This window comes from Tursiops truncatus, chromosome 7 (genome assembly GCF_011762595.2).
Source record: "Tursiops truncatus isolate mTurTru1 chromosome 7, mTurTru1.mat.Y, whole genome shotgun sequence".
Lineage (NCBI taxonomy): Eukaryota > Metazoa > Chordata > Mammalia > Artiodactyla > Delphinidae > Tursiops > Tursiops truncatus.
This window is the reverse complement of record NC_047040.1, coordinates 74174608-74318786: the sequence shown is the minus strand read 5'-3', so window position 1 is coordinate 74318786 and position 144179 is coordinate 74174608.

The following is a 144179-nucleotide window of genomic DNA, read 5'->3' as shown; positions in this document are numbered from 1 at the left end:
TCCTGCTTGTGAACCTGCCATCTGTCCCTCAGTTTCCAGTTCCTGGGACCCAGCTGAAGCTGCTCTGAAGCAAAAGCCACAAATCACCTCTTGACATGAGCTGATGTCATTTGAAACTTTACATTATAGCTCCCTTCTGCACTCCTTCCTTGCTTTGGTGTAGTGTGATTTAAATCTCCAACAGCTCCATGATACGGTTAACAACAGTAGTATTTCAGGCTGACTTTTCATTAGAAGCTTAGAAAGTGATTCACAATTATAGCGACCGTTCCCTTCTGGCTGAGATTCAGAGATATCAGACAAAGGCCATGGAGGAGGATCTGTGTGTCTCCTTACTGACCAAGAGCCCTGGCCAATCTTGCGGAATGAGGTGCCACTGAGAAATCCAGCAGGGCACTTGAAAGACACTCAGCCAGCCTTCAGTGATGCTACACTGGAAGCAATCAGAACTTTTTTCAACAGTTGGTGATTTGCCAGTTGTTGGTAAATGTACTAGCTTTGGCTACCAAGCCTAAGTCTTAGTGTGGAAAGGCATGCAATTTTTTAAACTAAAAATTCATAAGTGGTCAAGCTGAAATTAGAGGAAAAACTATTCCTACAACTCTATCATTAAAACAAATATAATTTTATATATTCCTTTCTAAGCTTTTTACATATTCATGTGGACAATAATAAAGACATGCTATTTATTTTCTTCAATCACTTTTGTGCATTTTTTATCTTTATCTTCTACCTAGTGGCTATGCTGTAATTAACTTAATCTTTCACTCAGAATTAACATAATCATTCTCCTGTTTTTGAGCATTTATTTTGTTTCTACTTCACACAATTATAAATAATACTGTAATGAACACCCTCATTATACAACCTTTCCCACATATTGCGTTATTTCTTCAGGAATAATTCCCCAAAGTGGAATTACTGGTTTAAAAAGTACAAATGTTGTGATTCCTAAAACATATACGGGCTCCAAAAGGGATGCACCAATTTACAATTCCATTGAGTATCACTGTATTAGGTAAAAAAAAACTTCTCATTTTTGTTTTTATTTGCATTTCCATTAATCCTACAGAGAACTGACTGTTAGTAAAAAAATGTTTTCTCACAGAAAGCGCTATGATCTGCTAAATGTACAAGTCAGGGTAGTGTGACTAATTTAATGATGTGGTGAAAAGGTTGCAGGGAGGGGTTCTTGCAACTTCTGTCCAGTGTGATGCTGGTGCCCTATGACCTGACGCAGCAGCAGTACCAATACTTGCCAGTGGTGGTGAATCTGGCATCATGAGCTGCCATAGGCAGCAGTGCCCCTAGCATGGAGCATGGAGGCGATGTCCATGCCTACTGAGAGTGACTTCCAGGTGCAACTGCTGGAGGCCCAGCAATAGGATGGAGCTCCACAACCCACTGACTGGTCCACAGAGGATGCAGCCAATGGACATGGACACCCTGATAGCCACTGAAGCCAAAAGCCCGCATACCATACACTCAGATATAAGGTGTATGGGAACTTTTGATGGAGGATGACATAAAGCATTACAGGATGGGATGAAGCAGAATAGGTGATTATGGCCAAATATATGTCCCATATTTGTTTTATCATCCCAAGCCAGTTCTGTTTAAGGAAATGTAGACTAAAGAAGAAATACTTCCAGAAATTTTCCATTGAACATGATGACAATTTTTGCTTCAAATCATATTTTAATGTTACAAGACAATCATTCCATCCCCAATTTTACACTTAAACAAAATAAGGAATGTAGTTTTCAAGGGATTTTTCAGCATGTAATGAACAGATCATATGATTTTTTTGGTTCAGCCTGTTGGTATATTATACACAAAGGTTTTCCTCTACTGCATTAGAATAATAAACACATCAATTTAAAAATATTTACTGAAAATTTTTTCTGTATAAGGCATTAGGTGGGTTAGGGAATAGTAAAGAGCAATGCATTTCAGCTATCTGATTATAGAAAATTATCATGTTGCTGACATGATTGTAACTAGGGAGATTGCTTCTTTCATTTTATAGAGATATTCTTGTCACATGCTCTCTAATTTATTTTTGCCATATATATTTTTCAGTTATTTAAATATAAGTTGTTTGAATAAAATTCTTAATTTTCTACTTTGCTTATATGGAAATCGTTGTGGCATTCTTAAAGATTTTCTGTGGGTGTTGATTCTGTTCAAGTTGCTTGAGTGTACTTCTCAGGAATACTCATCAGAGAACTTCTAATTTTCATGGTGTGCTGATAAAGCTGGGCTGACCATTGATCTCTCCTTGTTTCCATAACTGCCTTCTTTATTAAAATTGCTAAATGGAGTCTAGTGACTAGAAGACTCAGCTATCAAAGCAATTACACAACAGGAATCATGGCATAATGCAGACTAAGTTTTAACCAACTATTTAGAAACTCGTGTTTCTAAATTCCAGATGATAAACTAGGAGCAGAGTCTTTCCAGGAAAGAGAGGTTTGAAGTACCCTCCAAATCTTTGGTGTCAAGGATTAGGGACAATCGGAGAGTGAATTAAATTATTTAGATCTCATTTTTAGAATATAGTTCTCCCCCAAATAAAGATCACAGAGGGCTCCTTAACTCAGATGAAATGTATTCACCTGTTGAAACTCAGAATTTTCTTTTACAGGATATGGAAAACATCCACATATCCCTTTACCTATATTACCTGGTATTAACATCCCCCAGAGCAAATTCAACTTAGTGTTTTAATTTAGATCATGTAACATGGTGCATGAATATTACTTCTTATGAATTAGTAATTAAAATTTTCTTCTAAAATGTATACTATTGTGACTTTTAATATTCTTCTTTCTGAAGAGAGAAAAATGTAAATCAGATGAGGAACAGTTACAATGCAACATTCAGCTACTGGCTGGAAGAGGAATGAAGAGGGAAATGAAAAAAATGTACCAAGACTTCTAGCCCTTAGATTTAATTAAACGCTGCTCTTTTTGTTTGCCTTTTTGGCATGGCTGCAGATTAATATTTTTTTTCATTTTTCTATAAAATTAAAAATGTCCATTGTTGCTTTTAGTGGATAGAAAAAAAAATTTAAGTCAGTCTTTGAATTAATACTTCAAACCAATAATCAAACCAATAACCATTCATTCTGAAAAAAAAAGGGAGGAAGAAACCTAAAGCAACCTGAAATAAAAATTCCTAAAAAGCTTTCATTTGACTTCTCCTAGTTATTGAGAATATCTCTAGTGACTGATTCTTTTGTTTTACAAATAACCAATTTACTTATTAGCAGGAAAGGTTTGGATTGTCTCAATGTAGCATTTTCTTCTTATTCAAGCTTACAGTTAAAATACCAGTTTTCTTAATCTTGTTTTCATGGCCATCTCTTTCCACCCAATGTGAAGCTCACTGTACTTTGATTCAATCAACAGTTGTCTTTGTTGTGGTAGTTGCTGAGCTCCTGTTGGATGCACACCATGATTGGGGCCAGGAAAGAAAAATTAATTAAACAAGCACTTGCCATAAGGGAACTCACATCTGGTGGCAAGACTGGCAGCAGACAAAATAATATTCCCATGATGTTTAGATTAAGGGAGCTATACTAAAGGAATTTTGTTAATAAAAATATATTAGCAGAAACACTAAGAAATTATATCATATATCTAGAGTGACTTATAGAGATTATCTAGTTCAAATTTCTCAGTTTATAAATAAGGACACTGAAGCTCAGACCTCACAGACAGGGACAGCTGACCTGGTAGAGGATCCAAATTTTCAAACCTTTTACTCTCTTGTTATAACACCACAAAGGGGCTAATTTGACCATCATCTATGGATGCAGAACTAACCCTCTGTTATTTCTAGGCATTTTGAACTGGAAATTAAACAACGCATTGACACAAATTTAAAGCTTTTGTTTTAAAATGTAGATTTTATCGTAAATCAGGTATGGTGAGACCAACAGTTCAGGAGATAATTGGCACTGAAAAGATAGTTTGTTACAGTTCCCAAGAGGGGCCACGTGGAGAAGCACCAGGGCTGATCAGGAGGCAGAGGAAGCAAGAGGAAAGCATGGGCAAGAGACTTTACTGTGATCTCTGAGGGGAAAAAGTGAGTGAGGCAGGGTAAGTAGGCTTAGGATTAGCTAGTTGGAATAATTTCAGCAGCTCTGGGGTGTAGGGGCTCTCTCAAGTTGTCTGGTACCTGGTCTTGAGATGATTAGGACAGAGAAATATTGATCTGGAATGTAAAAGCCCAACAGCAGAGGTGTGGGGAGGGGGGGATTGTGGGATCTTGATTGGTTGGTTTGTATATGAAAGTTGTGCTTTTGTAGGGCATTCATTTGTTATCTCAAGTATGAATATTTAACCAGTCATGGGAAGGGCAGTCTTAACCTGGTTAAGAAGGCCCCAGATGCCAGAGAATCAAGGATACAGAAAATGTAGTTAATACAATATTTCTATCAAGAAACATGCATTTTATTTTTTGGGGGGATAGGGCTGCCCTTTAAAAGAGACAGTTCTGATTATCAACATTATAACTACCTGTGATGAAGTTTTTAGTTTGGTTTGTTTTTACTTAAGCCAGGGTATCATTATATAATCTTGTCTCTCTCTAGACAGGATGCTAAATATTTCGGGGGCTGCATGTGATTTGAACTTTGGAAATAATGTGAGGTCTCCAAATGAAAAGTGATAATATAAACCTCCAAAATACACATATTTCTATGAGTAGTAATTACATTCCCACACTTAGAAGGATGGATTTGTTACTCTAACTTAGGAAAAATAACACTTTGAGTGGGAAAAAAAAAGAACCTTAAGTAGACTACCTATTACAACTGGTTAAATTTTAAAAGTACACCTATAAGTTCACGTTTTGAAACTCGGAAAAATCTTTATCATAAAAACAGTTTCAACAAATGGATGGTAGGGCCTCAGTTAGCTACTCTTATCACATTTAACCCAAACGTAGCTCAACTTTGCATTCAGGGGTCCCAGAATTTAATTAGCTAAAATTCTGAGAGGAGGAATGTTTGTTGTATGGGAGAAAGATGGATGTATTTGTGGAAAATAGGCCTATCTGTGAAACAGACATCATTAGGTTTTATATTGACTCTATTATTACTTCTCCCACAAACTCCAACCCAACCTAATCCAACCCAAGGCAAATAAAAACACTCACACAGTTCTCTTCCCATTCCCAGTTATCCAGTCCCCCCTGCTATTCCTTACACCCAGAAATGTACCCATTCAATGGCACATGCTCTGAAAACATATTACTCCTTTCCTTCTAAATCAACACCACTGCAACTGAGCATAATTAGATGTTAAGGGGAAAGCAACCGTTTCAAAGTAAACCCCATTAAGATACAAAATTTTACTAATCTCCTTACCCTCCTGAAGCATTTGAGTTTTAAAAAGAGGATACTTGTGTCCTAAATAAAACTATAATGGAGGGTGGGGGTGAGGTGTGTATATTCAGCAATGGAATAATGTAAAGTACATTATGACAAGGAACTATCAGGTGGGTGTAACAACTCACTAAGAACAGATTCTCCCCTGAGGCCCCTTTTACAACAACTTTGCATATTAATTGTTAAAGGCTCTGAGAAATTCTGTAGTGAGGAAACCAGTATAACTATGATCAGGTCACCTTCCTAATACTGTTTCTATCTTCCACAATGTTTTCTCTTTTTCTAAGTCTAAATATACATATTTTCTAAGAAAGCTTAACTTTTCCACAATAGTTCCCATGGTAAAGACAAAGGATTCTCAAGGAGGGGCAAAGAGTACGGTGACAGTTCTATTTTTAAAGGAGGATGGCTTTGGTAAATGGAACACCATAAAGTGTGGGAACAATAAACTTAATATGTGTCTAACGATTGTGTCCTGTGAGGATTACATTACCCAGTGCCAGCATGGATACAGGGAGAAGCATGGGACAACTTAATGTGTAAATTGAAGTACGGAAAGTTGGTTGTTTAGGTAGCAACACAACATCAAATCCACCTTCCAGGTTTACTAGAGATGACAGTCCACAGGCAGCTGAGGCACCCAAAGATTTTCAGCGGCTCTCTGGAGCCATTACTCTGGAATTCAGCAGTGAAGAAATTCTGCTAAGGAAGACGTCCTATGCCCATGTGCTGTTTCTATCCCTCGCCATCAGGGTACGTACGAGTCATCTGTTGCTTGTTGTTGTGAACTATGTGGCTTGTTTAGAATTTGTCTTTCTCTTGAAGAAAGTAGGCTTGGAAACTAGCTTACTGATCATTTTTTTTGTGGGCTCCCATCTGTGACAGAGACCAGAAAGTCACTGAAAAAAATTATGCCTTTTTGTAATTTTCGTTTTCTTGATTTCATGACGGTCAAGTAGGCAAAGGGCTAGTAAAAAAAACAGTGTAAAGGGTGAGAGAGCTCTTGGTTTGGACTTGCTTAAAAAAAAATTTACATAAGTTCATCAAATGACTCATTAACCTGACAGTTATTAGTTTTCCTTTATTCTCAATAATTACTCACACTTTTCCTTTTACCCATGTCATTATAAACCTCCTGTAATGAAGAAACAAAGAACAAAAAACATAAAACCAAGAAAAAAAGAACACCTTTGCATTCTGAAACATAAGATTTCTATCTAATTTGAAATTTCTGCCAATAATTTCACCAGAAGAATGTGCCAAATAAGTGAATATTTTTAGTTCCATGAGCTAAACAGCAGATACAGATCTGTGATTGAAGATAAACAATCTGTTAGCTAAATATTTTAAAATCACGAATGCAGTTTCCTCCTAATATGCAGCATTAAATCCTTTTTTAAGCTGAGATTGATTTTGTCGGTAAATTCTGATTTTTTTTCCTCTAGTGGATAGTTAACTAGTATTTTTAAAAGGATGTTAACCTTTTCAACTAGCCACTGGATACTGGTGGGAAATGCCTCCTCCTGTTGATGTCCTCCTGACAGCTAGTTTACAATAGCCTGTTGTTTTGACCTGAGTCTCCGACTTTTATCATATGTATCATGGTTCTTGTGAAAGAAATGCATTTTAAAAGGAAGCCATTTATAACTCCAAAACAATATTAATTCCTTCTTCTCATCACTGTCTTCTCATCACTGTCATTCTCTATATGATGAGGAAAAATCTTAGAGAGGTTTCCTTAATTTGGCACAGTATCATTCTAAAATCCTAAATAATGTTGTCATACAAATTGATACTGTATTCTATTGAGTAACCCAATACTTTTTTAGTATTTGTTTGACAAAATGAGTCACTGATTAAATACTATGATTCAGTTATTTCTAAAAAATAATAAAATAGACTATTTCCTCCAGGTTTGTTTAATAAGAATCATTTAAATTGCAAAAGAGCTACCCTCAAGAGACTCCTGCCAGTTCTTTCTATCTTAATGAGAGCATGAAACAACATTAAAGAAAACTAGAACAAATTTTGGGAAATTTTCTACTAAATCATAAAATTATCAAATGCTGTCTTAGCTTGGGCTGCTATAACAAAATATGATAAACTGGGTGGCTTATAAACAATAGAAATGTATTTCTCACAGTTCTGGTGACTGGGAAGTCCAAGATCAAGGCACTAGCAGATGTGGTGTCTGGTACCCACTTCCTGGTTCATGGAGGGAGAGGATGAAGGAGCTCTCTGGGGTCTCTTTTGTAAGGGCACTAATCCCATTCACGAGAGCTCCACCGTTATGACCTAATCACCTTTGAAAATTCCCATCTTCAAATACCATCACATTGAGGATTAGGTTTCAACATATGAATCTTGGGGGGAAACAAATTTCCAGTCCATAGCAAATACAAAATAAGAAGTTATGTAAATCATATTGTCAATCAATCTTTTCTTCAAAGCTATCTACAGACTTTCAATTCATTTAAAAATACTTTTTAAGCTCTCAGTCATGGAGACAAAAGCATATTTTACTGAAATCTTTGGCCTCAAGAAGCTTGCAGTTTGGTGTTTTGTTTTACTAAGGTTTGTGTGTGTGTGTGTGTGTGTGTATGTAGCTCCACAAATTCTCACCCTGAAAGGGAGAAATTTTTTCCTTGAGGTTGATTCTATTATCTATTCTAAATAATTGCCTGGTGGATTGACCTGATCTTTGTGATTTATAGCACAGCTGTGTGATCTTAGGGTTGGAGGCCATGCTACAATATGGGCATCCCTATTCACACTCTGTACCATGTGTTCATTTTACACTCAGTTAATGAAAGCATTTGTAAATGCAACTATTTTTAGGCTCACTATTGTTTGTAGTTCTGCCTCTCAGATTCAACATCTGCTGGAAACTGCCTTGTCCAAAGGAGGCAAGTGGCTGAGGTTAAGAATTCAGGCTACAGAAATAAACCCACGCACCTACGGGAGATTCATCTATGACAAAGGAGGCAAGAACATACAATGGAGAAAAGACAGTCTCTTCAATAAGTGGTGCTGGGAAAACTGGACAGCTACATGTAAAAGAATGAAATTAGAACATTCTCTAATACCATATACAAAAATAAACCCCAAATGGATTAAAGACCTAAATGTAAGACAGGATACTATAAAACTCCTAGAGGGAAATATAGGCAGAACAACTTTGACATATATCGCAGCAATATCTTTTTGGATCTGTCTTCTAGAGTAATGGAAATAAAAACATGAATAAACAAATTGGACCTAATTAAACTTAAAAGCTTTTGCACAGCAAAGGAAACATAAATCAATGAAAAGACAACCCTCAGAATGGGAGATAATATTTGCAAATGATGTAACCGACAAGGGATTAATCTCCAAAATATACAAACAGCTCATACAGCTCAATATCAAAAAAGAAAAACAAAACCTAACAATCCAATCAAAAACTGGGCAGAAGATCTAAATAGATATTTCTCCAAAGAAGACATACAGATGGCCAAAAGGCACATGAAAAGATGCTCTACATTGTTAACTACTAGAGAAAGGCAAATCAAAACTACTATGAAGTATCACCTCATACCAGTCAGAATGGCCACCATCAAAAAGTCTACAAATAATAGATTTGGAGAGAGTGTGGAGAAAGAGGAACCCTCCAGTACTGCTGGTGGGAATGTAAATTGGTATAGCCACTATGGAGAATAGTATGGAAGTTCCTTAAAAAACTAAAAATAGAGCTACCACATGACCAATAAGTGGTACCAGGAAAACTGGACAGCACCACTCCTGGGCATATATCCAGAGAAAACCGTAATTTGAAAAGATACTTGCACCCCAATGTCCATTGCAGCACTATTTATAATAGCCACTACATAGAAGCCACCTAAGTGTCCACTGACAGATGAATGGATATAGAAGATGTGGTACATATACACAGTGGAATATTACTCAGCCATAAAGAGAATGAAATAATGCTATTTGCAGCAACATGGATGGAGCTAGGGATTATCATACTAAGTGAAGTAAGCCAGACAAAGACAAATATCATATGATATCGCTAATATGTGGAATCTAAAAAAAAAATGATACAAATGAACTTATATACCAAACAGAAATATACCCACAGATATAGAAAACAAAATTATGGTTACCAAAGGGGAAAGGGGGATGAGGGATAAATTAGGAGTTTAGGATTAACATATACACACTACTATATATAAAACAGACAACCAACAAGTACCTACTGTATAGTACAGGGAACTATACTCAATATTTTGTAATAACCTATAATGGAAAAAAATCTGAAAAAGAATATATATATGTGTATATATATATATGTGTGTGTGTGTGTGTGTGTATATATATAAATATAACTCAATAGCTTTGCTATACCCCTGAAACTAACACAACACTGTAAATCAACTATACTTCAATTAAAAAAAAAAAAGAATTCAGGCTATGTAGCCAGTGTACCTGAGCTCAAGCCCCAAATCATCAGCAGTCTAGGTATGTACCTAGGCAGGGCATTTAAGCTCTCTGTGTCTAAGATTCCTCATATGTAAACTGGAAGTAACAATATGGCAAAGCCCCCTCCATTACACTAAGTTTAGTCTAAAAATTGAATCAAGTGAAATGCATTGGGCCTGTTTTTATGAGATCAATGAAATGAGAAGAAGGGCTGGTGCAGGAAGAGTTCCTGGGACAGGCAGGATGGGCCTATTTTTCCTTTGGGCTCATTACCACCCTCAGTCTCTGGGTGCATATCCTCTCATTGGCCCGTGGGTAGAACACAATCAGAAGTGCACAGTGGTTCTCCCAGGACTTGGGAGGCTGTTCACAGCTTGTTGAGTTAACAGCTTCTCAGAGGAGCAGAAACATATTTTACCGCCAGCCTCCAGGTCACCTTTTATGCCCTCAAGCATGGCTGCATGAAATAGACTGAATAAGGGGTAACCAAGAGGGGAGATTTTTTTTTACACATCATTGATTATTTCTTTCTCTTCTCACTCTGTCTTTTCAGGGAGAAATGATAGGCTTTGGTGCTTTAATTATTATGTCTATTCGAATAATCTAGCTTTCTCCTATGACAGCAATTTAAAACTTCTTTCTTATTCATCATATTTGGTTTCTGATTCCTGAAGTCATTTTTCTCAAAGATCAGGTCTATTGTAGCAGGAGGTCTGTATTGGAAGCATTCCAAAGTTAAACTAAATCCTTAAAATGCTAGTAACAATAATAATCATAATAAAATGAAAACTATAATATGTTTAATACCTGTATGCCTGGCATTTAACATATTTATCATTTCATTTGATGTTCTCACCAGTCCTTACAGATACTGATACATTTTAGAGAACAAACTGAGTTTCAGAATGTCCCATCAATATCTCCATTTGCACAAGTATATTTGACCCCAAACTCGCATTCTCCTATTACAGACGTTGGATGATGACCCAGTCACAAATGTTAACTTTATTATTTCTTTGTGTGAGGTTGATATGAAGATATCCTAGCACCTTCCAGATTTGGGTCAAGTAGTCTCATGCTCAGATACAATGACTTTCCAAATGTGATTTTAGAAACACATTTATAGGCTACTGAAGATTTTGTTAGTTTGCTTTGGTCAGATGCAAGATTGTACCTTGGTGACCATAATGCCACCAAACAGTCCCCTCAAGCCAAAGGAAGGGCAGCGATTTGCTGTGACTACTTGGGTATGATTTTGCCGAACCAGAAAATGTTTTGGCTCTTGCCTGATAGGAAACTGATCCAATTTCAGAATCATCAGAGTTAATCCACTGACAATCTTTTTTCTTTTGCGATGAAAATAAAATACTTTCTTAGGAAACACTATGTGGTCGTTCCCAGCTGGGCTGGAGCCTTTTCCCTGAACCCTTATTTCCTGCCTTTACTGTTACAACTCTGTGAAAAATAAGCACAAATGAGACGACACAGAGACATCTGCCTTCCTGTTTGTGGTTCCATAAGTGACACTTCTGTGGGATGCAGTTGTACTGATATTAGTGGTAGGAAGGGGAATCCATCCTTCATTATTGAAAATAGCCTTTCTTTTTCATTGAAAATGACGATGCGTCACAGGAAAGTGGGAGCTTGGAATGAAGAATGCGTCAGGATAAATTTACCTTTTGTCTTTCTTCAGATCTCAATTTGGATATTGTTTGCAAGATGAACACTGTTCAACCTCAGGACCAAGCAGATTTTGCAAGCGGTGGGAAGCAGCACAGGTGCACTGGACAGTGAACAATCATACAATTCAATCAATGGCTGGTTTTGTCTGTCCTTGCAGGAGGGCCTTTTATTCCCTTCCTCCCCTGCCCCTATCTTTTTGGTCATGCTGTGTGATAAATAATAAGATCAAGGGACTGGACACCAAGATTCTGGCCTCGGTTCAACCTGATTAATTATTGCTCTAACTGTACACTTTCTTGCCCTCTTGTTGTGGTTTTTTAAAGCATCTTTTTAGCAGTTATTATACATAGAAAACAAAAATGTAATATATTCTGAGATTAAAAGAATATTTAAGAGTATTTAATATATATGTACACACACACAAACTTGAATTATTGACATTTGTGCAGGAGATTTGAATATTTAGGGACCAATTCTTAGCCTTTGAAGGATAGATCAAGATCAAACACTTAATCATCAGAAAGCCATCGAATTTGGGGAAAGCTGAGTATAGTTAAGATGGTCTCCATACAGGTGTTTCAATACTCTGAATTTCTTTGTAAATGTTCACAATCTTTTATTAGGAAGATGAAAAATAGTGGTAATACTGACTGTAGAGGGTAGAGAATGATGTGTGTTCATGTAAGTAAAATTAGGGGTGAGGATGAACATGTGATTGAATGATGGATTGATGGCTAGTGGTTACCAACTATTAACCTTTATATAACTTGGTATCATAAAATTTGCAGGCTTGTCACAGACTTGAAAAAAAATGGGAATGTTATAATTCTAGACCATTATCACATCAGTGGCAACTCTAGAGATAGGGCTACTATTAAAAATTTTAACAATGGTATTCGTATATTCTACAGAAATCGCTGCAATACTAAGTCATATATTTTGTTCTAAAAAGAGCAGATTTGGTTAATAGCCATTAACTTTCAGGCTTCAACCAGAATCCCTTTCAGTGAATACAATCTTAACTTTTAAAAAATGTCTAATTTTGGGCTTCTCTGGTGGCACAGTCGTTAAGAATCCACCTGCCAATGAAGGGGACACGGGTTCGAGCCCTGGTCTGGGAAGATCTCACATGCCATGGAGCAACTAAGCCCCAGAATCACAACTACTGAGCCTGCACTCTAGAGACCGCGAGCCACAACTACTGAGCTCATGTGCCACAACTACTGAGGCCCACATGCCTAGAGCCTGTGCTCCGCAACAAGAGAAGCCACCGCAATGAGAAGCCCACACACTGCAATGAAGAGCAGTCCCCGCTTGCTGCAACTGAAGAAAGCCCACGTGCAGCAACGAAGACCCAATGCAGCCAAAAGTAAAAATAAATAAAAATTTTTAAAATGTCTAATTTTTGTTGATAATGTCTAATTTCAATATAGTATGCTATATTGTACACTGGAAATGGATACAAATGGAATGTTTGGATAAAAATAATTATGGTTTCTTGAATAAGAAGTTTTCAGAGATTTAATAATGATTTTCATTTGAAGAGTGCTTTCTATTTATGTGAATACCCAACAATCTGCTAAGGTAGACAGGATGTTTAATTTTCCAGTAGGAAGCCTGTGGTTTGGGGAAGTTAAGTGACTAAGGTCCTGGGGTGAGTCAAAGTCACAACACAAGTCCAGGATTCCACCAATATCCTCCAGTCTCAGCTCCACCCCTAAAAACAAACAAATGGAAACTCACCCTTGAATAATAACTTTCCAATTAACTTCACATACAACAGGTAATTTAAAATTCCCAGCTACTCAATGAAAGGAATATTATCTCCATTTTACAGATAAAGAAACACAAGCTCAGGAATTAACCTTCCAGGTTCACTGGCTTGGACAGTGCTGACAGGTAAATATTAAGAACAGCTTTTTGATTCCTAGATTTTGGAATAGTGTAGTGTCTTAGAAGTTTACAGCCTTTCAAAGAAGACTGCTTTTCCCCCTTTTCCTCCTTGTGATGGGAAGACTATACAATTCTTGTTTTAGTCCAAGGCATGTAAAAATAAAGGTTAAATTCTGGTCAAGCCATCTAGTTTTTCTACTAAGGTGAAGATTAAAAAGGAGGTAAACTTACAATTGCTAAGAAGATAATATAATTGAAGCTGGAGTTTTTGGCACAGGATTTGTGTAGAGTGATGTGGGAAACTGATATTGTAACAACATTAAAATACTTCTAAGAAGGTCCAGTAGGGTGAATCTAGCTACTGTTAATGATGCATGGGCCTCCCTGGTGGCACAGGGTTGGGAATCCACCTGCCAAAGCAGGGGACACGGGTTCGAGCCCTGGTCCGGTGAGATCCCACATGGCGCGGAGAAACTGCGCCCGTGTGCCAATGCTGCTGAGCCTGAGCTCTAGAGCCTGCAAGCCACAACTACTGAAGCCCACGCACCTGGAGCCTGTGGTCTGCAACGGTAGAAGCCACCGCAGTGAGAAGCCCGCGCACTGCAAAGAAGAGTGGCCCCTGCTCGCCACAACCAGCGAAAGCCTGCACGCAGCAATGAAGACCCAATGCAACCAAAAATAAATAAATCAAATAAATTAAAAAAAAAAAAGCTACACATGGCTGTGTTTGAAGATTTGGGAAAGAAGGGTATTTTCTCCTGGATTACTGAATTGGAGTCTTGTGCATACCTATATAGAAGGTAGCTAAATTTGCGTTGTTTCAATTTTGTATATATTTAGATTTAGTAGTCCCTAATTTCTTTGCATTTAAAAAAAAAGAAATATCGTTAAAGTTTTAGCTTGTTCATTGGATTTGTTCCCTCCCCCTTTCCAGATGGTATATGAGTAAATAAATAAGACCAAGGAAAATTGTAGAATATAAATATGCAGACTCAAGGAATAACCTAGCTTTGTAAGATAGTGCATCTTTGGCTTTGAGCTTCTTTACAGACTGGCCAAAAAGTGACAAGTTCACTGAACTTTAATAGAAATATTTTCCAAAACTTTACAGAGGAACTCTCAGTGATCTAATGAAAATGATATTCAAAAGCATTTTTCAGGGATACAATCATATCTCTGACTCACCTAGTTATCTTTAATAAAATTAGAGGGCATGGGGCTTCCCTGGTGGCGCAGTCGTTGAGAGTCCACCTGCCGATGCAGGGGACACGGGTTCGTGCCCCGGTCCGGGAGAATCCCACATGCCGCGGAGCGGCTGGGCCCGTGAGCCATGGCCGCTGAGCCTGAGCGTCCGGAGCCTGTGCTCCACAACGAGAGAGGCCACAACAGAGAGAGGCCCGCGTACCGCAAAAAAAAAAAAAATAATAATAAAATAAAATAAAATAAAATTAGAGGGCTTAATAATAAAATGCAACACAGGGCAAGCAAATCTGAGGACCTAGGTTAAACTATCCCAAAATCTGGTGGTTTTCTATAGTCCAAGGACAGAACTGGAGTACCAACCGAGGGAATGTAGGCTAGCACATCCCTAAGACAATCCTACCTCCATTTCACATGTCTCAGACAAACTTTTTTTTAATAAAGAGCTAGACAGCAGATATGGAGGTTATGCTCTCTAACAGTTGTGAGCTGAGAGATACCGCTAAGATGCAGTAAAGAAAGAGCCAGGACACAAAACTCCGGGCCCGCTGACAGCAGCTCTTGGGCAGAGAGGTTATCCAGCAGAATTAAGCCAGCTGACCCTGTGGTCTATAGCCACAGCTCCAGTTATTACACCAGCTTTCCAAGTCACCAATCCCTGGCTCTCACTTGCCTGTGTCTCTGGCACCCCTGCTCCACAGCTGCACTGGCTTTTTGGCCCTTGCCGCTGCCCTTCACAACACAGCCTCTTGGATCACAGACTGAACCTATTTCTTCAGTACCAGCTCTCACTTGAATTTGGCTTATTCAATCTTGCCAAGCTTAGTGAGGGCCAGGCAGGACAAAAGTCAGGCCTGGTGGTAGTCTAATCTACTCTATCATACTGGCCACTGATTGAACTTGTATGCTGTAGAAACAAACCGAATTATTTAGCATTGAGGTGCTCTCTTGAAGGGTGAGAAGGCCGTATTTTGGGGGCAATGATTAGGCAGTGCTGAGGCATGGACAGTGGTAGGGCTGGCTCACTCTGCTTACGCATGGCTGATCCAGATCTCAAAGTCATGACCGCTATCCTGGAGCTCAGAGTTTTTTCTGACGAAGCCAAACCAGCCTCTTAGCCTTTTGCCCTTTGAAATTCACACTGTCATAAATCCATAGAATTTTAGTGAATCTTCATGATAATCCAGACTAAAGGCTATTAACACATGCAGACAGCCTGTGAATCACATTATGCCCCACAGATGTGCACAGTGTACCCTAAAAAAAAAAAAAAAGCAAAACTTGAACTGATGATCACTTTAGAAAAGTCTTAAGATTTTGTGTTTAAATCTGGATTTCTAGGGTTTCTTTAAAGTTGGATATGCCACACTGAGCCTCATCTTCCCATGTGCCACAAGCAGCTGTAGCTGAGTGGCTTCGGTCCCTTTTAGACCAGCCATACACACTGTAGTTCCGCATCCCCACCTACTCTCTCCTTGACATAGGGTCTAAGGGTCAGTTGTCATTTTTCATGCTGCCTTCAGTATCACAGCCCTTCACTCACTCATATCACCTGCCGAGTGCCCGAAACCATTGAATGCCAGCCACGTGAAGTCATCCATCCTGCACGTTTTACCACGGAGGGACCAAAGGACCACAGATGTGGTACCAACCTTGGTAGTCAGGATTAGATTTGGTTGCCCAGCTTCACATTCAGGACTATTTATTTCTTTTCTGATATATCTTACTTTCCATGTCTCTATAGATTCATGTTTTAAAATAAATAAGTATAATGATGAATGTCATATATTAAATATTTACCTGGTACATCAAATCAAATATATTCATTTGCTTGATTTTTTTCACAGATAAAAAAACAGATATACACTACCAAATGTAAAAGAGACAGCTAGTGGGAAGCAGCCACATAGCACAGGGAGATCAGCTCGGTGCTTTGTGACCACCTAGAGGGGTGGGATAGGGAGGGTAGGAGGGAGACGCAAGTGGGAGGAGATATGGGGATATATATATATATATATATATATATATATGTATAGCTGATTCACTTTGTTATAAAGCAGAAACTAACACACCATTGTAAAGCAATTATACTCCAATAAAGACGTTAAAATTTTTTTTAAATAAATAAATTTAAAAAATAAACTGAGGCAGTAGTCCTACAACAACAACAACAAAAAAACAGTATCAGGAATCTTGATATGTGTATTGTTTTTTATGATACCATTTTTGATACCATTGATACTTTTTTTGATACCATTGATACCATTTTTGATACCATATGATACTTTATGATACCATTCTTCAAAATTGTATCTTTTCTTCTTTTAAAAACAGACGTTAGGAATTTACTCCCAAACTACCCTTAGACAGTGATTTTGGCAGGGGGATTGATAAAGGTCCACTGCATGTATGTTTTTTTTTTTTTTTCCACTGCATATCTTGAACTGTGTTTTGATGAGATAAAGTCTTCTCAAGTCCACATGGTTTAAAACAAATCAGACATTGCATTTAAACATGTAATTTCATTAAAAAGTCAGGAAAATGAATCAACATCATTTACACAAAATATACAGTGTGCTACGTTTGTGGATCACTTTGCCGGCACTGTTCCATTGCCTATTTGTCTATGCCTGACATGAGTAGTAGCCTTGAAGTTGTGTTATCCAAGGACAATCTGGAATACGCCCAAAGGGGAGAAGTATAAAAATCAGGATGTAGAGTTGGGGCTGGGGATTTAAAAGAGATTTTCAAGAGATGCATGAAGGTGGGGACAGGAACTTAAGTGCCTAAGCAGAAGAAGACCACCGACTTGGAATGACTCCTGTTCAGACTTGCTCTCCCCTCCCCTCTCCTTCTCCTCTTTCCCTCTGCGTACCCACACAAACATACACACACAAGAAATAAGAAATAAGGTGCAGACTCTTTCAAATACATAAAGAAGGAAAGGCTCATTCATGAAACATACACCATTACCCGTTTCTGTATTTTTCTCTCCTATTTTTGTTGTCAACTAGAGGCAGTCCCAAGCGCCTTCCAAAATGGCCCCAAGCAAAAGAGAGAATGTATTTTAAGGTCTCACTTGTTAGGCATTAACTTTTATATATTTTTCCTTTTTTGAAATGGTATTTTTAAATAGAATACTTAGGAAAGAAGAACTGGTAAAGAAAATTATTATAGAAAAAAAAAGTCTGCAAAAATATCTAAATTGTACATTATCTTGCTGGTGAAATCTGAATCCTGCTGCAGACTTCCCAAAGCATATTGGCTTCGGGTTTCTGGGGGAAGGTGCTCTGGATCTCTTTTAAAAAGCACACATGCTGCTCCATGTGGTGCAGCAGCTGCTAAGGTAATGATGCATTTTTAGTGAAAAAAAAATACCATAAATAAACATACAAAAAATCATATGAAACTCTCTCCAACTAAGCACGAAATTTGGCAAGTTAAACATCCCCCCAAAAATTCATAACCGATAAGATAACACACCAGTCCAGCCATTTCCAAATCTTATCTCTACCTACATATTTATGCACATATTTATATAACACATATCACCATTATATTTACCTTTCCAATATGCCCATGAATTTAATCCGAGATTTCCAATGCTAATATATTCCAAGGGTGTGGAGGACTCAAGATTAAATGCCTCTGCCACTACATAAAATTAGTTAGTAATGAATCAACTAATTATATAATTAACTACAATTTTTGGCTTCACTAAATTAAAAGAAGACTTCTTTTTTCTGAGTGATGACTACAAGACATTATTAGAAAATAAAGATATTTTTCTATTTTATTCTGACTACTAGCTATTTCTAAGGTACATGGTAAAAGGAAGTAGTTTGTATGTAGGGAGGAATCTGAATCTCTGTACTGATTCCTCTCGATCTGAAATTACTTAACTAAAGTTGGTAATTCATTCACAAGGAGTTCAGGGTCATATTAACTGCCCTATAAGCTGAGAAAAAAAAATGAAGAATTAACTCTCCAATATAAGCACTGAAATGATCTCTCAACTGACCAGATTCACAAAAATTCACATCATACAGTACCTTCTAATAACTAGACTGAAAGGACCAACACACTAAATTTAACAGGTGGCACTCTCAAGGTGAAAATGACTCTCTTAAATAATAAAGTGAATACATTCAAAAACTGTATCTCAATCAGTTACTATAACAGAACTGCAGGCAGTAGAACAACAGGACGATCTATGCAATGTCTAAGAGGGTTACTCAGAACTAAGACTAGAAATTATTTATTTCTGAATCCAGTTTGCCATCTTTGTGAAACTGTTTTAGTAAGTACGGTGGCAACTCACCAGCTTTGGGAGTTGCTAGGAATATATGTCAAAAGAAGGGATGGAGGGATGAATGAAAGAGGAGAAGACAAGTGATCAAAAGAAATGGGTTAGGGGATTAGGGGTGAAAAAGAATAGCAAATTTTGTTTGTTTCCATCCTTATCACTCCTTCCTTCCTTCCTTCCTCCCTCCTCCTTCCTTTCCTTTTTACTTTCTTTTTTTCTTTCTTTCTTTCTTTTCTTTCTCTTTCTCCCTCCCTCACTCTCTACCTTTCTTTCTTTTTCTTTCTTTCCTTCCTTCCTTCCTTTCTTTCTTTCTTTCTTTCTATCTTGTGTTTACTTTGAATTACATTTGGAACTATACCATATTCTTTTCAAGGTTTAGAGCTTGTAAACTTTTGAATGTAATCTTATGCTTTATTTCTGATGCCTCCTGAAATAGCTCATTCTAAACAATGCTACAATAGTTAAGTCTTTTCAGTGTTTCTGATAACAAATCTATCGTTATCAAATTGAATGGCCCCTAAATCAGACTTACTGAAAAGGGAGTCACAGTATAGGTGTGTGAATTTATATACAGGTACATGCCCACAGGAAAAAGCTTTTTGCAGGTAGTTCTAAAAAAGTTCTAACTTTGTAGGTTTCAACCTTTTCTTTGGCTGTGATTATGTTGGATTGTTAAAGTGAAATAAAACTGTGTTTCATAGAATAAGATGATACTTCCATTGGTGAGATAAATACCTAGAAACTAACACCCCAATTTTTTAAATTTAGCTCTGGACTAACCAGTATGTCACAGAAACATAATTTTCATACCATTAATGTAATATGGAAAACCCAAACCAAAGACTTTTATTACAACGTGTTTAAATATAGTTCTCCTGGTTTTCTGTTTGTTTTTTTCCCCCGACTCCAATTTCATTTCTTAAATGTGGATATTATGGCACTTATTCTTTGAAAACCTCATAGTACCCAGATTTCACCTCCAGAGTATTTAATTAGTCTGAGGTGGGACCTGAACACTGGGACTTTAAAAAAGCTCTGCAGGTGATTTTTATGTGTGGCCAGGTTGAAAACCACTGCCCTGGAATTTAAGCATCAACCTTGAGGTCAACTGCACCATGAGCTGAGTTCAGTACTGAACAATGGCAGGTATGACTCAAGTCTTAAGGTTCATCTTTTCCACATTTCTCTATCCCACCCCCATCTTTTCACTTATAATGTATTTGTTGTGATTCAAACTTTAAACTCGAGAAGATCATTAATCATAGATATAATTTAGTGACAGCAGGGTCATGTCCCACTAAGTAAGTACACCTTGTTTGCCTCAAAATGCTAATAGCTCCTCTGCAACATTAATGAGGGACAATTGATATTGAGCCTAACAATCATGTATGGTCTTGTTGCTGTTTTATTGAAATAAAGTCCTTTATTAGGTTATGGAAAAATACGGCAAGGTAGAATTATGCAAATTCCACCATACTTATGAAAGCTTGGCCACAAGAGGGGTATTTTAATGATTTTCAAGGTTTCTTGGAAAAAGATTACAATTATAGAAGTTACTACCTTGCATCTTCTCTGCAACAAGATGTCCCATTTTGAGGGGGACTAACACTTCAGTTTCCTCTGCTTTCAGCTGCAGATTGTCAAAGAAGGGGATTCTCATTTTTCTTCTCTGAACCTCTGCTGCTTTTTCCATTCACTCATTTACTCATTTAGCATTTCCTATTTTAAAAGAAAATCTCTCAAATTCTCAAAGAAACACATGTGTAGTAAATTTGTGTTTAATGTCATTGTGTTTAAAGATGGTTTCTCTGAATCACCATTAGAACAACTTACAAAGGGTACCATTGTTAATTTTTTTATGCCCAGCTATGAAACATGTTCTTGCCACAGGTTCATGGACTGTATGAGACACTGGGGTACTTTTTAATCTCCTCTGCTTGACCCCCTTGTCTCTATTGGCACCTATTTCAACCTGATAGAAATGGTTTCTGATTTTTATACTATTTACTAACATTGTTTAAGGATAACAATGATGATTCCCTTAATACACTTCAGTTCCAAGAAACACAACTGCCTTTAAGAAGATAGCACAAAATATATTGATTTAGTTCAGCCTCAAAGATCAATTGATAAATAATAGATGATAAATATCCATTTGAGAGTAGGTGAAAGGGTCAAGTCATAATTTATTAAGAAATTTCCCATTCCCCAACTGAGATGAACTTGAATCATCTTAATTGTAGAAATAGCTTTCAATTGGCATCTGTTCATTAGTTGGTGGGTGTGCGTTGGGGGTGTGTGTGTGTGAAATTGGTTCAGTAAGTAGATTATGAATTCTTCATAAGCGGGGACTGCATCCTATTAATCTATGTATCCCCACTGCCAAGTACTGAACCTGGTACATGATAGTAGATATTCAGTAGAAGCCTAAAAATTATTTAAAGTAGATGAATGAAAAAATGGACGATTAAAGCAGTTTTAGAATAGCAAAATGTGATATTTGCTTTCTAAAATACCCCTTGCCTCAAGTGAGAAAGGACAGTCATAGGTGTTTAATATTCTCAAAAGTTCTAATAAAACTCAAAATATCCAAAAGAGAAATCTATTTTTAAAAATTTGAGGCTACAATCTTTGGTGGTCTGGGGAATCTAGGAAGGAGATGAGTGTGTATTTTGGTATGTTTAATCAGATAAGGAACGATTATCTGGAATACATAAAATACATTTTATATATATTTATTTATATATGTAAGTTTTCCCTCCTTTTTTCTGAGTTGATCAATTCTGTAGGAAAATTTGCAAGGGGGTAGAGTCAAATATACAGGGAGAAGGAGAAGGGCTTTCAGAAGTGTTCCAAATGATGGCTATGTTTGAAAGGCCCACTTTCAAATAATACAAGACCATCTTTTGAGCTCCACAGGATGCTGCTGTCAGCTGTTATTGAAAACCTGTTTGAAACCAGTGGATCGATCTGGTGTTTTTAAGCTCTAGTTTGAATGAAGCCATTTATTTCTGGGTGTGTTTCATCATCTTCACTAAAGACTAGAACTTGTGGGGGCAGTTTTCACTGTCTTTTTTGATAGGCTTTAAAGTGGCTGGGATGTTTTACAGAAAAATGCAAGAGTCAGTGTTTTGACGTCAGTGACTTGGCCCTCACACAACTGCACACAGTGCGTCAGAAAGAAAAAACCTCCTAGCCAGAGAAACACCATGCTCAAGATGTTCAGATAAGAGCAAGCACTGTGAGTTATGCAAGACTTGAAGGTCTATACGAATATTTCATGTTTTAAGGAGGCTGAGAGCCTGTGGCCATTTGTCTTTTATGTTGATGTGGAATTAAGAAAAAGCTCTTCATGAAACATGTCTGCCTTCCATTCTATGGTAGATATGACAACAGCAAATACGTGCAACCAAACCTAGGGACAGCTTTGGGGAACTGTAGCGTTTGTCCTCTATACCTACAATCCTGCAAAGCTCTGAGATTCCTTATAGTAGTATGAAATTATGGTAGCCTTTTATTACAGTGCTTTCTTGTTCTTAAGTAGTTAAGAAAAATTTTTTGATTGCTTTCTTTTTAAGGTACAGTTATGAAAAAAGAATACTGCCAAATACCTTATTTATTTAGTCTCCAGCCCCTGATATATTTTAACGTTTCCTAATAGATTCTAGGGTTTCTGAACAGACTAGAACAGAGATTATTTAGAAAATGATACAATAATCAAGTTCCCAAAGTAAAGCATTTTGATTTCTTTATCTACTGAAGCAACCCATGATTCCTCCTCCACTTCATTGATTCATCCTCTTATACTGAGTCATGTCTGAACCAGGACATTCACATACAGAAGAATAAAGAGAATTTTCTTAGATGAACAAGGCACTGACTTTGTTCTCAATGAAATGTTAGGCTGATAGAATATTTAGATGTTTTTTCCTTCAGATGTGTTTTAGTTCTCTATTGCTGCCATAACAAAGTACCACAAAGTTAGCAGCTTAAAGTAACACCCATTTATTATCTCAGTTTTGCCGTTCAGAAGTCTGGACAAAGCAAAGTTCAGCTCGTTCTCTTTTCTAGGTTTCACAGGCTGAAGTCAAGGTGCCAAACGCTCTGGGGAGGAATCCACCTCCAAGTTCATTCAAGTTATTGGTGGAATTCAGTTCCGTGAGGCTGCAGGTACGGACTGAGGACTAACGCACCTGCTTCCTAAATGGCTGCTGGCCTCAGATTGTTCTCAGCTTCTAGAGGTTTTCTACATTCCTTATCTGGTAGCCCCCTTTTCATCTTCAAAGCCAGCAATGGCAGGTGGAGTCCTTGCTTTGAATCTCTCTGATCTCTTCCTCTGCTTAAATCACCTGTCTTTCTCCTCTGCTTTTAAGAGCTCATGTTTTTACATTGGACCTACTCAGGTAACCCTAGGTAATCTCCCTATTTAAAAGTCAGTTGATAGTAGCCTTAATTTCATCTGCAAAATCCTTTCATAGTAGTAGCTAAATTAGCACTGGTTACCTAGGGGATGGGACTGTTCCAGGCCATCCTTAGAATTCTGCTTACCACAATATGTACATACAAAAAATTGGAAATTTTATTTTCTGTAAGAAAGCCAACCACAGAAACTATGCCAGTACCTTATTCCATTGTAACATTAAGACTGTAGAATTCTTCCAACGCTGCTTGAAAACTTCCTTTGGCATCTTACTCAGAAGAAAAGGCAAAGTTCTCAGGATGGCCAAGGCTGCCTGTCACCTCTGCCCTGCCTCTCTTCATCCGGATACTCCAGTCCAGTCCAGGCTCTCAGGACTCCTGTCTGTATTCCCAATACAGCTAGCATGTTCCTACTCTTGTCTTTGCATTTGCTCTAATCTCTGCCTAGAACCACTCCTCCCTCCAATGTCTACATGGCCCTTCTTGAAGCTATGGCTCAAATATTACTTTCTCAGTGAGGTTTTTCCCGATCATTCTTTTTGCAGTTTCAACAACTGCTGCCCCCATATACATCCTATCCCTTTTTCCTGCCCCCCTTTACTCTAGCAATTACCAACGATTAATTATTAGTTATTTATTTGATAAGCTTTACAAAGACAGGAATTTTCATCTGTCTTGTTCACTGGTATATCCCAGCACCTAGAATAGTGTCTGCCATATGGTAAGCACCCAATAAAAATTTGTTAAAGACTAGACACTATGAAACTCTTAGAGGAAAACACAGGAAGAACACTTTTTGACATAAATCACAGCAAGATCTTTTTTGACCCACCTCCTAGAGTAATGGAAATAAAACCAAAAATAAACAAATGGGCCCTAATGAAACTTAAAAGCTTTTGCACAGCAAAGGAAACCATAAACAAGACAAAAAGACAACCCTCGGGCTTCCCTGGTGGTGCAGTGGTTGAGAGTCCGCCTGCCGATGCAGAGGACACGGGTTCGTGCCCCGGTCTGGGAAGATCCCACATGCCGCGGAGCGGCTGGGCCCGTGAGCCATGGCCGCTGAGCCTGCGTGTCTGGAGCCTGTGCTCCGCAACGGGAGAGGCCACAGCAGCGAAAGGCCTGCGTACCGCAAAAAAAAAAAAAAAAAAAAAAACAACCCTCAGAATAGGAGAAAATATTTGCAAATGAATCAGCAGACAAAGGATTAATCTCCTAAATATATAAACAGCTCATGCAGCTCAATATTAAAAAAACAAACAACACAATCAAAAAATGGGCAGAAGACCTAAAATAGACATTTCTCCAAAGAAGACATACAGATGGCCAAGAAGCACATGAAAAGCTGCTCAACATCACTAATCATTAGAGAAACGCGAATCAAAACTACCCTGAGGTATCAACTCACACCAATCAGAATGGGCATCATCAGAAAATCTACAAACAACAAATGCTGGAGAGGGTGTGGAGAAAAGGGAATTCTCTTGCACTGTTGGTGGGAATGTAAATTGATACAGTCACTACAGAGAACAGTATGGAGGTTCCTTAAAAAACTAAAAATAGAACTACCATATGACCCAGCAATCCCACTACTGGGCATATACCCAGAGAAAACCCATAATTCAAAAAGACACATGCATCCCAATGTTCATTGCAGCACTATTTACAATACCCAGGTCATGGAAGTAACCTAAATGCCCAGCGACAAATGGATAAAGAAGATGTGGTACATATATACAATGGAATATTACTCAGCCATAAAAAGGAACGAAATTGGGTCATTTGTAGAGACGTGGATAGACCTAGAGACTGTCATACAGAGTGAAGTAAGTCAGAAAGAGAAAAACAAATATCGTATATTAACACATTTATGTGGAATCTAGAAAAATGGTGCAGATGAACTGGTTTGCAAGGCAGAAATAGAGACACAAGATGTAGAGAACAAATGTATGGGTACCAAGGGAGGAAAGCGGGGTGGGGAGTGTGGTGGTGTGATGAATTGGGAGACTGGGGTTGGCATGTATACACTAATAAGCGTAAAATAGATAATAAGAACCTGCTGTATAAAAAATAAAATAAAATTCAAAAAAAATTGTTAAAATCCTACTGAATTAATTACAATAATGAGCCAGATTCTCATTCTCTGAATTGCTAAATTAATTATCTAGTGGGAAAGTGTTTGTTATGAATTAAATTCATTCTCTTCACTCTATCAATTTTAGCAGTAAAGTCATAAAATAAGAGTGACTTTGAAAGAAAATTAAAACATAACTTGTTCACTTCCTTTTATTTCTGGATATTTCCCTCTTTATATAATTGTTCCTTTCAATTTATCACAAATAATTCTTCTTTTTTAAAATAAATTTTATTTATTTTTGGCTGCATTGGGCCTTCGTTGCTGCACGGGCTTTCTCTAGTTGCAGTGAGTGGAGGCTACTCTTCCTTGCAGTGCACGGGCTTCTCATTGAGGTGGCTTCTCTTGTTGCAGAGCACGGGCTCCAGGTGCGCAGACTTCAGTAGTTGTGGCTTGCGGGCTCTAGAGCGCAGGCTCAGTGGTTGTGGCTCACGGGCTTAGTTGCTCTGCGGCATGTGGGATCTTCCCAGACCAGGGCTTGAAACCATGTCCCCTGCATTGGCAGGCGGATTCTTAACCACTGCTCCACCAGGGAAGCCCCACAAATAATTCTTAACCTCAAGCTGTAGAAAACTTATAAAAGATTTAATTAGTGGTCCAAAAAAAGTAATGGCGTATCATTTTTGCATTCAATGCAACCAAACTGTTATCTGCTTCTCTTTCTTTTAATCTTATAATTTTTTTTTTTTTTTTTTTTTTTTTGTACGCGGGCCTCTCACTGTTGTGGCCTCTCCCGTTGTGGAGCACAGGCTCTGGACGTGCAGGCTCAGCGGCCATGGCTCATGGGCCCAGCCACTCCGCGGCATGTGGGATCTTCCCAGACCGGGGCACGAACCCGTGTCCTCTGCATCAGCAGGTGGACTCTCAACCACTGCGCCACCAGGGAAGCCCTTAATCTTATAATATTTATGCCCTTCATTAAATACATTTTACATAATTGTTATAAAACCTCTCTTATTATCCTGTTATACATCTGGTGTGGTCCAATCTGAAGAAAGAATTGTTATAATCAATTGCTACTTTAAGCATTGCCAATTTAGCAGTTCTGTGTCTTTATATAACTTAACACTTTCTTTCTCTTGTTAACTAGGTGCTCACATTCTCTGTCTCATTCCATCACAGGTGATTTATTGTGATATCTGCCAGTATGCAACAGGAGTTAAAAGTAGATGTTCTCCAGTTTTCTATCCTTAATTCTCTTATACTGTCATTCTAACTCCCCTCCGCCCCCGGGCGGCCTATGTACTCCAGTGATTTCAGCCATGAACTTTATGCTGATGTCTTTCAATTCTCCATGCCCAGGCCCACATTTTCATGAGCTCCAAATCTAAAGTACTTCAAACTCCACATGTCAAAAATCAAGCTCATCCACCCACTATGCTCTTATTTCTCTATTGTTCTATCTCTACTGTTTCTTCATCTTCTCCGTCACCAAAATCTGGAAACCACAGAAACATCTTTGACATTTCACCTAGGCCCTTTCTTTCCACACATCTGATCTGCTAAGTTCTGCTCCTGAAATAACTCTCGAGTCTAGCCCTTTCTTTCCATTATTATCGCTTCTTGACTAATTCAGGGGTTCACCTAGACCTGTACTGTACCAGTCTCCTAACCGGTCTATTAGCTACTGATTATTCTCTACTTTTCATATTTGTTCTAGAGAACTTTTTCAAAACATAGATCACAGCAAGTCATCACACTGAGTTAAAAATTAACAAGTTTTAGCATGGCATTCAAGACCTTCCCAATTTGAGCCTAAGTTTATTTTGCGAACTTATATACTATCTTTCTCCCCCAAACCAAGAATAATGTATCATTTCCTAAACAGATGGTACCATTTTAAACTTTTATGCCTTTGCTTAGGCTTCCCTTCTTCCTGGAACTTTCCTCACATCCCTTCTGGCCTTTTCTATTCACCTTCCCTCTCTAGCATAACAATCTCTAAGACCCAGATCCAATATCACCTCTTTGGTAAAATCATCCTTGATTTATCCAAATGAGAGCAAGTTGCTTCCTTTTCTATGGTGTTAAATCATTTTATTCATAACTGTTTTAATACCTCCATAATAATATGGTAGTGTATATTGTCTATTTACCCCCAAAACTTGTGAGTTCTCTGGGGAGAGCAACTGTCTTTTTTCAATCTTAGTATCCCATGCATGAAGCAAAAGTCCTGGCACTTAGAAGGTTTATCAAATATTTGATGAAAGAAAAAGAGTAGAAAGCAAATTTAGAGAAACTAAATAGAATCCACACAGTGAAATATTGTAGATGAGTACAGAAAGCAGTAAACTAAGGAAGCTAATCCTGGGTAGCTCCTATGAAAGATCTAACCTTCCCTTGCTAAATAACTTTTCTAAATATCCTATTCTGTTTCACTGTATGGTATTAAATGATAATGCTTCTGAATATAAGTATCTTCTACTTTTTCATCAGCATTGTCAACAGAAATTTCTAGAGAGAGCTATTTTTACTAGGAACTGTGAACACTTATTCAAAGGGCAGATCATACATTGCATTTTTGGAAAACTACACAAAAAATTAGGAAAACAGATTAGTTTTCTTACAGAATGCAGAAAATGTCATAAAATCTGGACATAGTCAAATAGAATCATGTTCGATCATCAAAGGTATGGAGGCAGCATTTAAAATCTGGTATACACACTACTATATATAAAGTAGATAACCAACAAGGACTTACTGTAAAACACAAGGAACTATACTCAATATTTTGTAATAACTTATAAGGGAAAAGAATCTGAAAAAGAATATATATATATATATATATATATATATCTGAATCACTGTGTTGTACACCTGAAACTTACACTACATTGTAAATCAACCATACTAAAATTTAAAAATAAAAATAAAATAAAATAAAAATGAAGGATGTTGGACACACTTAAAAAATAAATAAATAAATAAAATCTGGTATACTCAATACTGTATTTCAAATGGTATACACAAATTCATGGAGTTGTTAAAACATATCTTATTAGCCTGGCCAATGCATGTTAATCCTTTAAGTCTGTGGTGTGGTCCAGGAATCTGCATTTGTCATGAGTACCTTTACTTGATTCTGATGCAGGTGGCTTAAGGAATACGTTGGAGAAACATTGATCTAGCCCCAAACCATCATTGCACGATGCCTCAATTTCATAGAAGTGGTAATTTATGTCAGGTCTAAGTCTCAAGCTCAGTTTTCAGACTCTCATCTTACTACATTTCCAGGGGGCCTTCCTATTTGATCTCATGTTGGCCAATTTGAAAATCTGCTATTGCTACTCACTTTTTGTTGCTGTTATTTTTTTGGTTCAGTTTGGTCTCCATCTACTGAAATAATGAAAAAAAGGACGAAAAAATATTTTAAAATTCTCATATTTAGCTGTATTCTCTTTCATTTCTTTCTTTACTTTTAGACATGAATGGGTTACCTCTTTGGAGAAAAGCCAAACCCAGCCCTAAATCCCAGAAAGATCCACAATCTCTATAACCTCAACTCTGCTGGTTTTTTATTTGCTTCTTCAGTCAATCTGTATGCACATAAACTTTTCACATCACACAGCATCCATACTCCCCCTCATAATTACAGACGGCGCTATCAACTAACTTTCATATCAGCACAGTGCAGCTGTGCAACACAACAGTTTATTAACAACTGAATAGGTACATCAGACAATGTTGGAGGGGTAGGCAAAGAGAGAAACAAAGCTTTCACTCTCCTTTTGGGCTTTGTTAAGAACGACAGCTCAGCTGATAGTGTTTTCTGAAAACAGCGGGAGTCCTGATAGAGGGACAACTCCCGTTCCCATCAGACCATCACAAGTGGTGATTTGGGACAGCTTTCCTTGCTGGGAATAGTTAGGGTATAAGGGCTTCTGACCCTCTGTCACTGCTGCTAATTTTAGGCATCATTCTCCCTGTTATATGTTCATGACAGCATAAGTCTCATCACTGTCTCCTGAGCTAAGCCCACCGAACTTATTATATTATGATGGAGGTAATTCTTAAGAGGTCATTATCCCAATGAACAATTTTCACTCAGTTTCTCTTTCTCATCTTCAAGATAAACACTGTGGAGTTTATGATATATACATTGTTTTACTAATTAAAGTTCTTCAAATATACAGAAGAGCATGGCAACAAAGAAAACAGTCATGTACCCCCCACCCAATCTTAAACTCTTGACATTTTCCCAATATTGGCTTCAGAATTATTTTTAAGGAAGTAAAACATTACAAATATAGTAAAGCTCTTTGCTTAACCTCCAATCCTTTTTTTTTCTTTCTTCCCAGAGGTAATCATTTCCCCCAAACTTGGTATATTTTATTCCCATTCACCTTTTTATTCTATTTCTACATATGTATGTATCTCAAATAAAAACTTCGCATGTTTTCAAACATCTCTACATATAATTCTGCTTTTTTCGCTCAATATTGTTCTGGGTATTTATTTCTACTGATGCATACAGCTCAAGGCTATTCATATTAAATACTATGTACTATCTCATTGTATATATTTCATTATCCATTTTTTTCTTAAATTATTTACATAGTTTCAATATTACCAACTTTCTTGTATTGGTGGTGTCTCATTTTGTGTGTGTGTTAGAGTTTCTCTTTGATGTATTCAGTGCGTGCAGTTGCTGTGTTGAACGATTAGCACAAATTCTAACCAACTAGATCCTTCCTGAGTAAATATTCTGATCTACACACCTAAAAACAGTGTCCAAGAGTTCCTTGTGCTCTATGGTCTCACCACCACTTAAAATTGTCCAAATTTTAGATTTTGGTCAATGAGAACTGACAATTTTACTGTTGTTTTAAGTACTGCAGTTGAGTTCAGTAGGTAGATTGGCCATTTTTATTTCTTTTCTGTGAATTTCCTGTTTATCTCCCTTCCCTTCTTTAAAAAAAAAGTTTATTTTTCTCATAAATTTGTTATGGTTTTCTAAATATTTTGGATGTTAACCTTTTGTCAGTTATGAGATGCAAATATCGTCTCATAAATTGTGCTTGACTTCCACTATTTTTAAGACTATTTTTTTGGAGTGGTTTTAGTTTTATAGAGAAACAGCACAGAAAATACCGAGTTGCTATACACCTCACCTCCACCAACACAGTTTCCCCTATTATTAGTATCTTGCTCTACTGTGGTAAATTTGTTACAGTTGATGAACCAGTATTGACACAAACTAAAGTGTATCATTTACATTAGGGTTCACTCTTTGTGTTGTACATTCTATGGGTTTTGACAAATGCAGAATATCATGCACCCACCACTACTGTATCATACAGAATAATTTCACTGTTCTAATAATGCCATGTGCTCCACCTATTTATTCCTCCTCTCCTCTCTAACCCTGAATTCTTGGCCACCATGGATCTTTTTACTGTCTTCATAGTTTTGCTTTTTCCAGAATGTTATATCATTGGAATCACATAATATGTTCCAGCACCATTTGCTTAAAAGACTATCTTTTCTCCATTGAAATGCCTTCGCTCCCTGCCAAAGAATAATTGGCAGTATTTGTGTGAGTCTATTTCTGGGCTTCCTTCTGTTCCATTAATCTATTTATCTATTCTTTCACCAATACCACAGTGTCTTGGTCACTGCAGCTTTTATAGTAAGACTTGAAGTGGAGTAATGTCAATCCTCCCACATTCTCTTCTTCACTCTTACGTTGGCAATTTTGAGTGTTTTGTCTTTCTACATAAACTCTAGAGTTAGTTTGTCAATATCTATGAAATAGATGCATGAGGTTTTTATTGTGATTGCACTGAATCTATAGATTGAGTTGGGAATAAATAACATTTAATAGATTTGAGTTTTCCTATCCATGAATATGGAATATCTCTCCATTTAGTTAGAGTTTCTTTGATTGCTTTTATCAGAGTTTTGTAGTTTTTCTCATAGATCTGATACATATTTTGTTAGATTTATACCTAAGTATTTAATTTTGGGGGATGCTAATGTAACTGCTACTGTGTTTTAATTTCAAATTACAACTGCTCATTGCTAGCATAAGTAAAATAATTGATTTTTGTAAATTAACCTTGCTTTCTGAAAATTTACAATAACTGCTTATTAGTTCCAAGAGTTTTTGGTTGGGTCTTTGGTGTTTTCTACATAGACAATCATATCATCTGCAAACAGAATGGTTTTATTCTTCCATCTCAATTTGTATACCTTTTACTTCCTTTTCTCATCTTACTGCATTAGCAAGAACTTCCAGTATGATGTTGAATACAAGTGGTGAGAAGGCATATCCTTGTCTTGTTCTTGATCTTAGGAAGAATGCATATAATTTCTCATCATTAAGTATGATGTTAGCTGGAGATTTTTTGGTAGATATTCTTTAACAAGTTGAGGAAGTACTCCTCTATTTCTAGTTAGCTGAGGGATTTTATCATGAATGGGTGTTGGAGTATCCCAAATGCTTTATCTACATCTATTGATTTGATCATATAATTTTTCTTTTTAGTCTCTCTTTGTAATGGATTACATCAGTTGAATGCTGAACCAGTCTTACATACCTGGAATAAATCCCACTTGGTTGTGGTGTCTATTTTTGGTTTTATTTTTGTACATTGTTGGATTCAGTTTTTATAAAGTATTTCTACATCTATGTTCATGAGAGATATTAGTCTGTAATTTTCCTTTCTTATATTATTTGTCTGCCTTTTATATTAGGGTAATGCATTAAGAGTGTTCCCTCTGCTTCAATTTCCTGGAAGAGATTATAGAGAATTGGCATCATTTCTTCTCTAAATATTTGGTAGAATTCTCTGTGAAACCATCTGGGCCTAGTGCTTTCTGCTTTGGAAAGTTAATAATTGTTAATTCAATTTCTTTAATAAATATAAGCCTATTCAGGTTACCTATTTATCTTTGTATGAATTTTTATAGATTTTGTTTTTCAAGGAATTTTTCCATTTCCTCTAAGTTATCAAATTTGTGGACATAGACTTGTTCATAACAGTCCTTTATTATTTATCTATTTATTTATTTTGGCCGCACCTTGCGGCATGCAGGATCTTAGCTCCCCAACCAGGGATCAAACCCTTGACCCCTGCGGTGGAAGCATGGAGTCTTAACCACTGGACAGCCAGGGAAGTCCCCCCTTTATTTTCCTTTTAACGTTCATGGAATCAGTAGTGGTGGCTCCTCTTTCATTTGTGGTATTGGTAATTTGATATTAGTAATTATTAATTTTTTTCTTGGTTAGCATGGCTAGAGGTTTACCAATGATATTGATCCTTTCAAAAGGAGTGTATCAGTAATAGTATTAATTCTTCTAGTTCAATTACAATTACACATTAATATCCTGTGACCTAAAAACTAAAGTATAAAGATAACCAGCCCCAATGCACCTTGTATAAAATAGTATGGGAAAGGGAGAGTTGAAGGGAGAGGAAAACTTAAATACATACAAATACATTTATAAGAAAGAATCCATTATCATCATTCTCATTCTCATTCTGCAATTACTCATGGGGCCATAGTTAGTATTTAAAACTTTATTCCTCCTCTTCTTCATGCTTTCTTTGCTTTCAGCCAATACCTCAGCTGATTTACATTCTTGATCTGACGGTTTTTCCTAACCATTTACTCTAGAAATGTCTTTGCCATTAAAGGTAGTCCCAGTATTGGATTACTGTAAACATCCATTAATTTCCTTGATGACTATTCGTAGATACCCCAGAGAAACCCCTGGGTTCATGATATACTCCTTTCTGCCCCACTATGTAGCAACTGCTAGATTTCCCCTTGAAAATCAAAATCAGTCTTCCCATCTGTGGTTGTTTTTAAGTGTCTGCAAATTCTTCCTCTAAATGGTGGAGTCTAATTCTGTCTAACGGGCTGGCTCTAGTGGCCCACTTTTATGAATAGAATGTTGCACAAATGACATACAGATTTGAAGTGTAATACAGCTTCCACCTGAATTTCAGCTCTGAGTCTTTGAGTCATATTAGCTGATACTGAGTAGAGCAGAGACAGATGTCCCAGCTGAGCCCTGCTCAAATTTCAGATTTGTGAGCAAAATAAATGTTGTTTTTATACCACTGAATTTTGGGATGGTTTATTACTCAGTAACAGAGGACATATTTTGGTACTTGGAAGTAGGTTGCTGCCATAACACAAATTAAAAATATGTGGCAGTGGCTTTGGAATTGGATTACGAGTGGGATCTGGAAGGACCAGCAGGGTGATGTTAGTGAAAGCTTAAGCACCTTGAAGAGACTGTTAGCAGAAGACTGATGGCCTATGAAAGGTCTGTTGGTGAAGGCTTAACAGAAAGTGAGGAGAACGTTACTGCAGGCTGGGAAAAAGGAGTCTCTTTCTCTGTGATGGTGGAAAGTTTAGCAATACTGTCACCTGCAGTAATATGGAAAATAGAAAAAATGCTCAGTGAAATGGCTGCCTTTAACTAAGGATAATTTTAGGCATAGTATTTAAGGTGTTTCCTGGCTTCTTCTAGCTGCCTATATAAAATGTTGGAAGAAGGAGAGATAAGCTGAAAAAAGAAATGTTAAGGAGCCAAAATTTGCTTCATTTGAATATCAAAAACAAACTGTTTTTTATTCCCAGTCTTTACACATGGCAAACAATGCTAAATTAAAAAAATTAACTTCTGGGTAGATATGAAATCCAGGTTCCTGTCAGGAATATAGTCTAAGATTTAAGACTAGGGCATGAGTTTAAAACCCTTTGATATAAACTGAAAAAGACTTAATTTGGTACCTCAAACAGACAAAAGTTCCTCTAATAATATAACAGGCGTGCCTCACAGATTTTTTTCTAATAATAAATGGAACTTCTAAGAATCTTAAAGGTGTTGTCACACAACAGCCTCATAGCAAGCCCAATTTAAAGAAAGACTCATCTCCATGAGATTTTAAAGTATGACTTTTACTAATGGAATGAAGTCAATAAGGCTCAAGTAGAGTCACGAAGAATTTAAGAAAATTGTTTTGGTAGAAACACGACCAACTTGGACTGAGACAGTACAAAATTAAAAGAAGCCTTTGGTCCTTGAACTACAGGAAAATGTTCGAGAATCTGCTTAGCTACAAACACTTGCAATTTCTTATGGAAAAGGAACAATGCTCAGAGGGTGGACCGACAGTACAGAGGGCAGAGTTTTTAGCCATGGAGAATCATTCCCAGTCATTGGAACAGAGGTCTAACCAAAATTATGGAAATTTGTGCCTGGCTGGATTCCAGAATTACTGTCGACTAGCAACTCTTGAGCATCTCTCACTTCCCTCCTTTTTGAACAGGAAGGTTTATAGAAGCTATCTTATCTATGTCCAGCCATTGTATATTGGACCTGTGAAGGGCAGAACACTTGTCTCTAGTTTACAGGTCTTTATATCAAGAAGAACTGTACTGAAGGAGCTGTACTTGAAGAACCACAAGCAAGAAGCCTTATCTGGATCTGGTTTAGATGATGAAGTTCTAGACCTAATATCAAGACTTAATGTCATAAAAGATGAAAATTTGGGAGAGAACTGAGGAGGGATGGATGTATTTTGCATGTGGGAAGAATGTAAATACTTGGTGGAGAGAGGGTAGACTTTGATCATTTAAAAATGCCCTCAAGTTCTCTGACAGTCTTCCCATCAAATGGTAGAGTCTAATTCTTCTCTTGAACTTGGGCCAGCCTTAGTCACTTATATTTAACAACTAGGGTGTGGTAGAAGTGAACTTACATGTTTTCCAAAGCAAGGTTAGAAAAGGCAATACAGTTTTCACAGGGTGTTCTCTCGGGATATCTAACCTGTTGAAACCCTGCCATCATGCTGTGAGAAAGCCAAGCAACAACATGGAAAAGCCACATAGAGATATTCTAATCCCAGACCCAGCTGAGGTACGAGCCCACAGCCAGCATCAACCACCAGACATATGAGTGATTGAGCTTTCAAATGATTCCAGCCCCCAAACTTGGAACATCTCTGAGCGGAGCAGAGATAAAATGCCTCCACTGAGCCTGAACAATTGTAGCCTTTTGAGCAAATGGGATATTATTGTTTCTTCCATTCACTAATTCTGGAGTGACATTACACTGTAATACGTAACCCAAGCACCAGGAAATATAGCAACCCTGTTCTTTGCCAGTTGATTCCTTGGCAGCGGAGTCTCAGCTTTCAGTTCAATGTAACCATTATTATGCATTCTGGTGGAAACATTCCTTCCATGATAAGGATGACTTCTAAACTAGCAGCAACAAAGCTTAGAGATAGGAAGCCAATTGTTTTCTAGTGTACTATTTGGTGTAATCAGTGCTACTCCTACTTCCACCCTTTGGTTATTGGGCTCATGTACCCTGGTAATGTAAGAAAGGCATCATCTATTTGTTGACGGCACAAAATATGAATTGCATCTTATGGAACTAGAGTTGCCAGATTTAGCCAATAAAAATATAGGATGCCCGATTAAATTTGAATTTCACATAAACAGAGAATTCTTCTTAACATAAGCTTGTCCCATGCAACATCTGGTGTATACTTATACTAAAAAACTTATCTGTCATCTGATATTCAAATTTAACTGGGTGTCTTACATTTTATCTGAGAACTCTATGTAGAATAAATCCCCAACTTCACAAAACTTTACCCCCTGGCTATTCCAACAGTTTATAAAGCCAACAGCTCTGGACGATGAGGTACATGTTACATGTAGTGAAATCCATCAATATATGCCCACTACCTTCTTTTACTATGAAATGAATTATTAGTCAAAATAATATTGTAAAATATATTTGGCAGAGAATAAGGCATTCAGTAAGTAGGTTGATGGAGATGAACTCAGAAGAATTGCGAGTAGTCAAAGAAAAATCTTATCTGGGAATGTTTATTCTAGGAAAGGTAAATAACTTCCTTTGGATGACGGTTCGAGTCCAGTTTAATAACATTGCCTTTAGGCTGGCTGATCTCCCTGGGCTATGGCTCCGTTTCAGCAGCTCAAGAAGAACCTCAAAGCACAAGTAAACTGAGAATAGTTTGCTCAGACACACTGCACGAACTCATGCTGCACTGTGTCCTTCTCCTTCAAATAAATCCTAGGCCCTCAAAAAGTACACTGAAAAAAGAGAAACACTTAGCCTAGCTTAAAGATGGTACCATCCACAGTGGACTATGGTAACATTACAGCCCCACACAGGATTGCCTCGAGGGGCAGTTGGGGAGGCAAAGCCTCTAAGATCCCAAGTTAAAGTAGTACTCCTAGTTGTCCTTTTTTTTTTTTTTGGAAACTACGTGGATAAGAGGTATGGATTATACAGATTTGTGGACAGACAGTGGCTAACAGTTTGTCTAGAGGGTCAGGGACCTCAAATGAGTAAGACTTCTAGATGAGAAGGTTTTTGTTAAGAAAGTGTGAAGAAGAAGTATGTGGATGTTTCTATGAAAAAGGCTCTTAATGATCAGCTAGAGAAGAAACTATTTTGTGAATATTATTTAGCCTCTTTCTTTCTTTCTTTCTTTTTTTTTTTTTTGCGGTACGCGGGCCTCTCGCTGTTGTGGCCTCTCCCGTTGCAGAGCACAGGCTCTGGACGCGCAGGCTCAGCGGACATGGCTCACGGGCCCAGCCGCTCCGCGGCATGTGGGATTCTCCCGGACCGGGGCACGAACCCGCGTCCCCTGCATCGGCAGGCGGACTCTCAACCACTGCGCCACCAGGGAAGTCCTAGCCTCTTTCTTATGACCCCTTAGCGCTTGCTCCCTTGCTTGAGCAAGGATGAATAAAGTAGCAAATTTGTAGGTATAAGGAGTTATATTGTTGTATTAGAGCAGTTTTAGGCAGTGGTTACAAACCAATCCCCAAATTTACAATGGCTCAAACATAATGAAAATGTATTTGTCATGGTCACCACTATCCAGGGCACATTTTTCTGGTAGGTAGGTGGCTAAGTCCCATGAAACACTTCCATGCTTACTGCAATGTATGCTTTTTCTAGTGAATATGTAAGAGAATATGGTCAGGGCAGTCTATTTAAACAGCAACAGAATGCTGTAGTTACCAAGCAAATAGAGAATCAAATATTGCCTAGAGTCCTATAAAATTATTATTCAGTAGGAATGACACTTTGAAAATTATTTTTGACATGTTTTGAGTCTTTTAATCTTTTCAAATATCCCATCAATGACTATAGTATTTGAAATTATTTCTAGAACACTGAGAGGTTGATAACTATTGGCATAAATATGAGTGATCTGTTGTCATGCTCATCTTATCTGCTAAACTGTTCACTCCCCTAGAACAGTAAAAATTTTGTCTTTGACTCCCAGTTCTTCATATAGTGCCTAATAAAATGAAGGTTCAGTGGAATTAAGTGAATCCACACTGAAGGAATTATGTATTCCTTTCAAATAATGTAAATGGATGCAATGGCAAATCATCTGACTGGGAAGATTGGAAATAATATCGAAAACAGAATCCTGATGTCTAGATTTCTGTGCTCTCAACACATGCCACAAAAGCAGTTGTGCATTTGTTTCTCAGTTGAGTTAAATCTGATCAGGGCATAGGAGACTTTGCTTCCAGATGAATAGTTAGTTCATGAAAGAAAATCACTCCAGTCTCTGGTTGGAGTGTGTAGAAAGTAACAGAAAAAACAAAGAAAATAAATAAATCTATTGGTTACAATTATCTTTTTGTAAGATGCAGAAAGAGTGCTTTAAACCACACTGTATAGGGAACTGCTTAAAAAATAGAAAGAGAAAAGAGCTTATTATATGCATTAGGCAAATTCAATTTGCACATAAATTAGAAACTTGAGTAGCAACAACTCAAAGACTGATGAAGAAAAGCTACTGTATCAGCAGGTTTACAATCTAGCCAGTCTGGTATCTTGACTGAGTTGTAAATAATGAAACCTCAATCTGTTCTTCAAATATATTTTATGAACAGTTTAGAATTTTTAGAGCATGCGTCATAGGTTCAGAAATAAAGTCTAATTAACTAAAGGGGAAGGTACTAGCACAAAAGCATTCTGACTTCATAAAAATTTCTTCTGTGTGCTGATTAAAATCGGTCATGCTCACACCTAGAAAACACTACTAATTTATAAAAATGTATTTAGTTTCAGGTTAAAGGTTTGTCATGAACTGTATATGTCATTTGGAGAAAGGCTTTTCTTTTATGGCATTCATATGACATGATCAATATTTTCTCAGTCTTTATTTGTCAGAAGTACAGACAGATGAGCCTTATATCGGGTTGGCCAAAAAGTTTGTCCAGGTTTTTTCTGTAACATCTTACAGGAAAACCCAATCTAACTTTCTGGCCAACCCAAAATTTTTCAAAAATAGATTCCAACTTCTCTGACGTTACTTCTGAAATAAGTCCTGTATAAAGTGAGATTGTAAAGTCACTGAAAATATGACATTTAAAATTCTTTCAGAGAAGGTTGTGTGGAGATCAAACCACAGAAGGCCAGGATGACTTGCTATGGTTCTAAAGGAGTAGTAAATTACGTGAGTCACATTTAATTTTTCAGTTGAGTGTCTTCCACTGAGAAAAGTGTAACTTTCTATGCTGGAGATAATGCTAGAAGAGAATTGTGATAATTTATGACAGACAGGATATAGAGATTCCTGATATGGTAGATATTGTTAGCTGTTCACCAAAATCTGTTTCCTCTTCTTCCTGGACACACAGCTAGTACATTTCCCAGCCTGACTTGCAGTTAGATGTGGGCCTTTGACCCCATCTACCCAATGGAATGTGAATGGTATCTCCAAGTAAGGCCAATAAAACCTTCCCAATGGGTTCCTCCATGTTCTTTTCCTTCTGCCTACTGGTCGTAGATGATGATGTAGATGTAGATGACTCTAGGAGACAGAGGCGGCTCCAGAGGAGGGAATGATTATTGTTAAGTGAATCACGATGGGGAGGACAACGCTTGTTGACAAAAAACATTTGTGTTTTTGTCTATTAGGGAATGAGACATATACATACATATTTATTTATAATTGTATACAAATATATTTATCTTTATTTTAATATTATTATTTATATGTGTTTATATATGTTTCTATAATTTTCAGTATTAGCCTATCCTACTACATCTGGTTATAATAATTTTCTTATATCTTAATTTATTTACAAAAACCAATCCTTATAGGTTGGACTGTACCAAGTGTTTGCTTATAAAGCACACTCTGTAGGTTTCACTGAGGGTTCCTTGTGAGGTGCTTTATGAAGACCAATGTTAGCTTTGGTCAGACAGATGATGAAATTTGGAGCACTGGGAGATTATGATTTGCTTTGGAACACAGTGTGACTTAGTAGGGATGGTATCTGGATTTCTCAGTTAGAGTTTCCAATTTTATTTCCTAGAATTGCCAGGTTTTGAAAGCTTTGGCTCTGTCATACCATAATGTAAAGACTCATTCCAAAGGCAACAAGGAAAACAACTTCTCTTTTGTAGAAAACTCTTACACATCTCCATTTGTATGCAATGTTTTTGTTGTCATGTATTTTTTGTTGCTGTCACTGATATGCTAATGATATGCTATTGCTATCTGGAATACATTCAGCTACACACCACTGATTTCATTTTTGTGCAGAGAAGCAAAAACCTGAGACTTTAGCAATGATTACAATCTTCTGCTCACTGAAGAAAGGCCGGGAGGCACAGATTTTGCTACACAATACAAAAGGAGAGAGAGAGAGAGAGAGAGAGAATGGTGATAATCTTATTAACCTTGAGTTTTTCATCGCCTTTGAATCTTTGTGTTGCAGAGTGAGAATTTTGGTAGGTAGTGGCTAAATTTTAATTTTGTTGTTGACTTACCACCAACCCAATACTTCTTCAAGAAATAAAAAAAGGAAATTGATGATATGGAAACAAATCAGAAATTGAAACTTCAAAAAAAATTTTTTTTAATTAGTGTACTGTTAACCAAAATGAAAATTATTCTTTCTCTCCATACTTGTTAAAGAATTAAAATGCATGACTATATGATGGAAATGTACACATGTGTACATGTGTACATATATATATACTTCATTATTTAATTTTTTAAACAATCCTGAGAGAAAATTCCATATTTTGGAAGAATAAGACACTACACATATCCATGTGTTTCAGTAATCATCCCTGAAGCATCAGTGGAAAACATTTTTATGTCAAATAAAGAGACATTTAATGAGAGCCAACTACAGTGGCCCAAAAGGCACCATGCTAACTGGTGAAGGAATAGGTATGAATAAGACATACTCCCATACCTTCAATCTCTAGTCAAGCTCCCTGTGACTAATCAGAAGCGAATGTTAATTGTCAATATACTTTCTACCTTGCTGGAGACAAGTGAACACTTTCCTGAGATTTTGCTTACACGTTGGCTAAACTAAATACTATATTTCCATCTATTGGGAAGTTGCATAAACCATGGCTTCGGAATTAGAAAGTTGGGTTCAAATTCCAGGTTTCAGCATATAAAACTCTGTGTTGGGCAAGTTCCGTGCAGGCATATTACTGAGTCTTACTCTGCCTCAGTTTCCTCATCTGAAAATATGTATAATAAATAAACTTAATATTTGTAAATGACTCAGCAACTGCTGGATATGCGGTGAGTGATTAAAAGTAGTAGTGCCTGACGGAAAGAAGAAGAATATTATCTACAACTTTGAAGCACTGAGCAAATAACTGAAAAAATTAACTTGTTTTTAGTACAAATTGTACATATTGCATTTGCAACATATGCAGTTTGATTTACTGCTCGTGGACTTCATTTGAGGTCAAAGAGCTCACCTTTTCCAGAGGGGAAAGCTGAGTTTCAAAGGGGTTGAGAGATTTACCCAAGATCATCAAGCCATTAATTGGCAGGGATTAAGGTTTTTATCCAAATGCATGTGACTCCACCACACCTCACAGTCATAATAAAAGTTAAATTGCTAAGCAATGGCAAAAGTTAACAGGAGTGAAAATACTCACACAAATGTCTGAAAAAAACCAAATATTAACTAACTATCCAAGTCAAGATCAAAATTGCCTCATCTTTAAAATTAGATTCTTTAAATGTCAGTTTCCACTTAAGGGCCACTGTTAGGTATATTCTAAGACAAGCAGAGCTGAAGAGCTGGAGGGTATGCACTGTCCTACCTGTGCATGTTGTCCTGAGTAGAGCCTTCCTCTAATCTTTGATGTGACTCATGCTTTTTGGAGTAGATAGCCTAAGCCACTATTCATCGCTCTTTGCACTTAAATATCTGGCTGCACTGTGACTGGGAGTTAATAATCCCACTACCTACAGTGTATACGTGTGGCTGTGTGAGCCTTAGAGTGGAAGGAGACATAGCAGTAGATTGGGAACCACAGCTATGAATATGCCTTGAGAGAAATGGCTTCCTTTGGGTAATGTGCAAGTAGATTTACTCTGTGATGAGGAAGTCTTATTTCCCTTCGTATTCTTCCATTGTCCCTGAATTAAAATAATCCCTTCCCTAATCACCAATCTCCTCACCATTTCATTTTGGATTGATAAAAATCCACTTCCTTGATGAAAGAAAGGGTTTCTGCATTTAATAAAGAGGATGAATTATTGTTTAAGAGGTGGTTTTCAGATTGAGAAATGGACCTTACACTCAAATAATTAAGATATGGTAGCAATTGAATGGAGCATGGTATTTTAGTTCCTTACTACTAAAGATTTTAGTAATGTTTAAAGTCCTTCTGAATATTTAATATGGAAACAAGTTTACTGCTTACTCGCTAAATTCATTGAAGTTCAGAAAAAACAAAGACAAGGGTATCTAACAATTGTCTAAAAGGGATTATTAGATGTTTTATAAAGGATATTTGAGAATTCTTAAACCGTGAAAGTGGCTCTTATGTTTCACAAGGCAGCCACGCACTGGTTATTTACCTCAAATTAGAGATCTCTCAAAATTCTTTGTAAAATTGGACAGGTGCAGGTTGAGACAAGTGGCATTTAGCAGTTTGACTGTGGAGCACATTTTCCAAGGCTAAAAATGATGGCAAATGTGTCTACATGATGCTTTAGAGAGTGCTATCCAATTGAGCTTTCTGTGATGAAGGAAATAATTTCTATCTACACTGTCCAATGTGGTAGCTACATGTGGTTATTGAGCCCTTGAAATGTGGCTAGTGTGATTTTAATTAAATTTAAATTTAAATATGTAGCTAGTGGCTACTGTAACGAATAGTGCAGCTTGTGACTACTGATGTTAAGGTGTCATTGTTTTTAATGATTTAAAGAGATGATAAGATTAAGGTAATTGGACTTTAAACTCTAGAAGATGATGGTAGCAGCCAATTTACTTTGCTGCTAGTAGCATTTACTTTGCAGATTTCCTTTTAGACTGGGACTTCTTAATAATTCCAAAGTAGAAAAAGAAAGCATTCTTTGTTTAAATATGGCCATTTAAGAAAATTGTTGCTACCATTTCCTGGCTGATTTAAATACTTTAACCTATCATTCATTTCTTTACAGGGATAAATTTGTTTTCAGACTTCTATCCAATGATGGGGAGTCATGCTTCACAGGTCTGACAGGTTTCACATGAGAGCATGTTGACATATTTATTGGCTACCAATGGGTATAATAAAATGGGCAAAATGAACAAAGGATAAGGTAGTTCATGCAGCATGTAGTCCCATTATTTTGCAATATAAAATACCCTCATCTTATTGCAGATCAAAAAGCATTTCACAAATTCCCCAAACAAACATAAATAAGAGAAGAAACATAAAACTACATAACTCCATGAAATAAAGTTCAGCAGCAGTGGGAAATGTAATGGTTCAGCATTAAGTCATTAGGTTGAACAGAATCAGTGCATGAAGTCAAAAGTTATAAGAAACCAATCATCTGTCTCTATCTGTAATTCTCTTTCATCCCTGCATTGAGAGGCCTGTCTTCCTAAGAAGTAGCAAACTGCACATGTCCTGGATGCTATGGCTGATACCAAAGACTGAGAAATGCACCAGTCCCACTTCTCAGAGGGAATCCCTGCCTCATAAGGAGTTTGGATTTGAATCACTGATAGCAATGTGAGGTGATGAGATGATGGAAAAACTAAGGGAAACAAAGTTCTTTGGAATGGAGTAGGGCACACACAGGTGTGGACCTACGTCCAGTAAAGATTTAAACAGTGATCACAACAACACACGTATATTCTAAGAAATGTGAAATGAAAACCAGGCTGTACTCAGAAAAACAGTTTTTTAGACTTCTCTTAAGTGGTAATTGAATCTAATGTTACAATCAAAAGAATAGAGTTGACAATTGTTTTGCATATGTTGACAGAAATTTATTACTTGATTTCGCACAACAAGACTTTTCTAAAGTTCTTTTGAAGATACTTGGGAATTAATCATAAATAATGTAATTAAAGCATGCTATATGAAATACAAAATGGACAGAAATATCTGAATAATTCAGTTCATGGGCTTTTTTTTTCATGAAATCTCTCGATAGTCACCCTTAATTCTGTCATCGACGTTAAGTGTTCACACATTGTAACACGTACATTAAATTTACAGATAAACCAGTGGATATGGCCGTGGGAAGTAGCATCTTAATGTGGGAATCAATTTTATCTTTTTTTTTCCATTTTTGCTTCCTTGTAATTTTTATCTGATAGATTGCCTTGACAAAAGTTCTTTTTAGTGGCTCTCAGTCTCTAATTTTACCTAACTTTTTATCAACAAGCAGAGTGCAGAAAATTAAACAGAAGCAATTACTTCATGAAGTAAGCATATTTTTGTTATAAACTACAGGAGATAACACTAGAAACCTCTACTCTGAATTCTTTCTCTATTTTGGTAAAAAACACATTACATTAATCAGCTTAACTACTTTTAAGTGTACAGGTCAGGAGTGTTAAGCATATCCACACTGTTGTGCAACAGATCTCTAGAATGCTTTCATCTTGCAAAACTGAAACTCTATACCCATTAAACACTAACTCCTCCTCGCCCTTGGCAACAACTTTCTATTTTCTGTTTCTATGATTTTGATTGCTTTAAATACTTCATGTGAGTGGAATCATACCATATCTGTCCTTTGTGACTGGCTTATCTCACTTGGCATTAGTATTCTTGAGGTTCATCCATGTTGTAGCATGTAATTGGATTTCCTTTTTTAAGGTTTCATAATATTCCTTTGTATGTATATAATACATTTTCTTTATCCATTCATCTGTTGATGGATATTTGAGTTGCTTACACCTCTTGGCTATTGTGAATAATGCTTTGATGAACATGGGTGTGCAAACATCTTTTCAAGGTTCTACTTTGAATACTTTTGGATGTATACCCAGAAGTGGGATGGCAAGATCTTTTGGTAATTTTATTTTTAATTTTTTGAAGAACTGCCATGCTGTTTTCCATAATAAATGCACCATTTTAAATTCCCACCAACAGTGCACAAGGGTTCCAATTTCTCCACATCCTCACTGACACTTGTTATTTCTGTTCTTTTGATAGTGGCCATCCTAACAGATGTGAGATGATATCTCGTGGTTTTGATTTGCATTTCTCTTATGATTAGCTATGTTGAGCATCTTTTCATATGCTTGTTGGTTATTTGTATATCTTTTTTGGAGAAATGTCTATTCAAATCTTTGCCCATTTTTCAATCAGGTTTTTGTTGTTATTGTTGTTGAGTTGTAGAAATTCCTTATATACACTAGATATTAACCCCCCGATGACCTGCAAATATTTTCTCTCATTCCAAAGATTGTTTTCACTCTCTTGATTGTTTCCTTTGATGTGCAGAAGTTTTAAGTTTGATGTAGTCTCGCTTGTCCATTTGTGCTTTTGTTGCCCTCACTGTTGGTGTCATATCCAAAAAATCATTGCTAAATCCAATGTCTTGAAGCTTTTTCCCTCTGTTTTCTTCAGGAGTTTTATAGTTTTAGGTCTCACACTTAGATCTTTAATCCACTGTGAGTTAATTTTTGTATATGATGTAAGATGAGGGTCCACATTCATTCTTTTGTATGTGGATATCCAGTTTTCCCAATACCATTTGTTGAAGAGATTGTCCTTTCCCTAAATTTTGGCATCCTTGTCAAAAATCATTTGGCCATATACACAAGGGTTTATTTCTGGGCTCTCCATTCTGTTCCATTGGTCTATATATCCGTCTTCATGCCAATACCACACCATCTTGATTGCTGTTGCTTTGTAGTATGTTTTAAAATTAGTAAATATGAAGCTTCTAACTTTTTTCTCTTCCAAGATTGTTTGCCTATTCAAGGCCCCTTGGGGCTCCTTATGAATTTTAGACTTTTTTCCTATTTCTGCAAAAAATGCCATTATGATTTTGATAGGGATTACACTGAATCTGTAGATCACTTTGGGCAGTATGGATATTTCAACAATAGTAACTCTTAATCCATAAGCACAGAATGTCTTCTCATTTATTTGTATCTTCTTCAATTTCTTCCAGCAACATTTTGTAGCTTTCAGTGTACAAGTCTTTTACCTCTGTGGTTAAGTATATTCCTAAGTATTTTAACCTTTTTGATGCTATAGAAAATGGGATTTCTTAATTTCCTTTTTGAATTGTTCTCTTCTGAATTCTTAAGTGGGCAACTTAATGTTCTAATATGAAAACAAGCAACTGACCATCTTAAGTTCTTTATCACCAAGGCAAGAAGTCGGAACGAAGGGCATTGTTTTATCACCAGTTGGCCCCCTGCTCCTGCAGTACTGAATGGTCTGATTTAAATATGGGAAGACATTTTAAAAATACCCCGTGGTGGTTGCTGCATACTGGAAGACAAACACTTTATCATCTTTTTTTAGTAAAAACTGTATCAGGAATCAGGAATCTAAGTAAAAATCATTTTTCATTATAACATGCTAAAAAATCCTATTGAATTTACCATGCTATAGTAACAAAAATTATAAATGACTATGTAAAATAGTGCAACATATAAATGTATACTTTACACTCTTGCTGCATCTATGCATGTCAAACTGTTATGTTATTTTTTTCTGAATTAAGTCTGTCTGCAAACTTGCTTTAATGGCACAAAGACATTTTTAACAAGAAAAATATTCCAGGCCTTTAGTCATATATTTATATTTATATAAATTATCATTGAGTTTCTACTACATGCCACTGAATAAGACAGACTAAGTACAATTTGTTTACTAGTAAAGGCAGAGACAGAAAACAAACCAGCAAACAAATTATCTGAATAAGACAGATTATAAATTCAGATTGTAAATTCCATGAAAGAAACAATGAAGGGGCATGGGATAGAGAGTCTGCAGGAGGGGGAGGTAGTCAGTTTGGATGGGTAGAAACAGATTTTTTCAGAGAGCATTCTAGAAGAGACAGGAAGGGAAAAAATTAAAAGAAACGGCCATGTCAAGATTTGGGGACAGGATGCTCACCTGCACGGGTGAATAATAAAAGTGCAAATCTCTAGGCACAAATTACTTGGCATGTTCAACACAAACGAGTACAGTGCTGCTAGAGCTGAGTAAGGAAACAGAATGGTAAGAGTTGTGATCAGAATGAGAAGCAGGGGTCAGTTTATTCAGGGCTTTGTAGACCACGGTAAGGAATCTGAATTTTATTTTACATGTAATCAGAAGCCAATGAAGGGTTCCCTTCCTTAGAAATGAAATTACATAAGCTATATGTTCAAAAGATAATATTGACTGTAGAACAGAGAAGGAATGCAGGGGAGTAAGAGTGGAAGCAGTTGGGCTGGCGTAGCAATACAGGCAAGAGCTGATGGTGGCTTGGATTAAGCTAGGCCATAGATCATACAAGGTGGCAGACTGCCCAAATAACATACAGAAACATCAATGCATAGAAAAAGTAAGGAACGTATGTGATTTCTTGGGCATACCATTTATTGGGCTTTACTAAATGAACTGCATGACTTCCCTTGGCGTTCAACTTTTAGGTATTCCATCCTGAGGGTGATTTACAAATAATTATCAAACTTGTTTTTCCAGGAAGACAAGAGAAGGAAAAATCCATTTTAAACAGACCAATTAAAAAGACGTATTCTACTTTATGAGTAGGAGTTGTGTTTTTCACTTGAAATGACTGAAAAATAATTTTTTTAGAGGAAATTGATTTAATTGAAGCTATTGCCAAGCATTGCAAATATGTTTGGTTCCTGCCACAGTTCCCAGGAATTTATAAATGGGTTCAGAATGTTGTTCAGGCACCAGAAAATAAACCTCCAAGCTATTTACTACCTCCATGATATATAAAGTTTGCAGTTTTGATTTTGTGTGATTATGTTCAGCAACGGTGACCTTTAGAGGCAACAATACTGAAGTGTAATGAGGAGATGTTTGATCACTGGTATACAATGAAGAGTTGGTGCTACTTCCCCATTTCTTCCTGGAATTCGTGAAATTCAACTGACAGGCTTTAACCTTTAGATTGCTGAAGTTATAAAATGTATAGGGATTTAGGCTGTTTATACAACACGTTAGATATATGAAATTTTTAGACACTGTAGCTTCTTTTATCATCTGGTAAAATGATTTTGTATATTTAATAATATCAGTCATTGGTAACCACGACAGGCTGCACTTGGGTACATCAGAAAGTATATGAAGTATAGGTTGATGAAAGTAAAAGTGGGGGTCATCAAGTAAAATAAATAGAAAGTGGGTATTCTCCCCAGACCAGGCGTTTTCCGAACAGATGAATAAGGCTCCTCTACTGCTTCCTTCCCTTCTAGGCTAGCAGAGAAGCTGGTAAGAGATAACCCCTAGGCCCTGCTGGCTAAAAATTTTTTGAACTTAAGAATGTTTTAAATAAAAGAAAGGTAAGTGTGAGGTGTTAATGGATTAGAGGCTCTGATGACCAGATGGAATCCCCTTTGGAGGTATAATCAGTGATGCAAATATTACTAAGGGAGAAAGGAAACCAATGAGAAGAGAAGCTCAGTAACAACACACATATAAAAGAAGCAAATGATTAGTAAATGAACTACAGAATCTATTTCTGAGCATTCATGGAAATAAGAAATTTCCACCAGGGTGGGATAGGGAGGGTGGGAGGGAGGGAGACGCAAGAGGGATGAGATATGGGAACATATGTATATATATAACTGATTCATTTTGTTGTAAAGCAGAAACTAACACACCATTGTAAAGCAATTATACTCCAATAAAGATGTTAAAAAAAAAAAAAAGGTATTACCTGAGACCAGATTAAAGGAGTGTCGGCCCTGCACATACTCTAATCTTATCAGCAACCCACCCTTGAACCATTGCTGTAAAACTCCTCACCAGATCCTCCTGGGTTGGGACACACACTTTTAAGGGCACAAGCCTGCTGTGTCCCCCTTTGCCTGGCAAAGCAATAAAGTTATTCTTTTCTGCTTCACCTCCCTCCAAAAAAAAAAAGAAATTTCCACCAAATGCAATGTTTATGCATCTTGCTTAGATGATTACTCCAAGGCAACAGAATACATTTATTAAATACCTAGCTACATTAGAAGATTCCAGAGATGAATCAACCAGCATGATCACTGGCCTCTAGAATCTAGTCCTTTCAAGGACATGTTCTAATCCTATTTCTCTTTGTACTCCTAGTTTTCATATAGAATCTGGCAGATAGACACAATACATTTGTACTGGATGATTGGAGGAATGATTGAAGGTTAAGACTAGCAAAGAAGAATTAAACAATGTAACAAATGACATGATTAAAGAATTGATAGGGTTTCCCTGGTGGCGCAGTGGTTGAGAGTCCGCCTGCCGATGCAGGGGACATGGGTTCGTGCCCTGGCCCGGGAAGATCCCACATGCCGCAGAGCGGCTGGGCCCGTGAGCCATGGCCGCTGAGCCTGCGCGTCCGGAGCCTGTGCTCCGCAACGGGAGAAGCCACAACAGTTAGAGGCCCGCGTACCGCAAAAAAAAAAAAAAAAAAAATTGATAGTTTATATCCCATATATAAAAAGGAGAGCAATGTGAATAATGCAGCCTGTTTCCTAAAGAAAATCAAGTTCACTGAATGTTTAGAAGAGCTAGAGTCAAGAAGGTACCTTTGAAATCTCATTCAGTTGGATCAGGAAATGTTTTCAAAGGGGGTGAAATTAAAAATATAATTAGAAGCAAGTCTTAGTGATATGTGGGACATAGAGGGTATTTTTTTGGGTGTTTTGCACTTGGATTCAAGGCCTTTTTAAAAGACATAGGTTTTAGGTTTCCATAAAGAAGAAAAAGAATTCACCTGCTAAAACATGAACTATGCTTCTATGTATTTCCTATACCTCGTAGCTGTCAACATTAATCTTTGACAATTTAGAATATAAATGTCTCTGAAAGAAGTTATTCCTGTCTTATCCTAAGAATCAACTGAAAAGAAAAAGCCTTGAAAATTCATCTTGCACAGTCCTCCTATGACTCTAGGAATAAATGTATCTCACCCATCAAAGAGATGGTCGTTCGTTCTACAGGGATGGGTGAATTATAGTCTTACTTGGTAGATTCTTCTACTACAAAGCACTTACACACTGCAAAAAAAAAATCATGTGAGCCATCCATTCTCTGTCTCCAATTATATTTCCATTGTGTACTGGTGTCTAGATTAGTGGTTTTCAAACTGCTGTGGGGAGAGAACCCATCCAGTTCTCTAGAGGTGCTTCAGTGGTTACGGTCAAGGTGTGGTGAGTGAGCAAGCTCTTCTTGATTTTCTTTGGCTAGAGAAGTTCCACTTCATAAAACTGCATTTGATGAAAGACTTCTGATGCTAAAATAAAGTTGGGACCGATCAGTATGTACAGAAATATCTGTTTTGGTTCAATTTTGAGGCTGAGATCTATAAACAGTTATTTTGTTACAGACTGCTCTCCATAGCTTGATTTCTTTTAAACTGGAATTGCTTTTAAATTTTAAATGTTACTTTAAATATTAAAGATTTTGCAAGCTCACAGGATATAGCAACAGCAAGGCTTGATACTGGTTTGGGAGATTGTATATAATTTGGAAGGTCCTCTTAAAAAATGTAATACAGAATTATGAATACAAAATTCCCAGAGTTTCTGCCAGATCCTTGGGAGGGGCCCACATAACTGAAGGGTGCTGAGTCTTCATTAGCCTTATAACAAAGCCTCCTCTGATTAAGGCATGTGGGAAGAAAGAATGTTAACGTGAGTCCATGCCTTTTAACAGGCACATCATTTATGACAATTCCAGGAAAACAGGACAGCTGTGCAAAAGCAACCAGATTCAATGTTTTTTTAATCTGAAGATTAGAAGAGGAAATTGACTAAAGGTGAAATATATTTTTAAATGACCACAAGTCATAAGGTATAGCTATTTATCAAAGAACTACATGAAAGAGGTAAGGAAATGTCCAAATTATGCTGCGTACTAAAGTAGATTTAAGGGCTTCATTGTGGTGTGACGATGTCATGAGGACTGTGTCAAGGTCTGAGACTGTTAGAATTCATTGAAGTAAGAGCAGGAATAAAAGCAACTCACTCTGTGACACTCTGATATGATGAAAGTATCTAAATTCAGTATCTTTGGAGCTTTCAATTTCTGATCCCTCTATAATATCACTAGAAATTAAGTTCTAAATTTGGATTTTTGTTATCCAAATGAGATATAAACTAGAAATGTTAAAAGTGACATCATAATTATTTTAGAGCTCATGGTGGCTTATTTTATAAATAACCATGGTAGGTGAAATAACCTTGTTCCTTTATTATTTTTAATTAATATTTATTGTGTACTTAGTTTTGTACCAGTCACTTTACATACATTATATATTTCAATTCATCCTCACATTAGCCAATGAGTAGGTACTCCTCTTGTCTCACTTTACAGAGAGGGAACTATATGAGTCATCTCCGGCTGCCAAAACAAAATACTACAGACTGAATGGCTTAAACAATATGTTTGTTTACTCACAGTTTTGAAGACAGGAAAAACAAGATCAAGGCATTGGCAGGGTTGACCAAGGTGTCTGGTGAGAGTTCACCTCTTGGGTTGCAGATGGCTGCTTTCTTACCGTGTGCTCACATGACCTCTTCGTGTCTGCATGGAAAGAGAGGAAGCTCCTTGGTGTCTTCTTATAAGGACACTACCCCTATGAGCTCAGGACCCCAGTCTTCTTTTCTTTTTTTAAGGGTATAAACCCTTTCTTTTATTCACAGCATTGCTAAATCAGAAGCACTCACAGTTTCCCCCTCGGAATCTTCCCATTTGCCTTACAACGTGTCCACGTGGTGGTGAAGTAGACACCCTCAAGTTCTGTCTGGTTTGAAAAATCTGAGATGGACCAATAGCAACTGCGAACTGCACGGACCTCAGAAGCACAGGCGGCCGGGCGGCTTCGGCCCGGAGTGAGATCAGCGATCACCGTTCACAGGGACGCGCTCTTCCCAGGCCGGCGGCCGAGCCCAGGCGGGTTTCTCCAGAACGGAAGGCTGGGCGGGGAAAGAGGCGCTTCCGGGAGGAGTTCCGCCGCACCGCCTACGCAACTCCGGTCCCGGAAGGGAGGGGCGTGCGCAGCCTCGGAAGGGCAGCTGTGTGGCGTCCTCCAGGGGCCTGGCTCTGCGTTGGTGCGGGAGTTGCTGTGGCTTCCCTGGGTCTCCACCATGTGGCTCTGGTTCAGGAGGCTGGGGTTGAGCCCCGCGTAGCCGGTGGAGGCGTTGGTGCTGGGTGGCAGGATGCGCGGCCCACCATGGAGAACTCTTGGGAGCCAGTCGATGCACCCTAGTCGAGGTGGTTGGACAGCGAGCTGGCCTGGAACGGACCTCCTGGAGCCTGCCACGAGCCTGGGTAGGGCAGGTACGTGTGGTAGCGCGTGGCCAGCCTTCTGATGCCGAAGATGCCGGACATGACGGGCGTCAGGGAGTAAGTGAAGGCGCAGGTGTAGTGCATGCAGGTCTGAGATGGAGAGCAGCACAGCGAACTGGCACGGGTCGCCGAAGGCCGTCAGGTCTCGCCAGGGCCCCATTCTTATGACCACTTTTAACATTTATTACTTCCTTAGAGTCCCCAACTCCAAATACAGACACATTGATGGTTAGAGCTTTAACATACACATTTTGAGGGGACACAAACCCTCAGTCCATAACAGATAATATCACCTCAATTTTTCACAAAACAGCTGCTCTCCAAAGTAGTTACATCTTGGTCAATTGTATAAGGGTGACCGTTTGCACACTACTTTTTTCCTCCAACTAACATGGAGGCTGCTTCCAACTTCCATCTACCCCTTCTCTCCAGAGATCATCTCCACTGTCCTGGGTACAGGGCCCTCCCTACTGACTGCTGGGGACACTGTGACCACCCGATCTTCTCAATCAGGTTCTTATATCTTTTCCTTCATGTGGCGGGAGAAGATGGCGAGCCCTTAAGGCTGCTCTTTTCCTCCATTTTCCTTCATGTTTCACTTCTCACAGTTCAGCTAGTTCTGTCAGATGTTTCTGATGTGTACTCACACAGTACCCCATTTTCTCCTTCCCGGTACTCCTTCTTGTCTATTTAGCTTTTCTGTTAAAGAAAAATATTATTTCCTATGTTCATGTTACCTGTGACCCGTAAAACAAGCAAAACAAATCATAATAAAACTTGGATACTAATTATGGTGGACAAGGGGGTAGTCTTTACTAAGGATAAGCCTACTTCAAGGAAAAGTAAGGCCTTCGATCCAGACAAAAGGCCTAAAAGAGAATGACTCAGAATTCTTCCTCATAAATAAAGTGCTGTTTCCTGTGGTTCTAACCTTTTTAGAAGAAACTAGCTAAGATTGGTGTCAGTGGAAATGTGGACTAAACAAGCACTAAAGTACTTCAGGGGTCTGAGATTTTGGAGCAGGTCACATAGTCTGGTGGCAGCCTCACACTTTCGGTCTGTGAAATGAAAGTTTACACTAACTGACCTTGAAATCCTTCTAGGTTTAAAACCCAGTGTTTCTGAGCTAAACAGATCTCAGGGCAGTTTTTGTTGCTTTATTCTTTCTCTCCTCTAACACATTCATCTGTATAGGGGGTGTTTTGGGGACAGTGTTACAGCTTCAGAGGCTGGGAGGGGCACAAACAGGGAGTCAGGAGTGAAGCTGAAACCCTCAACATTCTTTCCCAACCCCTTCGGAACATCTTGACTGTGCTGCTGTTTATTTCCCTTTTGAAATATTCTCCCTTCTTGTCTCCTGTGAGACGAAACTTCTTGGTTGTATTTGAATTTCCTTCTGCTTCCTCAAGGGCTTGTCTTTCTCCTCTTGCCCCTGAAATAAGAAATTCTCCAGAATTTTGTCCTTAGATTTATATTTCTGCCCTGCATACTTGAGCAAACTCAGTTCTTTCACATTCTGAAGTCAGAGCATTAATTTGAGGTTTTAACTAGTGGGCTGAGGTCAGGCTCTGCCAGTTGACTTCTCTTCTGATCAATGAGCTGTTAAACCCTAGTAGTCTTCCTAGAGCCCACCCTCACGAGATGTCTTTAGAGTCAGTCAGGTAGCAAATCCGTGTAACTTTGACTCTGAAAAGGCTTCAAATCTCTTGCTCCCTAGCCCAATCCTTATTAGAACCAAAAAACCTCTCAAGGGAACTTTGCAAAAACTTTCTGAGAAATTTCCCTGCTTCCAATTAGCATCATAAGCTACCATAAGGAGACCCTTGTCCAAATTGCTATGCTCATGAGAGTCCGTTGCTCATGGGCTGTCAGTATTCTCTGCCCCTGCCCCTCTGTCACCCTAGTCAAGTAGAGACCTTCGCATGGCTTTGAAGACTACCCATAACCTGACTCCAAACCAACTTTCCACAGTGCCATCTCACACTTCTCCCTTAAGCAGCCCATGTGCTAGCAACCTGAACTCCGTGCTGCTACTTTCCACCTATGTGCCATTTATGCTCTTCCCTGCACCCAGAAAACCTTCACTTGTTCATCAAAGTTCAGATCAAATCATATTTCTTCTTTTTTTCCTCCAACTACCAAATATTCTGTCATCTGTTGAATTTTCTGTAGCTCTTAACATCTCTCCCCAATTAAGAGAGTAATTTATGTCCAACGCAGTATTTCTAGAAAATACAGAAAAACAATGGGTAAGACCAAAAACTTTTCAAAGAAAATACTGTTTAACATTTGAGAGAGATGTATTTCCAGTACTTTCCCATGCATATTTGTATACAAAAGGAACATAATAGAATTCTAATTTTTAGTTTGCTTTGTTTACTTTTGTTTATATCTGGAACATTTTTTCTTAACAAAAGAATTTCTTTAATAATATAGTATTTAATAACCCTTTGGTATTTAAAAATCCTCCTAAAGTCAACATTTACAGCATTCTGCTTTGAACTCTTACGTGCTTCTAGGTCTGTTTTCTGTACTAATATTTTATTTTTTTGATGCTAGAAATTATACATCAGGTTATCCCAAAAACTACTTAGTATATAGCTTAATCTTAAAAAAGAAAACTCTACAGTTGTTTGTGCATTGGATGTTGATTAAATGGACTGGCTTAGACCCAGAAAGAGAATATGAAGTGTTCACCCTTGTGATCAGTAAGTGAGAATAACCAGTCTTTTAAAAATCTACGTTCTTAGAAAAGTTGCCGACACAGATCTGCCCCGCCACGTTCCTTGCTTTTCTCTCTGGCAGAAATGTTTTGGTTACAACATTATGCTAAGGCTTTTTTCCGTAACTTTCCCAGTTTAAATTTTTTATAGAGTCAAAATGGCACAGAGGAAAGCCAAAATATAAACAAAGTCTCCTGACAAAGAATGGAAAATTTTCATATTTATTTGAATAAGGATTTTCTTTCATATTTATACATATTTGGCCTATTTTTCTAAGTAGAAGTGCATAATGGTTATATAATAACTGGGACAAAAACTGAGACCTCATTCACTTTAAGTTTTGGTTTAAGCCAATTTAAAACTAGATTGCTTAATTCCTGCTTTTAACAACCAGTGCATTAGAGGAAAACGGTTGCCTTCATATGGCAAGGCTAAGTTGAATATTGTAACGTGGACCTTAATATTGCTGATTTCTACTGCTGGTGGGGGCTATTTAGTGTTTCATCAGCTAAGATTTTGCGTTTTGGTTTTGTGCTTTTCGTTGTGACAGGTTACTTATCTACTTTACCTGGGACATATTTTTCAACTGAAGTGATTTTAAATGAGATGAACTTTGATTATGGGAAGTTTAAATTAGTGTCTTATAAAATTTAATGAAGAATAAAGCCAAATATTTTTATATATTTGAAACATTGAAAACTTACCTTAGGGGCTTCCCTGGTGGTGCAGTGGTTGAGGGTCTGCCTGCCAATGCACGGGAGGCGGGTTCGTGCCCCGGTCCGGGAAGATCCCACATGCCGCGGAGCGGCTGGGCCCGTGAGCCATGGCCGCTGAGCCTGCGCGTCTGGAGCCTGTGCTCCACAACGGGAGAGGCCACAGCAGTGAGAGGCCCGCGTACCGCAAACAAACAAACAAACAAACAAAACTTACCTAAGCAGGTGACTTTTTTTTTAGCAGTTACAAATTCTGCCATATTTGATACATATTACATATTATGTGTTATGTGTATGATATTATGTATTTGAGGTCATACAACTCTTCATATATTAGAACATCTTTGTTTTTAGTTAGCAAAAATGTAATTGATAAATTTTTGAGGAAGTCAGCCCTGGCTGAATGGATTTTTTCAATTCCCCAAATTATCTTCAAACTCAGGTACGTGTGAGAAAAACAGAAGTAAAATAGGATGAAGAAAACTCAATGGAAATAAGATAACTATATTTCAAACTACTCTAATAAGTTACTGGACATTATAATTTCCCAGGCCTCCACTTGACACCTTTTTTTACCAGATTAGGAAAAAAAGATATATTTAAGTTTGTCACTGTAATTCATTTATTCTACTCATTCAACAAATATTTATTATGTATCCATTAAGCAGTAGATACTACACTAATTTCTGGAAATATATAACTAAGAACCAGACATATATAGTCCTTCTTATCACAGAACTTAAAATCAAGAGAGGGAGATAGATGTTGCTCGTACCACTACAAGGAGGAACAAAATCAAACAAACAAAACAAAACAAAAATCTTTAAATGGCTATAGCCTAGTTTGGACTGCCCATACAGAGAGAAAACAGTGATGTTTTAGAAAAGACCTTCTGATTTCATTATTATTTTCATTTCACCTCAACCAAATTCACATGGATGATGTGAAAAGAGACCGATGCAACTTGTCAAAATTTTTTCTGTCTTTGGTATACAGATTTTTGTGCTTCTGGATAAGCTTTCTTTACACTTGTTTGTTTGTTTTTTTCTCTGCATTTTATAACTTTTAATATCAAATTTAGGAAATAAAAGAAATTATTTATTCTAACTCTCTTACTTATATGAATGAAGTGAGGTTCAGTGAGGTGTTATGACCGACCAGGTCATTTGGTTTTGATTATTAGTAGCAGATGTCGAGGTTGCAATAGTACTTTTATGTGATATATCTGGGGTCACTGCGTCAGACTTCTCTCAGCAGTCAAGTTCTGCCATTGCTGCTTGAGGTTGCTGAAAATGCAGAGCATCTCTTCAGTTGTCATTTGCATCATTATTGCTTCCTTTTTCATCTAGTGCTTGTCTTTCATTTGCTTCAAACAGAGCCTAACTTTTTCTTGATCTGATAACCATCTGATATCAAACCTTGGTCAATTAGTCACATCATCCCTCAGCTTATTTCAATCAGGAAATCCTACTGGTTGAAAAAAAAAAGGTGCCAAGATGTATGAAAAAATAGGTCTAAAGATAAAACTGTTCGTGCTCTAATAGCAGGAGAAATTAATCTTTCATCATTTGAAAGATGGGCAAATATTAATTTGCAGAAATGGACTTATTTTTCTTTCATACATGTCAATGAAAGATGTAACCATACATATCTTTACATAAATTTAGTGTTTTATATTTTATATAGTGTCTTTAATTTTTAAATTAAGAAGAGAAATCTATCCATGACATAGTAGTCACCTTGTGTAAACTCCTTTAAATCATTTTCAGGGTTTTAAAAAATTGAGCAAAGATGGCATTTCATCAGAAGTAAGGCCTAAGTGGAAGAGAATACTCTTGTTTTCCCATTTAGAGGGAAAATGTATTAATTATGTCTTTTATAGGCCAATAACTGTATCCTTGGCCTTTTAGGTTGACCTGCGCTACCATTTGAACATCTCCATGTTCAGTAAAAAAAACAATAAGCAGTGTGCTTAAATGCATACTTGATTTAAGTGCTATAATTATTCTTTGTTATTTTAGAAACAAATTTGTTTTAAGGAAACATTAGGTTATTATCCTTGTTTTAGGAAAGGTTGCCAAACCTCATGCTATCATTCATATATTATTTGATTATTCTAGCACTGGAGTGGTTAGAAGAGTTTTTGGCTCCTAGTAGTAACCTCTGTAACAATCAGGGAAAAAAAAAAAATCACCATTAATTTCCTCCCTTCCACTTTATCCCCACCTAAGGTATTACCTTAAGATATTCTACAAACAAAGACTTTAGGTGCAAACAAGGAAGTCAGAGCAGAAGTTTCAACTGTCAACTCCTGCTCAGAAGATCCTTAATAAAAGCTTCATGTCAAAATTTGTGAAACATCTGCCAAAATCACTGGTCTGAAGTTGCAAACAAAGTGTTAATCAAGGCAGCCCCACTGTGGCCTAATAATCTCAATGACAGACCCTCTTTGGCCATCAAGATTCCTCTGATGATCATCTAATCAAACAATACTGATCCTGTCTCACCATCACGTTGGTTGAGGGCACATCCATAACCGAACAGATTCAACGGCACCTTGAAAATCAAAGGAACATGTACAAAAAAACGTTTTTAACTTTGAATTATGGTATCAAGTAGCAGTAAATAAAATAACTTCAATAACAACGTTTGTAGGGCTGAGAAGTCTCAAATTTTCCTTGGTCGGAGGATACGTTAAAATGACAACATTGACAGAGTCCAGCTTGTTGGAGTCTGACTTCCCCTCCATGTGAAGGTTTGGGTATTAATTTGGTTAATTTCTAATGATCATCCATAATAATTTACAAAAGAGTTTGAATGATGAAACAATGTAAAAAGAAATTTGGTTCCAAAAATAAGCCTTTGTAAGACAGAAAATGTCGTAAAAACCTGCAGTATTTAGAGGTTTAATTAGTATACTGGGTCATTATGACATCTAGCTCGTTTCATTACCCTCCTAATGTATTATTAGTTGGCAGTTAAATACTGTCTGCTGGGACCTAAGAGTTTTTCCTCTTGTCTTTCTGGTCATACTTATTGCCTAGGCCGACAGCTTACCTGTAGTGAGGAAGAAATGGAACACCAATTAGAAAGCTTTCAGCCCAGCACCCATGGAAAAGCCAAAAGCTGATAAAGGTCAGCGTGAAATTTGAATGACAGGGCTAAAGTCTTTTACTCATAATTTTGTGTTTGCAATAGAATTCAGAGCAATTCACAGCCTTAAAGGCCTTAAGTGAGAACAGCAATTAATTGTAATGAATAATCTGACAAATCTGGTTGACATATGGCTGCTAATGCCCTCCTTTCTAGTGGGAGCAGTGGAGGGATTAGATTAACTCAAATGAAATCTGGGACCGCCATGCCATCTGCATGTTCAGTAGGAAGCGGTACACGTTAAATGGTGAGTGGGTAGATATCTGTCTTGTACTCATCTCTCTCTGAGCCCTTGGCAGATCTGGGAATAGCAGTTTTATTACTGCACCAGCTGCCTGTCAATAGAGTAATACGGAAAGGAATAGAGTACGACCTAGAAAGCTAATATACCAAGAAGCTGTTAAAAATTAACTAGATACAATTGACATGGATTTCTAAATTTCTCTGTTTATACAGTGCATATTTATATTTTGAGTTTTGGTTCACCCTGTTGAACATTCACTAGTTAAACAATATCATTTCCATCTGCACTGTTTATATACCCTTCTTGGAGATACAAGTGGCAGGTAGAGCCAGAAATTCACGTATTCTTGTAAGTGGATAAAAACCAACTTTTACGTTTCCATTATATTAAGGGTCAGGTAGAGAATGATTAAATGAAATCTGCAGATAATCCCCAAACCTCGTTTGGAAAGTCCTTCCTCCTTCCCCAAATTCTGCTTCCATCCCTTTTTAACTCCATTGTTAACAAGTAGTGAATTGGGGTGCATTACTCTCTCCCCTCTTCGGCCTCTGTGCTTCCTCTGATGAAAGGGGCAATAATCAAAGAAGTGGCTAAAAACAAGGGAGAGTTCACAAGCAGTAGGATTGATTTCTGCAAATTCCGTTGTTGCCCTTCTCCGTTAGGAGAGGAAGATCACAGTGCACACTTATTTCCTCTCCGCAGCTTTTAATGTGTTCCATCATAAAGCCAAATTCCTTCCTGAGCTCGCTGCCTCGCTGAGTGGGGTTTACTTTTTATTTTACTTGAATACCTTGTATTAAACTCCAAGGCTAAACTGTTATTTGAACAAACAACCCATATACAGACCTTCCCTTCGGGGTGTGAGTTAAATCCCTGCCCAACTTGCTCACTTCCACTTAGGCCCCAGTTGCCACTCCCAGTTATTAGTCCCTGGAGAATATAGATTCTGAAACCTCATTCCACCTCTTTCTCTTTATAGGCTTTTCACTTGATCAGATTAAATCCATACAAACCTTGTGTGCTCGAAAGGAAAACAAACGGAAATTCTCTTCCCAATCTCTTGTCACTCACAGTTTCTTGGAGCTGTCCGTGGAACACAGTGCTCTTAGATACAGGCTGGCTATTTCTCCCTCCTGTCAGGACTACCGATACACCCCTCGTTTATAGGGGGCTAAAACTGAAGCATATGCCCACTAGCTGGTCTACTTTTAATCTCCCAACAATCAACACGACTTGACAACAATCAAATTTGGACATAATAGTTTGTCCAGGATGAGCATTTCTAGTCAAATAAAGGACTCACCTTCCTGCAGGCAGTTATGGAGAAAAGTCAGAACACTGAGATGAAATTCCCACTCTTAAAAAAAACTTGATGGCCAGTTTTTAATAATTCTCTTCAGTGGTTAAGTGTAGAGACAGTGGGATGACAGTGGAAAAATCATTGCTCCGTTTCAGGAAAACTTAATCTTGACCCAATGTTGTGGGGTGTCAGGCAAGATGCCTATCCTCTCTGAGCTTTAGTTTCTTCCTCTGTATAGTAAATTGGTTCAACAATGTGATACTGATATAGGGGTAGATATTTTCTGTTTCTCCTTAATGTGAACTGGGTGGTGTTGGGTTGCCTACAACTAATATGGGGTTGCCATTTCTTCTTTCTCTAAGGGGTCCAGTTACCATCTGTAATTCACTTTAATGTTTTAGTAATTGTCAATGTGTTTAAAGGGCCATATCTAGTAGTGACATATACTAAAAATCAACCGGAGATCTTAATAACTTATTTGTGGTAGTTAAAATGTGTCTATACTTAGCGGATTGTAAAGGAATCTCCAACCTCTAGGCAGTCTTTTCATCTGCCTCCAAGCAGGATCCTATTTAGCAAAGCAGAAGGAAGGGATGCTACTTCAAAGGCTGTTGAAACCAGAAGATTTTATAGTCTTCATTGGTAGCACCATCCCATTTTTTAAGAGCACCCTTAATATGAAATTTTCTATAACCTAAACGTAAGGTGAGCCTCTCATTTTTTTCTGCCCACAGAATAATAAAGGTGCTGGTGTTCATAATGGCAGAAGTGTACTGTATGTTTATACGGGATTACGGTGGGTATATATACACTGTCTTTAGCAATGAGAGTTTAGAGTACTGAATGAAATCTTTACTCTGCGATCGTTTTGCGATTTTTTTAAAGCAGCCGTTACTAGTTGGGTTTAAGCCTAAAATCTTTATAATTTTCTTCTCAGCAAGAATAATTTTGGTATAGAATTTGAAATGTAAGGACATTTCATGGACAGTGTTCAGGAGTCATGTGTAAAACATTTAATTTGGCCTGGGCATGGAACAATTGAAACAGATACCATCTGGAAAAAAATGGTATGGCCATCCAGATGTTTACTGGCTGAATATTCGTGATAGTTTAGGTGAAGATTGAAGTTGTTCGAACCAGTGATTACATTTGCGGTTTCAGTATGCAAACAGTGGACCTCTGAATTTTGGGCAGAGCAGTGGGTCTCAGAATTGTGATCCTGAACCAGCAGCTTCAGCAGTACTTGGGGATCTGTTGGAAAGGCAGAGTCTCAGGCTCCAGCCACTGGGTTGTGTGGTCTGTCCACTGAACCAGAAATTCTGGGTGTGGGGACAGCAATCTGTTTTAACTAGCTTTTCAGGTGATGTCCAATTTGAGAACCACTGCTCTAGATGTTAATTCTTTGGTTACCTACTTCAGTATAGACCAGCTTTCACAGACAGAACATTCTCTTGTATTAGAAAAAGAAGGAGCAAAAGAAAGGGAGACCAACAAATAAATAAATAAAAGAAGAAAGGAAAAGAAAGGCCCAGAGGACAAAGTAAAGGAAACTTTACCTTCTCAGGCTGGTGCAGTGCTACAGCAGCTGCCTCATAGGGCCTCTCGCTGGCAGGGTAGCCACACGTTACCCACCCTAGCTTACAATTCACCTGTCTAGACGGTAAGCAGGTGACTTTTGGAGGTCTTTTTCTGGTCTATTTTATTTTATTTTCTCAACTAAATCCCTGCTAGGGATTTTGTTCCCCCTCCTAAGTGTATGTAGTGGTCAGCTGGTCCACCAGCTGTGTTTGGATGCTGAAAAAGTTTTATCACTGCTTGCTTCCTACATTCTCATCAGCTCTTCAGCTTGGGCAAGAACTGTCCCCATCCTTCCACCTACACTTAGACTCTCTGCCAACCCCATGATCCTTTTTCCTATCCAGGACATATTTCTCTCACCACACTTGCAGATCCTGAACATTCTGCCCTTTTCTTCAGAAGGAACCTCTGTGATTTGTCATTTAGTTGTTTGTCTGACTCTGAGAGACCTCTTAACAACAAATAAAAAGAAATTACTAAAATGGGAAGCTATGATGATATATCCCTTTAGTCCTCCTCAAGAGCCGGGCCTTGAAAAGACACTCGAGGGACTTCCCTGGTGGCACAGTGGTTAGGAATCCGCCTGCCAACGCAGGGGGCACGGGTTCAATCCCTGGTCCAGGAAGATCCCACATGCCGTGGAGCAAGTAAGCCTGTATGCCACAACTACTAAGCCTGTGCTCTAGAGCCTGTGAGCCACAACTCTCATGCTGCATTTACTGTTTACATTTGTTTTACTGTACATAGCTTTATTGCCTAAGCTATTTGTATATAACTTGGGCTTTGTAGCTTTTATTTATTCAGAACTCATATGGCATGTTTAAAGACTTATGATGGTGTCCTACTCTGGGCAGCTGTGCAACTCCTGACGCCCGTGCGCCTAGAACCCATGCTCCGCAAAAAGAGAACTGCAAAAAGAGAAGCCACTGCAATGAGAAGCCTGCACACCGCAAAGAAGAGTAGCCCCCACTCGCTGCAACTAGAGAAAGCCTGTGCACAGCAACAAAGACCCAACGCAGCCAAAAATAAATAAATTAATTAAAAAAAATAAAGACAGTCAGCTTGGGTTTGGAAAAAAAAAAAAAGAAGAGACACGTGGGACTTCCCTGGTGGTGCAGTGGTTAAGCATCCGCTTGCCAATGCAGGGGACGGGTTCGAGCCCTGGTCCGGGAAGATCCCACATGCTGCAGAGCAGCTAAGCCTGTGTGCCACAGCTACTGAGCCTGCACTCTAGAGCCCGCGAGCCACAACTACTGAGCCCACGTGCCGCAACTACTGAAGCCAGAGCGCCTAGAGCCCGTGCTCTGCAACAAGAGAAGCCACAACAATGAAAAAAGTCCACACACCACAACGAAGAATAGTCCCCGCTTGCTGCACCTAGAGAAAGCCCACACTCAGCAACGAAGACCCAATTCCACCATAAATAAATAAATAAATAAATTTATAATAAAAAAGACACTTGATAATTCTTTGTTAAATTGAATCACATAATTTAGCCTAAATAACCTTTCCTCACTAGTCATTTCCCCATCTCTCCCTAGCTACACTGACTGTTTACATTTTTATTTGAAGGAAGGATTGCTTCACGATTCTCATATGATATAGGTCTATCTATGTAGTATTTATATATACAAGGTCATGTTGAATTTAGGAAAATCTGCTAACCTGATGGATCATGATCAAACTCTTATTAACTACAAACTCCTTGAAACTTCTTAGTGTTTCTGTCTCGTAGTTTGTTTTTCACTAGTTTTGGCTATTAGAAGTACTTCCAATAAGCTTTATTCTGTTAGCCACAGTTTTGGATACTTGCTTAAGCTATTAAAATGATATACCTCTCACTTTGTGTCATTTGCCAATTTAATGATCCCACCTACTCTTCTACACCCAGTTAATTGATAAAGAGGTTAGAATAATTGAATCTTCCACTGCCTGGGCACAGCCTGCCTGGCATTTCAGTACTGCTCTTGGAGTTGTAGCATCAAGTCACATTTTGTTTTTGTTTTGCGGTACGCAGGCCTCTCACCGTTGTGGCCTCTCCCGTTGTGGAGCACAGGTTCCGGACACGCAGGCCCAGCGGCCATGGCTCACGGGCCCAGCTGCTCCGCAGCACGTGGGATCCTCCCAGACAGGGGCACGAACCCGTGCCCCCTGCATCGGCAGGCGGACTCTCAACCACTGTGCCACCAGGGAAGCCCCAAGTCACATTTTGTAAGGCAATTTTGTGAAGAATGTGGTCAAGCTTACTAGATTTATGCAGGTCACTTTACACTATCAGGTTTGTCCCACAAAATCATTAGAGACAGTTCATTCTGTTATTTGTTGCTCTTTATGGCATCATATTGCTCTCATGGGGGTTTAATAGAGGCTTTTAAAATTTGTAACTATGTATTTGATAGAAATTTAGAAAGATTCTCTATTTCCCTACATAGTAAGATACAGAATTTCTTTCTCAGTTTCAATGATTCTCAACCCATCAGTATTCAAAGATAGGACTTTGTGTGAAACTTCTGTTTTTCAATAGAGCTGAGTAAAAGCCAGTTGACTCTATGTTTTTAATGCACTCAGCCTATTTTAATAGTTACCTACTTCTGAGTTTCCTGCCCTGAATTTTACGTTCACTATATTTGTAAGGAAGAAAGAGAAAGCAGCTTTTTAGTCTTTTTTTTTTTTGGTATCATCTATTATCAATCTCCTTTACCCATTTAATAAAGGAGTCACATTTTCTTTCTTTTCACCCATTCACCTCTTCAAACCTCCAGCTTCACTTGACCCCGCCATAAAGTCCTAGAAATAGTATATAGGAGTTTGAAAAGCAAGCAGTTCCTACAGCATTCTTACATTTCAATTTTGCGGCACAGTGAATACTGACAGCATGATAAGGACTTTAAAAACTAAGGTAAAGCAAACTATGAATGCTGTGAGAATTTTTAATTTCACAAAACTCAGCAGGTGTAAGGAAGCATTTTTCTTTTTTCTTTTTTTTTTTGCATGTTAGGTCTATCAGGTCATAAAATTGAAGAATTTAATTTGCTTGTAACAACACTTTGAGTCTGCGTCAGATTTTTTAGATGTTATTTTAAAAACCAATTTTTAAAATATTGTTTCAGGTGTCTTTGTTTCTTAGAAGACATCTACATATTTAAGTAATATTTAAGTAGTATGCTTTAGACTAGTTAGGTTTATTTAAAAAAAAATACTGACTGAAACGTAACAAAATTAATTTTTCTTGGATGGCTCTAATAAATTTACCAGATCAAAGAATTGCATTTTTTATTTTAATAGCTGTCACCTGGGTTAAGAATTATGCTTAGTTTAAAAAAATGCAAACAATACTACTACTTCTAAATTTATTTTGTTAATGAAGCCACTACATAAATTTAGCACTTTTTTTTTAATTAATTGCTCACACTGAAAAGGGCTAAATTCAGAATAACTCTCAGTTTCAAAGACCTAATTGCCAAGGACCTAGTCTTAATATTAACTAGGATAATTATTATGCAAAGCATACCCACCCAGAATGTTTGCATAGCTATCACAAGCGCTTTCATAAATGATGCTTTAATTAGTCTTAATTAGAATTTGTTTAAGTCAGCAGGGAATGCAGGGCCCGTGAAATGATGTATGTAATAAGCGTCAGGCTCACTTTTTACTTGGGGAATAGAGCTGACAAAATCACATCATGTTAAATTGATTCAGTCAGAATTAAAATTCTTATGGTATTAATTAAATGGGGGATCTCATTAGCAGGCTGCAGGGTGACGGAACGACTCTTTGGCGACCAGATGTGAGGAAAGAAGCACGGAAGGAGAGTACCATTAGGCCAGAAAGTCATCTTATTCTTAGATACAGACATGATGACATTCAACCTGGTCCAAAGTTGTCCAACTATACATATTAGATTAAGATACCAGGAACTCAGAACAATTTTTTTTTTTTTTTTGGTCATTTGATTTCTTCAAACTTCTTCATTCTTTACCTCAGTAAAAAAATTCTGAGTATTCAGAAACGTCATTTTTATTTGACAAACCAACTCAGTATAGTTGGGAATCAATAAATAATTTAAATGGATAAATGTGGTTTTTATTATTTAAATACATGCTTTCCTTTATGGACATGAAATTCATTGAGAAATTATATCTAAGGTTCTTCATTTCTTACCTACATTTCTTCTCATTGGTTCAATGATAACGCTAAAAACATAACTTCGTATAATCACATAAGTAATAGGGTATCGATGAATGCATTCACAGAGCCGCTGGTGATTTTTCTTCTTTCTGCTGTATGATAGCAAAAGAAGAAAGAAGGCACACTTTGTTATTTGTAAAGCAGTTCTGAGTGTGTAAGTCTAGTCATGGCTGGATGATATTTACTTCCAATTAGCATATGTTTTGTGAATGGCAAGGGGCATATGCTGCGGCTGTGTACATTTTTGGTCAATATTAACAATTTAAGCTTTTGGCTTTATTCCTTCCAGCACTTGTAAAAATGAATATTTTTCTTACAAATGCTGAATGAGTAGGAAAATACTGAGGCTAAATCTTCCTATTCAAAGACATTGAGTTACACAGCTGGTATTTAACTATAGAGGAAGTGAGTCTTAATTGTTATTCATAGGAAAACATGAAGTTTTTGAATACATAGCCAACTCTTTAAAGTAAAAATCAGAAAGTTAATGGTAAATTTAAAAATTGTCTCTACTCACACTTTGTAATAAACAAATAAATTAATAAATAAAAGTGCAGTATCTACTGTAGGCTACCATCTATGTGGGAAAATGGTTTTGATTTCTTTTTACTTTAAAAATGGATAGATTTCTTCAGTATTTGAGTGATAGAAAATACCACTAGGAATATCAAGGAGAATGTAGACTGTGAGTAAACTTATCTCTTGGGAAGAGATACATCCTTGCTTCCAAATAGGACAGTTTTAGTCTCAAACATCAGTTTCCTCTCTCCAGTAATTTTTATTTTTATGGAAGTAATTTTATGTTGTATCATTTCCTGTTCCATTAGATTTTTTCTCCCCAAAATGAGGTATCAAGATTTAAAGGCACAATATAGATTGTTAAAACCCAGCTTGAGTGTCTCACTCTACTCTGAAATGTTTTGTATATTTTATATTCTGACTATTTCACCCCTGACAGGTTGTTGAGAGTTTAAGTAAAACATAACAACAATGACCAGCCTTTCAAATCCGGAGAACATTTTAAAAAGTCAAAGCACTCTATGCCAGTGCCTTTTCAGCAGAGTGTAACAAATGAAAATACACTTCTGTAGCCATCCACTTTTTTAAAACCTCATTCTGGAATTGGTTTAACAAGGACAAAAGCTGATCTAACATTGGACCATTTCCTTGACAACACGAAGAAAGAAAATGCAAGTTCATTCTGAGCTGATCCTTTTTGCAAAGATGCTGCTATGCAGAGTAAACATTACGGAGTATAGTTCTTCTTTAACATTTCCACACACAAAGTCAAGTGGCTTGTTCTTCTACAGTGTTATATAGCCTATGCCAGATAAACCAACAACTGTGCTGGTGACAGGGTGTTTTGCATATCAGTAACTGAGTAAACATACATATTAAGATCTGCAAATGGTCAGCCTTGAAATGAATTCTTTGTTGGCTCCTAGGAATTTATATGAGACCTGCTCCCTTCAATGTTCTCCTATAGACATATTTTGGGCTTTTTTTTTTTATTAGTTTAAGATGTCTAAAACAATAATCCTAGTTTTGTTGCCACAATCAACCATGAGTGGAAAAAAAAAATTCCCAACACATCCTATTTAGGACACTGGCTTTCTCATGGCTATTTTTCTTCTTGGGGGAAAAAAAAATACCATATTTATTTTATAACTATGCCTGGAGCCACCTCCTGTGCTCCTTGCCTTCAGCAACAGACAAACCTCTACTGAGGCTTTTTACAGCCTAAAGGAATATAGTAAAAGGTTACATAAACATTCAGAAAAATAAATTAATAACCCCAAGCCTTCTAAATGTACTGAAGAGGGACAGGCTATATAGTATGCAATGGTTTTGATTTAGGTAAGGCCTGCTGTCCAATATTCAATTCCATTTGTAAAATTAATAGCTCCTCCATGAATTGAATGAATTTAAACTTAGAAACATCTCCTTGCGACCTCATGGTGAAGGGTATGGCATTCAGAGTGACAGAGGCATATATTTGCATATTGCTCTTCCATGTCCTGGTTTGAGACATTTGGGAGATCATGAAAACTCTATCTACCTTACATGAAGAACGAATGCCTGTCCCATCCCCTAAGCTGTACTCCATGAAGGCAGGAGACTAGGTATGTCTAGCTTTGCCTGAGCCCAAAATATCATATTGCTCAGTACATTTCTGTTATAAATAAAAGAGTAAATCAAATCACCTTACTTACATAGTGATGAAAGAAAAATGAAGTTTTATACTTAGCAGCTATCAGATCATTTCTTGAGAGCCATTTGTGATACAGGAGGAAAGAGGAGAAACGCAGGCACTCGAACAGTAGGAAGTATTGTTCTGCAGCAATGGGTGAACTAAAAAAGGATACCAAGAGTGGATTCATAAGCCAGGAGAGAAATGCTGCTTGCTACATAATACTGTCTAACTTGAGCCTAAGAACAGTATCAGAGCTCCTGTTAAAACATGAGAAAACAACAGGAAATTTTGAATATTGAGAAATTTGTCTTGTTCATGGAATGTCTGTTGGGAATGTTTAATTCATTCAAACATTATCTTCAAAATTTTCTTTAATATAAATTTAATCTTTTAAGATGACACGGCTAACCTCCATTCCCACCGTAAATTAAATTATTAAGACTAAATTAAGTCCAGACATCATGATTTTTAGAAAGTTTGGAGGGAAAGAAAAATCATGCATCTGTGATTCTTGAAATCATGGCAAATAGTGGGAAGGGGCATTTTGCTTTGGTGGATTAATGCTAAATCAGAAGTCATATTGTCTATGTGACCCTGGGTTAAGTCCCTTATTTGCGACCACTTCCACTATTGTTAAATGGTCAGAAAGAGTAATACCATGATATTTTAAATAGCAAAGATGTTCTTTGAATTAAGGCCAAATAAGAAGGCCAGGAACACAAGGAATAGGAGCCTAACCACATTTCACTATCATTTATCAGAAGAGGTGCCTTTTTTTTTTTTTTTGAGGTGCCTTTTATTTCCCGGTACCACAGACCTTACCAGCTGTTACAGTCTGTGCTTATAACATCCCAGTCAAAACTCTTAAGGATGTTGAATTATTTAGTCCTATTATATCTCCCAAACTGCTGCTTTCACATGTAATTCTTTCATAGAGTATTATACATACAACATCTTTGTATGATCTGGGAATTTTATTCAGGGTGTTGATTGTAATAAAAAGTGACTGAATTTTTTTTTTTTTGTAAGAGTAAGTGAAGTTTTGGTGTTTGACTACTGGCAGCTTTCATGCCCCACCTCTACCTCTTTCCCTCTGCATTAAGAAAGCCCTCACTCCTTTGGCCCTGGCAGGAAGTTCAAACCATGCCAGCCCCCATCAATGCCTGTGGGACACTCACTGCAGCCCTACTCCTTAACCACCTTTAATAAAACCCCACGGCAGACACCTTACCCCACTCTCTTAATCCATTTTTGGACTAGCTTGGGAGCCAGCCGTTCTCTCCCCAGGGGTGTTCATTATGTGAATAATAAACCTTTGTATACTCTCTTGTGTGTATCATCAGTCTCAACATACGAACCAAATCTTGGGCATGTGAGTCCATCCTACCTCTGATGGGTGATCACAGCACCCGTTCAACATGTGTCTTTGCCACAGACAGAAGTTAAATGCTGAACACGGAGGAGGAGGATCTGTTTGTTTGTTTGTTTTAATACAGTGTACTTTTCGTCTGTGATTTCTTTAAGACTCCGGATGCCCTGTGGACCAACAGCTCTGTAATAGACCAAAAAGGACTAGATATTGATATGATTAAGAATATCAACAGCAGGGACAGAGGTTAGGATGAAAACTTGAAGGGCTATCAAGTCCCATTTCTTCAGGGCATAAGTTGATCTCCAGCTGGGATCAGAAATTTTCACTAGTGGTGTAGCACTGCCTAATTAGCTGCATTAGGGAAGACTGACTTTCTCTGAGTGCTGGCCTCAGTTGGAGACAGGAAACTCACCTACTTCAGTGGTAAGGCTGTAACACTTAATTAATTAATGGTTGCAGCATATTTATGATCTTGGGATAAAAGGGCTATAGGATTGAAAGTATTACTATATTTCTTCCTATCGCTACTGGGAAACATGAGTCACTTTGGCAAATTAATGAATCCAAATTGAAATCTGTTTTTTACCCAAAGATTGATAAATTGTGAATACCTTCAGAATCTCTCTCCTCTCCATTAATTCTAAAAACTTGGGTCAGTTTTGTAAAGTATGACTTATTTTTACTATAGAATTTGATGCTCATGGAATAAAGCTTCAAGGTATGAGTACATGCTCATATTATAGGAAGCACTGTTATTTACTATAACAGTGGATATGGAGATGGAATTGGAGAATGGTTCTTGATCCAGTAATAAAAATTCTCATTGTTCATATAGATAAGGACTCAGAGTAATGATGACCTGACTGATCGAAATTAGGGGACAAGTCTAACTGATATTAAGTCAGAAAACTTCTCTCTTGGTTTTCTATGAAGTAACCATGTGGTAGATGGGAGAAAACAGCTCAGCTAAATTACTGAAGCAATAAAGCTGAGCAGAGAGAGATCCAGTTCAAGCTCTGGATTAATAACAAAGGCAGGAAGAGAAATCAAGTCATTAGGAAACACTGAAGGAAGAAATCAGGCGATAGTTCTGGCACATGGAAGTATTAGTAGGATGGCAATAAGAAACCTAAATCGAACGATGCATACTCTTTGAAAAGATGGGCCATTTATATGGTCTTTCTTATTATTTCATAGCAATCTTAAATAGAATAAAAGAGTATTAAAGTTTTTTCTCCTTTTAAGTTTTCCCCAGAATATCTTGTCTCTGCTATATAAACTCATTCTCTAAATCTCAACTACTTTATGACTGCACCATAAATGCAAAAAAATAATTGTGTTTTCTACTCCTTTCTCACAGGAGTCTAGCGTAGAAAATATATTTACACTAGGCTGCTTCACTGGGTTTTAAACTTCCTAATAGCAGAAAGGGACTTGGCAGGCAGAGGGGCCCCAAATGTGTTGATCTACAGTGTGAAGCACAATTGATAAAGACTCAGCAGAAGAAGGCTTTAGAGAAAATGATAAGTATTGAAAGAAAACCATTTTCTAAAGTGCCAAAAACAATTACCACTTGCACTTTGACCTTCCCAATTTTTGTAAGTAGTAGTAGGAAGGAAATGCCTGAACAAAAGCTTTGCAGAAAAAAGACGGGTCAGACAAGGAGTTCAGCTAGAGGATAACCAACTATCAAAATGCTTTCTGGATATCAGGGAATAGGATATTCCTTCTGAGATGGTTTTATAATGCTCACTATCACTTGGCAGTTCAGGAAGCAGTTAAAGCCTATATAGGACAACACTGTTACTTTAAAAAAGGAGATTTCTTTCTCTTTTGCATTTCTAAGCCTCTGTCTTCATAAAACATGAAAAAGGTGGTACAATAATCTGACTCATCCAATCAAAACCTTCCTCCTTTAAGTATACAGGAAAAGTTCTCTCTTGATAACATAGAGGGCCTTGTTATCAAGCAAAGTACTGACCCCTAAAAGCCCTGAGCATTTCTTTCTCCACAGATACGATGTAGAATCCTCTCGTATTTATGTTTGTACTTGTCTTAGTTTCTGTGTTTGTCTACATATTTTCATTATAAAAAAGTATAAAACACTTGTATATGTAACATATTATGTATTTATGAGAATATCATGGATATGCATACACATATGTCTCTTTGGCCCAGTTAAAATTCAGGAAATGATTCCCACATCTTGAACAAAGTATGTATGTTGGAGGTCATTTTTGAAGTTTAGCATTGAGCAGACTTTGCATAGTGAGAATTTTCTATGTTTGGGAAAGAGAACAAGAAGATACAGTGAAATAACCAACCAACCTACAATCCCATGAGTAATCTATAAAATCCTCTCAGACTAATTGGTTTACCTGACCCTCATACTCGGTGTTTGAAAATATTTAGGAATGCACCAACTAATGCCTTATCAGTATTCAGCTTTATTGCCAAAACATGTAGGGAAAAGAACAGAAATCCAAGAGCATAAGGAAAGAAGACTAAAAAGTAGCCCAGGCTAGGGTCTATTTTTAACTCACTTTCTTATCTGTGGTTCAGATCTATTAAACACCTTTAAATTGGGTTAATGTCACCAGCATCTAAGAACTCAGTGATCCTAAATGTTGTGTTAAGTTTTGATGGGGGAATGGGACAGTGCCATCATGAAGTAAGTCGCCTGTGATGGGAAGAAGTGAAAACAGGAATATGAGACCTTTGGAAGAAGACAGATAAGGATATAGGGGCTCTGATCTTAATAAAAGAAAAGCTGATAGAAAAGACATTAATCACTGGACGGTGACTACTGAGAAAACATTCCTTTATGATTATGATTATTTGCTTATTAAGCCCAGGTCTGCAGATGACAATGGGGTAAATAACAAATAACATCCTTCAGTACCCTAGGAGAACTTCAGCCATCAGTCTATGAATTAATCATCAAATATTTGTGAAGGAAAGGCATGGTCCTTACCTGCAAGGATAGGACCTCTAGTTAGAGAGATAGCAGAAATGTATTCTACATGTATTCTACACATGTGAATAGTTAAAGGCATTATGTGATAACTTCTTGGGGGAAGTGAGTTTTTCATATTAGCTCATACTAAAAATCCATGATGAATTTCATTAATTCAGCAGCTCCACTCCTTTCCACCTCTGTCTCATTCAGGGCATAAACTCAGTCGTCTCTTCCACACATGAAAGTCCCCAGAGAGTTGCTCAGTGTGCTCATGAGCTGCTCATTCATGTTTTCTCTCCAGCTTCCTCACTGATGCCTGAAAGACTCTTGAAAAATAGTCTCACGTCTTCAATGGCTGCCAGTGACCTCCATGAGATTACTCAAACATTGGACGCCACCATCACTCCTTCTTGGAGTGCAAGGGCTGCACAGTGTTTTGTGGGATAGTTGGGAAGAAGACACATTCCCTAATTTGTGTCGCTAAGAGTTACATCAGCCCCAGAAGCAGCACTACTTGAATTGTAAGTATCACAGAACCATTCTTGAAAATACTGCCTTAAACTTCTTGTTCTAACTGCTATAACGGTGAGGGGATTTCTGGGATGAGAACAGACTCAATGCCATTGCCTTTCTGGATCATTGTTTTTCACATTGTTTTTCACATATTTCACATATTTTTGTGTCCCAGATGCCAGGTACCCTCCTTGATTAAAAATGAAACCTCCGCGTGGATTGTGTCATGCAAAAATAAATATTGACAAAGTGGGGTAGGGCTGTGTCTCAGCATCTACTCTGCCTCTGCTGTGCTTGGGATCAGCTGTGCCCTGAGCTGTAGTGATAAAATAAAGGAATTCAGGGGTGTGGAAACTTTTCTCTGGCCTAGGGTGGTCAGAACAGGAAAGGAATAACAGGTGGCACTTAACCTTTGCTGTAAGGATAATTAGAGTCCTATGGGAGGTGGCTTTCCAAATAGAAGAGTGGTGTGGTGAATGCTGGTGTGCCCTGCATCTCCCTGCTTCAGACCCAAGCCCTCATTTCCTCAGCTGCCAGGAGTGTTGACTGCTGAAATTCATAGCCAGCTCCTTGTCCAGGAATTGCCCTCAGACTAAGGGACCTATATCACCCAAGGTTATAGCCCCTTTCAAGGGGCAACCACACCCAAGGACTGGTTAATGTGAAAGTCCAAAGGCCAGTGAGTGTGACACCTCTGCAGGCCAGCCCAGCTCTGAAGCTTCTCGTGGGTTTGATTGTGGGCTCTGTTGTAACATCACAGTTCAGCTTCCCCCTCTGCCCAGTCTCCTGCTCCCATCGCTTCCTTACAGGTGTTCCACAGACCACTTCGATTAAAATTCCTGTGCGTAAATCTCTGCATCACAGTCAGTTTTGTGGGAAGCCCATCTAAGAAAAGTGACAAATAAGATTTTTAGGGGATCGTGAATTAATCAGCTTGGCTAGAGTGGAAGTTTAGTGAGGGGTGGTTGTTTGGAACATAATGCTTGAAAAGAAGGTTTACAGGGAGGTCCTTGAATGCCAGGTTGTAGTGTTGGGACTTTAACAGACCAGAATCAGTAAACACGTGGCACGTGAGCTCACGGCAGCTTCTCCATTGCACGTCTGGAGTGGACATCCCAATCAATGACCGCTCTCTTCCCCACAGAATTCCAGCCTGATTGGAGAATCCTTCTCTAGGCTGAGAATCAGTCCGAATCATGTGTTATGAAGCCTGCACCCATCCCGTCAATACATTTTTAGGAGCAACTTAATATCATTCTAATTTCTAAAAAGGACTCCTTAGTAAGACTTGAGGCATGTTGGTTATTCAAGAGTATTTATCCAATAATCATTTGATTTACAAACTTTAATGCTACCCTGAGGAGGAAATTAGAGGCACAAAGAACAAATGAATGCATCTAAGTACTGAATATATATCTACCATTAGGGACAGATATTTCTTTTTGAGGACCATCTATTTGAGAATGTATTAAAATAGGCACCTTTTTTTATTACACTAATTTTAAAAATAATCTCATCAGATAAGATAACATACATACAAGGTAAATAAATAGAATTTTTAAAATGTACCAAATGATAATACATGGTTAAACATAAAATATCACATTTTCGACTTTTAATCTTCTCCAATATCACTGCCACATTTTATTCTGACATTTTGGATAGTCTTACTAAACGTGTCTTGATAGTGGTCAGTGAGGGTCTGTGCCTTGACTCAGTGTCATGTGTTACTTGAGTAGGGTGACCGTATATCCTATCTGTCCAGGATTCTTCATTATTATGAATAGTTCCTTCTTTCACTCTAAAAAGGAGATAGAGTCAGTCTATTTTAAATAATTTTGTACTAATGTTTCTGATGTAAGTTGGATTTCAACCAAAGAAATGAAGCAAAAATTTACAATTGTATTCAGATTTCCATGGCCTAAATGAGATTTTCTGCTTGGTGAATTTTCATGCTTCTCTGTCATGAAACTCTAGCTGGAGGAGAAAGTGGTAAAAGGGTCAGCAGATAGTTTATTCAGAACATCTGTCATGATTTTATCTCTGTTGCTTCACAGTGTATGTGTGGCCAGATATGCAGAAGGAATCCTGGGCAGACCATCAAGAAAAGTCACTATTAAAAAAAACAACAACAGGGAAAGGACATTCTTCCTTACCAGGGAAGGCCCAAGAGTTGTGTATGTGGGTGAGTGTTATGTTTGTATGCAGAGAGACAGAGACAAAAGCACAGTCTTGGAGATGTTTCCACCAGGTCCCATCATGTCAGTTGACAAAAAGAGGCCAGTGAACTTTGAACAACTTTTTATCTTTGACTCAGAGTTTCATTTAGAACTTTATTTTTATTTTATATTGTTGGGGGGGCCCCATGATTTCCTACAACATCAAGCACCTCATTTTTTCAAATGTAGGTATTGTAAATCCCTTGTTGATTTTATTTTTATTATTTATATTGAAGTATAGTTGACTTACAATATTATGTTAGTTTCAGGGGTACAATGTAGTGATTGAATATTTTTATAGGTTATACTCCATATAAAGTTTTCGTAAAATATTGGCTATGTTCCCTATGCTGTACATTACATCCTTGTAACTTGTTTATTTTATATCTAGTAGTTTGTACCTCTTAATCCTCTTCACCTATATTGCCCCTCCCCTCCTCTCTGGTAAACAAGAAACTAAAAGTGAGCCCATACTTAGGTGCAAAGATATGTTATTAGAATTCTTAAACTAAAAACCTTCCACTTTGCAATTTTCTATACACACCATTTTTTTTTTTTTTTTTTGCGGTACGCAGGCCTCTCACTCTTGTGGCCTCTCCCGTTGCGGAGCACAGGCTCCGGACGCGCAGGCTCCGGACACGCAGGCTCAGCGGCCATGGCTCACGGGCCCAGCCGCTCTGCGGCATGTGGGATCCTCCCGGACCGGGGCACGAACCCGTGTCCCCTGGATTGGCAGGTGGATTCTCAACTACTGCGCCACCAGGGAAGCCCTATACACACCATTTTGATAAGTAAGATGATTTGGTTTCAGGCCTTAGCGAAAGAACAAACATAATGATGAAGGGAGTATTACTACTGGCAGACTTAATGATTAACAACAAAACTATCAGTAAACAACTCAAAACACAGAGCATTTTAGGGCCCTTTAGTGTAGAGTGGGCCTTGAGGGCATCTTTGTATGACACAATCAAACAGTAAGTGTTATTGATGATACTGATGGAGAGAGTCAAAGACTTAATTATATCTACTCTGCTCAGGAAGGCAGGAATTTTTAAAGATTTTAGAAAACTCTAAAGTTCTTAAGGAAAAGCAATTTGGTGCTCAAAACACAAATATCAGTATCTGGAAAACTCAGTAAAATAGAAAGATACAATATCCAATAGATCTCATTAGCAGAGGCAATATTGTCCAGAAATCAATACTAAAGTTAAAGACATACATATGCACTGTCCATTTCTCTGCATTTATCTAATAGTACAGATAACATGATTAGCAAGACACACACATGCACTCAGCCACCCAGCCCCACAAACATAGCAACACTAACGCAAGAAGAAAATGTGTATTTTCTTCTGAATTTGGTTTCAGGAGTGCTCACTGCTTCTCAATGTTTGTCATTTCACAGTGCTGCCTGCTCTCTTTTAAAAGCAACTATTAGAGAATATTGCACTGAAGTTGATGATTTCATTCTCAAAAAATCCCTTCTTGTCCAAAATATTCATAAGTGCAGGAATCATCTTTTTCTAAAGTTCTAAAACCTGTCTGTGGTTAAGTCAGAAGCTCCATCCCATTTTACTTTTCAATAAAAAGCAAACATTTATTTACCAGGGTTTTCTGCCTGAATGTACTGTGACTCTCCTGCAGAAACCAAGTCTGCTTAGCCAGCATCTAGGTTATTCCTTGAGAAATGGCAATAGTATGTTGGGTTTTTAAAATCTGTAGTTAAAGGTCAGTATGTTTTTTAAAATAATATTTATGGAAATATATAAAATAATAAAATAAATATATATAAAAAAATAAAAATATATTGTATAAAAATAACTATTATGGCATTTATCTCATTATACATGTTAAGGAGGAAATGGGTTAATTTTTTTAAAAAATGAGGATGAGGAATTTTTTTTTTCCCTAAATGTGCAAAATATCACAGGGAAGTTTGGGACTCTGAACAGTCTTCCTCAAGCACAGGTTTATTTGGCTGGCTTGCACTGCTTCTTTCTCTACTTATTCCCTATTACCACCTCCTCATTTTTCACTCTTTTTTACTTTTTTCAGTAAACAGTAGTAGAACAAAAACTTGCCTTTAGTCTTTGAAAAAACTACTAGCAGTAAGAAGATGAGGATAAACTTTCCCACTCTAGGCAATTCTTCCCCACCCCCTTCCCCCAGCAGATATTTTAAGACTTCACAGAACCTGAGTATTTTTTCTTTTCTTTTTTTTAAAACCTAGTCCAAACCTACTAAAACATTCACCATCCCTGCTGCCTAATGCATTTATTCATGGCCTATATATATATTCTCCTCTGTATCCTCTTTCTTCATGTCTTCATTTTAATAATATTGCCTATGAGAAAACTGCTGGATAAATTATTCAATTTTTTTCTATTATCCAGTATATCTGTGATAAAACTGATAATCTAGCTCAGTAAATACATTTATAATAATTTAAGTTAGTCTTCTCTTCGTATTTGTCCAACTGCCTGTCTGTCTTTATCTAGCTCTTTTTTTTTTTTTTTTTTGCAGTATGTGGGCCTCTCACTGTTGTGGCCTCTCACGTTGCGGAGCACAGGCTCTGGACGCGCAGGCTCAGCGGCCATGGCTCACTGGCCCAGCCGCTCCGCGGCATGAGGGATTTTTCCCGGACCGGGGCACGAACCCGACGTCCCCTGCATTGGCAGGCGGACACTCAACCACTGCGCCACCAGGGAAGCCCTATCTAGCTCTTTATACTCCATTCTCAAGCCTTGGCTAGGATGGACTTGAAGTACTTTGTTTCTGTTTGTTATATAATGAAGACAAGCTGCTAAGTAGATGCAAATGCTAAATCTGTAGTTTTCATTTCACACGAAATTTCATTAGTGTTAAGTATGGAAAATTAATTAATTCTTAATCACAAGTCCACAGAACTTAATCACCAACTACAAATAACTATGTTAAAGGGTAACACTATGGATTAACCATGAATCAACAAAGCAGGCAAATGCTGCATTAAGGCCAAAATCCAAGTGGATACTCATGACCTCTGGTTGCTAGTAAAGACATAGGTCCAATCTCTTGTGCTAGAACACTATTTTTCAAGTATTTATTCTTTCATTCAACAATTTTTTTTTTTTTTTGGTACTTTCTTTGAGCTAGACTCAGGGGATAAAACAGTGCTAAAATAGTCTCTGCCCTCAGAAAGTTTACAGCTGGCTAGTGAAACTAGTCAAGTGAAAAGAGAGGGAGATTAACACTTTGATGAGTGGTCGTTACAGATATTTTGGAAGGGTAACAGAAAAAGTTGCTAGCCGAGCTACTTGTGAAGGTTCATGGGACCAAGGGATGTTAAGAAGAAACCCTGAAGTCAATATTTACTCATATCTTTCCTTGTTTATCTTTTGTCCGCCCTCTGCAGTGGGACTTAATATTTTATTGAGTGGCTAAAGCAGTGATGTTCTGGAGTCTTCATACTGGCTGGCAGCTGGTGGAGAGCCCACTGTTAGCATCTCTTCCAACTCTGTATTCAGTGACATAATGTTGGTTAGTCACTTGAATTTGGTGATGGTAACAGTATTTATACCATGGGAATTGGCAAGTGCTACAAAGCAAGGTTTAAAATAAATTCCTCCAAAGAGCAGGTTGTTAAACATTTATCAACATACCACCTACCAAGGGAATGCAGAATTCCTTGATTCTGCTGGAAAATTTAGTGGAGGATAATGAGACAGGATAGTTTTTTTTTTTCCCCCAATGTTAGTAAGGTAAGGTCCCTGATAAAGCAGAGATTAGAACTATGAGTAAGACACTATCCCTGCCTTCTTAGAAATTACAACAGGAAGGATAAGACAAGTCATCAATCACAGTATCTCAAGATTAAATCAGTTTAAAAAGTTCAAGGGAAGACAGGAGGGCTAGAAGGACTGCTCTAAGAATACATTTCAGTGGTTTGGTCCATGTATTGTTGAGTCATCAGGACCCCACAATTACTGTCATGTAAAGTCTGTGGGTCACTCAGGCAAAAGTGGTGTTGTTTCGGGGTATGAAATTTCTCAGAGTTTATCAACCTGCCTTCCTTCTGTGGGGATTCTACCCTGTGTCAGCAGTAGAAATAGACAATGTAACACAGTGTTTAAGAATGTTGGCATAACAAACACATGAAAGGATGCTCAACATCACTAATCATTAGAGAAATGCAGATCAAAACTACAATGAAGTATCACCTCATACTGGTCAGAATGGCCATCATCAAAAAATCTACAAAGAATAAATGCTGGAGGGCTTCCCTGGTGGTGCAGTGGTTGAGAGTCTGCCTGCCAATGCAGGGGACACGGGTTCGTGCCCTGGTCCGGGAAGATCCCACATGCCGTGGAGCGGCTGGGCCCGTGAGCCATGGCTGCTGAGCCTGTGCGTCCGGAGCCTGTGCTCCACAACGGGAGAGGCCACAACAGTGAGAGGCCCGCGTAGCGCAAAAAAAAAAGAATAAATGCTGGAGAGGGTGTGGAGAAAAGGGAACCGTCTTGCACTGTTGGCGGGAATGTAAATTGGTACAGCCACTATGGAGAACAGTATGGAGGTTCCTTAAAAAACTAAAAATGGAACTACCATATGACCCAGCAATCACACCACTGAGCATATACCCTGAGAAAACCATAATTCAAAAAGAGTCATGTACCACAATGTTCATTGCAGCACTATTTACAATAGCCAGGACATGGAAGCAACCTAAGTGTCCATCGACAGATGAATGGTTAAAGATGATGCGGCACATATATACAATGGAATATTACTCAGCCACAAAAGGGAACGAAATTGAGTTACTTGTAATGAGGTGGGTGGACCTAGAGTCTTTCCTACAGAGTGAAGTAAGTCAGAAAGAGAAAAACAAATACCGTATGCTAACACATATATATGAAATCTAAAAAAAAAAAAATTGGTTCTGAAGAACCTAGGGGCAGGACAGGAATAAAGACACAGGTATAGAGAATGGACTTGAGGACATAGGGAGGGGGAAGGGTAAGCTAGGATGAAGTGAGAGAGTGGCATGGACATATATACACTACCAAATGTAAAATAGATAGCTAGTGGGAAGCAGCCGCATAGCACAGGGAGATCAACTCCGTGCTTTGTGACCACCTAGAGGGGTGGGATAGTGAGGGTGGGAGGGAGACGCAAGAGGGAGGGCATATAGGGATATATGTGCACCTATAGCTGATTTACTTTTTTATACAGCAGAAACTAACACAACATTGTAGAGCAATTATACTCCAATAAAGATGTTTAAAAAAAAAGAAAGTACATGGGAGGATGCGCGTAGGTTACATGCAAATACTACACTGGTGATTTTATATAAGGGACTTGAGCATCTGCAGATTTTGGTATCCATAGAGGATCCTGGAACCAATCCCCCACAGATACAGAGGGACAACTGTACAGAGAGAGATGATGGTAAATAAATAGGACAAAAAAATGTAATCAACTGGTAAATCTGGGTAACAGTTCATAGGAGCTCTTACTAATTTTGCAACTTTTCTGTAAGTTTGAAATCATAGCAAAATAAAAAGTTTTCAAAACACTATGAAAAAAAGAAGAATGTTGGCATAGGCCTCTGAGTGCCTTGGTTTAAATACTTTATTACTGTGCAATACTGGGAAAGTTACATAAACTCTGTGTGATTCAGATTCCTCTTTCTTAAAATTGGAATAGTGATAGTACTTAACTCAGAGTTTTTTTAGAGATTAAATTAATTAAAGATGTGAAAGCACTCAGGGCCTACCTGCCATATCGTGCATACTTTGATGTTATTTATTGTCTTTATTAACACATACTCACAAGGACTGGCAGCTTCCCCAAAATGGGTTAGGCATGATCTGATCCCATCATTCCAAACACTTTTAAGAACTCCCAGAAGTCATTTGAGCTTGACAGATACGAAGATTAACCATAGAATTTTGGACATTTGCCCAATTTCTCTACAATTAACCCTGAATATTTGTGATACTATCTTCGTCTTTTACTAATATTATGAACAGATACAGTAGATATGATTTCTGTTATACTGTTAGATTTAACTAATCAATGATAAGGGAACCACAGATCCGAAAATACAGTGAAGTTGGCCTCATAAAACAGGGTTCTAAAGAAAGATAAATTTGAAATGTTTTTGGAAGGATATAAACACTTAAAAATAGACATAAGACTTTTCCTTCCTCTCACTGGTCATGGAATTATTCACACCTGTCAGTTCCTATGTACCCTTTGTTGAAAAGCAATAGGAAAAAAGCAACCTTTGAACACAGATTTGCTTATTACCTCACTTACCGTCCTACTTCTAGTCTTCCAGTAATCCCATTGTAAGGCCTTGCTCAGGACTTCCCTGGCGGTGCATTGGTTAAGAATCTGCCTGCCAATGCAGGGGACATGGTTTCGAACCCTGGTCTGGGAAGATCCCTCATGCCACGGAGCAACTAAGTCCGAGCACCACAACTACTGAGCCTGTGCTCTAGAGCCTGTGAGCCACAACTACTGAGCCCATGTGCCACGACTACTGAAACCCGCACGACTAGAGGCTGTGCTACGCAACAAGAGAAGCCACCGCAATGAGAAGCCCGCTCACCGCAATGATGAGTAGCCCCCGCTCGCCGCAACTAAAGAAAGCCCGTGCACAGCAACAAAGACCCAACACAACCAAAAACATATTAATTAATTAATCAATTTTTAAAAAAGTCTTTATCTTGAAAAAAAGGCCTTGTTCATGGCCACAGATATGACAGGAGCTGGAATCATCTCTGAGATATAATGCAGGCATTTATGATGATTAGTTAATCATTTATACAACTTCTTAAAAATGAAAACCTGCTGTACAAGGACTAAATCCAGAGCCATAAATCAGCTCTGTAAAGTGTGCAACTATTCACTCATTCATGGAGTGATGCTTGATTAGAGGATGGGAAGAAGAAAAAGTGAGCAGAGTTCTATGCGGTTTTTAAAATCCTGCACTGTTGCACTAAACCCAAATTAGCCCTAGGAATATACATGGATGCCATGGTACAGACACTGGTGTGAAAAACAGAGGACCTGTGTCGGGTTCCAGGGATGGCACTGAAGGTGGCAATATCAGCACTCAGGAATCCAGGCTACCCTGCCCTGCCCACCACTTGGACCAATCAAGACAATACCACTTCAGTTGATCTTACAGATTAAATATGTACAAGTTTTCCATGTTGGCTATATGCATTTTTTTTTTTTTTTTTGAAAAAGGATCACTGGTTAAAAGTTGAAAACCATTAAACTAGTTCAGCCTTAAAGATTGGGGACTGGGGCTTCCCTGGTGGTGCAGTGGTTGAGAGTCCGCCTGCCGATGCAGGGGACACGGGTTCGTGCCCCGGTACGGGAAGATCCCACATGCCGTGGAGCGGCTGGGCCCGTGAGCCACGGCCGCTGAGCCTGCGCGTCAGGAGCCTGTGCTCCACAACGGGAGAGGCCACAACAGTGAGAGGCCGGCGTACCGCAAAAAAAAAAAAAAAAAAAAAAAGATTGGAGACTCTTCTTTACACCTTTCTCATCACTAGTTTAGGATGTGATACTTCATTTTATCAACAAAATTAGCTCATACTACTTAGATTACTTTGACTCATAATTGCTTAAAGCATAGATTACTATATAAGACTTTGATGTAATACAAAGAATAGAAGGTGACTATTCAGTAGGGTTGAGATCTTTTCAATACTTTAAATGCTACAGGGTAACAAAGGAAAAATATTAACTCCTATACTTTTAAGGGATCATTCCTTTAATTCCCTTTTTCCATCCAAGGTGGTTAATAACAGAACTTTATACTGTAAAGTACCTTAAGAAACCTGACATTTTACAGATGAGTGACCAGAGGGTTATTCAGGGTTGCTTGAGGAGGTATTCTATGTCCCGGATTCTTTCCACTGTACCATATGGTTTTGCCAAAGAGTAAATATACAAGCTATCTGAAGAAACCAACTGGAGATTCTTAATCACAATTTTTGTTCCTTTCTCTCTGTGCCTGTCTCTCTCTCTCTTTCTTTCTCTCTTCCTTCCTTCCTTCTCTTTCCTCCTTCTTCCCTTCTTTCTCTTTCTTTCTTTCTTCTCTCTCTCTTTCTTTCATTCATTTGCTAAACAATTTTTTGAAATGCTACAAGGGAGCCCAGCACTCTACCAGCACTGGGAATTTGCAGTTATATAAAAAGATCTGGTACTTGTCTTATAAAAATATACAGGTTGGAAGAGGAACTAGACAAGTAAACTGCTTACATGAGTATGGAGTGTTAGGTCCTATGGAGAAATATTCAAGGGTGCTGTTGAAGCAAGAGGCAAGACTTTTAAATTGGAGAAACAGTTAGGGATGGTCATGGAGGAAGCAGCAGTTGGAGTGTGTGTCTTGAAGAATTAATAGAAATTAAGTAGACAAAAGGTGTGTATGGGCTTGTGTGTGTGTGTGGGGGTATGTGAGCTGTGGAGGGAGTATTCTAGTAGAAGAAAAAAGACACAGATGCCCAAAACAGGTGATGCGTTGGAGGAGCTGCAAGAATTTCAGTAATCGTGGATAGAGGGATGTATGTCAGAAAGGAGTGTTGGGAGATGAGAGCTGTAGAAAGCCAGAAACATCATGAAAGATCTTCTAGAGAACGTTTACAAGTATGAATTTTTTTGTGTGGTACGTGGGCCTCTCACTGTTGTGGCCGCTCCTGTTGCGGAGCACAGGCTCCGGACGCGCAGGCTCAGCGGCCATGGCTCACGGGCCCAGCCGCTCCGCGGCATGTGGGATCCTCCCGGACCGGGGCACGAACCCATGTCCCCTGCATCGGCAGGCGGACTCTCAACCACTGCGCCACCAGGGAAGCCCTACAAGTATGAATTTTGCCCTAAAATGTTATACTGCAACAGATAGCTGTTGATCAGGGGGATGCCATCCTCAGGCCTGGATCCTAGAAAATAACTGGCAGGACTGTGTGGAGAGGCTGGCAGAGGCCAGTCCTGAGATGGCAGAACCATTAAGGATGTGCTTCCAGTAATCCAGGAGAACGAAATGAGGGCTGTAGCGCATACTAGGGAGAATTGACATCAGGAAATAAATCTATGACTAATCAGTTAACAATTAGCCTTGACTTTACCTGAAGGGTTTAAGAAAAATACATGGTAAGAAATAGATTATTTTGGTTCTCCCAGGGACCTGACTACACTTGACAGTAAAGATCAAAATCCTAATTCTGCATTTCTACACCTAACAAATATTCCCACAATTTCTGTGACATTAAATTCAGCAGATGTTTCCAGGAGAGTTAAATATAGTATTCTGTTTGGTTTGTTTGTTTCTTGGATAGAGAGCAGAGTAATTGTGATGCTTTGACCTCTCTCTAGATGTTGGGTATGTTTTTATCATTCTGGAGTCATTTTAATACTATCTAAATTCAGTTTTGCAAAAACTCCCTGGAAAAGGATAAAATTTAGTTCAGGAAGGAGACTCACATCCATCAGATTATTTGAAATGGTCAATATATATATTGTTTAGAACGAGCTACACATTCTGCAGTGAGCTATAGGGGAGTGGATATGGATGTGAGAAAGGACCTGTGTTAAAAATTATAGAAAGAGAAAGAGCTTATTTTGTTAAAACCAGTGGCTATGACTGTCACACACAAAAGTGGATCTGAACATACTTTTATTTTATTTATTTTACTTGAAATACTCAGTTGAATCACAGAGCTGGTGTTTCTCAGATTGTGGTGCCAGGATCCGTAGTTCAGCCTCACTTGGGAACCTGTTAGAAAAGCAAATTCTGAAATTCCATTTCAGACTTACTGAAACAGAAACTCTGTGGGGCAGGAGAGGTAGTAATCTGGGTTTTAGCAAGCCTGAGAGGAGGTTCTGATGCACAACAAAGTTTGAAAACCACCATGATTGAGCTATTACCATCGTGATTAAGAGCGTGGACTCCAGAATCAGACAGATCTCCAAATTCTGGCTCTGCCACTAAATAGATGTGATCTTGGGCAATTTATTTAACTTCTCTAAACTTTAGTTTCCTCATTTTCAAAATGGGAATAAACGTATTTCCTACTGCATAGGGTAGTTGTAGAGACCCAATGAGATGATGCATTCATTGACTCATTCATTTATTGATTCTGTACTTACTCGATGGGCATATGTGTCCTCCCAGGCACTCTCTCAGTCACTGGAGGGTTAATGGTGAATAAAAGAGACAAAGTCTTTACCTGGGAGACAGGGAGATACACATTCCAATGCGTTACATGTTGTGGCGACTCAGCATCGTGTTTATCTAGTGCACCAAAATTTCTCAGTAAATGTTATTTGTGATGGGTATTAGCTAATTGTTCCTTTGAATTGGAATTCAAAAGCAATGCCATTTTCAATTTACTCAATTCAGCTTTTCCAAACATTGTTAAGATCAATATATGTCTGGCTGGAGCAGCATTTAAAAAAAAAAACAGACCAGAAAACACCCTGACTCTTAAAACAGAAAAAACCAGGGGACTGTAATTTATGAAAATAAAACTACCACAGAACCTAAAGACAACATTTCACCCTAATGAAAATGGAGATAAACTTAAGAGCTGCTGTTTAGGCCATTTTGAAATGTTACGTTTGTAAAGGAGTTAGAACGCCCCGAAGTTTCTGTCCTATTGCCTGCTGAACACATTAAAAAAATGGACTGTTCCATTATTAAATGATGCTTGAAAGCTCTCTGTGTTTGATGGAGGGGAGCAATCTTCTGGGTGTCCAGGAAAAGCTGTTACAACTTTTTTAACAGCCTCACATCTGGTGATGGAGGCCTAGTCATTTAAATTAAAAAAAAGGGCAGAGAAAACGCTGAGAGGCAGTTTGATCTAACTCAACCTTTTCAAATGACTACACTAATTTTAAACATATGAATTTAACTGTATGTTTGCTCCTCTATAAACAGGGCGAACAAACAGTATATCATTTTTACACTTGAACTGTATTATGATTTTAATGCAGGCTCAGGTGAGGTGAGGTCAGAAGATACAATTAAATGGATCTGGTACCAGCTGGAGATTAGGCTCTCTTTAATCATGCTTGGGTGATTTATCCATCAACAACTCATGTACAGCTCCATAAAAATTGATATCTGTTTAAAAATAGGTATTAAAATACAGTGTACTTTTAAAAATTAGAGACAAAAATATTGTGTAGTTGCCAGCAGGTAGTTTATTTAATATTCATGTGCAATATGAAACAGAAAGATTCCTGTTCGTGGAATAAATATCTATTAGAATAAATTCTCCCTAGTTGCTGATATAAATATATAGAGCTTCTGTGCTTGGTCAAGTCCTTGGAAACAAATATGGAAACAAACTTTTAAATCATTTACAACCCCCCAGCATGTGGAATAATGACATATAATTACATCACTTGTTAACTGGCTCTGTCTGTTCCTCAAGGATTTATTTCAATGTTGTTCTTTCATGAAAAAAAGGAAACAGAAATGCCAAGTAAATGGATTTACTAAGAGGAAATACAAAATCTTGGTGGTTTTATATATTCTACTGTGGACTATGAAAGGTAGACTTCAGTCTTGTGATTGAATTTGGTTCCTAATAGATGTAAATTCAAATATTTGTATTTTCAGCATCTAAAGCCAACTTGGAGCTCTAAGTAAAGGGCAGTCATTTGTCTACTAATATGCATATCAAAAACTTAAACAAATGAGCATTTAAAAGTAATATTTGATTAACCATTTGTTGAAAGAAAAGTAATTCTGCCTGTCTAATCCAGTAATTTATATAGTTTAGTGATTTGCTTGTCAATAATGAACAAATTGCCCTAATATATTACTGCAATGCTTCATTTTCATTAAGACATCTGCCAACTTTTCAAAAAACCTTTTCCAGTTGGGACTTGACTTATAATTGTAGAGTCCCTTGGGGGACTTTCAATATTATTCTAATCAATTTTATCTACAATACACAATATGGATGATTACATCGCAATGCAATTTCCGAAGTTACCTTCTCACATTAGTCATTTGCAAAAAGAGAAGACACTGCCGATGACTCCAGAACGTATTTTAGAACAGAAACTTACTGCAGCAATGGAGCAAAGAATATTTTTCATCATTTGAATGCATCACAACATGAATATGTATAGTACAGATATGCTTATATAATTTACAACCACACTTCAAGCTTTATGGCCTATAACATTTATATGTTATTTTTATGCAATCGGATGATAATGGATTTTACAGCCACAAGATTGAAAAGTTGAAAAGTTCTCCAAGATGCTCTTGCTGTGTGTGGACCTCTGTGATAATGCCATAGTCTTTTTTTCTTTTTTCTTTTTAATAATAAGAGGAGGTGTATCATAGTTGTAGGGAAAGCTGGAAAAATAAAAATGCTCTGTCTCACTCAAATTGAATCAAGACTCCAAAAGTCATTCAACTAGTCTCTATCCATAACAAGTGTAGTATCTTGCTCCCACCTTTACTCTTCATTTTCAAACTTCTCTTGGCCCAGGTGGGGAAGAGTTATGCTACTTATTGAGGAACCATCCCCAAACCTTCCCCCCAAATCTTCATCATCATGGTCTTCCCCATGGTCATCTAATCTGTCTTTGAGAGTATAAAGCCTACTCCTAATATCAGAGAAGTCTATTTTCAGTTTAACAGTGAGTATTCAGGGGCATTGAAGAGGAGACAAACAGGTCTTATAAATATTTGAAATGTATAGAAAGAAAAGGAAAACAGAATGACAAGTAATAAACCTTCTGATGAAGAGCAAGTCAGTGGTAGTACCAGGAAAGCCAAGTGTTTTTGGATTTGTTGCTTGTTTTTACCAAGTTTTCTTACTCTTTGTTTTTAAAGCAGTAGCAAGGAGTAGCAAAAATGAACCCCAATTCTCAGAATTCGACATCCAAGGCTCTTTCCTGTTTTTAATGTATTTATAAATTGTTTCAACCAATCATTTTAAAGTATATTTTTTTAAACTTTTAATCTTACTATTAGGTTGACTGAATTAAACAGCATACCAACCAAAATAGGTATGAATTCATCGTTTAAAGTTAATAAACCTGTCATTAACAAATATCTATTAAGTGCTTACCAAACACAAGGAATTTCCTAGAACATATATGAAGAGAAATTTAAAACACTACCTAGGAGACATAAAAGAAGGCTTGAAAACCTGGAGAGACATGTATTCTTTGTAGGTAAAAGGATTCAATATTTTAAAGCTTTCTGTTCTATTTAAATTAATTTTGTTCTCTTCACAATAATCCTGATCAAAATATTACCAAGGCTTTTCATCAATTTGAAAAATGAGCTTACCTGGAAAAATAAGCTGAGGATACCTGGAGTAAGTATTCCAAGCTAGGAGAATGGGTGTGGCCAGATTTATGGGCAGCAATTTGGAAAGGATGTTCAGGAGATGATAAGTAAATAGATTTTTAAAAATTTTTATTTAATTTACTGTTTTATACAGCAGGTTCTTATTAGTTACCCATTTTATACATATTAGTGTACATATGTCAATCCCATTCTCCCAATTCATCACACCACCACCACCACCCCCGTGCCGCCACTTTCCCCCCTTGGTGTCCATACATTTGTCCTCTACATCTGTGTCTCAATTTCTGCCCTGCAAACCGGTTCATCTGTACCATTTTTCTAGGTTCCACATATATGCGTTAATATACAATATTTGTTTTTCTCTTTCTGACTTACTTTACTCTGTATGACAGTCTCTAGATCCATCCATGTCTCTACAAATGACTCAATTTCGTTTCTTTTTATAGCTGAGTAATATTCCATTGTACATACGTACCACATCTTCTTTATCCATTCGTCTGTCGGTGGGCATTTAGGTTGCTTCCATGACCTGGCTATTGTAAATGGTGCTGCAGTGAACACTGGGGTGCATGTGTCTTTTTGAACTATGGTTTTCTCTGGGTATATGCCCAGTAGTGGGATTGCTGCATCATATGGTAATTCTATTTTTAGTTTTTCAGGGAACATCCATACTGTTCTCCATAGTGGCTGTATCAATTTACATTCCGAGCAAGAGTGCAAAAGGGTTCCCTTTTCTCCACACCCTCTCCAGCATTTGTTATTTGTAGATTTTCTGATGATGCCCATTCTAACTGGTGTGAGGTGATACCTCATTGTAGTTTTGATTTGCATTTCTGTAATAATTAGTGATGTTGAGGAGCTTTTCATGTGCTTCTTGGCCATCTGTATGTCTTCTTTGGAGAAATGTCTCTTTAGGTCTTCTGCCCATTTTTTGATTGGGTTATTTGTTTTTTAAATATTGAGCTGCATGAGCAGTTTATATATCTTGGGAGATTAATCCTTTGTCCATTGATTCGTTTGCAAATATTTTCTCCTATTCTGAGGGTTGTCTTTTTGTCTTGTTTGTAGTTTCCTTTGCCTTGCAATTGCTTTTAAGTTTCATTAGGTCCCATTTGCTTATTTTTGTTTTTATTTCCATTACTTAGGAGTTGGATCAAAAAAGATCTTGCTGTGATTTATGTCAAAGAGTGTTCTTCCTATTTTTTCCTCTAAGGGTTTTAAAGAGTCCAGTCTTACATTTAGGTCTCTAATCCATTTTGAGTTTCTTTTTTATTTATTTTTTTATATTTTTGCGGTATGCGGGCCTCTCACTGTTGTGGCCTTTCCCATTGCAGAGCACAGGCTCCAGACGCACAGGCTCAGCGTCCATGGTTCACAGGCCTAGCCGCTCCACGGCATGTGGGATCCCCCCGGACCAGGGCACGAACCTGTGTCCCCTGCATCGGCAGGCAGACTCTTAACCACTGCGCCACCAGGTAAGCCCCTTGACTTTATTTTGTGTATGGTGTTAGGGAGTGTTCTAATTTCATTCATTTACATGTAGCTGTCCAGTTTTCCCAGCACCACTTACTGAAGAGACTGTCTTTTTTCCATTGAATATCCTTGCCTCCTTTGTCATAGATAGTTGACCATAGGTGCATGGGTTTATCTCTTGGCTTTCTATCCTGTTCCATTGATCTATATTTCTGTTTTTGTGCCAGTACCATACTGTCTTGATTGCTGTAGCTTTGTAGTATAGACTGAAGTCTGTCAGCCTGACTCCTCCAACTCCGTTTTTCTTTCTCAAGATTGCTTTGGCTATTCAGGGTCTTTTGTGTCTCCATACAAATTTTAAGATTTTCTCGTTCTGTAGAAAATGCCATTGGTAGTTTGATAGGGATTGCACTGAATCTGTAAATGGCTTTCGGTAGTGTAGTCATTTTCACAATGTTGATTCTTCCAATCCAAGAACATGGTATATCTCTCCATCTGTTTGTATCATCTTTAATTTCTTTCATCAGTGTCTTATACTTTTCTGCATACAGGTCTTTTGTCTCCCTAGGTAGGTTTATTCCTAGGTATTTTATTCTTTTTGTTGCAATGGTAAATGGGAGTGTTTCCTTAATTTCCCTTTCAGATTTTTCATCATTAGTGTATAGGAATGCAAGAGATTTCTGTGCATCAATTTTGTATCCTGCAACTTTACCACATTCATTGATTAGCTCTAGTAGTTTTCTGGTGGCATCTTTAGGATTCTCTATGTATAGTATCATGTCTTCTGCAAACAGTGACAGTTTTACTTCTTCTTTTCCAATTTGTATTCCTTTTATTTCTTTTTCTTTTCTAGTTGCCGTGGCTAAGACTTCCAAAACTATGTTGAATAATAGTGATGAGAGTGGACATCCTTGTTTTTTTCCTGATCTTAGAGGAGATACTTTCAGTTTTTCACCATTGAGAATGGTGGGTTTGTCGTATATAGCCTTTATTATGTTGATGTAGGTTCCCTCTCTGCCCACTTTCTGGAGAATTTTTATCATAAATGGGTGTTGACTATTTTCAAAAGCTTTTTCTGCGTCTATTGAGATGATCATATGTCTTTTATTCTTCAGTTTGTTAATATGGTGTATCACATTGATTGATTTGCGTATATTGAAGAATCCTTGCATCCCTGGGATAAATCCCACTTGATCATGGTGTATGATCCTTTTAATGTGTTGTTGGATTCTGTTTCCTAGTATTTTGTTGAGGATTTTTGCATTTATATTCATCAGCGATATTGGTCTGTAATTTTCTTTTTTTGTAGTATCTTTATGTGGTTTTGGTATCAGGGTGATGGTAGCCTCATAGAATGAGTTTGGGAGTGTTCCTTCCTCTGCAATTTTTTGGAAGAGTTTGTGATGGTTGGGTGTTAGCTCTTCTCTAAATGTTTGATAGAATTCACCTGTGAAGCCATCTGGTCCTGGACTTTTGTTTGTTGGAAGATTTTTAATCACGGTTTCAATTTCATTACTTGTGATTTATCTGTTCATATTTTCTATTTCTTCCTGGTTCAGTCTTGGAAGGTTACACCTTTCTAAGAACTTGTCCATTTCTTCCAGGTTGTCCATTTTATTGGCATAGAGTTGGTGTAGTAATTTCTTAAGATGGTTTGTATTTCTGCAGTGTCTGTTGTAACTTCTCCTGTTTCATTTCTAATTTTATTGATTTGAGTCATCTCCTTCTTTTTCTTGATGAGTCTGGCTAATGGTTTATCAATTTTGTTTATCTTCTCAAAGAACCAGCTTTTAGTTTTATTGATCTTTGCTATTGTTTTCTTTGTTTCTATTTCATTTATTTCTGCTCTGATCTTTATGATTTCTTTCCTTCTGCTAACTTTGGGTTTTGTTTGTTCTTCTTTCTCTAGTTCCTTTAGGTATAAGGTTAGATTATTTATTTGAGATTTTTCTTGTTTCTTGAGGTAGGCTTGTATTGCTATAAACTTCCCTCTTGAAATGCTTTTGCTGCATCCCACAGGTTTTGGATCATAGTATTTTCATTGTCATTTGTCTCTAGGTATTCTTTGATTTCCTCTTTGATTTCTTCAGTGATCTCTTGGTTATTTAGTAACGTATTGTTTAGCCTCCATGTATTTGTGCTTTTTATGTGTTTTTCCCTGTAATTGATTTGTAATCTCATAGCGTTGTGGTCAGAAAAGATGTTTGATATGATTTCAATTTTCTTAAATTTACTGAGGCTTGATTTGTGACCCAAGATGTGATCTATCCTGGAGAATGTTCCATGTGTACTAGAGAAGGAAGTGTAATCTGCTGTTTTTGGATGGAATGATATATAAATATCAATTAAATCTTTCTGGTCTATTGTGTCATTTAAAGCTTGTGTTTCCTTAATAATTTTCTGTTTGGATGATCTGTCCATTGGTGTAAGTGAGGTGTTAAAATCCCCAACTATTATTGTGTTACTGTCGATTTCGTCTTTTATAGCTGTTAGCAGTCGCCTTATGTATTGAGGTGGTCCTATGTTGGGTGCATATATATTTATAATTGTTATATCTTCTTCCTGGATTGATCCCTTGATCATTATGTAGTGTCCTTCCTTGTCTCTTGTAACATTCTGTATTTTAAAGTCTATTTTATCTGATATGAGTATTGCTGCTGCAGCTTTCTTTTTATTTCCATTTGCATGGAATATATTTTTTCCATCCCCTCACTTTCAGTCTGTATGTGTCCCTAAGTCTGAAGTGGGTCTCTTGTAGACAGCATGTATATGTGTCTTGTTTTTGTATCCATTCAGTGAGCCTGTGTCTTTTGGTTGGAGCATTTAATCCATTCACATTTAAGGTAATTATCTATATGTATGTTCCTATTATCATTTTCTTAATTGTTATGGGTTTGTTTTTATAGGTCCTTTCCTTGTTTTGCGTTTCCTACTTAGAGAAGTTCCTTTAGCATTTGTGTAGAGCTTGTTTGGTGGTGCTGAATACTCTTAGCTTTTGCTTGTCTGTAAGGCTTTTGATTTCTCCATCAAATCTGAATGAGATCTTTGCCGGGTAGAGTAATCTTGGTTGTAGGTTCTTCCCTTTCATCACTTTACATATGTCATGTCACTGCCTGTTGCCTTGTAGAGTTTCTGCTGAGAAATCAGCTGTTAACCTTATGGAAGTTCCATTGTATGTTATTAGTTGTTTTTCCCTTGTTGCTTTCAATAATTTTTCTTTGTCTTTAATTTTTGTCAATTTGATTACTATGTGTCTCGGCATGTTTCTCCTTGGGTTTATCCTGCCTGGGACTCTCTGCACTTCCTGGACTTGGGTGGCTATTTCCTTTCCCATGTTAGGGAAGTTTTCGACTATAATCTCTTCAAATACTTTCTTGCATCCTTTCTCTCTCTCTTCTCCTTCTGGGACCCCTAGAATGCGAATGTTGTTGCATTTAATGTTGTCCCAAGGGTCTCTTAGGCTGTCCACATTTCTTTTCAATCTTTTTTCTGTTCCACAGCAGTGAATTCCACCATTCTGTGTTCCAGGTCGCTTATCCGTTCTTCTGCCTCAGTTATTCTGCTACTGATTTCTAGTGTATTTTTCATTTCAATTATAGTATTGTTCATCTCTGTTTGTTTGTTCTTTAATTCTTCTAGGTGTTTGTTCTTTAATTCTTCTAGGTCTTTGTTAAGCATTTCTTGCATCTTCTCAGTCTTTGCCTGCATTCATTTTCCGAGGTCCTGGATCATCTTCACTATCATTATTCTGAATTATTTTTTCTGGAAGGTTGCCTATTTCAACTTCATTTAGTTGTTTTTCTGGGGTTTTATCTTGTTCCTTTATCTGGTACATAGCCCTCTGCCTTTTCATGTTATCTATCTTTCTGTGAATGTGGTTTTTGTTCCACAGGCTGCAGGATTGTAGTTCTTCTTGCTTCTGCTGTCTGCCCTCTGTGGATGAGGCTATCTAAGAGGCTTGTGCAAGTTTCCTGATGGGAGGGACTGGTGGTGGATAGAGCTGGCTGTTGCTTTGGTGGGCAGAGCTCAGTCAAACTTTAATCCTCTTGTTTGCTAATGGGTGGAGCTGGGTTCCCTCCCTCTTGGCTGTTTGGCCTGAGGCGACCCAACACTGGAGCCTACCTGGGCTCTTTGGTGGGACTAATGGCAGACTCTGGGAAGGCTCATGCCAAGGAGTACTTCCCAGAACTTCTGCTGCCAGTGTCCCTGTCCTCACGATGATACACAGCCACCCCTGGCTCTGCAGGAGACCCTCCGACACTAGCAGGTAGGTCTGGTTCAGTCTCCTATGGGGTCACTGCTCCTTCCCCTGGGCCCCAATGTGCACACTACATTGTGTGTGCACTCCAAGAGTGGAGTCTCTGTTTCCCCCAGTGCTGTCGAAGTCCTGCAGTCAAATCCCGCTAGCCTTCAAAGTCTGATTCTCTAGGAATTCCTCCTTTCATTGCCGGCCCCCAGGTTCGGAAGCCTGACATGGGGCTCAGAACCTTCACTCCAGTGGGTGCACTTCTGTGGTATAAGTGTTCTCCAGTTTGTGTGTCACCCACCCAGCAGTTATGGGATTTGATTTTATTGTGATTGCACCCCTCCTGCCATCTTATTGTGGCTTCTCCTTTTTCTTTGGATGTGGGGTATCTTTTCTGGTGAGTTCCAGTGTCTTCCTGTCAATGATTGTTCAGCAGTTATTTGTGATTCCTTTGCTCTTGCAAGAGGGAAAGAGAGCATGTCCTTCTACTCCACCATTTTGAACCAATCTCTCTTTAACATCTTATTGGAATATAATTGCTTTACAATGGTGTGTTAGTTTCTGCTTTTGATAAGTAGATAGATTTGATGAAACCCCGAGTTCATATAGAACAGAGGAGGATTAGATTGTAAAGACAGAGTGGACGTGGATGGGGAAGAACTTTTGATTCTGAGCTAAGTATGGGAATTTCTTCTAAAAGGAAATGATTGAAGGATTTTGAACCAGGGAATTACACTTGGAAAGAGCTACATAAGTGCAGCCTAGCAGTAGTGTGCATGATGGATTGGAAGGGGAAGAGACGCTAGGCAGGCAGAATAGTTAGAAGGCTATTGAAATAATCTGTGCATGAAATGGTAAAGACCCAGAATAAAATCCTATAATTTATAAATGTAGGACCTTCAAATTATCTAGTGCAGTGGCTTTCAAGTTTTTTTTTTAACCATGAGCCATAGTTCAGAAATGTTTTACATATACACATACTTACAAAAAAAATGTTTGACAGAACAATATTTATCCTTAATACTTATGATGACATTTGACATTTTTTGGCTCTGTTCTTTTTACATTTTAGAAATGCTGATGGGAACACATTATATTTATTTTAAGATTTTCTAACAGGTTGTGACTTGCTGTTTGAAAAACATGGATCAGGTGCAGCCCCTTTACTTTTCGGAAGAGAAACTAAGATATAAAGAAACCAAGAGACTTTCTCTGGTCCCACTGCTCATAATTAGAGACCAGGTCCATGAACGTCCATTGCACCACACTAAGATTAGGATGGGACTGTGGTACAAATAGACCTGAGAGTAATTTTAGAAGAGAAATAAACAAAACAAACTGGGAAAAATCAAAGTCAACGGCAGTTTTATTCTTGGTTAATTGAGTGAACTGATTTGCCGTAAAATACAGATGTCTGAAGAAGGACTGTCCTGGGATAAAATTATGAGTTCACACTGAGGTTCAGAGGGCAGAGGGATAGACACACTGCCTAGCAGGCAGAGAGAGCTGTAAGACTAAGTATTCAAATGAAAAAAATCTTGTCAGTCATCTATTTGGGAATGACTAGATGGCATTTGACCTAATAAGTATATATTAAATACCTCTCCTATTCATGGCCATGTTATAGTTACTGGAGATTCAAAGATGAGCAAAATCAGGTCCCTGTACTTGAGAAGCTCTTATTCAAAAGTTTGTTGATAGTATCATACTTCCTTGGAATTAGTCACTCTTGTTGCTAAAAATTCAGTAAAATTCATTTTAAAAACTTTAAAATTCATTTTAAAAACCTTAAGATTTTTTAATCTTCTACAGTTTGATCCAATAACCTTACGCCTGCCTTTACATCAACTTGCACTGTTTTTTTCAGCAGTAATGCATTTGTGCGTGTGTGTGTGTGTGTGTGTGTGTGTGTGAAGTGTCTTTCCTTTTAACATCCACCAATATTCCTTAAGGTGGCAAGTTGCTTCTTACCAGATTACATCTGAAAAGAAACAGCTTCTGACAGGGAAATGAGCAGCTGGGTGGCAGCCTACAGCAACTCTGTTATTTTGCACTGATATAGCATTTTAATATAAATGGCTGAAATGCAATCTGAAAATAGTTATTCATCACAAACAACCACAAAGCTGGTTAACATTTAAGCTGTTACGTTTGTGGGTTGATTTCTTTCTAGGTGCTTCCCTTCCTTTAATGATAATGATGGTGATTTTCACACTGCCCATTGGAGGGAGGAAGAAGGGGTAGTGAAACCAGGGCTCAAACATTGTAGCGTTGAGAAAAATCTGCAGCAGTACCTGAGGAGAGTCCAGGATCCCTAATACCCAATCCATTTGATCTTTTTTTCCGTTTTACCCAGATAACTTAGAGTTTTATCCTTAGGGAAAATGAAACAGAGAAACTGGCCATCATGGAGTCAATTTAAATCATTGGCACCGCTTACATGTAATTCCTGTTCTGGGTTTTATTCCAGGTTCAGAAGGTCTTAATACTCTGAACTCTTTAAGTTTGTATGATCTTTGAATCTATAAAGTCAATATGCTGCTTCCTAACATATCAATTTTACAGACTTTTGGAGAAATTTTCTAGCCATCTATCTCTGCTCTCCTAAGAGATCCTTGACTGTGCCTTTTCTCACACTACTCCATGGGTCAGTCTTATGAACTACCATGTTAAAGGAACATTTCAAGTTCCTTGAAAGTACACATTAAAGTACACATCTCACCCTTGCTACTCAGCATACCTAACAAAAATGGGCATCCCACATAATTTGATAGCATGAGATGGAGGGTTATGCCACAGAAAAAGAAGAGAGAAGCAGGAGAGACACGTATAGTTAACAGCAAAGCAGGGTATTTCGAAACTGCTATTTTGATGAGATTGCGTGATGCAATTTGTGTGTGTGTGTGTGTGTGTGTGTGTAGATATGAGCAACAAATATTTTAAACATTCATCCCATACCTGGGAATTACTTCATCTTTGATGAGGTGAGACTCAGTGAAAGATGAGATTAGAGATCGGATAAGGGTTCTAGTGAGGTTCAAAAATATGGGGAAATGATCTCATATCAACAGTACTTCATTTTTTAAAAAATAACTTTTATAACTGAGCTTTTCAGGATGCATCAAAATTTCATACATCAAAAAAGACTAAATAAAATAGATGTGCCAAAGTATCTTTTGTGTCAAAATAGTTGACTTAAAGAAACTTGTAACCTGATGTAGTAGAGTGCTTCACCCTCAGGGGACATTTGGCACAGTCTGGAGACATTTTAGATTGTCACAGCTTGGAAGGAGTTTGTTTGCTACTGGTGTCTAGTAGGTAGAGACTGGGAATGCTGTCAAACACCCTCCCATGCAGAGGAAAGATCCCTCCCCTGCCCTGTACCACAACAGAGTGTCAATAGGTGAGGAAACAGAGAATTAGACTGATAAAGGTGAGAGAACTGGGAGATTGGCTGATGAGAGAGTATAAGTGTGAAAACAGAAGAGAGAACAACATAGATAGATTTTCTCCCAAAGGCTTCTTTTATACTTATTTTAGTTTTCCGTACATGATAAACAATACATCTTGCCTCAATAAGTCTCTCATTGAATTCTTGCCCACCACCTGACTCTGATCTTGACCTCGTGAGTCCACTTCTGGGAATTTATCTTATGGAAATAATCCAAAAGAGAGACACGGTCATAGTCATGTTCTTTGCCGTGTTATTTATAACCTAAAATCTAACCCTACTGAAAGATAAATTGATCTAGAGGTCATAATGTAGCATGCAAGAGAAACTGTAGATTTTGCTATCAGAACTAAAATTCAGAAGAGTGGTCGAAGCAGGTAATATAAATTTGGAGAATTAATGTTGCCCTAAGATTCAACATATCTATATCTCTAAATGAACTTTAATCTGCTCTGATTTCTTACCTATCTGGCTGGCAGAAAACTGAACCTAAGTTATTATTGAGGCTCCCCAAGCCCACATCCAATGTGGTCATAAAAGAATCTTGAGCATGTTTGAGGCTGGAAAATGGGAGAAACTAGGCTCTTAATTTGAGAGGGTCTATGTCTTCAGTGTTGCTTCTTTTGCTTTTTCTATTATGTGATACTGCTTTTGAGCCTTGGTACCCAGGACACAAATGCACTCAGAGATGCTCTCTCAGCCTTCATCCTCTCTACCCACTGTGGGCCTTGGAGGCGTGCCATCTGGAACCAGGGACTGAGTCTAGCCACCCCCACTTGCTTTGAGGTGCTTCAGCTTCCTTCTGGTCAGTCCTGTTCCATCTGCCTTTTCTCTCAAAAAATCTCTTCTTTGTGAGCAGGAAGCACCAAAGCTACTGTTCCCCATTTCTCCTGAAGTCAAAGAAGATATTTAGAAGCACAATAAAGCACTTTCCTGGATTTGGAAGTAAAAAAAATGAGAATCACAATTATCAGTTTCTTTCTTGATAACTTGCTTTTTACATTACAGGACACACCTAATAACAAAAGATATGGGAAGGGGCTTCCCTGGTGGCGCAGTGGTTGAGAGTCCACCTGCCGATGCAGGGGACACGGGTTCGTGCCCCGGTCCGCGAGGATCCCACATGCCGCGGAGCGGCTGGGCCTGTGAGCCATGGCCGCTGAGCCTGCGCGTCCGGAGCCTGTGCTCCACGGCGGGAGAGGCCACAGCAGTGAGAGGCCCGCGTACCGCAAAAAAAAAAAAAAAAAAAAAAGATATGGGAAAGTAGTAGAAAACTATAAGCAAGAAAAATTAGAAAGCACACAGCAAAAAGTTGAAGATACCTTACTTCTAGTGAGTGTTTTAAATAGAAAGAAGAAGCCAATGAAAAGGTAGAAAATTTTAATTAAAGAGATGGGATAATATTCCAGGAAGCTGCAGACATTGGTTATAATCAAATCTCCCAGAAATTCCAGAAAGATGGAGGGTTACAAAATCTGACAATTTACTTGAATTTGATCTCAAAGAGAGCACCAAGACTATGAAATCTTCAAGAGTGCAATTTCAGGAGTGTAATAAAAGTTAGGAGATTGTCCATAGGAATAAGAGGGTAATAGGTGCTTAAAAATGAAGCCAGTTTGGGCTTCCCTGGTGGCGCAGTGGTTGAGAATCTGCCTGCTAATGCAGGGGACACGGGTTCGAGCCCTGGTCTGGGAAGATCCCACATGCTGCCGAGCAACTAGGCCCGTGAGCCACAACTACTGAGCCTGCGCGTCTGGAGCCTGTGCTCCACAACAAGAGAGGCCACGATAGTGAGAGGCCCACGCACCGCGATGAAGAGTGGCCCCCGCTTGCCACAACTAGAGAAAGCCCTCGCACAGAAACGAAGACCCAACACAGCCAAAAATAAATAAATAAATAAATAAATAAATAAAATGAAGGTAGTTTTAGAATCTGGCAGTGAAAAGAAGTTCAGAAACATGACCTGTCCATGAGAGACAACAAAGTAGCAAAGTGAATTTGTTGGATAATGAGATCTATACATAAATTTGTAAGAAAAAATAAGGAGTTTCCCCTGGACAAGGAGAGCTGGAAGACAAGGCAGAGATGGGAAAATTGGCAGAGGAGAAACTGCACAAAAGGGAAAGCAATTAAGAGTGCAAGTAGGGCTTCCCTGGTGGCGCAGTGGTTGAGAGTCCACCTGCCGATGCAGGGGACATGGGTTCGCGCCCCGGTCCGGGAAAATCCCACATGCCGCGGAGCGGCTGGGCCCGTAAGCCATGGCCGCTGAGCCTGCGCATCCGGAGCCTGTGCTCCGCAACGGGAGAGGCCACAACAGTGCGAGGCCCGCGTACCACCAAAAAAAAAAAAAAAAAAAAAAGTGCAAGTAGAGGGGATAACCTTTGAAAGGAGAAGGCAGAAGTCTTTGAGACTAAAGAGAGGAGGCATAGAAAGATATTTCAAAGTGAAGCAGTTGAAAAATGAGAAAGATTCCCTCTAATAACCCCCACCACATTAGTGAAGTATTAGGAGAGTTTTTGTTGAGATGGCAAGCAGCTTGGGGATCTAATTTAGAGACTGATGATTTGCAGAGATATTTTTTTCCCAAATTAAAAGTTTAATGTAGTTCATTAAGTAAAATAACAGTGAAACAAGCTTAGCTTTGTGTTAGTTTTCTGTTTATATGCAAATTCATAACTACCACCTAACCTCCTTGTAAATGCCAGGACACGCTAATATAAAATCATTCTTTTTAAAAAATGAATTATGATCCCATCCAGAAGTGCAACCCATGTATCAATTTGGACTGACACAATTGTTTTTATTTCTAATAAAGGCCTTCATTTACTTAAAATGTCGCTCCCTAGGTATTCTATTTCTGTTTTAAACATGTAAGACCATTGCTGTAAAAAAAGGAAATTACACTGAATCAAAAGCCATTGAAAGTATTAGTTGGAAACTTGATAGGGTTACATAGAATTTCAAACTTGAAAATGCAGTAAAATTTGACTCCATCATAATAACCACAAGAGGCAGATCAATATGACTGAGTTAAGGTCTGTTCTATAAATCATTGTGTGGTGAATGAATTAGGAAAAAGATAAGCTGTAACCAAAATGGTGAAGCGTGAGACAAGAACACTCCTCTCTGGAATTAGCTTCTAGTAAAGTTCAGCTTGGGTCTGCAGTAATGGAGAATTATATGTTGTGGACTGTGGGCTGTGGCACATCTACTGACAAGGCTGACCTACGCATCTTGGATCCTGGGTTTCTAAAGTTCTTACTCTTTATGTAAAATAACAACACAAAATGGAAAACAAATTACAAATGTAAGCTGAAGTTGTATATGTGACTATTACGTGTGAAGTTTGCTGCATGGCATTATACATTTATAATATAAGGGCTGTGTGTGTGTTAATGATTTTTATTGCCTAAATTGTTCAGTTCAGTGAAACTTTTGTTTAGCATTGACTACATATAAAGTATTGCCTAAAAATTATAAGGAAATTCAAAGACAGAAGAGACTGGTCCCTGATTTCCAAATGCTTAGAGTGTTCTGGGTGGAATAATACAAATATCTTTTTTTTTTTTTAAATTAATCATAGCCTGAAGGCTCTGTTCAGAATTATTACAAAGGTTCAAATCAAATTTTATTGAAACATGGGAGAAGAAAAATTTATACTCCCATTAACTTTAAAAAAAGGTAGTGTTAAGTGTTTCAATGTTTGTTTTTTATCTGTGCATTATTATAGATTAGTATAGTATCTGCCTGATGCAGCTGAGGCATTAAATGATATTTGATTAAGTAAAATTTGAGGGAGGAATGCTAAAAGCTTTTAGAGAGAAAATAGGATTCATGGATTTAATCACACTATTTATGGATTCCTTTCTGCTGGAGATATGGCACTTGATAAGATGGTCGTATAGTCCCAGCTCTTGTCCTCATGTAGCTTCTAGTCTGGCAAAATTTGAATGTTGAAGGCTTTAAATAAAATTTTAGTCACTGCAATACAATGAAAGTTTGAAATTTAATGTTGAATGACCCACCATGACCTTGAGTATTAAATTGAGCAAAGGAAAAAAAAATGTTTAAAAAATAAGAGGCAGTTTAGGTATGGCAGAAACAGTTCCAGGAAGCATTGATTAAGATTGAGTATTGTAATACCATAGTTAAAGAGTCAAGCTTTATGCTAGAAAGGGGACAAAAAGATATCTGAGAGAAAGAATAAAACCCCATTTGTGCTTTGTTCACATGGTTTAAATTTAAAAGTTTTCCATGGACACTAGCCAATTTTCATTTCCTATTAAAATAGTCTTTTTTGAGGATTTAGAGATGGGGGAGCAAACGGTGGAAATGCAGTAACAAGAGAAAATTCACAACGATAGTCTTGGGTCAGATCACAAAAAGCCTTTAAGTGCCATGCTAAGGAGTTTACACTTGATTTGATCAGATGTAGAGTTTGCAAATATTTTATCCCATTCTGTAGGTTGCCTTTTTCAGTTTTTGTTGTTCCTTAGCTTTTTTAACAAGAAAATGTACTGACAAAAATAGGGTTTGGGGAATATTAGTGTGCAATTCTTGACTGGATAGACTGGAAGGAACTTTGAGAGAAGTAAGTCAGGATCATTTTGTACCATTCCAGAACCACGAGAGTGCCAGGTTCCACGGGAATATTGGCTATCTGGTTTGTTTACAACTCTGTACTCTGTGGTATGCAATAAATAGTTGTTGACTTAATGAATGGTCATGTTTCCCTTATTGAGAAAGTCTGTAGTTATCAACTTCAAGTTCAAAATAGGACTTTTTGATTAGGAGTTTTGGAATTTATGTACTAACCGTGTTTTCCATTTACAATGCCTTGGGAAATTTGAAGTCTACTTATAATCCCTGATGTCAGTGAGAAGAAAAAAACACTAATTTACAATTCATTTTTCAGCCATTATTCTACCCCATGCGTGGGACTAATAAACATTAGGTTATAGGTGGCAAGCATGTTGATAAGGGAAAGAATAGCAGATGAATTGTGGCTCAACAGTGTTATTAGTCTCAATAAATAAAGTATTTTGAGATAATTCTGAGTTGCTATAAAACAGTAGAAAAAAATCGGATGTTTTTTAATTTTTTTTGTAGAAAAAGTAATTTTTTTAACTTTATTAAGGAATAACTGACAAATGTATGTATTTAAATTGTATACTGTGATGATTTGATAGACACATACATTGTGTAATGATTACCAGGATTAAGATAATGAACACATCCATCACCTCACATAGTTAACTATTTTTTGTTTGTGTGTGGTGGGAATGCTTAAGATCCACTTGCAGTAACTTTCAAGTATACAGTACCATATTATTAACTATAGTCACCATGCTGTATGTTAGATCCCCAGAACTTATTCTTCTTGTAACTGAAAATATGTGCCCTTTCACTTATATCAACCTCATTTCCTTATCCCCCCAGCCCCTGGCATCCACCTTTCTATTCTCTGTTTCTATGAAATCTGCTTTTTTTTTTTTTAAAGATTCCACATGTAAGTGATACCATACAGTATTTGTCTTTGTCTGACTGATTTCGCTTAGCATAATACCCTCCAGGTTCATCCATATTGTTGCAAATGGCAGGATTTCCTTCTTTTATATGGCTGAATAATATTCTGTTGTGATATATATACTTTTTTCCTTATCCATTCATCTGTCAAAGTACATTTAGGTTGTTTCCATATATTGGATATTGTGAATAATGCTGCAATAAACATGGGTGTGCAGATTTCTCTTCGAGATACTGATTTCAGTTTCTTTGGTTATATACCCGGGAATAGGATTGCTGGATCATATGATACTTAAATTTTTAATTTTTTGAGGAACTGCCACAGTTTTCAATAGTGGCTGCACCAATGTACATTCCTACCAACAGTGTATGAGATTCCTTTTTCTCCACATTCTCACCAATACATGTTATCTCTTGTCTTCCTGATAGTCATTTTAACAGGTGTGAGGTGATATCTCATCATGGTTTTGTTTTGTGTTTCCTTGATACGCTAATCATGATTAGTGGTATTGAGCACCTTTTTATATACTTATTGGTCTTTTTTATGTCTTCTTTGGAAAAATATCTATTCGGGTCATTTGCCCATTTTTTAATTAGTTTATTTACTCTTTTGCTATTGAGTTGCATGAGTTCTTACCTATTTTGGATATCAACACCTTTTCAGATGAATAGTTTGCAGATATTTTATCCCATTCTGTAGGTTGCCTTTTCAGTTTTTGTCGTTCCTTAGCTGTGCAGAGGCTCTTTAGTTTGATGTAGTCCCACTTGTTTACTTTAGGTTTCATTGCCTGTATGTTTGTTTTTTTTTTTGCGGTATGTGGGCCTCTCACTGTTGTGGCCTGTCCCCTTGCGGAGCACAGGCTCCGGACGCACAGGCTCAGCGGCCATGGCTCACGGGCCCAGCTGCTCTGCGGCATGGGGGATCTTCCTGGACCGGGGCACGAACCTGTGTCCCCTGCATCGGCAGGCAGACTCTCAACCACTGCGCCACCGGGGAAGCCCTCGTTGCCTGTATTTTTTGTCTTCTTAATAATTTCTTAATCAGTAATTTCTCTAAGAAATTTTCACCAAGATCAATGTTCAGAATATTTTTCCTATGTTTTCTTCCAGGAGGCTTACGATTTTAGGTCTTACATGTAAGTCTTTAATCCATCTCGAGCCAATTTTTGTGAGTAGTATAAGATAGGGGTTCAGTTTCATTCTTTTGCATGTGGCTATCCAGTTTTCTCAAAAGCATTTATTGAAGACACTATCTTTTCTCCATTGCGTGTTCTTGACTCCTTTGTCAAAAATTAGTTGACTGGGGCTTCCCTGGTGGCGCAGTGGTTGAGAGTCCGCCTGCCGATGCAGGGGACATGGGTTCGTGCCCCGGTCCAGGAAGAGCCCACATGCTGTGGAGCGGCTAGGCCCGTGAGCCATGGCTGCTGAGCCTGCATGTCCGGAACCTGTGCTCCGCAACGGGAGAGGCCACAACAGTGAGAGGCCCATGTATCGCAAAATAAATAAATAAATAAATAAAAATTACTTGACTGTATATGAGTGGGTTTATGTTTGGGCTTTGTATTCTGTTCTACTAACCTATGTGCCTGTTTTTATACCAGTACTGTACTGTTTTGATTACTATAGCTTTGTGATATACTTTGAAATCAGAACGTGTGATGCCTCCAGCTTTGTTCTTTCTCAGGATTTCTTTGGGTATACAGGATCTTTTGTGGTTCCATACAAATTTTAGGATAGTTTCTTCTATTTCTCTGAAAAAATGACATTGGAAGTTGGATAGTGATTGCACTGAATCTGTAGGTTGCTTTGGGTAGTATGGACATTTCATAGTCCAGTTAAGTTCCAAGTTAAGAACATAGGCTATCTTTATGGGCATTTTATAGTCCAGTTAAGTTCCAAGTTAAGAACATAGGCTATCTTTATGGACATTTCATAGTCCAGTTAAGTTCCAAGTTAAGAACATAGGCTATCTTTCCATTTATTTGCGTCTTCTTCAGTCTCTTTCATCAGTGTCATAATTTTTAGTGTACATGTCTTTCACTTCCTTGGTTAAATTTATTTCTAACTATTTTATTGTTTTGATGCAATTATAAGTGGGATTGCTTTCTTAATTTCTCCTTCAGATAGTTTGTTGTTAATGTATAGAAATGTAACTGATTTCTTTTTTTTCCTTTTAATTTTTCCCAGTCTCCCAATTCATCACACCCTGCCCCCAACTTTCCCCCTGTGGTGTCCATACGTTTGTTCTCTACATCTGTGTCTCTATTTCTGCCCTGCAAACCGGTTCCTCTGTACCATTTTTCTAGGTTCCACATATATGCGTTAATATACTATATTTGCTTTTCTCTTTCTGACTTTTACTTCACTCTGTATGAGAGTCTCTAGGTCCATCCACGTCTCTACAAATGACCCAATTTCGTTCCTTTTCATAGCTGAGTAATATTCCATTGTATATATGTACCACACTTCTTTATCTATTCGTCTGTCAATGGGCATTTAGGTTGCTTCCATGACCCGGCTATTGTAAATAGTGCTGCAGTGAATATTGGGGTGCACGTGTCTTTTTGAATTATGGTTTTCTCTGGGTATATGCCCAGTAGTGGGATTGCTGGGTCATATGGTACTTGTGTTTTTAGTTTTTTAAGGAACCTCCATACTGTTCTCCATAGTGGCTGTATCAACTTACATTCCCACCAACAGTGCAAGAGGGTTCCCTTTTCTCCACACCATGTCCAGCATTTGTTGTTTGTAGATTTTCTGATGATGCCCATTCTAACTGGTGTGAGGTGATACCTCATTGTAGTTTTGATTTGCATTTCTCTAATAATTAGTGATGTTGAGCAGCTTTTCATGTGCTTCTTGGCCATCTGTATGTCTTCTTTAGAGAAATGTCTATTTAAATCTTCTGCCCATTTTTTGATTGGGTTGTTTGTTTTTTAAATATTGAGCTGCGTGAGCTGTTTATATATCTTGGAGATTAATCCTTTGTCCATTGATTCGTTTGCAAATATTTTATCCCATTCTGAGGGTTGTCTTTTTGTCTTGTTTGTAGTTTCCTTTGCCTTGCAAAAGCTTTTAAGTTTCATTAGGTCCCATTTGTTTATTTTTGTTTTTATTTCCATTACTCTAGGAGGTGGATCAAAAAAGATCTTGCTGTGATTTATGTCAAAGACTGTTCTTCCTATGTTTTCCTCTGAGAGTTTTATAGTGTCCAGTCTTACATTTAGGTCTCTAATCCATTTTGAGTTTATTTTTGTGTATGGTGTTAGGGAGTGTTCTAATTTCATTCTTTTACATGTAGCTGTCCAGTTTTCCCAGCACCACTTATTGAAGAGACTGTCTTTTCTCCACTGTATATCCTTGCCTCTTTTGTCATAGATTAGTTGGCCATAGGTGCATGGGTTTATCTCTGGGCTTTCTATCCTGTTCCATTGATTTGTATTTCTGTTTTTGTGCCAGTACTATATTGTCTTGATTACTGTAGTTTTGTAGTATAGTCTGAGGTTACAGAGTCTGATTCCTCCAGTTCCGTTTCTTTCCCTCAAGACTGCTTTGGCTATCCGGGGTCTTTTGTGTCTCTATACAGATTTTAATATTTTTTGTTTTAGTTCTGTAAAAGATGCTATTGGCAATTTGATAGGGATTGCATTGAATCTGTAGATTGCTTTGGGTAGTATAGTCATTTTCACAATATTGATTCTTCCATGTAACTGATTTCTGTATGTTGATTTTATTATTAATCTCAATAAATGGAGTCAAGGTAATTAAATATTCTGTTGCTATTAAAGCAGTAGAAAAAACTGTATGTTTTTAAAATCTTTTGATATAGAAAGTAATCTTTTTAAGGTACTTCTGTTTCATGTGTTTGAACTTCGTTCTTTCAGTAGAGTAATAAATTCTGGAAGAAGTTATGGTGTCTTCCACATCCCTGTACAACATCTGTAGTCCCAACTAAGTGTTTCTTATTAATGTATACAATTCCAACACACTCCATGTGAAAAATTCAAATACTTTTGCCACCTGATTGCTTTGTTAGGTGGAAAGATGATATTTGTTTCATTATTATGCATATTTGTACAAGTAAAATCCAATTTCAGAAAAGCTCAGTAAAAATAACTAACATTTATTGAATGCTTACTATGTGCCAGTTGTTTACATACATAAATACATTTACTGTTCACATCAATATATGAAGTAGGTGCTACCATATCCCTGTTTCATAGATGAAGGAACTGATACAAAAAGAGGTTAAGTAAATTGTCCAAGAGAACACAGTACTAAAAATGGTGAGGAGGGATTTGAACACAGACAGTCTGATTTTAGAGTCGTACTCTAAACCAGCAGTTGGCATTTTTTTTTTTTTCTGTAAAGGGCCAGATAGTAAATATTTTAGGCTTTGCAGGCCATATGGTCTCTGTCGCAACTACTCAACTCTGCCGTTTAGTGCAAAGCAGGCATAGATAATATGTAAATGAATAAGCATGGCTGTGTTCCAATAAAACTTTATTTATGGACACTAAAATTTGAATTTCATAAATTTTTATGTGTCACAAAATAGTATATTTCTTTTGATTTTTTTCCAACCATTTAAAAATGTAAAAATCTTTCTTAGCTGTGAGCCATATAAAAATGGGAGGGGGTGACTGGTTTTGTCCCACAAGCTATAGTTTGCTGACCCCTGCTGTCAACCACAGTGCTATTTAGACTCTAGAGAAAGAATGCAGAACCACTTAAAAATCTACCCAGGCTCCATTATTCATGATGGGATTTGGGACACTTAATTTTTCTGCTAAAGTGAAGAATAGGAGAAACTGCTAAGTGATGAGTTTGGGATAGACCTAAAAATAATTTATTGGATGTAGTAGCTACTAAACCCCCAAACAAGTTCCTGAGGATGATTGTAAGATCTTTTTATGCCTATTACTATTTTCCTCAGGAAAGACTATTTCTCAAGGAAATGGCCCTTTCTTGGGATTTAGTAAAACAAGGATAGCAGACAAGCGGTAATCTTAACCACAAGTTGACAAACCATGGGTGGGCCAAATCTAGCCTGCTGCCTGTTTTTGTCCTGCCTGTGAGCGCTACCCCAGCAAGCTAGCACTAAGAGCCATGGAGACCCAGGGCCAGGTAGGAGGCATGGAAGGATCCTTCCCCAAGCCCCTTTCACACCCAGCAGCTACCTCCACAGTCACACCTTGCCACTCCCCAGGGTCTGTGCCAATTGCCACCTATATGTTGGGGACTCTGCTTTGGCAACTGGTATGCACCAAGTGGTAAAATCTCTGTGTGGTGCATGGCGTCACCTCTGAGCAGCTGTACAAGTTGAGATGGTACACTGGATCTGGATTTCACTAGACAGTGACAGCGACCATGGCAGCCACCTATCCCACTGCCTGCTAGGTCCTTCCCCCTTAGTCTAGTCCATCATCAACCTGAGATAGTCTTCGTCAGACAGCAACTGGTCACAAAGTGTCCTCATTACCTGGAATACCCACCCCGGGCAAGTGGGACAGGGGTTTTCTCTCTTGTTATATAAATACCTGCATTATACTCTTGATTTTGCCTCTTGGCCTGCAAAGCCTAATATATTTAATATCTGCTCCCCCAACCTCCAAATTGCTGACCCCTGACCTAGATCACGACAGGGGCTACAGATACAAAGAGAAAGAGGGAAAGTATGTGGAAGTTGAGATTTGGCAACAATTTAGCTCATTTAGTATTTCACTCGATGGAAGGAAAACAACTGAAGCTTAAGTAAAATATGTAACTAGAAAGCAATGGGACTGACAATATTTCTCCATGATCGTTTGTGACAAAATGTGATTGTCTTTCAAAATGGCGCCCTCTGGATGCTCTTCATGAAATTTAACAATGTTGCCATTGCTGTAAAACATTTTGCCACTTTTCCTTTGGAATTGCTCTCTGAATTTACAAGTTGCAAAAGATTATCTCAGGGAATGTCTTGTCAAATTTTAGAGTTGAAAGGACATTTGAGATTAGCCTCATTGTCTTATAGTTACACACCTTCTTCAACCAAAAAGGTTAGTTCCCAGTTAACCATCCTTCTTGTTAGTAATACTTGCCCCAGTTTGACTCTTTTCTAAATTAATTCATTATTTCAGGATGAAAGACAGTTACTGTCAAGGATAGTGAAAAGAATAAACCATATGTTGTGAAAGTCATTTTAAAAGAGGAGATAAAAATGTTCTGAGTGAAAAAAATGATCCTTTCTAGCAATGGTCAGTAATTTGTTTGGCTGTATAAATTCTGGTGACTTTTCTTTAAAAAAAATCATCTTACTCTATGATTAAGCAAAATCCCTTGAATTCCTTAATATTAGAAAGTTTTTGGAGTTTAATAACTTTCAATTACAAAATAACTAAGTCTATCTTAATTCATGTTTTCTCTGAGTATTCTGCATTGCCCAATAAAATACATGTTTTAAGATAAATACATAAATATAAATATTTGTCTGAATTATAAGTCAGATTGATTTTTAATAAAGATAGACAAAGATGGAATGTCAATATGATCACTGTATTATTTTAAGGACATTCCTTTTTTTCCCCCACCACAAGGATGGTAGCTAGATTTTTTAAAAAATTTCACAGAGATGTGCCACAGAGAGCAACCAAATATAACAACTCCCTTTCACAACCATGTGGAAGCAACTTGCTTCCTGCCATTTCTCTCTCTTATGATATTCCGAAGTGAAAATGAAATACAGATACTATCAAACTGTGGCTATGACAGATGAAAAAAAAAGATACTTCTGTTTTACTGAAGTGCATTTGTTTTCCTCCTTCATTCTACAGGAAGCATTACAAACCCACAGAGTCCCTGAGAGATGGATTTTACTGGGAGGCAGAATGCTAACTTTGCTCAAAGATGTGTAAATGCCACGTGCCCAGATGGTCCTTTTGCCTATTCATAGGGAGAGGCTCAGAAACACACATGCAACTTTCTGTGGTCAGTCATAACAGATTTGTTCTAAATAAGCCACACTGTTTTGCAAGATGGCAGGGAACTGTCAGGCTGTATTTTAAGCACAAATGTTTCTGCCAGACAGACACAGCGTATACCATGTGCTTCAGGAACACACACACATGTGTCATTGATCTGAGGACAGAATACAGACCTTGTGTTGTCATTTTACAGCTCAGATCAATAAGCCTGGTTGTGTAAGCCCAGGGCTGTGTATTTCCTGCACTGACCTTCAGTTGACTCAAGGATTTCATGCCAATCATAAAAATTATAGATAGAGAAAGATAAGTAGACGGGTAGATAGATGGAGAGATGATCCTTCTTACCTCTTGCATGGTAATGTCCCTTTGCCAAGCCTGATTCTGCACATTGCCCCTGAAAGGGTCATTGTGTTGGGGGAGGGGTCTAATAGTCTTTCACCTAATTTAATTTACCTCATTCCTTTTTTCCATTGAGTCACTTTCCATTGACATTTTAATAAAAGTAGAACTTAATGAACAACTATTTACATTTGACATTTTGTGTGTTATCAGGTAGATTATCATTCTTAGAAATTTACAATCCGAAATAGATATTCCAAGATAGAAAACTAGTTAGTTAACAGATTTGTTTGAAAAAATAGAAGCAACAATTTGTTACAAAAGCTGCCTTTCAGAAGTTAACAGCAATTTCAGGTAGGGAACAAGAGTAATTTATAACTGAGTTGGTGACCACGTTGGGAAAGAGCCCTGGGACTTCTAGTTCCAGGTATTATGGGACTGGTGACTCCCATCGGATTTGTCCTGACAGACGTACTTCAGAGGTGGGCAAGCTGCAGGCACATTAGGAGACGTGACTAGATGTGAGGAGTGAATAAAAGGGAGCATTGGACTAAGGAGGGGAAGAAAAGCATGTTGCTCAATGCAGCTAATAATTAATTAATTAACTACTTAATTATATCCCAACTCACTCCAGACAGAATTAGCAGGAGCTGACAAAGATACATATTCTGAACTTGATGGGTGAATAAGGGAGGAAAATAAATGAAGGTAGGGCAGAGGAAAACAAAGTCAGATGTAAAAATGGCACTCAAAATATCTGCTCTAAGAATTTTGCCAGAGCTGGCTTGGAAATTTGACGTTATGCTTTCTAGCAGTCCGACAAGAGAAATAAGACCAGTTGCAAGTTCCATAGTGTCCAACAGGTAAAAAGATGCTAGTTTCTTAGGTTAATTACAGCTATTTCTGATATGAAGTCTCAAAGAAGTTTTTCTCCTGGCCCTCATAAAAAGGACACTGGCGTGTAAGAAGCAGTATCTAACAACATGCTTGAAGTAAAAACTTCTCTTAGATTTTCTAAAAAATAAACTTTCTCAAATTTAATACAGATATAGCCTCAAGTTCAGCAAAAAAAATTCTACTCCAAACTTTGTGGCCCATTATTTAAAGGTAAAGTTGAGTGCCTAGGGGAATGGATGAACATGCAAGTTTTAGACAATTCTCATAAACACCTTTTCTGAACTTAGGTGATACCAACTAGAACATACCACACACACACCTGAATAAAAAACCACTCACTGTCATGGCCAAGATTTTCACTAGCAAATAACATCATAAGGACAAATGCCCATTTGGAACTTCAGTTTTGAAAATAACTTTAATTTGTTTTGACTGTTTCAAAGAAAATGTGCAGTATGACCAAAGAAATCATTTCTATTATGTCACTGCAATCAACATTGCACGATTGAGAACCAGGAATGGAAATTTGGAAATGTTGGGTACACAGAGCAGAAATTAAAATATGACATTTTAATAAATTATTTTCAAACCAATCAGGAAATCCAACAGTATATTTGCAGCCTGCAATGCTAATATCAAACCAGGCCTAAGACATTTCCTGGGGGATTAATGACCAGAGGGAATTAATGGCCCTTGGCTTCACCTCAGGCCATCCACTTTCCCAGCCAGTCATTAATCCTAAGAAATGTCCTGAGCCTCAATCATTGCAGCTTAATTGAGATGTCATGAAAAGGGTTAAAGAAGTTTTGACTACTTTACTACATGAATACCAGCAGTGAAATGCATTTAGAATCCCTGTTAAAAAGACATGTAATTGCCTCAGATTCTTTATATTATCATAACTCTTCAAAATTGATTGGTTTTAGGTTTATGGAAAAATATGCAAATTAACAGAGGATATGACACACATTTCTCATCGTGGGAATAAAAGTAGTTCACACAGAATTCATTTGATTGAGTTTGATTACTGAACAAAATCTAATTATTTTAGATACATGATCAGACTTTTCTGGAGATGCATACTGTAGGAAAGAAGTATTTGGCATGTGTGATTGTCAGTTTAAATGTGTCTTGTGAAACAATTGATTACTTGGGGGTCTGTCATTGCTAGGGAGCACAGTTATTGGTTATCAGGAACTACTTATTCAAAGTAAACAGAATGAAAGAAAGGACTTCTTTCTTACTTAGGATGAGCATACAGTTAGCCTATGTGAAATAGGGGAAAAGATCAGCAACTACTTCCTATAAACAAGGTCTCAAATCAACTTACAAGGGTGCTTCATTTGCATAAGAATCTGATGATACCAGACAAAACAAGGACAGGTGGAGAATGATCAAAGAGTGAGAGTAGCCAATCAGAATCAAAGAACAATTGGAGGGCTTCCCTGGTGGCGCAGTGGTTGAGAGTCTGCCTGCCGATGCAGGGGACACGGGTTCGTGCCCCGGTCCGGGAAGATCCCCCATGCCGCGGAGCGGCTGGGCTCGTGAGCCATGGCCGCTGGGCCTGCGCGACCGGAGCCTGTGCTCCGCAACGGGAGAGGCCACAACAGAAAAAAAAAAAAAAAGAACAATTGGAAAGAATCCTAATAGGGAATCATTTTTCTAAGCCAAATATGCTTCCCAATGTAGAAAGGGAAAAAAATTCACTAGCAACAGATCTTAAATACACATCTGCTTGTATTCCTTATAGCTCTGACCCTGGCTGCCTGCCAACCAAAGGAGCCCCTCTTAAATTCTGATCATTAATGACCACATGTTACCTGACAAGCAGTGTCAAGAGCTCAGCAATTTGCAGACTTTTCGTATCTTCTATTTCTAAGTCTTTTCTCAGGACCATGGTGTACCCATTTTTCAAGAAATAGTCGTGTTCATTCTGCCATATCCTTGAACACTAATTGTCTGAGGGTGGTGATGGTGGTGGTGGCGATATGTGTACATGTGTGTGTGAGCATATGATAAAAGAAGGAATACTGAGGGCTTCCGTGGTGGTGCAGTGGTTGAGAGTCCGCCTGCCGATGCAGGGGACACAGTTTCGTGTCCCGGTCCGGGAAGATCCCACATGCCGCGGAGCGGCTGGGCCCGTGAGCCATGGCCGCTGAGCCTGCGCTTCTGGAGCCTGTGCTCCGCAACGAGAGAGGCCACAACAGTGAGAGGCCCGCGTACTGCAAAAAAAAAAAAAGAAAAAAGAAGGAATATTGACAGTGGCTTTCAGCGTTGCTCTCAACAAATCATCTTCTGCAGTGGCTCTGAGTCATTTAGTTGCCCGCTCACTTTTGGAATATCTGTGTTTCAATAACACCATGTGGGAAGGTTTCAGAATTTTAATTGTGTAGTTGGATGTGAGTGGGATTTTTCTTGTTGCCTTAAATTGCTAACTTGAGCCTAAAACTGAGGAAATAGAGATGTTGGGTATCCCCTGCTCCCAAGAGAGCTGACTACGGTAGGGGCCAGCCCAACCCCTCAGGGTTTATTATTAAGAGGCCTATTGGCTAATTTTAATATCTCTGTTCAACACTCCGCACCCCAACTCCACACCCACTAGGCTATTAAAATATAACTAAAAGGCAGGGTAGAGGAAGAGGCGGGGAGTGGTCTGGGTCATCAGGAGTGCTGTGATCCCGACAGCACCAAGCCAGGGAAAGGGAGTCCAGGAGATTCACCACCCTGGGATTGAAAGTTCCTGCAAGGCTGGCATCTCATTCCCTGGTCAGACATCTGCTTGGTCAGTGGACTTGCTGATCTACCCTGAGCCTCCCTGAGCAACAGAAGAGAGGACTGGAGAGAAGTGGCAGTGCAGAGAGAGAAGTGAGTGAGCTGTGGTAAGAAGGTAGGAGTTTTTCTTTAAGGGACACTTCAGGGTTGCTATGAAGGAGATAGGCTGAGCTGTCTGGGTAGTGTCCGGGCCACAAGGGAGTTTCCCTAAGACTGGGGGGAGATCGGCTGGTGAATGGCGGTACACACAGCCACACACTTGCCTGGAGCCAGCTGGCAGTGGGATTAGTGAAAGCTTTGACTCAGATATGAGCTGAGAATTTTAGACTGGTCTAGACTGGACTCTGAATACATTGAAAGGCAAGAAACTAACTGGATCTTTCCAGGATACTTAAGTAGTGTGCGAGAGAAATTCAACAATATTTCATGCTTATACTTCTGAGTTACCATAGTGCAATAGATTGGTTACTCATGTAATAGATCCCAGCATGCCTCCTGATGGCCTCTCTATGTGTCCTAGACGCCTATCACTCTGTAACTCATAAGGTGATCAATTCTTGTGTTAACAGAATATGTAGTTAGATTTTGAAATCAGAACATCAGACAGTTTATTAAAAGATTTGTCTGGTATCCTTTGTTTATAAAATTCAATTGGTGATCTTTATTAAATCCTTACTACATTTACTAGTGTCCAGAAGATCCAGAAGTATAATTAATTTTAGCTATAACAAATGAAATTATCAAAGTCATTAATTAATATGATTAGCTATTAATTATTAAAGTCATTAATCTTGCTCTTCAAGTTGCTCAGACTAAAATATTAGAGTCATTTTTTAATGTTTTTTACTTCTGTCATCTTCATGTTCGATATATCAATAAATCCTTTTATTTTATATTCCAACCACTTTTTTTCTTAACTCTCTCCACTGTTATCCTCTTGGTCTAAGGCACTGGTGATTCTCCCTTGGATTACTGCAAGAGACACTTAGCTGGTTTCCCTGCTTCCACTTTTGCCTTCTTCAGTTTATTTCCACCCAGCAGCCAGAGCAATCATGAAAAGTTAATCATGACACTTTTCATGTTAGAATTCTCCAGCGTCTTTACATTACACTCAGAGTGAAGACCAGAGTCCTTGCAACGGCCTTCAAGGTTCTACAAGATTTTTGTACTCGTCTCTTCATCTCTCTGATATGATTCCTATCACTCTCCCTCCTTGTGGTGACCTGACCTCCCACTCAATTTCTTGTATTCTGAAAGCAGTTAAGAGCAAATATTTATTTAGATCCTACTATGTGCTGGACACATTCTAAGTACTTTCCCAATATCATACAGATAGCAAGTGGTGGAGGTAAGATTTCTTCTCAGGCAGACTGAGCCCAGAGCTTGGACATGCTGAACTTTTATACTATACTGCCACCTGGTATGTATGTATGGAGATGGTCTATGTCTAAATAGTCAGTGTTTTCCAGTAACTAAAACAGGATTTAAGAGGTAAGTAGAACCAGGTTCATATCCTGGTTCCTCCTCTTCTTAGCAATGTGACCTTAGCAAATTACTTAACTTCCCTGTACTTCAATGTCCTTACCTAAGGAATGAGAATAATAACAGTTCCCTCACAGGCAAGGTTAAGTAAGAATATAAATAAATGTTCTTAGTGCAGTCCCAGACAGAGTATGTACTCAAAGCTTTGTAAATTATTATTGTACTTATTTAAATATATATTTCCAAAGAAAATTAATTTTCCCATTCTCAAGGCTCTTACAATGCGTCAAACTGAGACATTTGGGAATCCATATTAAAATGGCTTCTGCTCGTATTAAAGATTTGTAGACAATTGAATGCATCTACCACATTGTTAAACTGAAGGTCAGGAAAGAGGAGTGGTTATTACTTGTAATTCTTCAAAGGATATCCAGGAGAACAGACTCCTCCTTTTACTCATTGCAGACAATTTTTTCCCTAAAATAATAGTTTACATTAAAGCTGACAAGTATACTCTAAAATTTTATCTTGATGCAAATTAAAAGTAGCAGTTTATAATCTGGAATAGCAAAGTTTATAATGGAAACAGCAACTGAACCTTAAATAGGGCATTATGTACTCAAAACTGGTTTTTTTTAGAGGGGGAAAAAGTGGTTATAGGGACTACTCAGCAGGCTGGCATAGGTCTGTGCAATCTGAACATCATGATTATAACTAAAGATTTGTTATATTAGAGTCAATGGGAACCAGATTATAAATGGTAAACTAGTTCTTTAAATGACCTTCAAATGACCAGAATATGTTTTTTTGGTAGAGCCTCTTTAATTGTCATATTACTTCAATACTAGCATTTCCTTTAGTTCATATTTGCTGTACTAGTTAGCCAAAAAACCCAATTTCAGATTCTTCGGTTGTCCTTTGCCCATCTTGATATCTCTGTAAATATTGAACCCATTGTGAGTGATCTGTAAATACTTGATTAATTGTTGGCTCGTTGACTGATGATATAACATTGTTCACAAATATTAGTGTCTCTGTCTCAAAGTGTCTAATAATACACACACACAGACACTACTGTTTTAAGCACTCAACGTACATTAGCATATGATAACTCATTCAACCCACATGAAATTCTTCAGAAGTAGACAGTAATATTATTTCCATTTTACAGATGAAGATATGAAGGCTGAGGGAAAGGGGGTGTCATGTCTATGTCACACAGCCAGTATATGGCTAAGTTGGGATTTGAATATGGAGCGTCTGGCACCAGAGACCACATTTCTAACCACTATAGCATGGTGGCAAAGCAGCCCAGATACACACGTGTTGTGGCCAAACGTCAGGATTAACATCCATCTTGACAAATATGTCTCCTAAGTATCTATTAGCATCGCTAATGCCTGCTCTCATAACTGTATGGATCACTGTTTGTGATGCCTTTTAATTCTTTGCTTTGTTTTGACACAGCCCACATGTCTATTTGACGCCCTCCACTGTACTATTTTTTTATATTCCTTCCATCCTCAGCATTTCCCCAAAGTCTCTTTAGCATGCAAGCTGCCTTTTGGCCTTTTCACCTTTTCACGTGATTTAATGAAATCTATTATAACTTTTTGTTTCCTTCACTTTTCTTTTTGAAAGCATAGTCACAAGGGATTATATCTTTATACAGTTATCAAGTTATATTTACTAAACACTAGTATTACTTATAGCTATTATTCAAATCTTTAAGGATTTGAAGGGATTAGCCAACTCTCTGAAGGGCCTGAGATCCCTTTTGCTTAAAAATGTAGCAATAGGATGTAATATTTCCATAGCACCATTCTTTGAGAGCTCTGTAACCCATGCCATTGATCCTTAAAATATCCCTGCTCGGTATGACTAGCAGTATTCACTTTTGTTTCTGTAAAATAGAAATAATGAGACAAAAAAAGTAAAAGTCCCTTTCTTATAGTTAGTTATGTTCTTAAACTCAAACAACTCATTTTATTATGAAGCAATTAGAAAATATCTTAATCAGGAATAGGAAATATTGATTAATATTTTAAAAAGTTACATAAAGAATAGTGGTATGACCTTATAAAATATCTGCTACATACCTATCTTTGGGCAAAAGCATGGAGATGCCTAGAGACAATAGTCATGTAAACAGGGCCAACATGACTACCATGACTACAGGAGTCCACCCTTTTATATTTTAGTGACATAAGCATTTTGACTAACATCCTCAATTTCTTTAGGGATGATGGTTGATTGGCTTTTGGCTTGTTGATAGAAGCTGTTTAGAGTTAACTTTATATTGGCACACAGTTAGATGTCGTTTTTGCTAGTGCACATTATTCTAGATCTCTTTACTGGTTTCTACTGCATTTAGTCTTAATAAGAGCTAAAATGGGTTAGATCAATAGAACTTCCCTTTGAAAGTATTCCATTTAACACAGCTTCTCTTAGATGACAAAATGGCTGGTTGAAAAGTGGAAATATCCCTACTCTCAGCTGTTTTATTAGGTAATTCCAAATAACTGGTTATATTGGTTGATTAATTACTTTCTTCCTGAGATTGAGTGAAAGTATAAATAGAAAGAAGTGTTAGTTCAGTTTGAGTTTAGAGTATGTTGATTAGGAGCATACATAGTATTATAATTTGAAGAAGTTCTCTAAGTTATTTGGTTTAAAGTGCAAAAAAAAAAAAACAGTCGGGTTCATTTTGCTTCGTTGGAGCAACAATTTTTGCAGTGTGGTTTAGTTTCTGATTTACAGTTTTATTCTACCCCATTCATTGGAATTGACCAGACTGCTCTTGTTAGCATTTCATCTTCTTAATTTCTCTTTTTATTCACTTCTTACAATTTGGGATGTTTTCATTTGCTTAATTTTTCAGTATATACATGCAAAGTTTTAAGAGTGATATTAGGGTTTTGTCTTTTTTTTTTTTAATGGCATTACTGTGCAAAGTTGGTATTCTTTTTTTTCCTATTTTACTCAGTTGCAGATGAGCTGAAGAAGCAGATGTTTGGTGTCAGTGATTTTTTAAAAAAGCATTTCTCACTTAAAGGATTAAAAAGTTTTTTAAATGCAAAATGGAACAAGATATTTAACCCTTTCTAACATTTTCCAACTATGGAGTCTATTTATGAAAGTTTTACATATCCAAATTTATTGCTTTGGATACTTTTGTTCCTTCTTATTTAACCAAGGACAGATTTAGTGGCGCAAAATATAAAACTGCTTAATTCTGACAGATAGGCATATTGTTCCTGGTCCTGTTGCTCAAAGAAGGTCTGCCTAAACGATTCTTTACTTCTATAATCCTTTAAATTCACTGAAGATACTTAAGAGCACAAGCACTTTGTTTGTGGTTTATTTTGGTTTATTATTACTTAATAAAAGTAAATAAAAGACAAATAACATAATCCAAACAAAATGTCTGTCTGATTAAGTGTTTTTTGTGCCCAAATTCAAAGTTCTTTTCCAATTAGAGCAATAATCTCAACTAAATTCTTTGCTAGATTGTTTAAAAGGGAAATAACCAGGAGAAGAAAAACTATATATTCATTTTTATTTTATAAAATATGTATGTATATGTTTACATATATCACACATATATACATTTAAAGGTACATGTTAAATCTTGCGTTTCTTCAGTGACAGGGTGGTACGTTATCACAATGGCCTATTCATGAGTCCTGACAATGACAACGTCATAGAATTTACATCCTTCCTCCATCCAAGTAGCAAAACATGCTGGCTTGAAATATTCTAGTTTAACTTAAATATCATATACCACCTATACATTAATTCAGACTCTTCCCATTACTATCAAATCTCCCAAGGCAATGGCAAAATACGGTAACATTCAGTAGAAAGAATTTACAGAGGTCAACAAGCTTGAGTCCTAGATGACATTCTTACGATGTTTCTCTTTAGATGTTAAAATTAACTTTTATGGCAAAGGATTAGTGTTGGATATAGTCATCACTAACTTTTTTCTACATGAACATTGGTAAAATAAGCACGCTACCTATAGAGCTGTTTTCAATATTTGGAGCTATGAGGCTACCTTCTCTTTCTTTATGTAGCAGGGAGAAGCCTTTCACAATCTTATCTTCCAAACTTGGAAGGAAGTTCAAGGAGAGCTTGCATTGCCTTTTCCTCTTATAAACTATTTTTATCTCAAATAAAGTGACCACCGGAATGATAGCTCAAGCCAGCCAATATACTACTAAATTAGTTGCACCAAAAACAAACAAAATATCCTCCACTTAAATACAAATAAGAATTTATATCTACCTACACCACTTCTAGTAGTGAGCCCACAGAAATTAACCTCTGCAGAAAATTGCTTATTTTCTCACTCAACATACAGGTTCTTTATTTTCATAGGAAGGAGATATATATCGGTGGAAAAAATGCAAAATCACAGGTGGCCTAAGACATGGTCATTCTTTGGTATAATGGTTCATTCAACAATAATTCCACTTCAAATTTCAATAAATGTGATTACTGAAATTTTTGAGCAACATAATGATAATTTTTCTGTTATTTAAGTTTAGGGAAAATCTACATAAAGATATAATTTCTGCTGCTGATTCTAACAAATATTTATTAATCTTTCAAAATTGTTGACACCAGAATTTTAGAAAGAAGGAATAATAACTCCAATTCTGTCTATTTGTTGAGTGTTTATCTGAGCATGGCACTGTTTTAAAGGCTTTACAGAAGTTAGACTAAAAACATAGGACTTGCTCCCATTTTAGAGGAACCTATTGTTTCCCAAGAGCTTAGCGAGCCTTCCTGTCTGAAAGAAATCACCTCACCCAAGTGAAGCACCTTTATTTTTTTTTTTCCTATATGCAATTTCTTCTGATTGTAAAAATAGTATATGCCCTTTATGGAAAATTTGTAAAATTTTACTCATAATAGTCCCTCTCAGAGGTAACTACTACTACCGTTTTAAGAGATGCTTTTTTGTTTCTTCATTCTTTTCTCATTCCTCTTTATTCTTCCCTCTTCTCCTCCCCACTCTCCCCTACTCCCTCTTTTCCTCTTCCTTCACCTCTCTACATATAATGTTCTCTTGTTTTTAATTAACTTTCTGAAACATTTCCCCAGGTCTTGTTTACATGTGTGGGCTGCTTTTTCTACATATTTTTAAATTTTGCATAATAGTCCATCTAGTAATCATTGTACCTTATTCCAGGTACCAGAATCTTCTTTTCAGTAACCATGTACTTTGTGATCCTGGGGTAGCATATCAGTGACAGAGACTATTCTGGCTTAAGAATCTTCAGAGATTTTTGTGATTACATGATGATTGCTGGACCATGGGAACTAGGCTGTAGATGGCTCCTAGCTCCTACTCAGCTGACATGGATGCATAGTTCTCTCTCAGAGACAAATACAAAGACTTTTGGAACGGGACACCTACTTGTTTTGAAATGGGTTGGGAGTGTCTTTGAACATACAAAGAATTTTGTTGAGTCAAAGAATAAAGTGGTTTCTGTTATTATATTGAAGTCAAGTTGATGTAGAAAAGTGTGTATGAATGTTGGGTAGCCAACGTCTGGACCATGGTGATTATTATACTACTATCTTTTAGCATTAAACCCGCGCTTCAATATTCTACTTTCTGATGCTGAGGTTGAACTCATTTATTCTTTGCCAGTTGGTTCCCATTATACTTTGCCAAAAAGAAGCACTGGAGAATATCTGGAAGCCTGGATGGGTAAAAAAGACTTACTCTTTCCTGTTTGCTTCTGAGTTCAGTTAGGTGATAGCGCTTCAGCCTGGTAGTGACAACTGATTCCTTGAGTAGCAGTTGATTGCAGTTTGCAATTTTTCTAAGCTATTAAAATCAGCCTCATTATACTCCTCGCAGAAAACTCAGCATCAACCAGAACATGCTCTGTCTTCAGAAGACTGAGTCCCTGTCCAGTGGCACTTCTCCTTCAAGCTCTTAAACACCAGTACTAGCTGAGAAGTGGTCTGTCCTCAAAGGTCCGAGTCTTATCTCCACAGGCTCTCCTCCTAGCACCTGAGCTTTAATGATTCCCTTTGGTCCCCAGCCTAGGTGTAACCACAGAAAGTGTCCCCCTTTTGTCTTTTTAGCTTTCTAAGAGCCACTTAACAATTGTTTCTCTTTTTTTCTATTAAAATAGTTGATGTAGTTGCTGTTTCCTTAAAAAACCCTGACCTATACAGTGGTAGTTGAAGATAATAAAATGTATGGCATCACTCAAGCTACCTGAATTAAAGAAGAGATGGGGGCTAAGAAACAAATCGTAGGGGACAGAGGACAATTTGCCTTTGAGGATAATCAGAGAGGTAAGAAGTGAACTAGTATAGTAACAGTTGAGAGAGAGTCAAGGAGTCGTCAGTGGAGCCATGTTGCAGAATATCCAACTAGGTTAAGAATAAAATTATTTTCTGGAACTCTGCATCCTTGATGACTCTCATTACAGCGAAGGTGGGGAATTGGTTTCAGGACCCCCATGAACCAAAATCCACGGATGCCTAAGTTCCTACATAAAATGGCATAGTATTTGCATATAACCTACACACATTCACAGAAAAAGAAAATTACAGGCCAATAGCCTTGGTAATAGATGACACAGATGCAAAAATCCTCAAAAAATATTAGCAAACCGAATTCAATAATACATTAAAAGGATCATACACCACCATCAAGTGGAATTCATTCCAGGGCTGCAAGGATGGTTTAACATTTTCAGATCAATCAGTATGATACACTGCATTAACAAAATGAAGAATAAAACATCATATGATCATCTTGGTAGATACAGAAAAAGCACTTGACAGAATTCAACATTTATAGTAAAAACACTCAACGAAGTGGGAATAGAAGAAACATATCCCAACATAATAAAGGCTACGTATGATAACGCACAGCTAACATAATACTCAATGATGAAAAGCTATAAAAACTTTTTCTCTAAGATCAGGAACAAGACAGGGATGCCCACTTTTGCCACTTTTATTCAACATAGTATTGGAGTCCTAGCCACAACAATTAGGCAAGAAAAAGAAAAGTCATTCAAACTAAAAAAGTAGTAAAGTGTCACTCTTTGCAAATGAGATGGTACTATATAGAGAAAACACTAAAGACCTCACCAGAAAACTGTTAGAACTAATAAATGAATTTAGTACAGTTGCAGGATACAAAATCAATGTATAGAAATCAGTGACATTTCTACACACTAATAACAAGCTACCAGAGAAACGAAGAAAACAATCCCATTACAACTGCATTAAAAAGAACAAAATACCTAGGAATAAATTTAACCAAAGAGGTGAAAGACCTGTATTCTGAAAACTGTAGAACACTGAGGAAAGAAATTGAAGACAGCATAAATCAATGAAAATATATACGGTGCTCATAGATTGGAAGAATCAGTATTGTTAAAATGTCCATACTACTCAAAGCAATCTCTACAGATTCAATGCAGTTCCTTCAAAATACCAATGGCATTTTTCACACAACTGGCCCAGGCCACAGAGTAACTAGAACTCTCAAACATTGCTGGTGGGAGTATAAAATGGTATAAAAACTGAAGAAAATATTTTGGTAATTTCTTATAAAGCTAAATATACGTTTATCACATGACCTAACAATTTGACTCCTAGGTATTTATTCAGAAGAAATTTTAAAAATAACAAAAGGACATGCACAAATATTCATAACAGCTTTCTTCATAATACTAAAACCTAGTAACAACCCAAATGCCCATCGACTGGTGAGTGGATAAGCAAAATGTTATATATTCATATAATGGAATATTATTCAGTAATAAAAATGAGCAATACTCTGATAACCACCTGAGCAAAAAAACCAGACACAAAAAAAGTGTGTATTTATAATTTTGTTTATATCAAGTCCTCGAAGACTCAAAACTAATCTATATCAATAACTGTAAGAGTAGTGGTTGCCCAGGTGAGTGGCGTGGAGTGGACTGAGTGCAAAGGGGAGTGAGGGAACTTTTTGGGTGATAGAAATGTTCTATATTGTGATAGGGGTATAAGTTACACAGGTTGTAAGGTATATACATGTGGCAAAGTTCAACGAATTGCACTTAAATTCAGTATATTTAATTACATATACATTATTCTCAAGTTGGTGAAAAATTGAAGCTATGAAAATCAAGGCCATCTAAATACATTTAATTGTAGGAATATTATTTCACAAAAAAGTTGATAAAATCATAGAAGCTATGAAATTCAAGGCCAGCCTCAATTATACCTGAAATACCTGAGTCTCTGTCGTCAAGGTAAACAAGATAGTCCTGAAATTCATTCAGAGAATGGAGGCACTTTGACTATATCCTTAATCTTTATTCACTGCTGTGAATGGTTCATTAGTGTTCTAGTCAGCAAATATTTTATGGATTGTCTGCTTTATATGGGACATTATGCTGGGTGTTGAGTTTAGTCCTCAAAGAGTTCAAATCCTAGTTGGGAAGACATAGGTAGACCGATAATTTTCAATATAAATTATTACAAGAGTTAAAGAAATGGTATGGCCAAAGTTCTGGTGGAGCCTATAGGACCAAAGCAACTAACTTTACGTGAAGAAGACATACAAAGCTTCTTAAAGCTGAGATCTTGAAGATGAGTGGAAATTTTCTAGGTAAAGAAGGAATGAAACAGGTTGGGGCCTGTTAAGGGCTAGAGTGTGTGCAAGATATTTGACCATAGAAAGCCAAGATATGTTGCAGGAACAGAAAAGTTCCAGGGGTTGGGGCATGGGATATAAAAGAAGTTGGTGGGAAATGGGAAGAAGGAAGGTGAAACCAGCTTCAAAGGACCTTAGGGGTCCCTGTTTTAAGCAAATCAAATATATAAATATACTTCACATTTTTACTATGTAATAGGCACTATTGTGAATTAATCTTCTGTTTTTTACCTAATAATTATGTATCCCAGCTTCCTTGACTCTATTTCTACATCTTAGCAACATTGTATGAAATCTCTGCAGGAAACGATTTTATTTTTAGATATAAAGATAAAATAATATAAGATTGTGAGTTATTTTTTAAGATATTTAGAAAAAAGAAATAAGTAAAATATTGTCACATATCTCTTTCCTCCTTGTTCCACTAAAATATAAACTACATGGAAAATTATATCTAAATATAACAATACGTGATCTATATTATCATTATCATCATTTTACTATTATGTACTTTAGTACTCCAGGTATCTCCTTTTGAAGAATCTCTAATGCCCTTACAAACAAGTAAACACTATTTCCTCTAGCTTTTTGTATATGTAATTGAGATAACATAAAGTAGGGGAAACAGAGTTCAAGCTAGACAGGAAGGCTTTGGAATAATTCAGAAGAGACCACACAAACTCTACAGAATTTATTTGAGCCTCTTCTAACCTTTGGATCATATCCTTCCCAGAGGAGATAAAGAAATCCGTCCACCAGCGCACACTGAAAATACTGACTACACTCTCCAAACTGTTGTGTTAGGAATTATTTCCTGTATGCAGAATACACAGCCAGAGCATTCAAGCCAGACAGAGTGAGCAGAGGCCAGACATTTGAACTCTTAAAAGTTTTTTGGAATATTACAAATTCTAAATGACTAATATTTTCTTTTTACAGTTATTGCCTTATTGCAGAACTGTTGCCAACTCTCTTTTTATGCCTTTATATTCCATATAAAAACCTCACAGTAAAAAAAAAAAAACCTCCCAATAAACTGCTGTGTGATTTAAACTAGTCTTTTAAATAAAAGCTTTTTAGAAGGCCTTATTAGGAACTGAGTTGGGTATTTGAGGGAAGGTTTTCCCACCTGAAGCCGAAGACATCTATTTAACTGCTGTGGTCGCTAGGCCGTGCATATTGACTGATTTAGTGTCACAGGTAATCCAGTGCTCGGCCAGAAGCCATTTCAGTTTAAGGGCATGTGGTTTGGCAGGCAGCATTGCTTGCAATAATGTAATAAAACAGAAAGAAATCCATACCTAGTTGTGAAAGAAAAGAATCTATGTACTTTGCCAGAGGCAGGTGAAATGAGTCTGTGTGATTTAGCGGTGGGTCACAGCAGAGCCATATAAAATAATCCACCATGACTTGTATTTCTGAAAATGACCAGCATGCTTCAGAGTTCTTAAATTCTTGCAGTACTGGAAGGGGTGTGGGGATGGTTATTAGTTTTATTTGTCTTCTAAGGCCATTGGTTTATGATAGTGCTATTACCATTTATGGCTCTTCTGGTCAAGGTTCCTTTGGTTACAATGATCAGAATGCCGTGTAAACTCACTCAAATCAAATAAAATCAGAGGCCAGGGAAAGAAGTAGAGGTAGTCTTCTAATAAGACGGAACTGAGACAGAGAAGCAGCTCCCAAGCTCTAGGGGTTGCATGCTTGTTCCTCGCCGCTCCTCCCAGCAAGTTGACTTCATTCTCTTTCAGTACATTGGCTTCCTCTGCTTGCTCGTAACCCCAGATCACTGCATCTCCCACTTTCTCCTTTATTGTGTAACAACCTTAATGCCACAAGTCCATTGCTGACTGACTGAATAAAGGTCAAGGTCTTCACACTAGGTGATAACATAGGTCTCTTGTCAGCGTATGAATTTGGTGCTTCAAGAGTAGGGACCCTCGTCACGTGGTCTACTGCTCATTCAACCTAGACTAGAAAGAAAAGGCAATTGTAGGCATGTCTGATATAACAATGGCTTCTAATTTTGTTAAAGCTGGATATGTCTTCTTTCATTAAAAAATGTTGAGTGCCTACCATATGCCACTATACTAAGTACTGTGCTAAATTCTGGAGATGCAGCTGTCAACAAGATGAAAAATGTCTGTTCTCTCTGATCTTCCCTGGTCATATCACCTTATAACTTCCCTTAGGCCCCTTCAAGCAAGTTTATGCAATGTGTCCTTTATTTGGGCTTTGTAGTATTACCTCTGAGCCTTCTTGATATTCTGTATCCTAATGATCCTTGGATATAATACACAGAGCTCTTCCCTTTCCATTATTCCAGAAGCCGTGTAAAGACTACTTCCGCAAAGTCTCCTCATTCACCCTCTATCAAAACCACTCCCAGTTTCCCACCAGTCCCTCACTTTACCTTTCCTGTGTCTGTCACTTTAATATGTCCTTCCTTTAATGGTTATCTCCTTTGCCTATCTTGGCTCAGGGCACAGCCATGAGCTAACTAGAAGACTTTTGTTGAAAGAGCTGAGGCCACACCATCCTATATAAGCACACGTTTGGCTTAAATTGATTTTGTAACCTAGACCTTAGGAAGGTTTTATTATTTACAAGTTTGCTTTTATAATATAGAGGCTGTGATAAAGGCACTTTGTGTCAAGCAAGCAACTGGCGAAATAGATGAGATTCTCTTGGTGATTCACCGAGCTGGTAAAAAATCCAGGTACACTATTGTTTCTTCCGGTAGGAACTTTAGCAAACCAAGTGAATAGCCCACCAGAGAAAAGTTGTCACTTTCACTGATTCATCAACACTTTTCCCAGCAATCACAGTACCTGTGCCATCTGTGTTTAGCACTTTACCAAAAAAAAAAAAAAAAAAAAACTCTTTGCGACTGCCATACAAATCAGGGGCACTAACAAGGTCACACAGAAGGGATTTCAGGACTCGGAGATGATGTTCTCCTGCATGGCAGTAAGCAATAACAGCATTCTACACAGGTTCTCCTGCATCCCAGGCTGCTCTGCCCCAGCCTAGAGCTGCTCCCAGTCCATTGGGAAATGTGTATTATGCCTGGGTTAATTTGCTGATTAATCTCTAGTCAGTGGTTTGTGCTTTCCCCAGATGGCCAATTAAAATTTACAACTGGCAGGAACAGTGTCCTGTTGGCAGGCTGCTGAGGGGCTAAAGCTAGAGGCAGTGACAGAAGGCCTGGGCCCAGGTTTTCCTCCTTTTTCCTCTCCCTTTTGCTTTATTTCTCTCTCTTGCTCTTTTTTAAAGCTGCTGGACTTATTCAGAGGAAAGTGTAAGCCGGGCTTACGCGCTAAGTGTGAGATGTGTGGTGTAGCTTACAACTCTGCTGCTATTTACTCTCCAGCACTCTCAGGGCCGCACCAGAATTCCGGGCATCAACGGTTTACCCACAGCAAATATAGCTGACAAAATCAGCCAGGGGGCACGACTGATTTAACAGCTTCTGAAATGTAATAGCCTTTTTTTTTTCCCCCTGATTTGCAGTCCCCATGGATTGATGGTCTAATATCATTCACTTCCTCACAAATATATAAAACATTTACAGTTGTTTGCGTAAATCAAAGGCAAAGTGCTATGTGTGAAGCTGATAATAAGTAATGCTGTGATATATATAAAAGGTAACATACTTTTACAGCAATAACTCCCCAAATTAACTGTTACTTTTTACTTAGCATTCTATACAAGTTACACTGTGTACACATCTGGACAAAACATACAGCAAGGAACTTAATTAAAAAATGTAATTTGATATAGCTCTTTATTTTATAGTGAGATATTTACCATTTGCTTCAAATATGCATGAGTCATCTGGATTGGAAATTCTGCAGGAAATTGTTAACCAAGGACCATTGATCCTTAAATAAGCCAAATGTGATAATGATATATGGTTTTATGACAGTTTGTTATTTTCAATAACTGTTGATAGCAGTAGCCAAAAATGTTTAAAAATATATATGTGTAGTGGGAAAAATTTTAATGTGAATATTGCATGATTGATAGTAAAAATAATTTGGGGCACTCAGCTATAAGTCCTACTTATATTAAATAAATAAGAAGTGAGGAGGCATTATGTAAAATTACCTTTGTGTAAAATATACAGAATTTTGGATTCTGTTTTTTTTTTAACAGGATACATCATAGGACTTACACACTGGACATTGATGTGTCTCTGTTAGACTCTAAGATCAGACCTTGAGTTTACAGGTGGCCCTCTGTGAGTTATTTTTACTATACTATTTACTGAAGCAAATACATAATTGTTAATTTTTTATGAAATAAAATTTGAAAGTGATTAGACATAAAGTCCCTATGGTCAGTTATTCTGTTAAGCTTTGCCCTCAGCACCAAGAACAAAATCTGGCACATAGTAAACGCTTGGGAAAGTTTTGAGTATTATACTAATTTCCCCAACAAATAGGAAAAACTCAATTTACTTCCTGTAAGGCTTTCCATGTCTACCTCCATTCAAATGAAGGATCTTGGAGAATTTTTCAGAAATGGGTCTCTCATGTGTCCTAGCCTTGAATTGGTCTTGTCCAAGAAATCATTTGACCCTTTATGGGAGGCATGATGCACATGCCTCTTTTTTTATCCCCCAGTACTAGTGTATCTGCTCAGTAAGTATGTACCGAATTGAATTCAACGTGCTTCTTGAATTGCTCGTGTACTTTATAGAAACAACTCAATGTCATTGATACACCTTCCATATTATGAAGCCAGATCTCAACTATGCAGAATTTCAGTTCACATATGAGGTGAGTGTAAGCCAAAAGAATTATAAATGGGATAGTTACAGACAAGATAGAATGGCAGAAGTAATACTTCTTGATTTTATACTAAGTGTTTTATATAATCACATAGACTACAGATTTTCTTTGGGATAAATATTTTATCCATAGAACAAAGCACTTTTATGTAATGTATGTGTTGCTCTGAGTTATTTGGAAGTGCTTGACTTGTATTCCTTCTCAGCTGATTGGGAAATTTGTGTCTAACTAGTAGCTGATGTACTGACTCACTGTAGACATAGGACTCAGATGAGAGGCTATGTAGGGCCCCAACTCGGAAATACTAAACAGTGAATCATCATGTCTTGATGAAGGGGCTGCAAATAACTCCACACATATTTAAGCCCACACTTGATTTAAGGTACTGTGTTAGACATTACTGGACATTAGGTATAGTTCAAATATCAGGAAGCTTTTAGTCTATGAACCATAATAATAGAAAATTAATGTGTAATATGATGACTACCAAATACAGACTAAAAAGGCCTCAGTAGGATACTTACTAGAAGGTGATTGGTTTTTGTCTGGAAGGAATGGGAAAGAATTCTTGGGGAAGATGAGCCTTAAGGAATAAGCTAGGATTTTGACAGGGAAGGGAGAGAAGGGGGCTTTCCAGGAAGAAGAAATTGCAAGAGCAAAGGTATAAAGGTGGAAAAATAGTAATTTAGTACAGGGAGTAGAAATTGATGGAAAGGATGATAAGGATGTATGGGTGTGTGGATATGGGTACAAAATGAGGCTGAAAAGGTCAATTGATAAATTTGAAGTGAAGAGGGCTTCCCTGGTGGTGCAGTGGTTGAGAGTCCGCCTGCCGATGCAGGGGACACGGGTTCGTGCCCCGATCCAGGAAGATCCCACATGCTGCGGAGCAGCTAGGCCCGTGAGCCATGGCCACTGAGCCTGCGCGTCTGGAGCCTGTGCTCCGCAATGGGAGAGGCCACAACAGTGAGAGGCCCGCGTACTGCAAAAAAAAAAAAAAAAAAAATTTGAAGTGAAGAAATTTGAAGCAAGTTTTGGATCAATGCAGAATCTTCCAATTTCTTGGGCAAGGAAGGAATCCTAGTTGTATCTGCATTTAACAATGAATAAGAAGTGGGAGTCTGGCAGTAGGAAGGGAGTCTTTAGGGGACTATTTCAATGATGGAAGCAAGAGGTATGGGGGCCTGAACAGTAGTGGTGGTAGAAATGAAGAAGAGGATGAATGACAGAGCTATTTCTGGAGCAGAATTGATAAGAGGTTGGCAATCAGGATGTTGGAGAGTGTGAAGTCAGACATGGTCTCAAATTTCTAGGCTGGGAGCCAGAATGGGTGGCAAGGACCTTACAGACCAAGAGAAGACAATTGAAAGATTGTTTATAGAGAAAAAGAGTCCACTGAACTTCAGATTTATTGAGTGTGAAAGATTGACCATGTATCATTTTTATTTATTTATTTATTTTTTTGCAATACGCGGGCCTCTCACTGCTGTGGCCTCTCCTGTTGCAGAGCACAGGCTCTGGATGCGCAGGCTCAGCGGCCATGGCTCACAGGCCCAGCCACCCCGCGGCATGTGGGATCTTCCCGGACTGGGGCACGAACCCGTGTCCCCTGCATCGGCAGGCGGACTCTCAACCACTGTGCCACCAGGGAAGCCCGACAATGTATCATTTTTATTCTAATTAGGTCATTGAAAATACAGGTCTGCAATAGGAAATGAGTTAAAGACTTAGACTGATGGATTTGCTGGTCACCTGAAGAATGTGTTAGTTGAAATCATAGAAATGGAAAAGATACTGGTCAGCTGACAGACCACACTGATCTATCATGCTGATTATTAAAGTATTGAATTACTCTCCGCATTGGGGGTAAATATAGCTGTCTCAAGCTTCCCACTATGCTCTCTGCCCTAGCTATCCTGACTTCTTTGTAGAGACCCTGGGGACCACACTGTATAATGGCAATCAGAAAGTTCACATCTAGCCAGCATAAGGTCTCCAGGACCCTGCTACACTGCGGTGGCTCTACCTGTTCTGATTGGTTGGTGCCCTAGCCGTTACTTTACAGTGTTAAGTTACTTTATTGTCACCCTTACCCACAGAAGGACTGTACAGCAAGAAAAGAAGCAAGCTAAGGAGTGTGCTAGATGATATGACAGGTAGGAGGAAGTGCTCACAAGGGCATTAAGGTTCCTCTTCATTGTACCCACCACATGCTTTAAGTTAGTTGCTATGGTGGAGCATACAATGGAATAAATTCAAAAGACAGTGTATAATAAGGTCTTAAAAGTATGGCGGTACAGACAACTAATAAGATGGTGTATACAGAGATGCTCAATGTAAACTTTTAGTTCCATTTTCTCATGTTTAAAGGACACATAATTTGGCAATATGCATTTCTGTTAGGAAAAGGAGTTGTGAATTAGAATGTAGGTACACAAACCTACAAAGTTTTATTCTACACAGTCCTGCAGAACTGAGTTTATGCGATCTTCTGAACTGAAGGAAATTGAATTTCACTGGAATTACTTTACCTGTTACTTACTACACTCGTTTGTCTACATTTTCTCCTTATAGATTGAACCTACATTTTTTAAAAACTTAAAGAACTGTAATCTAGAAAAATGCAAAACAGGAAGAGTACATTGAGTCCATACCAGACCATAGCTTTGACTACTGGATCATGAATATATTACCCACAGGCTTCAAATATCCTTGTGACAGTTTTTGTGTAAACCACAAATTCTTGGATCTAAGGTATTTCTCTGATTTTTCTTTTTTTCAGGTAGAGTGGAAAGTAACAGATCATTCTAAGGTAAGATGGTTTGAGTTTTCCAGTTGAAAGGTCATGTAGCAAAATTAGCGTGCTAGCTGTAATCTTATGGCTTTCTCAAGCGTGAGAGAAATTTAAGTATTCATGATACTGTAATTAAACATACTGATGTTATGTTTCAGTAATGACCTTAGAAGAGAGTTAGGAAAGTATGTTTTCCCTTCATCACAAGGAAAAAATTTCTTATTCTAATTATTTGCTATGGAATTTATATTATATAACTTTAATAAATATTTTAATTTGATCTATCAATTGGCCCTTCAAATGCCATTTTTTCCTTTCATGATCTACAGTCAGAGAGAACGATTTTGAAGACATGTTTCTAAGTTATTAACCGGTGAATTACATAAACCCTTAAGTAAATAATGGAAATGTAAATATTAGATCTATGCCCCAATAAGAAGTGGGTCAGAGTACTGTTAGTATCATAGGGTGCACTCAGCTCATTACCACTGCTTTCTTTTTTTTTTGTCTGCTTTTTGTTGTTTTTTTGTTTTGTTTTCATTCTTTTAATTGTACATGCCTGTTAATTGTACCCTTAAGTCATGAGATTGGGGTAACCCTATAGCCACTTTTTACATAAATTTATGTATGAATATTTAACTGAAGGTCAAATCAGCCCTTGTCTATTTTCAGTGATCCACAACATCTTCTAGTAAAGAAGATGCAATCCTTTTCAAAACTGCCAGGTCAGTAGCAACATATACCTATCCCTCAGTACTTCTGGTAGTTAATACAATTTAGGTTCCTATCTAGGACTGGCACAGACCTAATAAGGCATTTGATGCATTTGATGAGATTTTTAGATGGAAATATTTTTACTTTATATAAATATTGTATAAATGTATGTGTGTATATATATATATATGTTTTATATTTTTATTTTACCTTAATGAGAAAATCAAGATGAAACAGTAAACCCTTGGGCCAAACACAGTGGTGAGAAACCCCACAATTGTGCTTTATTCTCTTAGTCTAAGACATTTGAAAACATAATGTAGAAACACAGATAATGTACTTATTGTTAGGGGCATCAATCATTATTCAGAAATTGAAAGTGTATGAAATTTAAGGTGGAGAAATGACCACTCATCAGCAGACTCAAGCCATTTGCCTAAACTCTGAATTTTGGAAAATGACACAGAGACAGGTAAGAACCTGTTTGTTGACTGTGGTGCTGAGCTTAAGCTTTGGTAAGTGGAAGGGGCAGGTTGAGATAGGATCCTTTTAAATAAAAAAAAAAACAAAAAACCACATTTTTATTATGATGCATTTTATTTAATACTATGTATGATTTTATTCATTCATTAAAAATATTTATTGAGTGTTTAATACAGGGTAGACACAGCAGTAAAGAAAACAGATAGCCCTACTGTCATGGAGTTTACATTCTAGTGGGAGGAGACAGACAAACAAATAAATATGTAGTAAGTATGATGGTGATTAGTGCCATAGAGAAAAATAAGGCAGGAAAGTAGGTTAGGGAGTGCTCTAGAAGGGGGCAATGCAATTTTAAATAGGAATTAAACAGAAAACCTCATTAAGAAGGTGACTTAGGAGCAAATACAAAAGGAAGGTGGAGAGCAGGCCTTACGGGGAGGTGGAGTATTCTAGCTGAGGTGCCAGTGTACTTACGAGTTGAAGGAAAAGGAGGAAGCCAGCATGCCTGCAGGAAAGTGAGAAAGGAGGAAAGTATAATAGAAACGTGGCTTGAGCAGTCAGAGGCAATTGTATAAGGCCTTGTAGACCATTGTAAGGTGCACTTTTTGTTGTTTTGTTTGTTTGTGGCGTTTTCTTTTTCTTTTTTTGGATTTTTGAGTTGACACAAGTGCCGTTGGAGGTTGTGAGTAAAGAATTGACAAGGAGACAAGAGCAAAAGCAGGGTCATTGCTATTAGAAGACTATTTACAAAATCGAAGCTAGAGGCGATGGTGGCTTGATGGTAGTGGTAAAAGGAATAAAAAGTGTTTGGATGTTGATCTATTTCAAAGGTAGAGCTGGCACCACGTACTGTCCAACTGCATGTGGTATATAAGAGAAAGAAAGGTGCCAAAGCTGACTTTAAGGTTTGGATCCTGAGTAAACTATTTGCCTACACGGGGAGAGATTGTAGGAGAAGCCAAATTGGCGAAGTTCAAAAGGGTTTGAACATATTTAAGTTTAAGGTGTTTTGAGATGTTAAGGAGGTGCTTAGATGTGTGAAATTGGAATTCAGGAAAGAGAAATGTGGACTAGAGACATAGATTTGGAAGTGGTGAGCCCATAACTGCAATTAAAACTAAGAGAGTAGATGGGTTCAGCCTTGAAATGAGAATGGATCAAAACCAGGTAGGTCCAGGGACTGATCTACGGGGGCTTCCAATGCACAGAAGCTGCGTGGGAGATGAGAAAAAATGAGCAGAAGAAATTGAGAAGTAACGACTAGTGAGATAAGAATAAAACCAAGAGAACGAGGTGTTGAGGGAGGTTAGCAAGGCACGTGTTTTCAGGGTAAATGAGTAAAGAAGCATGTCACATACTGTAGATACACCAAGCAAGGACTGAAAATTAACCGTTGGACTGAGCACTTATGGAAGCATTTGGAATCATGGACTATAGCAGAAGGATCAGTTTTATCTGATGTCGTATCAGAGCAAAGGCAATTCCAACTGTGTTAAGCAAACTTCCCTTTCCATCCAGGACATAAAGATCAGGGTGACTGCTGTGAACCTGGGGAAAGTTTTCACCCGCACAGTAAAGACAAAAAGAGAGCCCTCCACACAGGGCCATGATATAAAGACAATCTGAAGGTTCACAGTTTTCTGTAAGCAGTTTGAGAGATGATACTATCTGAGGGAATGAAAAGGCCCAAAGAGGAATTGTCACATATGTGGGAGGTACCATAGAAGCACGCTATGGTGTGGAGTATTTCAATCAGAAGAATGAGCTGTACCTTAAGATCTGCCTTTTGAGCCATGCTGTAGGGGAGGTGTGTGGTGGGAAACACATCCAGGGTTCTCTGGGGACAGAGCCCACTCTGCTGGATCTCAAGGCTATCTTCATGGGAAAACAAATCCAGCGTGTGGATAGAAATGTTTGTGAGGTCTTATATTCTATTTTCATATTGCTTTACTTAAGCACAAAATAATTTACCTGAAGCAAAGTTTAGTGACTAGAAGCAAAAATAATTGGTAAGAATTTTAGGTTCTTCCTCAGAGAAAGCAGTGTTATTTTTCAGAGTAGTTTCAAAAACTTATTTTGATCAACAGTGCAAAATTAGTGTTTTTATGTATCAAGTACATTACATATAACACAATACAAATTTCATAAAATTATTCCCTTGGTAAATATTTTTATAGGGATCTATTATGTTCTAGACACTTTGCTGGCACAGAGAATATATGCTCTCAGAGGGTTTATAATCAGTTTTTATTAAATTTAGTCTCATAAGTCAAGGAACATTATCTGTCTAAACCAGACTGCAGCGTGACATTCACAGTGCTCTCCTGTCCCTGGGACGAACTGGAATATAGGGCTGATTCCTAGACTGGAGCTGCAAAAGCGTTTTCACTTTTTCTCTTCTGTCTCACATGCAAAGCAGAGGACTGCCCTGGGAGCAGAGGGAGAGAGTGTGCGGGTCTGGGGAACAGACTCGTCTAACTTGCCCACTTGACTGCACAAATGGAGGAAGTGGGAGAGTGAGAGTTCGTGGCAGGAAGAAGAGTGAGGGCGTTGTAAGGATGCTGGCCTTTAAGGCACATCAGTGCACAAGGAACAAGTGGTCCAGTTAACGTCCTGAGCTCTGAATAATCAGATTAATAATTCTTCCTCCCTGAAGAGCCTGCGGGTAAAGGGACAAGGAAAAGTGGTCAGAGCCCCCTCCCCAAAGACCTTAATTTTCTCACATATATAAAATGAAGCAGTTATTGTGAAATTTTCAGATACTTCTCAGCCTAAAATTCCATGACTCCACGGCTGTGTTCATAAGACAGGATTTTGAAAATAATGTAAAAGTTAGAGAGGTTTTCCTGGATTTTGTAAGGATTGGCATATATTTGCTTCTTAAGATGTGGTGTTGGTGGGGTCAGTAGGATCAGCATCGTGTGGGAACTTGTTAGAAATACAGAATCTTCAGGCCTTACCCAAGGTGAAGCAGAATCTCATTTTAATAAGATCCACATGTCATATGTATATTAAAGGCCCAATAGAGACCAGTTTTTGAGTAGCAAGCTTTTAGAGATAAAAACCACAAGATGCCTTGAATTTCAACAATAATGGGTCACACCTAAGGCAATGATAAATGGGCAGCAGCTCTCCTTGACAACCGTTGAGGATGCTCTTTACTACAGATAGCTATGATGTGACTAGTTAATGAAAAATCTGTCTAATGAAACTTAGGATTCTTATTTCCCATTTGGTTTAAAAAAAAAAGGAAAAGTGTCTTCTTGGCACTTCTACATATATGTTGAAATTTTATTTAAACTTATAATATCATTTAGTTACATATCCTTGATTCCCTCAGTTGTGCTACTCTGAGTTTGCCACAAAGTTTTCTTGCCTGCTTCAAGTCTCTTGAAGCAGCATTTTGAAAAAGACTTGCTGAAGTTATCAGAAATCTACACAGGTGCTTAAAGATCATTAAAAACCAGTTGCCTAGAAATCAAATAACTGTACCTTAGCTTAGACTAAAACCCGTAAAAGAAATTTAAAAAACATAGTTGTATACGACTATCCATGTTCTTATAGTCAAAATTGTCTTTTTCTTCGCTCAGAAGTATAATTTTATTTTATTTGGCTGAAATTAAGTAAAGCCAATATCAGATTTAAATTATATGTTTATTTTTGTATAATCTCAAGATCATTGTTAATCATAGGGGAATATGAAAATGATTAAAATACTATAGTATGAGTGTTATTAAATATATAAAGTATTTTATTCTGGCGATACATTGAATTTGAGGTTCAAAAAAATACCCAGAAGGAAATGGAACACGGTAGTGCAATCCAAGGAGCGCTGACATGTAACAGTTATACTGTTTTTAGTTGTAAACACATGCAACTTAACTCCATGTAATTGAACAATAAAGAACATTTTATTGTCTCAAATGACTTAAAAGCCCAGAGGTAGTCTGGCTTTAGGTAAATCTCAGAGCGGTGGCTTAAGCCGTTTGATTGGGACTTGATTTCTTCCTCTCCATCCATCTCCTCCTCTCCACTGGGCACCATCCTCAGCTAGCTCCCTCCATGTCATCCAGATTGACTGCCACTGTCCTTCAGATCTAGGTGCTTTCTTGATTTATTTCAGCAAAGAAAAATAAATGCTTTTGTCCCAGTATTTCCAGCAAAATTCTGAAATGCAGCCGGACTGAACAAACTTAGGGCCCATGGTAACTGCTAAACCAGTGATGACTTGTTCGGGAGAATGGAATACCCTGATTAACTAAGTCCTGGTTGGGTCTCCACACTGGATCTGTGGATGGAGTGAACTTAGAAACACATAAATACCTTACTGGAAATAAAGTTTCTTTTTTGTTGTTGTTGTTGGGGTATAGTGGTTTTACAGTGTTGTGTTAGTTTCTACTATACAGCAAAGTGAAGTAGAGTTCCCTGTGCTATACAGCAGGTTCTCATTAATTATCTATTTTATATGTATTAGTGTACATGTGTCAATCCCAATCTCCCATTTCATCCCGCCACCAACCCCCTTCCCCCCTTGGTGTTCATACGTTTGTTCTCTACGTCTGTGTCTCTAGGAAATAAAGTTTCTTGGTGATGCTAAAAGGAGAAATGCATGTTGGGAAAGCAACCACCAAGCTCCCCTAAGGGAGTGAGAGGAAAATAAACAGGTGAAATTTTGTCTGGTGGGGGGTGCATAAAGATATCATAAGAGAAAAAGTAAAACCATCCTGGAGGCAAGATTTCAGCTGAGAGAGAGAGAGAGGTTCTGAAATCTTTGGTGGCTCAGAAAAAAGGGAAGCACCCTGACCTATTTGGAAAAGATTTGGGGTTTTAAAAATACATTTAATTGTATAATTACTCTTTACTTATGTCTTAATCCATTGTTTTAGTCCGTTCTCTGTATTGTGATTACTATTCTCTTTCTGGAACAAAGAGACAATCAGATTTTTCTCTGATTAGAATATTTTGTGATGACTCATTGCTTATAAGGTAAAGTCTAAACTCTTTGGTAAAGGAGTTCTGCCAACTCTGCCACGAATATTTCAAGTTTCAACTTCTTTCAGCCTCCCCTACCTCATGTTCTTGCCTTTGTGAACTCTGCACACCTTTCTTCTTCTCAGACCTACCACACACTTTCATAAGTCCCCGCCCTCCCTTTACTCACTTACATTTGTCACCTGGAACATTGCTCTCTCTCTTTCACTCCTGCTTACACTCATGTTTCTCATCCTATCAGGCTGGAGCCTCTTTTCTCCTTCTGTGTCACAATTCACAGCATTACTTATCACGTTCACAGTATTATCACTGGTTGCATCTTATTTTACTGTGAACTCACTGAAGATTGTGAAAATGCTTTATTCAGCTTTGCGCAGTAAGAACTTAAGACATAAATATGTACAATGAATTAAATTTCAAGGTACTCAAATATAACTGGAAACACTACATTAAAGAAAAGATTTTTTAAACGTCAAGGATCATAATTCAGATTACTTGCTTGGTACAAATCAGTGTAGACACACATACATTTGATTAGATTGGATTGTGATTGTTTTCACATTTTACTGTTACATTAAATGTTTATTCAAAAGTCTCACATATTGGGAAGCTATTTTGTTGAGGTAAATGTTATAGGAGAAATTATTTCTAAGATTAGTGCATTATTGAATTTGTTGAACATCTAGCTGCCTTACTAGTCAGGCAACACGAAAAAACAATTGAATAATATAAGCACCATTTTAGTAAGCAATTTCCAGATAGTTTGGGAAATACTATTGATTTGGATTGAGTATAACATATAATCTCACTTTTGAATTGTCAGTTGCCTATCTATGGTCTTTACAAGTAATATAAGATACCAGTAGCAAGAGGCATAATGAGGTCACATACCAGGGAAATAGGATTTGGACAATAACTGGGATATTTGGTCTGCCCATTGGGCCTCACTGTCCCAATGTATACAATGAAAGCATTGAAATAAAAGCCAATAAGTTTTGTTTGAACCAACTTACTAATACTTAAAACTTTGGGTGATTTTTTTCCCTCTAAAACTGTCATCTTACATGATCAGAGATATATTTTAATGATACTGACAGCATTAAATGTATTTCAGAACATTTCTGTAACTTTCTTTAGAGATTAGAACATAAAATTTGAATATACTTAAAAATATTTTTTCATATATTTTTGGGTTTTGGAACCAGTGAAAAATTACTCATTACTCTTACTCAAATTTAATAAAGTGTTTACTATGGTTTGGAGACAAAATGAAGGTGAGAATATAATTAGACTTTTTAAAGATGCTATATTTTGGAAAATGTCTCAAAGGGCATAGAACTTCAAGAGTTTGAGTATAATTTAGGCAAGCAGATAGCCTCCAAAAATTTTTGCTGCTAAGGGCAAGAAATACATGTATTATTTCTGGTTTGTAAAAAAAGAAAAGAAATTGTCTCAGTCCCTGAGATTTACGCACTATGAGTTATGATTAAAAACAAAGGCTTTGAAGTCAGATTTGAGTTCAACTCTGAGATCTGTAAAAAAGGAAATTATAATAGTCATAGGGTTATTGTGAGGATTAAACAATGTGTATTCATTATATAACATGATGCCTAAAACAGAGTTTACCTTCAGTAAATGTTTCCTATTAATTATTATTTGTATATTACTTGTAATTATCAAATAGATAATATAATGCTAAGTTGCTACAGTCTGTTATAGATCGTAATTTACTAATTTGTCTTTAAATGTTTGTAAGTGGGTTTTTGAACCAGTATAGACTGAAAGGTGAAAAATTGAAGCTGTGCAGAACTCAACGGCATGGTTTTGCCCCGAAAAGTTATAACACTACAACCTGATAAACTTATCCTTCATTAAAGGGGACATGCTTTGAGAACTGCAGAAAGAACTGGCAGAGTCTAGCTAGTGTGAGGAAGATAAAAACTCAGTCAATAAGATAATATATTTAATAGTATATTGCTTCACAAGTCTCTAAAAACTTTCACATATTATGTCACACGATCCTCATAAGAACATTGTATAGTAATCAGAATAGGTTTAAAATCTACCTTTGAACGCGTAGGAAACTGACAGTCACAGAGGGTGTGACCTATTTAATGTCACATGGATAGAATGAGGTGGAGCTTGGGTGATGACCTAGTCTTTGTCCCTTCAGTGGGTCCTCTGTCCACAAGCATTTCTTTTACTGAGAAGAGAAACTCAAATATTTTATTTATTTTTTACGTAAGAAATTTAAAAATTACAGGTTACCAAACTCAGTAAAAAAAAAATCTCGAAACTGTTTTGGAACATAAATCTCTAAAATGAATTCCCCAGTTTAGTGTCCTGAGTTGGTTACAGTTGAGTTGGCTACAATCCAATCTTGAAATGTTATTCTTCTGAACAGAGGCTGGGATAATCAGGCAATGAAGGTGAGCAACAGCACAGTCTATTTGTGGTACTTTGTGGTGCTTAGAGATAAGAGTCACTACAACTCCCAAAGTATCATAGGCTTCGACTTCTGTAAATGCGAAGGGACCCTGCATAAGGCATTTCTAAGAGATTAACTTGATTTTCTAAGTGAGAAGTGAAACCTCAGATGCAATAAAATTATGGAAGTGTTGGTGTTTGTTCTTAATCAAAATCAATGATTTAATCCCCATATAGGTTTAAGAGTCAATGTTTTATTTTATTTTTAATATAAAAATCAATATTTGGGGACGACCACAACCTTGACATGAATATTTTTATCTCCTGAAATACTGTCAAGACTATATCATTATAATCTTTAAAAGAAGATGTGAATTCTAGGAGAATGGCAAACTGACACTGAAATCAAAAGGCATCCAGGATGCTCAAAACATGCAAATGGAAAATGGTTGTAAAGTAGAACTGGACGAGATAATCACATGATACTTTGTAAGGGTTTGCAAGGGTGACAGTTTTCCAAGGTCTATATTCATCCAGTTAAAGAAGAAGAGAATTATGCATGCTATACAGAGAGAATAGCTAAAGGTAGAAGTTTAAAGTGGACATAAAGCATATATGATATTGCAAAGAATGGGTTACTGCAGTAAAACATTACGAAAGAAAAAGAAGTTAAGATGAAAATAAATGAGAAGTGCGATAAAAGGGTTAAGCACTGAGATTCTGGAATTTGGCTGTCTAAGGTTTGAATCTTAGCTCTACCTCTTATATCTTGAGCAAATTACTCAATCTCTCTGACCTTCATTTTCTTCATCTAAAAATGAGGCAGTAATTGTACTCTCTCATGGGGTTTATGAGGAACCAAAGGATAATGCATATAAAGTGTTTTGCATGGTTCCTGGTATATAGCAAATGCTCAGTGAAAACTATCTATTATCATTTAAGCACAATCACATAGAATTGCAAAGATTTTGAACATCAGACCCAGAACAGAGTGATATTCCCTAAATAGATGGTTTACCATTACTGTTGAGAACCCAACTGGTACGCTTATGCAGTGCCCTGTCTTTTAAGTTAAAAAACAAACAAACAAATCCCAAACTAGCAACAACAAAACTATAGTTTACGGATTGAGCAGAATCACCTTTTAGAGAATCTTGATAATTCATTAAAACCTAATAATGTAATTATAATTTAGAAGTGCTTTTCCTGTGGCACTTACAAGGGAAAATTTGATTCAGAAAGTGGAGATTCAAATTTTATTCAAAGATTGTTAATTTTAAAATGTGCTATTTAATTAAATTCAACATTTATTGAATATTAATTGAAGACCTACAAAGTGCCTATAATCTATTTAACAAACATGATTAAATTCATGATGCTTTAAATTAAATCCATGCAAAACACTATACAAAAATAGTATTCACTAGAAATAGCATAGATATAGTGTCTATTAAATGTTAAGCATTATCCAGTTACTTTTGTTTCTCTAGAACAGACATGAAAAGTTAGAGTTTAGCTACCTCAAGAAATAAGACCAGTCCAGAAAATAAACAACACATGTCTGTTACCATCCTCGGCCTGGCACATAGCTTGGCAACAAATACTTTGCTGAAAATCAGTAAAAAGAAAAAGTGTTCCTAATTGCACCCACAGAGCAAGCGGCCAGATGACTGCTTTTCCTTGAGTCAGCTGCTCTTAGATAACGCGAGCCACAGGATTGATTTCCTGCAGTCAAATGAAAAGAAAACTCTTGAACTGTCCCCCAGGCTAGTCATTGTGACACAGCAGCTCTTGCTCAGCTTAAAGAGGGCAGGTGAGCGTGAGCATTTTCTTTTGTTAAAAATGTGTGTGTGTGTGTTTGTGTGTATGTATATATATGTATTATTAAAACAAAGGGAAATATAAAGTAGGTAACTCAAGACGTTTTTTTCAAAAAAACTCTGAAGTTTATTTTTCTTTGATATTTGGCCGGCCGGTGATTTAGGTAGTCTTTCTGAGAAGAGACATCTTCAGAAAACAATAATCAAACTGCAATAGTTCCCTCAGTTAACTTGGAAGTTAACATAACTATGCCCACGGCCCATTTAACTTAATGGCTCGCCTGTCTTGGAATCGTAGATAGGGCTTGCAATCATCATCTTATGCCAGTGTGCGGACCAGTTATTTATCAATTGTTTGGAAATAAGTCAGCCCCAAACTCTCAGCTCCCCAAATGAAAAGACAAAATGTTGGGGAAGAGGACTGTACTCCTGAATTGCAGAATCATAAAGGGAAACCTGATTAGGTCATCTGCTGTGACACACAGAATGATAATTAAGTTGGGGACTTAACATCTTGGAAAGGGTGAGAGGTGCTTTTCAGCATTAAACAAAGCACAACTAAAGCTAAGCATGACTGCAAGATTGCTTTGCGAGTTTCATACTAAAGTCCCAATTTTCTAGGCAATATACAGGAAAGACTACAGCCCTCTGTGTGATGTGAAAAATATTACCTACCTAGATTCGGAGGGGATGTTATAACCCAGTTTCTTTTTGTCAAAAATATAACAGAAAAGCTATACTTCCAACAATAAAAAAGGAATTACACTTTGGTGAGGGAATAGTAAAGGTTTCCAGCACTTTCACAGGCCAGACAAATGTCTTCCTCTGCCATGTAAATGCAGTAAAAGGATATCTGCATTAAATTACAGGATTTATAGTCGGCAGAAGAAACGAAACCACGTAAAGATCATTTTTGCATTAAAATTTGGTTTTCTCTACTAGTATGTATTTTAAAAATACAGGTGCCTTTTACTAATGAAGTACATCAAAGCATATTATGTTCTGCATTTTGTGAGAACTAGGCAATTTATAAATGCTATTCACATTTAATTAGTAGTCATTTCTTCTCCGTAAGCATATTTACTCGGATCTCTTGTTCCTACGGCAACCCAGTGAGTATTACAGCTACAAGAAGAGCCTAGACTAACCTAAAAAAGGATGGAGATTAATGAGCAAGCTCAATATTAAGACTATAATGCAAAAGACCAAGCAATAAGGTTGGCTAGGGGAGCATTACAAAGAAGTTTCAAATCAGAATCTCTTATTTCAAGGAGCCTATTTATAGCAGCATAGAGTTATTTATTCAAGACTGCCTATAGTATACAGGGAGTATGAGGGATGACTCATTTAGTGCTAAGTTCTGCTTAATTGGCTATCTACTCAGGTACGGTGTTACACATATATATACATACATGTATATAATTATAATCTGCTTAACACACTTATCAATGGACTATATAAACAATATTACAAGCAGTTGTGCTTATGGATGTTTCCCTTAAATACTGCACTTGTTTAAAATTATGGAGTCTTTAGAATTAGCTTTGATAT